Raw genomic sequence first — 133,880 nt, forward strand, 5'->3', positions numbered from 1 at the left:
ATATGCCTGAGAAGAATTAAAATAAGCATCACCCCTGACTGTGCTGTCATTGTGCCAGTTGCTGATGAACTACAGACTCTGCCCATGAGGATACCATTTCTACTACTACTAATATACAAACCTCAAAGCTCCTTTAGTGCTTTCCCTCACACTTCTCATGGTTTCTCCTAGCACTCCCTGCAGTAGGATCTCTGCAGCTTTGGGGAACAAGGTGCAATTGAACATGCTGTGATAGATGCGTCTCCTGCACCCTTTCTGCAAGCTCCCTTGCCTTCAACCATGCTTTGAAGCTGTCTTCAAATAGTAATACAATGCTATTGAGACTGTAACTCTTCACCCCTTCTCAGCAATAGCTCCTTGCCAATTGCACTTGATAGGTATCTCTAAATGCAGTTGTTGGCCAAAGGAGCTGTTGACCATATCCCAGGATTCCCTTGCCTCAGCTCAGGCTGGTGTGAGGACCACCTTCTCCCAGTACCAAATCTACCTTGGTGTGTGCTCCACCTCCTCCTGTGCAAGTCCACTATTGGAAGGGCAGAGCTTTACTCTTGTATATGCACACACAATAGAACTGAGGGAGTTATTTTTCCCGGGTGCTCTTAAACATGATTTTCCTGGTTTTGGAGAAAAAAACTAAGCCTGAATAATCATTCAACCAGACAATCCTAGTCTCCTGACTTTTAATAAGATGCCAGACACAGTCTGAGCCTTTAAGAAAGTAACTGTTTAGGAGGCAATTTCAAGCATTTTCTCTCTTCGCTCCTCATCTCCACATGGTGGCTGGAGCAGAGATGACAAAGGACTGAAGGATAAAGGCTGCAGAGGATGAGTCTGTCCCTGATCCTGTAAAGACAAAAAAGGACAAAGGTTTGTGTTCCTGAAGTATTAAAACTAGCCACCAGGAACTTTTTATGCCTCATGACCAGATACAACTGCCAAGCCATCAAGGATAGGGTTCTCTCTAACTGGCCCCTTAGCACATGTTTCAGCCCCATGTATAAAGTCTAAAGCAGAATCTCCACTAAGATAGTGGGGCTTGTGGCAGGTGTTCTAGAGCAGGGCTGTGCATATCCTACTGAAGGCATCAGTGTTGCATACATGCTTATTATCCACAGTCACAGGGTGCCCCCAACTCTGTCTTTCATCTGAGAGACATGAGATGCCTCATGAAGGAGGGTTTTTTTCTGCAGCTCATAGACTGTGGACAAGGAAGAATATGGGTGTATCAGAGTTTAGGACAAGACCAGGCACTCAGAATTCAAGCTTTGACTTTGCCCAGCCTGGAAACAGAATGGGACAGGTGCTCAGTTCCTGGCAAGGACCAGAAGCCATGCTGGGACTCCAAAAGGCCTAGCAATGAAAAGGAGTCAGGCCCTGCAATGAAGGTGAACATGGAGTATTGCATACACAGGACTGGAAGGCTCTAGAATTGCAGTGGAAGTGACAGGTATAGGAACTGTATTGGCTTGAGAAAAGTATATTCAATCCACAATGGCAGGATTGGTGGTATGACTTGGGAGAGGCAGCCTTTGTTTTCTGTAGCATACCTCCAACTCTGTCATGAGCTGGGCACCTCAAACCTTCCAGTGCAGTTCTCTCTTTCCCTTGTTTTAACCACTGGGATACAAGAACTCACTCTTAGCTGTGCTAATCACTTCACACCCTCAACCTGCCATGTGGCAAGTTTCTGGACCAAGGACCCTAGCCTGCATCTCCCTCCATCTCCATCATCTTCAGGACCATGCCCGTGATGGCAAAAGATGTGCTGGGCCCTCACCTTACTTGCAAGGGGCATTGTAGCTCGTCACTGTAGTTTCTTCTGTAAGAGAAGAGAAAGAATGCCAGTGAGATACAATCGCCAAAAAAATCACTACAGCAACCCAGCATTGTGCCTGTGCTTCTAGGAGAGGTGTGCCCTCAGTTTACAAGCCATGACTTCTGCCACTGTGACAACTGAAGTCACTTATACGTGTCAAAGTTTCCGCGCTGCAGTTAGCCTGGATTCAACTGAGTCATATAGTCTGCGACCTTTTGAAGCCGTAAGTCCCAACCAGCACTGTTATGGGATCCCTCACTTTCTGAAGAAATAACAATTCCTGACACATTTTTAGCTTTTCCTCCCATTAGGGACCCCAGATAACACAGGCCAAATTATTGTCACTGTCATTATTCTAAGCTATCCTCTCACTTTTCTGCCTCCCACAAAATGAATGACCAAAAGCACAGCTCTGAACTCCTGGCTCCCCTCTTGTTGGAAGAGTTAGACACTAAGTGGAGCCACATGCCAGCTTCAAGCTTGCAAGTTTGGGGGGCAAGAGGAAGAAGGATCCACCATTTTGAAGCCCAAGAAGGTAAGTCCATCACTAGAGAGTTTTTAAGGGGAGGTTAGATGAACACGTCGGAGATAGTATTGCCTTGGACATGCCAATTTCAGAAAGTTCCTTCCAGAGTTACATTTTTGAGATTTCTGAAGTCCAGCATCTGAGCTCACCTGGCATATAGTAATCATAGACCTTGATATTAGCAGGCTTAAGATCCTTCACCTGTGTGTTCTGCCTCACCAGCAAGGTGTAGACCTGAGGCTGCCGAGTCAGCTAAAGCCAAGAGATGCAAAGATTACAGCCAGAACCAAAGTCTTGTAAGACAATCCCTTCAACCTGCTTTCACACAGACATCTGTGGAGGTCTCACCACTGTGACAGAGCTGTTCTGCCTTTCAGTCTGTCTCAGAGATACCTTTCACCTCAAACTCTGTGGTCATACCCCACTTGGAGGCACCAGATTTAACTTAGTTCATGAGAGGTATCAAATCCATGAAGTCAATGAGCATTAAGTATCTAAATGTAGTACTAGTATTCCCAACACATCACGCATTCCCATTCATTTCTGCTCTGAACTCCTTCATGCAGGGCTTCTTTTTCTGCATCAGGCCTCAGTTGCTGCTTGTTCCTATGTAGTCACATTAGACCAGCTCTTATTCTGTAATCTCATACAACCTGTTAGGTTAGACAAATGCAAGGCATGGATGAACATCTGCTGGATGGCGGTAGTTACATGAGCTGCTGCCCAGTGGGTTCAATTTTGTGCTACCTGGCAGTCTAAGCTGAAATCTTTCTCCACACTGCCTTTCTGCTCTGTATGGTAGATATAACAAAAAGCCCTTCTGCAAGTCTAATGCTGCCAGGCTAAAATAACCAGTTCACTATGAGGCTAGCTTAGCTCAGCTGGTACAAAAGTGGGGATAAAAAGTCACATCCCAGAGAAATGTAGAAGTGCTCCTTGGAAATTCAGAGGTTTTCAAATTCATGACAGCTCTTGTTTCTGGTATTGTTTAGCTATGAGTGTGGCTAGTGAAAAGCTGGAGTGGCTGCTAATCTGTCGACTAATGAGGCTGTGGAGTGAGCATTGCTGCTCACAAAACCATCTGGTTTAATTTTGAGTAATTCTGTCAAACTGCATGAGCAATCTTGAATACTTCCTGCTACGTTTAGGTGGCTTGCAGGCAGGCAACAATAGCACTCGCTACTTAAAACACCCATGGAAACAAAATACATGAGTAGCCTAAAAAATATCTGCCAACTCACAGCCCTCTTAATGATTACATTAGGCTAAATTCCACTCACTTCATCCAGATAGAGAATAACTCGGTCAGCTTCGCTTTCAACTTTCTTCACTAAAGGCATTTTCTTTAGCTGAAAATAGATAAACAAAACAAAAAAGCCACATCCTGTCAGGAAGATTCTATCAGGAAGCAGAACTATTTAGGGGGATTTGTCCTTGTGAGAGCATGGACAAAATTTTCACAGGGCCAAAGAAATGCTTTGGGTGGAGAAAGGCAAAGTGAAGATCTCCTTGTGGACTGGAAGAGACACCAAGTGTAAAGATCTCTTGAGAAGAGAACTGTATTTACCTGCCCACAGGAACATTCACGATCATGCTTACAATCCCACATGATTGCTTACAATCCTGCGTCATGGACATCTGTCACCATTCCCACCCCAGCTGGACACAAACTCACTGTCTCACCTCTTCCAGTGAACCTGCCATGGGGCTGTATCCAGACAGCAGCTCCACTTGGATCAGGACCATGTTGGTGGACACACGGTTTCCTGTATAGCTACAGCAGGAACCCAGGGAACAGAACTAATATTACTTTCGGAGCCATGATCTCCACAGACACTCCAGCCCATCTTTGCCACTCAGGTGGAGGGATCTGCCTTTCCTTCCAGTGCTCCTCCTGTAAGCTTACTTGTTTCTGTACTGTAATAAATTCTTATGTTTCCTTTGATCTCTCTCAACTGTGCTGAGCCAAGGAGAACAAATTCCTTGGAAGGTTTCTGGAGTTTCCTTCTCTAGGCAGGGCTGGGAATATCATATCCTCTTCCTGTTATTTTGGCAGTTCTGGCCCAAATCAGGCAGAGGTCAAGCAGAGGAGGATGGTGTGACAACCAGCCAGGCGCACAGAAGGGAAGACTTTGGAATGAGGTCTGCAGTCAGCCCCACAAGACCTTCACAACACTAGTGTTTTGAGGCCTCATTGTGTAAGGGGGTAAAACCCACTGGCCTTGGGAGAAATTGTGATGACTGATGCAATGAAGAGAAAGGACTACAGCCTAAATCATCCCTCCAGGGCCTAGTACTTCCCATCCAGCTGAGGAGAGCATAGTTAAAAGAACAAGAAAATCTTAGCACTCAGACCTCATGAGGGAAGGGGAATCCTGGCCATCTAGAGGCTGGTGCAAGCCAGAAGCCTCTCAGCACAGGGGAAGAAAAGGACAGTTGAGTGTCTCCTACCGAGCACGGACAGTGACAGGAAACTGGGTGGCATTGGGCAAGGTACACTCTGTCTGCACAGACACGGCAAAGGTGAAGTCGCTTCTCTGTGGAGGGATGTGGTACCTCAGAATGGCCTATGAGGAGAGACAGAAAGAAGCTAGTTGGCAGAGCGTGGCAGCTTTTTGCTGCCAAATATCCTTGCTTAGGGTTTGGCTGCTGTTTGCTGTCTTGCACTGGCATAAGAGAAAATGATGTGGTGGAAGCAGAGGTTGTGCTACTGCACTGTTCCTGGTGGTTGTCAGATGGGTTCTTAGAGGAGAGGTACAGCTGTCTAGGTGGAGACAATCCAAAACTTCATATGGGAAACTGCTGTTCCTTTTCCATTGAATTCAGCTACTCCTACCAGCCCTGAGGCCCTAGGTTTCTGCAAGTCACTACAGTCTGGTTTCAGTCCTGGCTAAACAGCAGAGTGAGAGTTTCCCTGGCTTTGCAGGGCTTTTCCCCAGGCAGATCTTGCTTCCCTGGCTGGGCTTACCTGCAGGAAGAGGCACCCATGGCCCTGCACACGCACATTGTACTCTCTGGGAATGGCTGCCAGCTCCACTGTCTGTAGCAGGAGCCGATTGGTGTTGTCTACCTGGATTTTTTGGCTGAAGCCCTCAGAGGAGAGAGAAGCTTGAAGATCAGGGCCCTCCTTGCTAAAGGTCTTGGTTGCATACAGGGCTAGGGCTTCTAGGGCAACCACCGTGTCCTGAGGGAAAAGACAGACATTGAACGAAATAGGGTACCTGATTCCTGTGCATGCCTAGTCCTTAGCCTTTCCCTCCCTTGTACTACAGCTCAAAGTGGGGGTGAAAATTCTCCTTGGACTCTTAGCATAGAACTAGCTCAGAAGAATGCAAGTCTTAGGATTCACCCTTTCAACCCCTAGGAGCACCCCCCTCTTTTTTTTTTTTTTTTTTCCTACAGGTGGTGCTAGAACCTGTTGCTCTCACAAGCTCCAGCTGACAGCAGGTTCTCTGCTGTTGATGGATTACCTGAGTTGAAGCAAAGCCTCCATAGGGGTTCTGCTGCTTGGTGACCCAAGACACAATCTGGGATGCTTTTCTGATGTCATCTGAAGACAAACGTGACTTCGAAAGGTGAGCCATGAGGATACTAGATGTCAATTCCACATCAACAGATGGCGCCCGATACCAGTATAGGGACTCCCCTTCCTTTTTGGACTGCTGACTCCAGAACATTTGGTGATCTAGGAGTAGAGTGGGAAGATTTACGGAGTATGTAGCTGTATCTAAAGACCCTGGAGTCCTCCTCAGCCCCTGTGCTTAGATACTGAGTGAACAAGTACACTGGGACAAGATACAGATGCATATCTTCCTCCTTATCCTCCACACCCTGCTTTTGCTAATTAAAAAAAAAAAAAAAAAAAGAAAGAAGAAGAAGCAGCTGCAGGCTGGGAAGGAGCTCTAGAATATCCTTGCAGCTCCCCTGGTTTGGATGACTGGGAGACCAGGACTGTGAGGTCGTCCATAGAGCAAGTCTGTCTCACATTATGGATATAGCCTTAGCAAACAGAAAATATCCAAGCTTTGGGCTTCCCACACAGCTCTGAGAGTGTTCCCCACTCCTGCCCCGCAATCCCATGGTGGTCTAGCCCTGGGCTCTCCACACAGTTCTGTTAGTGCCCCTCACTCTCCCCTCACAGACTCTGGTACCTGATTTTATGGCTGCCTTATCCAATCTTTTGAGGATTTTCTGCATCAGTGCCTTATCACCTGCTACTGCAAAGGCATTTGCAGCTAGTGCCAGGCTGTAGAGGTTGGAACTGCCAGTATCCGCATTGACCAAGTCCTTTATACATTTAAGAGCTTTCCGCAAAACTGGGTCCTATAATACGAATGAAAGAACACCAGTAGCTGGCAAGGTGTCTTGGGCAGGAACTGCAGCTTTGATATGTGCAGAGAAGGTGGGAACAGGGACAAGACACACATGGAAAAAAATGGTAATGCCCTCCTATGTATGTGAACATAGGCAGACCTTGAATGTACCTGGCTGCCAAGAGGCTGTGCATACAGCATGTTCCTGCTGTTGATACTCACAGAGCGTGGCATCCCTGAGTGTATGAGAGCTGTGATGATTGCAGAGCTCAGCCCCAGTCCTTCCTCCACTGCACCCTGCAGTCATCACAAAACAGAGAAGAGGAGGGCTGCCATGAGGAAAGAGAGAGAGAGGTTTTCCAGTGCCTTCTGCTTTCCAAGTCAGTTCCAAGTCTGGATAGACAACAGTGCTGATCCTTCTCTTCTGCTAGGGAAGTGTCAGGGTTGGTATCTGCTCATGCACTGCCACTACTCTGGCTGCTACCACTGCCAGAGCACTTCTCAATTACAGGACCCCAAGCTCGTTTGTGTAGCTGATTCCCTCCCTCCATTGGACACTAAGCACATTTCCTTTTCCTTGCTCCTTGCAAAGGATTTTCAGTAGCAGATTTTAGCACCAGAGGAAAGTGATGCTCCGACAGCCCAAGTACCACATTACATCTCACTTGAGGGCTGGGACAGTGGCAAGGTGTGGAGGAGCAAAGAAAAGTATAGCTTTTGTGAGGGAAAGTAAAAAATACCATTCTCTACACTTGGAGGAGTTTCTCTGAAGACACCTGCCTGTGCAGTGAACTGCTGGTGGCTCTGCTTTGTTGGTATTCTGTGTGTGTCTGTGCATGTACAAGTGTTGTTTCTCAGTGTATACGGCACACTCTTGTAAAGGCGAATCTCATGAGTGGCTGCCATCAATCTCGTTCATTCTCTATATAGTGGCAGCTCAGAGTGAAGGAAGAAAAGGCAGCTCAGTAGTAGGGAAGGAAACTAAAGCAGTTTACCAAGAAATAATGGAGAGCTCGAAAACCTTTTTGGTTTTAGGGAGTGTGTTTGGATTTGAGTGCACTGGTGCAGTTCCCATATGGGTATCATCAAATGCAAACCTCTGTCATCCACAACCTGAAGAAGCCCCACCATGACTAAGCACAGCCCTGAGAATCATCCAAGGGAGACCTTGGGCCCTTCAGGGCCTTCCTTCTGCAGTGAGATTGGGTTTGTTCTTGGCACCCAAATTGGGCCAGACACTGAAGCAGCTCTGAAGTGCCTAATGAGCAGCCAAGGCATATCATACCATTAGGCCATTGTTGAAGAGCTTCCCCACACTCTTGAAGCAGCCAGAAGGAGTCTGACTTTTTATCAGGGCACTGGCAGCATCCTTTATATTTTGCTCATCTATGTGGATGAAGTCCTGGGCTTGGCTGAAGGTCTTGAGGACAAAAGCAGTCAGCCTAGAGCCAAGGAAGAGAGAAGAAAAACAGACTGAACCAGTCACTGATGCTCATCTCTAGAGAGAGGCAGAAGTCTTTGTATCTTCTGCTACCACATCCCTGCAGAAATACCAGCAGGCCAAGGCCTTTTGAAATGGGATGAACTGGAAGCAATAGCCATGAGATAGATGCTCTTGAAGTCTGTAGCTCAAGCTCAGATTTTTCCATGTGCAGCAAGGGAATATTTGAGAGAGAGAACATTCACTGAGAGTTCAGTGCTTCCCACAGGTCTCTGTCAGTCCCAACAGGATGCCCATGTGTGATGTAAAGCTAGAAGGGCTGATATTTGATAACCATAAAGGTTGCTCACTCAACCCCTCTCACACACCTCTCTGGGAACAATGCACCCTGGAAATCTTGGGAAGAATAAAGCCTTGAAGCTAAGTCTTCAGAAACAGACTCTCAGTTGGGGTGCCCAAGCACACACTCAAACAGGGGTACCCCAAATCAGTTCACTGGTGTGGTTCGCTTCTGAAATGTCTTAGAAGTGGTTTCTGTTTGAAATAACTTCACATCTCCAGACTCGCTCAGGTTTCCCAGTTGCCAAAATCCAGGCCAGCTTGAGCATGACCAGATTCAGTTGTTGCCCTTCAACTGTTTCTGGAGATGTCTGCTTACCATGTGTTCCCTGGCTCACTTCCTTCCCCAAAGGCACTGTATGAGCCATCTGTGTGCTTATATAAGAGTTGCTGCTGATATCCTGTGGAAAGAGGCAGGAGACAGGGAAGATGTTCTGTGTCTGCCACATTCTAAAGGTGACAGCCTCTCCCTCCAATAATTATGGTGATAGTTATGGAGAGCATTGTCTCTGGGGAACTCAACAAAGGACTTTCAGAGGGGTATCTTTTACCCTTTGTTTAGCTGAGACACAGGAGCCTGATTACACCACTGTAATTCCCAAGATGTCAGGCAAGTGACACTGGATAAAACCTGCTCGGCACCAAGGTCTCTGCTGAGCTCTCCATCAAACAACCAAGTTTAGTGAACATCACCATTTAATAGCCCAACATGAACAGAAATCAGCTTACCACTTTCTAGATAGCCAATTGCTTTCTGTTTGATTTCTGGAGTCAGTTGTCCTGTCTCTTCAAGGTATCGTGTGATGAAGACATTGGGAGCAAAATGAACCATGTTCTGCTCTCCACAGCCACTGGACATTTGGAGGAGCTCATCTATGTTGTCCAGTGCTGTTCCCAAAATGTCTCCTGTGGGACAGAACCACAGCTTAGAGAGCTTTACATATTTCTGCATACAAAAAACTTCTGTGCTCACTGATTCTCCAAATAACCCACTAACATGGGGTTCATTCACCTCTGCTCACACTGGGGAGACACTAATGTCAGCAGACCTGTGACAGTGTAGAAATAAGTGGTCAAAGGAGCAGGCTCGTAGGAACACTATACTCCTCCTATCTTGCCCTTGGCTGGGTGAAGTTACAGGTCCACCTGGCCCACCATCACTTGTATAAGAGAGGCCAGAATGGGAGGCTTTCCTGGAAGATCTGGGGGCCCTGCATTACACTTCACTGTATACATTTCTTTTTGTTACTTGCTTTACTACAGCAGATATGGTGGTGGCAACAGAAGAAAAACCTCCTGCAGGGAAAAATCTTAATTTCCAAGATGCCCTAGAGCTCACCTAAGAAAGAGATGTGGGCTCTCACTGACCCAAGGACTGTGTTCTCTGGTATAGTGAAGGTGATTGTCTCTGAAACAGAAGTTCCTGCAAATTGCAAAAGCATCAGTACAACAACAGGCAGGAGGGAGATGGCAGACCCACAGACATTCTCTGGGGATAGCATAAACAAGGTTGAGATCACCTGGTCATGGAACTGAAGTCAGAATTCAAATGATAGGATGACACAGTGATCAGGCCATCCACAGATGTGTGACTCTATAATGTGGTTACCCAGTGGCTTGGTGCTGCCAGGAGGTTGTGATACTGGGGAGAGTTGAATGGCTTTGCCTCCTCAAAAACTTCCTGAGAATGCTTCAAAATCCCCAATTTTTTCCTCTCCATGCCCCTCCAGGTGGTGCTGGAGATGTTCAAAGACGACGCTGCTTCTGTTTGGTCTTCTTGATCCATGCACATGCACAGGCCCAGTTACCCCTGTCTCCTGGGTACCCGCACCTACCTTTCGGGCACAGAAGGGATGTGTGCGTCTTTTCTTCCAACAGCCCTTCTGCCTGGTGGGAATAAGGCTAGTCAGCTCATAAGGGAGAGCAGTAAAATGAGATGTCAGCCAGACACCCCATCACCTTTGTCAGAACGTCCTACAAAGGGCCTCACATGGACAGCAGGACAAATTACCAGTGCTTTACTGGTAAATTTTTGCTGGGAAGCAGGCTTCTAAGTTTTTATACTGACACCACACCCAAGGCCCTGATAGCAAGCAATTCTGATAGCTCTGACTCACAGAGCATGTCCTGAGCTGCTGCCCTCAGCACATGCCCCTGTTTGACCTCACTTGCAGAATCGCTGCTCTACTGGCCTCCCTGAGAAATGTATTTACCCTACTGGTGAACTCTCTAAGAGCCAATCCATTGGGTTGCTTTGAGTCTGAGAAAGTACTGATCCTTCCAGGAACCTGGAGCAGACTCTGACCTTCACCAGCAGATGTTTAACCACTGTGTCCTTCCCTCCAGTCTCTGGCACAAAAGCTGTACTCTCAGTGCAAACATCTTCCTGCTCAATCACCTCAGCAGTGACAGTGAAATTCACCTCCCCTAAAGAACAAAACATAAAAAGACCAGATTGCACACCTGCACCAACATTTCAGTTTGCTCAGCCCAAGGCCACTCATTCGTACTTTGCATAGTAGGCCACCTTCCCTTTCACTCCAGCTCTGGACTCCTCAAAAAGCTCTGCCACTGGCTCCCACTCCTGTCTTAGACCATACCCCTCCTTTGTCCCTCTTACCTAGTTTTGTTGCCTTCACATCCCAGAAAAATGCTTTTGCTGAATCAGGGCACAGACAAACAGTGAACCTCACATTTGTGTGCACAAATTCAAAATCCCCAGAGTCCATTAGGCTAAGTTGGAGCTAGAAGTGAAACAAAAGGGAGCTGGGGTCAGTCAAGCCCAGACCCCCACAGTAAGCAAGACAATGGCACTGTTGCTACAGCTGTGGGCCACCAATAGCCCATGGCCCTCACAAGCCTGTGGGGTTGTGTCACAGCATGGTTGAGCCTATGGGGAAGGATAACCTGAAGAGAGATGGCTCTGCATGGAGCTTTTGTGAAGAGCTTCCTTGGTGTCTTTTATCCAGCTCCTGAGGGCACATCCCCTTGTCTGGGCCTCTATCAGTGAAGTAAGTAATGATACCATACACCCCTCTGCCCAACACCCATCCTGGAGGGAGCCACTTACCACCATGCACTGCTTCAGGTAGCTGAAGAGTTTGGTTGTGAGGGGAAATGACTCTCCCCGGAAGACAGAGTAGGGCAAGGTGAGTTCCACAAAGAAGGGCTTGAAGCTCCGCAGGCTGATGGTCTCTGAGATTCCCAACCCATGGCTCTCTGAGGTGCAGAAAGTCATGGCCTTCCAGTCTGTGATAGTGTCGGGTACTGTGACAGGTAGCTCTGCAGACCCTGAATCACTGAGGAGAAAACAGAGAGAAAAAGATTGTCCCCATTCCTGTGAAGATTTCTCTTGAGTTGTTTCACAGGAGAAGGGCTAGAGAAATGCATTTTAAAGTGACAGGGTTTCCAAAAAAAGGATTCCTGTTGCTGATTTTGAATCACAGCCTTAACTTTTATGTATTCACTCTGTTTAAAAAATGATCAGGCCTACAGTTGCCCCATTTGGTTACCATATTAAGAGGAGGTATATTTTAATATTGGTTGGGCTGTTGGGGTCAGGGGGTTTGGAGAGGAAATTACAGAAATATAAAATACTTACACAAATAGCTGGTGTCAGGTGAAGGTGGCTGAGGGAAAAGGCAGTACTACAGATATATTTCAGATATATTCTTGAGTTAGAGAGGGACTCACCTGCGCAGGGATATAAAGAAATGACCCAGGAAGAATGGGCATGAGAGAGTCCCATGCCTGTTTTCCCAGGACTGCCAAGCATGAACTGTGACTGGATGCAACTGTATTCCTACAAAAATTATTTTCTTGGTCTTGTTCGGAAACATTGTGCTCTCAACCATGCAAGCGTTTATGGTAGTGCTGCTACTTCTCCCAGGATGAGCCAAAGGTGAAGTTGCGAGCAGAGGAATGGAGATGGAAAAATGAAGGAGTGTGAGTTGGGAATGTGTATGAAGGGTTCTTAGGCAGTGGGACAGAAGTATGGAAAAGATAGCAAGTGGGTGGGCAAGGAATGACTGAGAGACCCTTGCAAATCAAAATTTATTTCTGGACATCTCAAATTCCTGTTTTGCACAGGCATACTGGATCCCCAGGAAACCATGTTATACACCCAGCCTGAGCCACAGAGTATTGTGTCACATTTCTACCACACTGACACCCAAACCCTCAACCACAGCTAGGCAGTGATTATGAGAGTCACTTATTGATCTGTATGCACACAACAGAAGACAGCCCATGCCCTGAAATATGCACAATCCAGCCAGATAAAATGGAGAGGCAGAAATCCCATTTTACAGATGAAGAACATTGACATATGGGAGAATGAAGAAAGTTGGGATGACTGGCTATGTAAATAAGGGGAGAGCTGTGGATGTTGCATGCCTTGACTATAGCAAGATCTTTGACACAGTCTCCAATAGTATCCTCGTAGCCAAGTTAGTGAAATGTGGACTGGATAAGTGGATGATGAGAAGGATAGAAAATTGACTAGACTGTCACACTCAGAGGGTGGTGCTCAGTGAAACAAAGTCCAGTTGGTGGCTGCTTACCTGGCATCCCTCAGGGATTGATAATCGGGCTGATACTGCTTAATAGCTTTCTTGATAACTTGGAAGAAGTGTTAGAGTGCACCCCCACCAAGTTGTCAGACTATACCTAATTGAGGGGGACAGAGGTGGCTGATACAACATGCAACAATACAGACTGGGCACCAAATGACTAGAAAACAACTTTGCAGGAAAAGGGTCCTGGTGGATGACAAGTTGAGTATGAATCAGCTGTGTGCCCTTGCAACAGGGAAGGCATCTACCTCTGGGTAGTATAAGGAAGATTGCAGCCAGCAGGTTGAGGGAAGTGATTTTTCCCTTCTGTTTCTCCCTTGTGGGACTGCATCTGGAGAACTATGTCCTGTTTTGGTCCCTCAGTACAAGAAAGACACTGACATATTGAAATGAGTCCAGTGAAGGGCTACCGAGATGGTCAGGGAGCTGGAGCATATGATGTACAAGGAGAGGCTGAAAGAACTGGGGTTTTTTAGCTGTAAGAGGGGAAGGCTAAGGGTAGACCTTATTGCTGTTTAAAGCTACCTAATAGGAGGCTGTAGAGATGATGGAGTCCGACTGTTCTCGGAGGTGCATAGTGATAGGGTAAGAGGTAACAGAAACAAGTCTGAACATGGGAAATTCTGACTCAATATAAGAAAAAAAAATTATGGTGAAGATGGTCCAACACTGGAACAGGTGTCCAGATAGTCTGTGGAATCTCCATCCTTGGAGATATTCAGAATTTGACTATAGCAGTGTGATCTAATTGCCTTGTGCAGGATGTTGAGCTAGATACCTCCAGAGGTCCCTTCCATCCTACAGGATTCTGTGATTTTGAGCTGTCCAAGATCATTTGGAAAATCTCAAACAGAGCCAGAAACTGAACCAAACCCTCCATTGTCCTTATCCATTTCTTCAGACCTTCCTTGTCTCTGTGGGCACAGAGGCAACAATGCCCTGGCTCTGGTCCTACCCACTCCCTCTCAGATCTGGCTGGCAGGAGGTTGGGGTACATGTGGGGTCACAACACATGATTACTCACTTGATGGCGACCAGACTCCAGATGAATGTCTCTGGAAACCAGGTATGTACTGGTCCTGCCTTGCTGCCCAGCTCAACATGCTCTGACTCAGCACCTTCAATAGCAGCATCTGTCTGTGTATCCAAGTGGTCTGAGTTTGCCAGCTCGTCATAAGCTATTGGGAATATAAGTATTCATTCAGACGCAGAGTATCTCTGAGATTAGGATAGAGTTCAGGTGGGGAAAGCTCAACTCCCCATCCCTCCCACTCCTGCTTTGATCCCACACATGTTCCCTGTCCTCTTCAAGAGGCTGTCAACCTCCTTCAACATTAGTCTCCCACAGCAAGACACCCCAGGTGAGCATGTGGATCCCAGCCACATGCATGTGCTTTTCCGGGAGGAACTCAGCCTGCTCACAGATGCTTCTTGCTCTTTCAGCCCCTGCAGAAGGGCCTAGATACCCCCACTTGCCAATATTGGCTGATTCTCTTGTTTTCAGCAAAACCTTTCCCAGTCTTACAAACAGATCCTCCTTTTCTGTGGCAGCTGTCTCATTTTCCCCCTTGACCAAATTATCTTCCTATCTGCCAGCAGAAGCTTCCAAGTAGGTTCTTCCTATGCAGCCAACCCTTCACCCCACCATGCATTCACACTGCCAGGACCTTTCCACTCTTCCTGTACACATCCCCTGTGTAACCTCCCACTCCTCGCTGGAAGCCATCCCTAGTTCCTCAGTACATTGCATGTGCAGCTGCCCTTGTGCAGCCTGTATGTTACCCATGATTTTCAAAGAAACAGAGGATAAATCAAGATGTACACATGTAGTCGTAGTAGAAAGTGGTCTGGGTGCGGCACTCAATCGGAGACTTGATTTTAAGACTGGTTAAAAATGTTAGACCTGAATTCTGGCAGAAAGAAGGGGAAGAAAAGAAGGCAGAGCTCAGTGGAGGGGGCAGCACGTCTGAGGGTCTATCTCTGCCCCAGCCTCCCAGCATATCAGCATGTTGTTGCACCTTTGACTCACTTAAGAGCTTCACAGGGAGAGAATGCAGAATCACTCTGCTCTCAGAGCCCAGATCCTGGCCCCACACATCAGAAGTGAATCTCTACAGTCAGGGTTGTGGGGACGACTATTCACACATGCATGCACACACACAAAGTCATTACTGTGGTATCATAGTTTGCTTCCCACCCCGGTATAGACTTGTTCTCATTTCACCCCTCTTTGACCTCTTTACTCATCCTACTCATCCCCAATTTTTCCTTCCTTTCTCTCATCTTCCCCTCCCCCGCCCCCCCAGCCCCGGTGCTTTGCTTTTTCAGCCTCCAATTTTCTCTGGCTCAGGCTGACACCCTCCTCTCCCTCTAACCCCTAGAAAGTCTGGGGTCTAGAGTTTGGCAAAAGTGGAGAGCTGTGCTTTAGGGATCTGCCTGATCAATGGGAATTTAGCAAGCTGAGAGCATGGTGTGTCAAAGATCTCTTAGTTCAGAAGCTCAGCAAATTCAGAACCTGAAGTTGGTAGTGTTTGCAAAAAAGATGATTTGTGAAGCTGCTCTGGGGTACAAGAGGGCTCAGAAGCTGATCTGGGATACAAAAGGGTTCACCTCTGATATTTCAAGGTTTATAGAAATTACATTTACCCTCAGAAGTTCATAAATGTCTGGTTGGGAAACTGCGTAAGAATAGCTGTTGTACATGAAAGGTGACATTGTTCCTGATGGAAGAGTAGTCTGAGGGGAATTGATGGTTCCCGGACTCTTGTGGATGGTACAGTAGTCACTGTAAGAGTCTGTGATGACACTGGGGTACTCTTGAGGATAGCTGAACATACTGTACACCTGTAGGCAGAGAATGAAAACAATACAGGTTAGGGTGAGAGAGAGAAAGTTTTACATTTTTATCCAGAGATTCTCTGTGACTGCAGAAGCACAGCTCAGATCCCGCCTGCAACAAAAGCCCACCTCTAAAGGTTTTTGAGCTTCATGGAGAGCCTCCACAAATTTCATCTGCATATCACTAGAGATGAACACAAAGCCTTTTAGGGCACAAGTACCTGGCTGCGGCCCCATCTAGTTCACAGATTTAACCTGAGAGCTTAATGCAAACTGAGAGGAGATCCTCCCTGTAAGAGTCCTTAGGAGAGCATCTCGTCTGACTGAGGGAACATCCTGGATTCAAAAAGACAGTGCCAAGAGGCGTTTCAAGGGTCCTCAGACCCAATCAATCACAGGTCTAGAGGAGAGATGGCCTTCCACTGCCAAGGCTCCATTTCTTGTTCAGTCTGTGAATGGAAAGACTGGCTGGTTCACGTGAGCTGAGACAAAGATGCGGAGCCTATCCCACATTGGGCATTTCTTCTAACATAGCTTTTATTTCAGAGCACTGTGATGGACTGGTTTAGCGGATGGCAATCTCTTTCCATTTGGTTGCCATTGTGGCAAAGTGCTCTAAGTTTAACAAGGATGGGCTTTGGGCCGTACTGGGGGTAATGGTGGGTTACTCTATTAGATCCCTCAATATAAACTGAGAATTTGGGCTGAGGTTTGATAATGGCCTTCATTTCTTTCTCATGAAGCCGTGTCCTGCCCCATGCAAATGTTCGTTAACATATCCAGTGTGCCTGCTTATCCAGTGCCTGCAACTAGATTCTCAAAAAACATACAGGTAATGCTAGCAGGGCTCAGCACTGGAGTGACTCACACTAGCCCTGGATAGCTCAGCTGCTGGCCTCAGGAGAAGGACGCTGTGGTCTACAGCACGGATGCTACATAGGGAGCCTGGTGCAGCCTGTAAATGGAGATGGACAGCTGATCCTGGGAGAGCCACTGTGTCTGAGAAGCCAAGCTTCACCTGAAACAGCACAAAAAGGAGGGACTCAGGACAGGATGGAAGGAGATGGGGGACTGTGGGTACTGGATTCTGCTGGACACTTATTGCCAATTTACAGTTAATGAGCTACCCTCCAGCCCATCTACCTCTTAGATTTTGTGCACTACTTACATGGTTCCTGAAGCACTTGGAGACTTTCAGACTGAAGCTGTCAGCTGCCACTTGACCCGCAGGGAAGGCAGTGTAAACAAAGAGGGCAGCCATGGGTGAAATTATGTCAATGGGCAGAGTGACATTGAAAGCCCCACTATACTGATCTGGGAAGAGAAGGAGAAATAGAAGTATAGGGAGATGCAAGGAAGTCTGTCTCCAAGGATTTTGCCAGGAACATGCTCATTCTCTGCAATACTTTACACAGTCACTTGGATAAAAACTGTTTTGTCTTGCTCCTGGGGAGGCCACAGCTAGACCAGACTGTGATTTAGTGCTATTCAGTAACAGGGACCTTATATTACAACGGGTTTTCGTGACAGTGTTTCTCCTCTCCCTGGAGGAGAAAGTGACTTCCCTTCTGAGTCTTCCAAACAGATGCTGGGTGTTTTCTTGGAGGTCTCTGATAATTCCTGCTTGGCAGATAAGCTCTGACAGTTCCATCATTTGATCAGAAAAATAATAGGGAAAATAAAAGACAGAGAAAAGGTGGCACATTTGCCATTTCCTCTTGAATTTTTGAGCCAACTCTCTTATTTTCTATTGGTCTCAGATCTCTGTTCACTCCTTCCCCATTTAGGCTGCAAAGGCTTTCCTACTGGATCTTTAATCTGCTCCTGGGCATTTAGCTGTTCTTACCCAATGACAGATCAAGAAGTACAGTTGTTTGGCCATGATGTACAAGGGATCCTCTGGCCAAAACCTGAAGGGGAACAAACAGAGTGATGGGTTGATAATGCCACTACTCTATGTCTCTGTTAGCAAAAGGCGCTATGCTGACACAGATCTGTCAGAAAGCTGACCTGGTTGCTCGTGCCACCCTGCACTCACCAGGTGATAGAACTCTGCTTTGGCAGCCCCATCCCCCAGCTCTGTGGCCAGGATGCGATAATGCACAGTGACCTGCTGCACATCCCCACAGGGCAGCATTGCCTGCACTGGTTGGATCTTCACAGAACTGTGGCTGGAGGAGTAGAAAGCCTTCAGTGTGATGGATGCAGTACCATAAGACACCCTCAAATTTCGACCACTCAAGTCCTCAGGATGGGTCTTTGCCTGTGGTACAGAAAAGGTGACTCAGTATCTGAAGGTATCTTACCATTCTCCGAAGGCCAAAACCATCAGCTGAAACTGGCTGCACAGCATACTCTGAACTCTCTCAGGGTAAAGTGCCTATTTCAGCATAGGCAAAGCTCAGTCGGCCCCTTTCTGTGGAGCCTAATATTGTCCACCCAGCCCTGGCAGGCTCTAGGATAACTAGCACCTACGTGGGAGGGAGCTGTGTACCACTATGGCTTGGGCTTAAAGTCTGAACTTCTGCAACACTGCTGCTAGCCCAAAAGTAGGCCACATCATCAGCTTGCAATGAGTGGCTTATTAGTCCCTGGATCAAACCACTGAACCTTTTACTTCTGTCTAGTGCAGATGGGGAAAGTCTGAGCAGGGCTCTGCCCTGATAATATATTTCCCTGTTCAGTGTTATTCCACTCAGACACTATATTTCTCTCAACACTTTCCCTGATCCATGGTAGGGGTGGCAGGGGACAACTGAAGATCAAAAGCCCTGCTCATTTTTAACTTATAAACTATCTGCACAGAGACTATGATATCAGCATCTTGTGGAATTGCAGCAAGATCAGGATCCATCATATAAAATATTGTATGTACCTTGATAAAGATACAAGGCTTGACTTGAAGTGCACACTTGACTTGAAGTGAAGTTTAGATAGGACAGGTAGTTATTAGGCATCTACCCCTAAAAGCAGGAAAGCAAGCCTTTTTCGTGGTTACATGGGAAAGCAGAGGTAAAACTTGTCTTGGTCAGTTCCCTGTAGGTGGCATCTATAGTAAGTCCCACTCTGCTCCTTCCGTCTTGATGACCTGCTTTGCTCCAGACCGGCTTACAGCACCTGTTTTCTTATTAGACTTCCTTCTTTCTCTCCTAAGTTTTCTGTTTCTTATATCCCTGGCTACTTCTAGTTCTTATGCCATGATGATGATATAATGCAAACTGTTTGCTGATCTTTTCTTTTCCGTGTGTATTTTCAGATGCTCTTCTCCTGGCTCCTTCCCTGTCTTCCCATTCCATGTAGAGTGGGAGTCCTTCCTCTGCTCTCTGTCTCTGCCCAGCCTGATAGAATCTTATCCACCTCAGAGAAGGTCTTATGTAAGTAGACCTCAGTCCCAATTTCATGGAGTCGCTGTCCACTACCCCATCTTTCATGATGTCTCTTGACAGCTCAGGGACAGTGTGTGGCACCAGGGGCCAGAATACTAGCTCTGCCATGGGCTGTTCCTCTTCTCTTAGATCTGTTATTTCTCCTTGCCTTTGCCTCCCTGGCTGTACTGAGACAATGACAGACTGTGGGACTGAGGGGTGTACTAGCTAGTGCTGGTCAAACCCAATGTAATTGTTGGCTTAACCTGTAGAAAAACTTTACTGCTGTTGTCCCATGCTGAAGTCTCCAGGGTGAAAGAGGACATCCCACTGTCATCTGTGAAGTAGGTCCTGGTCTGCTTCCTGTTACCATAGGACACTGTGAGAATCACCTTCTTGTTCTTCAGGGGGGTCCCATTGGCACTTTTGAGTTCCAGCTTTAACAAGGTGGAAAACAGAATTGGAGACCTCAGAATTGAAAATCTACCTCCCAATAGCAGTTCCAGTTCCTCTCTCTCCAAAAGGACTCTCTGGGTGGCCCTTACTCCTCCAGCCCCTCCCCATTTATGCAGCAGCTATGCCATCTGGCAAAGTCATGTGTCTACTCTGTGGTCACACCTTTGGATTATTTTGTAGTAGAGACATCAAAGGAGAGACTGGGACAGAGGACTGTGCCAGCAGCTTTGGGCAGCTCAGAACAAGGAGACTTCTTAGTATTTCTGTCCCTGCCATCCCCTTTGGCCCAGTTGCTGGACATCTCATGTTTCTGCCTGTTCACTTACATTTCCATAGTAGGGAGCTCCTTGCTGATAGTAATAGCTTGTCCCCCAAAACTTGAGAGCTGTGATATCAAAAGTCACCTTACAGTTTTCAGTGGTGTTAAACTCTACACCTGGGAAAGAAAGGAGGAGATGGCGTATACAGATGAGAATCATGGGTCTGATCAAAGGCAGCAGGACTGGATGGACTGAGGTAAGGATGGCCTATCACTCATAGGGGATGCGGCTTCTCTGTGTAACAGCCGTTTAGCCTACACATTTGGCAATAGTGCCTCCTACCTTCAGAACTGCCAGAATGACAGAAGTCTACCAGGAGATCTCTGCCAGACAATTCCCAAATGCTCTGACTTGGTTGAAGATGTTCTCACTCAAAATTGTCCACTTCCGTTCTCCTGCCGTTCTCACTGTGAAGTCACTAAAAGGCAATACTTTCCCTTGCTTCAGCCACTTTAGCTTATGGCCTGCTGTTTTTGCATGTGATACCCATCTGAAACCACTGCAACTGTTTGCTAAGTGAATGTGTGTCACTGCTTTCAGCAAAGGGCTGGAAAACATTTTCTTTCAAGGAAGGGCTTGTAAATTTTTTGAAAAGGGGAAACCTCACAAGAGGGGTTATCTAACAGTAGCTTTGGACAAGTAGCCTTGTCTCCATGTCTGGGATGTGGAGATGAATCTGGCAAGGTGCTATTTATTAAATGGTGCACAGCCAGGGCCTGGGTTTTCTGCGGTTGCTCTGAGTATCTCCTCATTCTGAAGGACTTTCCCAAATTATGGTTTAAGAACAAAAGAATCTGGCTTGGCCCATCTCTGTGAACATTTCTACTGTGGCTATAAGAGGAGAAACAGCAGCTCTGGTCCATCTCTGCCAAAGCAAGGTGACTGTCAGAGCTGGACTGGTCAGGATACATTGTGAAAGAGCAAGCATATTGATAAAGCCCACTCTGTAACTGGAACAGCTCATGTTGCCTATGTGAGTCAGACCTTGATGGAAGAGTAGATCAGAATGTCTGTGCTGCCACGGTGATCCCTAGAAGGACACTGAACACTTGCCCCCCTGGAAGCCAGTGCAGAAATTTCTGCTGGTTTGATGGGAAGCCACTAGGCTCCCCAAGGAGTCTTACAGGAGAAAACTCAAAGGAGGATATGATGTATGAGGGTAAAGAAAATGTCTTTCCACTAAGTGTGGAAAAAGTTGTTGCTACCTGTTCCACTTTCTTTTAGAAAAGCCACCGCTTCCAGATTGAAATCATAATTGTCATCATGCTTCTGGTGGTAGACCTTATTATTCACCTCAGTGGCAAAGCAGCCATCCTCGTTCGTCTGGGGATGTGAAATTGTATCTGTTAACCAACCATGGATGCACTAATCCCTTCTGCAATGCATATCAAACCCAAAGCCCAGAAGTCTAAAAGTAGAGGAGTAAGACATCTGAGTTGAAAAAGCAACTCCTATACTGGCATGACACACAGATCTTTTCTGTGGAGCAGTCACTAATAGGAGATGCTATTTTATAAACGTGTCTCATCTTTACACTGTCATTCATGTGTCAGTAGCGGAAATGAGTCATCATTTCTCCCTGAGACCATGATTCCTTCTGATAGGGCAGCATTTATCTTTAAACTGTGTGCTAGATTATTTAAAAAGATGTAAACAAATACAGATGCATTTATTCAACCCCAAAGATGAATGACTAAAGTTTGCGCTGAGCTACAATTGTATGCTTAGGAGCAAGAGGTAATTTCTGTCTCTCCAGAATTTCTAGGAATCAGCACATAGGTATTTACACCAGATGAAAAGCTGGTGCAAAAAAAGCATTCAGTGGAAGCCAGTTACATAGACAGTGTCTGTCTTTTGTATTGCCCTGTCACAATATCTGTTTTGTAGGTAAATCTCCAGAGGTTAGCTTGCCTACTGATGCTCCTGTCTTTGAGTACCTGAGTGCAAAAACTTGGCAAAATCCCTGAACTGGGCTAAGACAGCTACACTGGGGTGGTAAGGACATATTGGTAAATTGTCTCTGAGCTGAGAGAACCCTGATTCTATAGCTGATGCCTATCCCACTTCTTCCATCACTATTTTTCTCTCTTTGGCCCTGTTCCTCTCTTTTGCAGGAGGAGTGCATGTCCCATGTGCTCACCTGGCCTGTGTAATCCTTACAAATATTGTGCTTGGCTTTGGAAAATTTCCGATTATACCGAACATCTTTACGGCACACCACAGCCTTCACACTACCTTGGACTGGTTTCCCATACGTGTACCTGGCATACATGGTAGAGAGACAAACACACAGAAACACCGACTCAAAGGTAAACAACATCAGCATTAGACTGTGGTTTGTAGCCATGCATCCCAGCAGCCTACAGTATCCTCATGGATCATGAGCTCAGCAGAGGCCAAGAAATTACAGTAACTTAATCAGAAGAGGCAGAAGGCAGTGGTGGGTCCTCTCCAACTCAATCCCTGTTCCACCATGCACTGCTATGGAACATCATGCTGGCTATAAGTTGGAGTGGCTATTTCCTCCACACTGGCGCTGATCTCAGTGCAGTAAAGTACAGTGCTGTAGGGTACACGCTCCATTGAGGGGGTCCACTGTCACACTTTCAGGCTCACAGACAAAGTAGAGAGAGAGAAGACAGTGAAAGGTGGGATTCCAGGAGAATTCCTTAATGGTGGATACTAGGGTACCAAATTTTAAGGAGGGGGAGGCTTAGCAGAGACCATTTTGAGCTCGATTATTAATAACTGTTCAGTTTTCAAGTTTTCAAACCAGTAAGAATGCAGTTTCTGCCTAGATAAGTCAGCTCACATGCCACAGACTTGGAGACGGAAGTTATCCTCCAAGATGGTGACCACTTGAGGCATCTGGATGGAGACACTGAACTTGGGTAGCACTGTGAGAAAGCAAGAGAAATATAATGCAGTGGGGAGAGAGAACTCATTTATCCCAGTCTTCCCCAGATGGGTGTTCACAGAAAAGAAATCTCTCCCTTCATTCCCTCATTCTGACATGACCAGAACAGGGACTGGTAGGAATGCACTGCTAGCCCAGCCAGCAGGGTGTGGTGGCACTAGAGAGCCATAGCTTCCTTCACAGATCACAGCTGTGGGATAGGGCCCCAATCCCTCCTCAGGACATGTGACAGGAGAAAGCTATAAGGACAGAATGAATGTCAGTGATTACACCTACTGGCAGGTAGTTGAGGACCTCAGACACTAGCACAACTAGCTCAGCTGTTCACAGTTGCAAGGCCCATTTACCCCTGTGTGTATGTGTGGGGAGGGGTCTGGAGAGAATGCATCTTTCTCTGCTGCTGTGGCTTACTGAGACCCTTACCATATTCCTCTACCCTGAAGGTATGAGTGCGGTCAGGCGTTTTGATGAAGTACTCTCCAACTGGTGCTTCTGCGGCCAGAGGGAAGGACAGATCCACAATGCCTCCCAAAGGGGTAGCGTTCAGCCACTGTGCAATTTGGTTTCCTTTGGGGTCCTGCATGGGCAGTAGTAGAGAGCGGTTATTTTCCGGGGCTCCGAGAGATTTTTTTGAAGTATATCTGAACTATGACAGCATGGTCTAAGCCCATATCCTCTTGTCCTGAGAGCCCAGGTCTATGACACAGCTACAACGCTCAAGTGGGTCCCAGTTTTCTCCTTTCTTTGTAATCCACAAAGTCAGTCTATCATATTACTGCTCTCTGGCTGATACCATTATCTCACTGATTGATTGCTGCAAATCTGTGGTTTACTGCCTGCCTGTCTCACTAAGATGCAGCAACTGCTGATAGTCCAGGGGGTCTCTCTCAAAGATGCACTGTGGTGATTTAAGCTGGCATAGCCTCTTGGGTCACTGTGGAGAGAGTCAATCCTGATAGCACATACTGCCTAAGGCATGAACAACTTAGAAGCGATTACAGTGGTGTCTGGTATCTCCAATTCATGGGAAAGTCTGTGGAAATGAGTTTAGGAGTTCATGCAGGCCTCTCTGTGTAATGCAGGATGTAAAGCCTGGGGATGCTGAGCAGGGGCTGTGGGACTGCAGGGGCATTTGGAGGCATTTTTGATTATGATGGTTAGTCCATGGTGGACAGCATTCTCCTACTGCTGTTTCTTGGAAATAAAAGATTCAGAACTCTGGCTACAGTGGCACTGTCCAGTCAGGAAGGACTTAGTGACGAGTTGATGGGCACTTTATAAACACATGAAATAAGTGAGAGCTGTTGTCTGAAATGGTGAAGCTGGATCATAGCACTACATTTATATAAACTGGCATAAAGCATTTCAGTAGGTGTCTGAGAAACTATGTTTCTGTATTGATTGCTTGTTTGGTGTGGTGTGCAAATGTGCATTAGCTACTGTCCATTGCTAGTTTGAACTGGGACCTTCCTGTGTGGGTTATTACAAACCCTTCACTGCTTTCAGGCATCTTTCCTTAGCTCAGGGAATTGAAGTTTATATTTTACCTACAATATTCAAACTAAACTAAGAGATTATAAGGAAAAAAACCCCTGAGAGCTATTTTGGGAATTTTCCCTAGCTTTATGGCCACAACATTAATGGCTCAAACTTTTATTTTCTGTATGATTAATATAAAAATGTCCTTAAAGAACTGTTTAAGGTATTCACAAATCTCCATTTTGCAGCCTGGAAGGACTAAAAGTCCTGTGCCACTCCAGAAAAGTTGGTGGAGAGGTAACTGCTGCCCAGTGACACCCGCCATTTATTGCAGGAACCGCTATTTGATAGATATCATGACCGTGCATTGCAAAACTTGTGTGGACATTAATGGAAAGAGGGGCAAGAGGTCAAGGACTGTTCCCATTCATTCTGAGAAAAATGGCTTTCTGCATCCATTTCTCCCCACCATCATCTCCAACCCTTCGCCTTCCCCAAGGCAAGAAGAGACCACCACTTTCTATATAGTAGGTGTTTTACCTTTAGTTCCACCAGGCGGTGCTGTGGGAAGGAAAGAACAGAGCTATTGGTGGGATGATTTTATGTAAGTTACCATTCGCCTCCCTGAGTTTTTTGTCTCCCAGCCATCCATGAGTCTTCCCAAAACAATTCACAGGTGCTGTCCCAGCATCATGAGCAGTATCTGTGTAGCAGGTTGTGCCCAATGCTGTTTGTAAGCACCCAAAACAAGACTGAGATTAGATATCCACAGATGATCTCCTGGCTGTGGCAAGAATTGATCCAGAAATCTTGGAGGCAGCACATACCATTTTCAGACTTACTAAGGTTTCTCCCTTCTTGACTTACCGGTTCACTGCTGGCAATAAAGTTCTGATCCAAGGTTACGATTCGCAACTTGACTACAGAGCAAAAGAAAAACAGGACTGGCTGAAATTAAATCAAGTCCGTTAATAATAATAGGGATGGATTCTTAAGAAAAATGTGCCAATATGCTTCATTTAGAAGGTGTGGGCAGAATTCAGAGCCAGCTACTCTTGGCCCTATGTTCAAAGACCTGCTATGAGATCTCAGCCTTGCTAGAAACCTAGCACTTGCTAGAAACCTGCTAGACTGGAGTGGTAATGTGGGGTTTCTGAGAAGGCTGATTGTGCTGGTGAGAAACAGTACTTTTTCTAGACATTGGACCTGCAATGGGGCAGTCAGTCTTGCCTGCAGTGAGAGTCATGCCAGCAGAGATGATGGAGAGACATGGGGAAAACAGTTGTGCCCTGTGGCGATCTGAACTGTGTTAGAGTGGTGATGAGGCCTGCAGGGCTATGATCCTCTGAGGCAGACAGTCTGTGGGAGAGAGAAGGATTTAGGGCAGTCACACACTCTGGATCTACAGGAGCACTCAGGAATACAACACATTATTGCGTGAATCTTTTCTCATAGATCAACCAAAACACACAAGTCCTGTTCACACTGGCATGCTGTCTGAGCATGGCTAGTACTGGAGAAAAGATGTGCCATGCTGACATGGGTGGGAGGTATCCCCAAATCCTTCAAAACAGGCACAGCCTGGAATGGTAGAGGGAGATCAAGGCTGTGGCCTGTCTTGCCTGCAGAGCAGGCACCACTCAGCTGCCTGCTCCAAGAGATAGTGGCTACCCCATATGTTGTGGTCTGAGCATCTTTCTTTCTCTCATAAGACATGGAATTCTATCCATACCAATCTGTCCAGGTTTGTACACAGGTTTGTCTGTCTGAATAAAAGTCTTCTTGTCTACGTGCTTGATCAGGACTTTCTGCTTCTTTTGAAACTCTGAGCTGGCTTCTAGGAACGTGATGACAATGAAAGCCACTTCATCTGGGTTTCCAACAGGAGCAGGGACCTGCAGGCATAGTTGTAAATTAACCATCATTCAGGATTCTGGATCCACAGGCTTCTGAAATAATGATTTTTATACTGATTTTATATTGCTCCCCTTCTACTTGCCCTGAAAGCTCTCAGAGCACTTTTCAGAATGTTTTCTAAGGAAAAATTAAAAAAAAATCCACAAGAAGAGTAAAATATCAGTCAGGCTCCAGAGCAGGAAGGGCATTGTCAGCCGTACATATGCTGAAGCAGAAGATTCAGTGCTTGATTAAAATGTGCCCACAGGAAGGCACAATCCTTGGCCTTCCTGTCCAGCAACAGCAGAACTCATATGGTATCCACCCTACTGACAACCCTGGAGAATCTCCTCCTCACCTGGAAGCTTGTGCAATGAAAGAATGTGAGCTGAGAGATAGACTGAGTGATCAGAGTCTGATTCTCAGCTTTGCTTTCCAAGGTTACTGCCACATGGATTGGGACTGCTTCTTTTCTGCTGAGCTGGAGGCACACTTTCTCTGAGAAGGGGTAGTAGAGCTGAGATGGTATTGCCACAGCATAGTTCCTACAAAAAGAAAAAGATCCCAGGTGAAACTGACTTCTTAGGAGGATTGGTTTTAACCATGAGATTTGGATACTCCCTAATAAGACTCCTGGTCCCTCCATTCCAGTGTCATGATGCCAGTGAGACCAGATAACACTGCTCTTCCCATCTGCCAGTACTGCAGCATGACCACTGAATCTGTGCTACATGCTGCATGCACATACAATAAGAGACAGCCACTGATCCCAAGACTGAAAGTTGAGATAAAGTGGGGGAAATGAAATAAGCTTGACCTAAGGTGAAAAGGCTTCCTAATGTCACACAAGGGGTCAGCAGCAGGGCTTGGACTACGCTGTAAGTTTCCTGAAACTCTGGCCTTTTCACTGGACCACACTAGGTCTCATCAGTAGCTCGCTTGTCTGGTTATCTGCTTTCTGTCTTATGACCTATTCTTGGGCTCAGAACCAATGCCACACATTGTATGGTTCCCACTGTCATAATTTCATGTCCTGGACACAAAGTCTCACGAGCACCTGCTCTTCAGCTCCTGACACACTTGTTCTCCTTGCTCTCTCAATCCACATCTCACATGTCTGTGGCTACTAGCATAGCTGCACACATGGATAACACCAAGAAGCTGTTTGTATTGCTTCATACCACCTTATAAAGTACTGCAGCTAGCAACTAAGACCAAAGAAGAGCCAACATTCAAGAAGCAGCTGGCTTCTGCAGATCATCAAAATGTGTTCTCCAGATCAGACTTTAGGATCCTCTCTTTGATTCAGTCTTGTATCCCTCCATGTTCTTCAGCCAGATGTAACTGATGGCCCTTACCTCCCAGAGATCTATCCATGGCACTTTACTCTTCCTGCCACATCAGCAGAAAACATACAACACAGCAGGCTTGGCAATGGGAACAGTATTGGGTAGCAGACAAAATTTGTTTTTGCCCTTGGCTTTTGGTGAAAACAGAGGTTTGATTACCCTGAGAAGTCTTATCACTGACTCCTCCTGCTTACTGCTGCTAGACAGGGTCAGCCAGTGGCACCTTTTGTGGCATCAGGAGGGCAGAACCTGGAACAATTAGAACAGCTGGAGGCAGGGAAATGAACTGTTGGCAGTTCTTTGCTGGGGCTCAACACCCTGGCAGGAGGGAGTCAAAGTCCGGTTGGGCAGGAGCCTTGAGGGTTGTCACACTTGAAGGCTGCTGAGCTGCCTTGAGCAGCTTGTCTGCTGCTAATATCAGGGGAGCCGATAATAGATGTCAACTGTGTCTTGATTTTTCTTCTTAGGATGTCTCATGGTACCTCCTCCCTGCCATTGGACCGTAAGGATTGGAGGTGCAATAAAGACTCACTGATTGAACTTTCCAGATCTCCCTTGCTCCTAATGATCCCTGGGTGTACTCTTTACTCTGGAAAATTTTCTTAACATTTCCCCTTTTTCCAATTCATCCCTTGCTTTTGCCTTATGAGCTATAAAAGCATGAGATATCATCTCCAAAGCTATCTTTCAGGGACCCCAAGAGCCAGGCTAGATTACTTTATGAGGAAGCTACAGAAAGCACTGGCATGCAGGCAGGACAGCAGATATCGAAGCAAGCAGTATTACCACAAAGCAAAGCTCTGTGCTAAAGGAAATGGTAGGAAACAGACAGCAGTAAAACATTATCTGAGAGTGAGCTGTATCAGCCTATGCAATGTGTGCAAGGGGAAGAGACTGTACTCCCCCAGAAGAGGCTTTTAAAACTAGACTAGACTAGACAAGTTTTTAAAACTAGACTTAAAACTAGACATCCTTGCAGATGTTGTCACGTCAGAATTAAACACATGCAGAAACTTGGCACGGTTTATCTGACCTGAATCCTTGCAGAAATGCACGGTTTACACCAAAGGCACTAGAAGAAGAGCCAAGGAACTTGTGGGGTGGGCAGGCAGGGGCACATGAGAACAAAATGAAACCTAGGGCATACGAGCAATGATGCCCCTCTAGAAAAACCTGCCTTGTCTCAGGAGTTTTGACCTGTTTCTGTCAGCCCCTACCCTGAGGATTCCCCACAGACCAGCGCGCGGATGTGAAGCAACCGAGGTTCTTACAGCATTGCAGGCGTTCCAGCCACTCTAGGCAGGAGAAGGATGCTGCCCCACAGGAAAGTGCGGCTCCACATAGCTGGCTCCATGTCAAATCCCTCCACAGAAAGGTGAGCCTCTCTTTTGTCCCCCCTTCACCCCTGCTTCTGCTGCCTTCTTTCTTGCCTCTCCTTCTCTTCCAGAGCTGAAGGACTATTCAGCTCCTGCCCTGATAGGGTGTCTGTTTCTCTCTTTGCTTCAAAACCAAAAAGTTGGAAGTCAAACTGTGCGTGGCTGAGGCTGGGATGTGGGCGGGTGGAAGGGGTGGAGACAATTTTTGTTTGCCCAGACACCAGAACCATTTGCCTCAAGGCTTTGTAAGGCTTGTTACTACTTTCCTGAGAGATGTCTGCTCTGCCTTCTTCTCTTATGCAGAACAGCTGATGGCAGCAGGAGTGCCATGTTATTATATTTGGTATGGGGCACAATTTTCAATCATCCTCAGGAGCTTCTTTACTGGGATTTCACTGGAAACATCCTTGGGCAAATTCGTTCTTTGTAATGTCACTGGGTTGAATTTTTTCTTTTATGTATTACTTAATTCTTACTAAAACTTCAGTCTTGCCTTGTAGCCTCCTGCCAGACAAACCCGGGGCTCCCCACACAGCTCTGCCAGTGCCCCCACTCCTGCCTGGAAGAACGGAAGAAGTTTAGCATGTTACTATATCTTTGTTGTCTTTCTGTTTGCACTTAACTTCAGAGGCAGCCGACTTGACCATTCAGAGATGCAAAGCCTAGGTAATGTTTCTGAAATCAGACAGAAGTCTGATTGCTTTTTTCTCCCACTAGTTTAGGCTTGAACTCAAAAAACCTGTTGAATTCACAGAATCAAATATGCTCACAGATCAGTGACATAAAGTGCTTTAAACCTGCATATTATCTGCTTGTCAGCACTAGGTTAAAGGCTAGTGTGTTCCTGTTACATCACATTGTGCATTAAGAGAGTGGATGCTGAACACATACAGAGGCTGTGCCAAAGTAAATCCAGAGGATTGCTTCAGCTGGGAGCAAAGGGGGCAGACAGCAAATCCCTTCTATGCTGTGTACCTTTGGTTATGCTCTGCAAAAACACAGCTGGGGTCAGGGCAGGGTGAGGACACTCACCTTCAAACAAGGTCACAGGTGGAGGGCAAGTATGTTGAAACTGTGTTCACATCAGCTGCAGTTGCTGCCACCCAGGAAAACGAAATGCAAGGTTGCAGTGCCTGGGAGGATTGTGGACGAGATAGGTGGTTGTGGTGAGGTAGAAATACCTTATGGCTGGATGAAGCTGGCAGAAGACTGGACAACTGGCATGGGGGGTGGTGTAAGGCAGAGATTAGCTAAAGTGTGTGTGGGGTCTTAGATCTTAAAATATCTTGGTTTATGTGGAACGGCCTTGCAGTGGAGCAGTGAGGGCAATCTGATGCTGGATATGCAGGAGCAGCCCTGGAGAAGGTTCTGTACCCAGGAGGATCAGACATGTTTGGGTTGGATGGGTGAATAAACTGATGCAGGGCATGGAGGTGGATTGAAAGGTTTTGACTTCAAGCTCTAATTAAAAACTGGATGAGGGAAGGATCACTAATGATGCACAGACAGAGTACTGAAGATGCCTTCTTCAAACTGAGGATAAGAGCTTGTGCACAGCTTTGGTGGTCATGGGATGCCATGACCAGCCACAACTGAGGTGCGTTTCTCTCGTGAATCCACTTCAACTTGGATTAGAGCTCACCAATCCCCCATCTTCCCCTTTGTGCTTTGACACCCCATGATCTGGAAAACCATGGGCATCTGAGTTTGGATGTGGGTGGAGAACTGTGCTGCATGGCCTTTACTCTTGTTATTGGAAGTAAGTAAATATTAGTTAATGTCATTAGCCTGGGAGACATGCAGTCTCCATACTGCAACTCTCCCACTCTTTGGACTCAGGAGTATCTGAGCCGGGGTATTTAGGACTGCACCAGCCCATCAGTACATGCTGTTCTCTGCTCCTGTGTGGATCTTGTCAAGTGTCTGTCCCAGCCCAAGCAATGGGAGCACAAGTGCTCCTCTTAGCTCTGACCCTATTCCCAGCCACAGCTGCAGCAAGCTTGGAACTGTGAGATTATCTCCTTTTGATTTTGATGGGCTTGATGGAAGGGGCTGTCACTGAAGGATGTGGTGGTGAAATGCTGCATCATTTAGCACTGTAGAGATGAATGGCCTCGTTCTCAAGGCAGGCTGAGCAGAAGCAGCTTCTACTGAGTTCAGTTAGAGCTGTGGGTGTCCAGCACCACTGCAGATGAGGACTCTGGTGTTTGCTAGTGCAGGACTAACACTGAAAAGCTGCAGAAACAACAATTTTTGTGTTTTTTCATCTCCTGTCAGGGTGGTGGCAAGCATGCGACAGGAGCCCTCTGGTTTTATGTGGAGCATGATGCCTCTTCCTGGTGTGGGAAGGAAGGTGGGAAGGTGTGGGAACTGTGCCCCACAGTTCCTTCACTGCAGGCCTCCAGACCCCTCTAATCCATGGTCTACACCTTCATGAGTGCAGCAGAGATGGACTCTGTCCTGTCTACCTAAGCCTCTGAATTATCTTTGAATGTCTCCTGCTTTCTTCTAGTCACTATGTGGTGGTCCCTGCTGTCATTCACCTCAGGTCTCTCCCTGAGGCTGTCCACCTGGCTGTCACTTTGGAGGTGGGAGCCCAGAATCACACACTAGTGGAACACAATGTGGAGAAGCCAGGAACTTTTGAGTGCATCAGCTTCCAGGTGAGTGTAGCTGTGATTGCTGATTTGGCAGAGGATGCTCTCACCTTCACTTCAGACAGAAGCTTAGCACCTCTCTGGGCACACTATCCTTCTCTGCCTCATCATGCGTGGCATCAGTAAGGGTTTGTGCAAACAGGTTAAGTGTATTCCCCTACCAGTGCAAGGCAAAATACAGCAGCGTCTTGTAACCTAGCAAAGTAAGGAATCCTTCCCTGCGCAGATGAGAGCCTGGTCTTTTTGTCTATATTAGTCCATTTTATCCTACTTAAAACCTGCTGGAAAAAACTGCCTTTCTGTTCCCTCATCAGTGTTTAGTCCATGCAAATGCTTGTATATCATAGTGCAAGCCACTGCCTAAGGAATTCTTTTCATCCTTCCTCAGAGGTCTGACCCTCCAGCTCTGAGAGAGTGGTTCTGCTCTAAAGCTTTATCTGTACTGCAAGATGGGGTTGCAGCCTGCGTAGACATTGACCTAGCTTTAATTTAGCTGTGTTGGATGGTGATGGTGCTGAACCCATAATGAACTGGATTTCACCTAGGCAGTCTGGATATTTCCTGGGTGTCTTCAGCATCCTTCCTGCTATAGTTAGCTAAGCTAGCCATACTGAGACTATTACATGAGACTACATGACTACAGAAACTTCAATTACATCTTTGGAGAGCCATGGAGATGTGTCTGACACTGAGACTCTCCAAACTGCCATTGTCTTCCTCAGCACTGTACTAAGTCTCTGTGTCATTCTTGCAGACTTTTACACATGTCTATGTCCCGCTTGCCCTTCAGATTCAGCACAACTCAAGAAGGGGCTGTAGTGACTTCTGGCTATTGCATCAACAAAACAATGATTAACTAAGTTTTCAGTGCCAAGCCTTAGGAGAGAGCCAGTCCTGGCTCTGTAAACTCAGGGAAGTCTGCAGTTAGCAAGAAAGAACTTTTCTCCTGGTGAGCTAAGTGCCTGGGATGGCTGGTCTCTGGGTGATGGAGTTCATTACACCATTTGGCAGAATTGTTTTCTGAAGTAGAGCTATGCTTCAGCTGTTTGCAGTGTTTGTAGTTTCCGTACATATATGTAGAATCTTTTAATATCTTTCTGATACTGAAATGTCCAAAGTTTTCATCTGACCAGTATCTCATTTCCCTTTGCTATCTTGGTCAGCTCCAGGTCTGACTTTCTTACTGTTTTCCTTGGTTTGACCAAAATCTTTCATTTCTGTGAAGTGGAAGAATCACATGTCAGATGGATCACTCTTACGTTCATGAATCAGAGACAGGAGGTTACTGCTTCTCCTCCTTGTAATGTCAAGTGGATAAAAGACAGAATCATACAGTGCAGTTTGGACTCTAAAGTTTAGGGGCTGTTTAACAGTGAGGTTGTCTCTCACATTTGGGATAAGATTCAAACTCCCTGATAAATTTGTTTTCTATCTTCTTATCCCAACCTATCCAGGTGCCAGAGTTCATTCCCAAGAAAACAGACGATTCCACTTCACACGTAAGACTCACCTTTCTCAGCTGCCTTTCTTACAAACCAGAGGGCTTCAGCCTCTCCTGTGTCTGACCATGTTAAAGGGGGGAGATGCAGGATGGAGAAGATAGCAAAGGGGAGAGGGAAATGTGGAAAAATGCAAACATGACAAGGGGAAAGGGAGAGAAGGAGAAAGAGGAATCTGGGGAGCATAGAGAAGACTATGACTAGGGAAAGGAGTGAAATAAATGAAAGGAGGGGAATGGGGAAGAGGGAAGTTGGAGGGGATGACAAAGAGGATTTTATTTCTGAATGCTGTTTTGGGAATATAGCAACAAACATTGGAGCAAAGGAAGGCCCAACCTTCCAGCATTGTCCCAGTTTGGCAGGAAAGGTGCCTCCATTTCCCCATGAAGCTGCTTACAGCCTCAGGCACTTTTCAATTTTTCATCTGACAGCCAGAGGAGATGGTTTTTATGCATGCCCTGATCCACAGCGGGTACAGTGTGCTCTTTGAAGGTCACAAAAAAGTGCTGGTAAAGCTGCAGAAGAATGTAATTCTGATAGAGACAGACAAGACCTTCTTCAAACCTGGAGAAACAGGTAAGGCAAACAGGTGGCATGTAGAAATGTAGAGGGAAGGGTCAGGGTAGCAGCACATCTGGGGTGAATATTTCATCAAGTACAGCAAACTAAGCCTGTTGCAGCTGGAAGAAAGCAGATATATGTTATCAGGCATTTCAAGGAATGGTGTGAATCAGGATGCTCTTCTCTGAGCCATGCTGCACCAAATGCCCAGCATGCTGCTTTTGGGTGTTGTTTTGGTGAAGTATCTCAAATGAGCCCTAAAAAGAAAGCGAAGACTCTCCAGGACACTGGGCAATCTTGCCGTTTTTTGAAGACTGTTGCTTGTATTTGAAGAACACCTAGAATCATTGCATAAATAATGGCCTGAGTGGGCTTGGAGCTGAAGAAATACAGAGAGATAAAGTCCTTACTCCACAGATCTCACCATATGAATAGACTGCATACAGACCAAACCCACTGTTTTACCCATCAGAACAATCTTTGCGGGTAAAGGCAATGAGTTTCTACAATCTTCAGCTGCATATAAACCTCCCACATAAAGTCAATTTGTGTTTGAAGGGAGTTCTTTGAGGAAAGACCTGAATACCTCTGAGCTAAACAAAGAGAGAAAAAGATACTGGAGCACAAAAAGGGAGAAGCAGACTTATGCAAGGGTGTGTTGCAGCCAGAACATTTTACTGTTCTTTTCTTTTAAGTTTGCTAGTGTCCTGGCTGAGAGTGTGTCCAGTACTGGTTACACTTTCAGAACATTTGTATTCATTATGTGTTTGTGATTAAGCCCCACACTTAGTTTTTCCCAGAGACTTCAGATGCATCTCATTTAGCCTGCAAGTCACAAGAAAATATTTTTACATGTCAGGCCTTCTGACTCCAAGCAGAATGTGAAAATCTAGCTGGATCTCTGCATCTTTTAAAATGCATCCAGTAGCAAAACATCTCCAGCTGGAATGTTGTAAGGTCTTAGCTCTGCAAAATACCAACTGTATGCCAGCTCCCTCTCACATGAGTTGTAAGAGGCCCTGTAGGAGTCTTTGGAGAAGAACTTATGGGTGCAACTAGAAACACTTTTCATCCCCCTCCTGGCAGACTGGCTATATCCACCTTGATGCTTGTAACGGTTCTTGGAATTTGGAACTGGTTGGATGCAGCTGTTTAACATGACGATGTTATAGAGATGAAAAGGAATGCCACAGAACTCTTAGTGGCAGGCTTTATTCCACCACACTGTGTAGTTTCATGGAACAGGTTACTTGTTCAAGCAAAGACATCCATGTTCTTTCAGCTGCAGGAGCTGGGCTTAATCTAGTCTCCTTCTGAGTTTATGTGTAACATAATCATTATGAGATCTGCCTGAAACACACGGCTGTGCCACTTTTCTGGTGACAGTTTGATCCAAGCATGTTCAGTTTCTCCTCTGAGGTATGCATGATGGGTTTCTGCAGACGTATAGGTTTTTGACCTTCCAAAAGTATTTGGAAAAACTTCTTTAGGATTATCTAGCATCTAGCAGAACAGGCAGCTTCTCTCTCTCTCTCTCTCTCTCTCTCTCTCTCTCTCTCTCTGTTCATATCTGTTTCTCCAGACAGACAAGAATGGCTGTGCTACTTTTACAATGAAGACAGAGACTCTGGAATTAACTGAATCTTACAGCTATATAGCTGTGAAAGGAGCAATAGAGGAAGATGGAACAGGTACTGGAGGACATGGGAAGAGTGTTCCTCTCTTTGAAGTCAACTTCTTCTCCTTTCTTTCCTTGATATTTTTGTTTCTGACCTCTCTGTGGCAATTAAATTCCTTTTGGAAATGTAACTTGAGAGTTCCCTACTCTTACGTCATGGCAATGGTCTCTGTTCTAGTATCTCATCCTCTTCCATGTATTGTTACCAGATTTCCTAATTGTCTCCCCTCTCCATCTCCAATAGCAGGTAGAGGTCATTTTAGTGTTTGCCTGGACACTTATGTGTCCCTTAGCCAGTTGCAAAGCCCTGGCTAGTTGCAGAAAAGTCTACAACAAACCATTGCAGTCCTTGCTAATTGTAGCGTAGCACCCTGAGAGGAAGTCCCTACGCACAGAGTTTCTTGTCATCTCCTTTCCTAAGCCTGAGGCAGGACTGTTACGTATAGTCCTGCTGTTAGGAATCCCATGCTGCTCCCTTTTAGTCTGCCCCAACTCTAACCATCAGGAAGCAAGTTTTCAGCTTTAGCATCAATGTGTGCACAGCTCTGTTTAAACTGCCATCTACCTTTCCAAAGCAAGACAATGTGAGTGTGGTTCTTCAAGCCATTTGTAGGACCTAAGGTGTAGCTATCTATAACTAAGCAGTCATCTAGTTTCTCTTAATCATTCATAAAGAGAAATGGGTGCTTATAGGGCATGATGTATCCTGTTGTGAAGCAGAGGGCTCAGATAGATTGGAGGAATAAAAGTATGTTTTCTCTCTCCTTGATTTAGATGCTCTAAATAGTGGAGAAGGATCTTCTCATTTTCTGCTTCCCTAAGAACACTGCTAGTGTTTGACTGATTTCTCATCTCTCCATCCAGGAGTGAAGACTAGTAAAGTGGCAGAAATTCCTATTGTTAGGACAATGAAGTCTGTAGAGTTTATTAATCTCCATCCATTCTACAAACGTGGACTATCATACACAGGGAAGGTAATACCCTTGCGCCCCTTCTCTGCTGAGAATACATCATAGGTCTAACCTTCTGTTGGCAGAAAGCAGTGGTTTCCGGGAAAGTAAGCACTGCCCTCCTGATACCTAGCAACTGTGAGTGAAGCCTCTTTGAGAAGCAAATTCTTCTTTTCCCCTTAACCTATTGCATGACTTCCCTGGACAAGAATTCTGGGGCCAGCTGCAGTCTCTGGAGGCTTCCCCAGGAATAGTTCCTGCAACTAGTCTATGTGATTGAAGGCATGTGTCATGGAGGGTGGGAGATGGGCATGGGGGGGGCTGAGAAATGGTATTCACTTTAGACAGCTGTGCAAATGCTCATGGCAGCTTGGCAGAAATCACTCAAGCCTTGTATATCCATTCATTGGGAGTCATTTCTGACCCAGGTATCCTGGGTGATGCTAGGAGTGCTGTGCTACTGGGACTGGAAACACTTCCACCTGGGCCAGTGCTAACCCCAGCATGGGGGAGGGCAGGGAACAGAAGGAGTTAAGCTGCTGGAGACTAGACTGTTTCAGATCTTCAGGGGATCTGCAGCATTGTCCAAGAAATATCTCAAGATCCACGGAAATTACCTTTTTTCCCCAGTATGGGTTTCTCATTTGGTTGTACTACCTTTTTTTTTTTTTTTTTTTTTTTTTTCTTCTCATCCTGAACTGCTACACACTGGTGTTCTTGTGTATTTATTCAGTTTTTACTTGGATCCAACACATCTGAAAGTTGGAAGGACTTATGAAGCCTAATGATAGAAAGAATCAGTATTAAGCACTGGCATTTAAACCTAGTCTCCAGAAAATGGGGTGTTTCATATCTTCCAGGATGCCAGGCCACAGGAGTGTGGCAGAAGAGGGCATTAATTTCCTCTCCCTCTCTGCAGATATATTGTCATAGTGGTGATTCTCCTCTCAGAAACGAAACAGTCTACCTAACAGTTGACATCAGTGATGAGGAGACCCACCTGTCATTTCTTACAAATAAGAAAGGAAAAGTCCACTTCTCACTGGATACCACCAGCTGGAACAGCACTCTGGTTTCTTTGAAGGTAAGCATGGGCCACAGAAAAAGGAGAATACAGTGAGGGGAGACTGAAGAACAGGACCAGACCAGGCCTGGAAGCACTTGTCTTCTGCTCCTCCCAACTTATGATCATGCACCTGAAAAGTGTTGTTGTCAGCCTGGTAATACACCCACATTCCCACTATCTGCATTCCTGCAGCTGATGTGGAATTTGTGCCCAAGCAATATGATCTTCTATTGACAACCATTCCCCACAGACTGGAGCAGTTGCTCCAGATGCCTTCCCTAGAGACTCAGTTCTATCCAGAATGGGGTTCCCTAATATGGGTTGGGTTAGATTTTGATGACTAGAGGATCTGTAATCTGAGATGTAGATTTCTGTCCACAGGGAGCCTGGGAACAGGCTCTAGTGCTTGTTCCCAGGCCCATGGCTATTGTCCACAGAGCTCTAAATTTGCTGCAGAGAAGCAGAACTTCACCATGCAAAAACTACTTTGGCTCTTGCTGTGCTTCAGGGCATCCAACAAGAAGTGATTGAAAATATGGGTGCTGTTTACATGGTAGAGGTTTGAAGTCTGGTGCAGGGTGTGTTCTCATGGAAAGTGAGAGGAGACAAAATGGGACTGTGGCCACAGCTACTAGATTTAGACTTTTGTTAAAGCTTCAGCAGAGAAAATATTGTTGCCTTTAAAGTGCTATTTAAACAAAAGAACTTTTTAAATATGCAGATATGTGTTCTGCCCACCAGCTCTGGTAATAACTTAGTGTTTTCAGCAGACACAAGGTATGCAAACTCCCTTGTCACTTGATACTGACGGTTTAGCCATGCTTTTGTGCTCTGAAGGGTACCTACTCCCTTGCAAATGACACTGAGAAGAATCCTTCTGACTCAAGCACAAAAATCAAGGACAGCTTACACCGGTTGAAACCCTTCTACTCTGAGAGCAACAGCTTTCTGGAGATCCAGGCCAGAAATGACATACTGCTCTGTGATCAAGAGCAGCAGGTTCAGGTGGATTATATCCTTGACCAGAATAAACTGAGCTCTGAAGCAGATCCAATGGATTTCTACTACTTGGTAAGCACAGAAGACAGCTGAATCTGAGGGCGAGATTATGCTTACTGGTATTTTATCCTTTTCACAATAGCACACAGATACTCGTGGTAAGAGGTAAACAACCCCCAGGCCAGTAGAAGTCAGTTTGTGAGTTCTGTTCTGCCGCAGTCTTGTCCTTCTGTTTCCCATCTCCTTGTCTTTCTTCTACTTTTAAGCTGCCTTGTCTTGTTAGGAATGCCTTGAGTTAAACTTGGGTGATAGATGACTGCCATTCACCCTAGTTTCTAATATGTTCACATGGGTGGCACAGGAGGGCTGGTCTGCTTTCTGCCCAGCAAAAATACCCCAGATTTCCACCTAGGTGAACTCAGAGAGTATTTCTGGGGCAGCTGGCCTTCCCTGTCCTGTATCTGTTCAGAAGAGAGATTGAAATTCCCCAGGGCCTTGATGCATGCCAGGGATACATAACCATGGGTTGATGAAGTCCACTATCAAAGACAGAAGTCTAAAGGAAGAGTGTGACTACAGTGTAGTTGAGAGGTTACGAGTATCTGGGTTACTGAACCGGGCTCGTTCGTATGAGCAAAAAGTATTGTACGCTAGTAAGCTGAAGATCATAGTTCAGTGGTGCTTACGCTAGCTGTAGACTCACATGTGTCTTTGGCTTTGTAAGTGGCCACTTCTTATTGCCTAACAGTTACCTCTCAGGTCCCTTCCCAGCTGTGCTATCACCATCTCTGGCTGCAGAATTCATTAGGTCATGTCCTCCAATGTGACAACATCTGTCACAAGTTTCCTCCTCTCTTCTCTTGTTTCTTCCCCATTCATTGTGCCTGCAGCATTCACAGCCTTGAATGGCTCCTCTCTTTGCCCTTCAGGTGATAGCAAAAGGCAGGATCCTTTTCCGTGGAGAGAAGCAAGTGCCAATTCTCCAGGATGAGACTAAGTAGAAGTATCTGAAGTGCACCATAACACATCCCAGAAAAGTATGACTGCTATCCAGTGACAAGCTCTGCAGGTGTTATTCTTATCCAATGGCAGGAACTATTGAATTGAATTCTTGGTGTGTGGTCCACCTTATTAGACCAGCACAATCTCCATTCAAAGCAGTTCAGGAGCCATCTAGGCAAGTGTCCTTCTCCTGCCTAGCCTAATTTGTTTAAAACCCAACCTTATGACTTGACTGCTGGCTTGTGCTTTTGAAGAAGATGTAAAATTTGTTGTAGTTTGCCTGCTTGTCTAAGGTGCAAGAGGAAAGAAAACATTTTTTTCCAACTTTGAGCCAAAGAGGTGGCCAGTGTCCTGGGGTTATTGTTAATCTGCAATGGTGTCTGTTTGAAATGTTCTTATCTGCAGGTAGAAACTATGGAATTCCCTCTTTTGATTCTTATTGAGTGTCCTGACCCAGGGAGCTGATTCTGCGTGTTGCAGATTCAAATGTATGCTTTCCTTCTCCTCTTCCTTGCTGCTACCTTGTGCAGATGTGAAGGGCTCTTTCTCATTAACTTTGACTATTGGTTATGACTTTCTGCCTGACATCAGGCTTCTAGTATATGCAGTCTTCTCGGATGGAGAAGTGGTGGCTGATGTGGAAGAGTTTGAAGCTGCAAAGTGCTCCAGACACAAGGTGAGTGGGAATACAAAACACAATGAATGTGAAGAGAGAGGATGATAACATCTTAGATAAGCTCTGTCCTGTCTTATCCTCAGCCAAGAAGTATAACCTGGCACATGCCAAGCCAGATACCCAGTAATCTCCTTCCTTCCTGAATTCCTAGTCCTGCCCTCCCCAACACTGAGTGTCAGTCCTCTACCAAGGAGTAAACCATGCACCTTGAACTCTGTTTTCTCCCTCCATTCCCCATGAGTGGCTTGGGAATACGCTGTCCCCCTACACTCTCTCTAATGCAAAGGGGAACTCTACCTGTCTAGCTACCTGTGATAGCCCTGGATTAGAGAGATAGGGCTGTATGATGGTAGGGGAATTCTGGCTGGGCTGTATGCACAGTAATCCCAGTTGCTTTCCCATTGGGTTTCCATAAGGGCCCGTCTCAGCATCTTATCCTTCTTCTCTACCTTACTCTCAGACTTTCCCTCAGCTGCCTAGGCACCTATGAGTCTCAGGGTTCCACTCCCCAGTGTTAAGCCCCTGATCTTGTCTCATTTTGTAGGTGGCACTGAACTTCACACATAAGGAGGAAGTCCCAGGGTCAGAAGTCACTCTGGACCTCAAAGCTGCTCCAGGGTCCCTGTGCCCTGTCCAAGCTGTTGACAAGGGTGTACTCCTTTTGGAGAACCATACCCTAACAGCAACGACTGTGAGTGCAGCCTGCCATGACTCACCCGCTATTGTCTGCCTGCCTGCTGTCTCCCTGTCTTGTCAGGAGGCTCCCGGCAGGTGGAAGACCACAGTCCATCCCAAGACAATGCTGTGGTATTATGCGGCTACCCTGGCATTTCCCAGTCCTATGCCTCTTCTGAGCAGTTATGTGGTGCTCATGTTTATAGTGCATCTGCCTTGCATTGTGTGCCTCTGCCTGGAGAGTGGTGGATGCTGCAGGGCACTGCATGGGTGGGTGGGGAGAGCAGCTTTGAAGAGCTGCTGTTGCTGTCTGCATTGAGGCAGAGTGCTTATTAGCATCTTTCATATCCACATGCATCTCTGCTCTCCTCTCTTCCACAGGGCAGTGAGGCCAAGTTTTGAAAAGTGAATTTTGTCCCAGTAAAGTCTTTCTGTCCCTCCGCCCCAAACACTGCTGCATTTTATCTGTGTGACAGATCAGGTTGAGCACCTGAGTAGCTGCTGTTCTTTAGGAAAGAGTAGCCAGGGAGGACTGAACCCTGTGTGGCCCCAATGAGCACAGAGTGGTTGATGAAAAGCGATTAGGATTTTGTTGACACCCAGGTGCATACTGATAATCTAGAGGGGTTCAGGGAACTTATATTACAGCAGCTGTGTGTTTCAGAGGCCCTTCAGAGGCCTTCAATTTAAGACTTTTTAGTTAGAACAAAAATACTGCAAGAATTCAAAATCCTGACACAATTCCAAAATGTGTGCCACAGACAATACATATGTATATGTCTCATACAAAGTTTCTTGCATCATCTAACAACAAATATAAAGTAGTACTCATTAAACAGGTAAATCAGATATACCAATGCCTTGTGCTCAAACTGAATCATGTTTGCTCTCCTAATCTTGCACTATAGAGTTAAGAGGTTGAACTAACACAGGTAAAAGTCCACAGACTGAAGACTTCTCATCAATGTCCGCTCTTTTGGTTTCAAGTTCTTTAGCGTAAGCTGGGCTGGTGCCAACTCCTTCAACTGTAAAGCTTTATAAATTATAACTGTGAAGATTTATGAAGTATAATAGAGATCTACGATTCAAATGATTCACCCATACACATGCTTGGCCAGCTCTGCTTTTCCATTGTAAAACCTCTGCTTTTCCATTGCAGCTATATGAACAGATTTTTGATGACAGCTTTATAATTGGAGCATGAGGGTTCGCTTATCACTTGGAAGACTTTGAGGCATACCCTTGCCTGCCTCTGCAATCCAGTCCCCCAAAGAAAAAGATCTGGATGGGAGCACCCTGGTACCAAAGTGATGCTGATGTCTTTCATCTATTTAAGGTGAGTCTCTACACTAGCAGCAAGATTTTTCTGAACCAGTGGTTGCCAGTATGCCATCCTGAATGCTTAGAAGAATTTCCTCTTAGCAGACTTCAGCTGCCCTGACTCTCCCCGCTACAAGTCCTTTCTGCCTTGTTCTTCTCCAGTGCAGCCACACTTGTTTGGGGACTCTGTGGAAGGATGGAACTTCTGAGTAAACAGTGCAAACTCCTTGATTAGAGAAAGACATTATAAACTCTTAGTTTAGGCTACAGTGTTTACAGAAGGGGGCTGGCAAGAATGCCCCAGTAAGACTGGAGTGCCTCACTGTATTTTAATTGATCACTGTTTGGCTTTATTGTATTTGTAAACTTCTTTAGTCTGTGTTTCATTGAGTCTGTTCTTACTTCTTCCAATGGTTTTAATAAAAAGAAGTCCTTCACACAACTTGGCTTTATAGCTAACTGCCAAACTAACACACTAACAATCATGATAGCCATTAAAAGAATAGCAGCCAATCTGTGAACTTAAACCCAACTAGTGCTGCTCCTGACAGAATGCTGCTTAAAAAAACAAACCTAAGTAAAAGCACTTAAAAATAAGAGAAGGGGATAACAACACTTGAAAACAACCCAGATGGAGTTTGACTTGCACAGGCTTCTCAGGCTGATGGAACTCTACCTTACAAATACTCTGTCACAGATCCTGCCTCCCCCACAAAGGCACAGTACTCTCGTGTCTTCTAGGTGCTTAATCCTAGAATAAGTTGGATGCTAGCTGAAGGAGATCCCAATATATCTCTATTATTAGTTAGCCTGTAACAGATGATTGTGCATTAAATAGCAAGTCCAAGTCTACAGGCATGTACATCCTCCACAACAGGGTTAAGGCCTATATTCTCCATGAAGGGTTGTGGTGCTTCAGGAAAGTAGAAGAGTTCTCAGTGACTTGCAGACCATTAAATCACAGCAAAGAATCCTCACAGGACCACATGCACTCTTTTTGTGATGATGAATTCTCTCCTCAGTGCAAGCACACATTACCTTTAGGAAGTGCAGGCCCTAGAGTTCTCATTCAAATGAAAGTAGAATCCATACTAAATTGTGACTGAGTTCCTCATCAGTTTTGTAAGTCAGGACTGTGTAGTAACTTGTGTAAGACTGGTTGTGTGTGAAGACCAAGTCAGATCTCTCTGTTCTAAACTTGTGCACAGATTTAAAACTTAGAATTTTTTTTTCCTAAGTTTTTCATGACAGGTATGGCATCTGACTCTAACCTCATTGTTACAGTCAGCTATCAGGTATATGAGGAACAGAAGTGGTTGGAATTAACTTTTATGAGAGATAAGAATTGGCCCTGGTATTCCTTTGAAGTTGATTTCCACTCCTCACACATTGCCCAGAGTCTGAGCCTGTGAATCTATGCGTAGGTATACAAACAAACAGCACTTTTAAGAGTTTCAGTTGCCGCCAGCCCACTGATTAATACTTGGTATTGTGAGATTCTTTTCAACATTCCTGTTCCCTTCTATTTATCACTGATTTATTCTCTTCACTGTTTTCCCAGCTATTGCGCATGAAAATATTAACCAACACTAAAATCAAGAAACCAGTGTCCTGTATGCAACCAGACTTTGAGAAAAAGATGTATTCTAGCAGAGACAGGAGTGTTGGTAAGGAATGGACATGCCCATCTCCTTTACTGAAGTGGCCAGTCTGCAGCTGAAACAGCTGCCTTCCATCCTGCTGTATTTCTTATTTGTGTGTATATAAAAGGAAGATAACTTGTGTCCAGTTCAAAGTCCTTATTTTATAAATTGTAGATAAATGCTCTAGTCTCTGTGCATCATTGGCTGTCCCTGGGTTGTGCAGTCTTCATACAAAATGTAGTATGCTCTGCTACTACTTTTGCAGGCTACTTAAAGGAATACAATTCCATTTCAGTATGCTGCTTCCCCTTGAATCCAGAACAAACCTCATGGATCTGTCAAGGCTGAACCTCAGGCTAAGCTTCGTCTAACTCTCTCTCCCTAAAGCTGTGTCCCCCAAAGACACAGACTCTGTGTCAGACTTTCACTGAAAAGCTAATCCTGCAGACTCTTCTTTTATGTCACAAAGCATTTATTTTTTTTGTTAGATTGCCTGTGAATGAAAGAACTAATTTCACCTGTAACTACACATGCTATTTTTTGATGTATCATTTCCTTTTCTGCAGACAATCCTGTTGATTATGCTGATCTTCTGCCTAGCTCTGATAACACAGAGAAGCCAAAACCACGGACCTGTTTCGCAGAGACCTGGATTTGGGATCTGGTCTCTGCTGGGTGAGTAAGAGACTCTGCCTGTCTACCCCAGAGGGACTGCTGAAGACTTCTGACCATTTCTGAGAAAATGCTTCTCTCTCTCTTCCTTCTGTAGTGAGGAAGGGAAAGCATCTCTCCAAGTAATTGTACCTGACAGTATTACTGAATGGAATGCCAGCACCTTTTGTGTTGCTGATACTGGCTTTCGGCTGTCTCCTGTGACCACTCTCAGGGTCTTCCAGCCTTTCTTCGTGGATCTGACACTGCCATACTCTGTGGTCCAAGGAGAGACCTTCAGCCTAAAAGCCATTGCCTTCAGCTACCTGGAGGCTTGTATGCAGGCAAATATTCCCCCAATCACTAGCCTCTTTTGGAGCAAGAGGTTGAGCCCAAAGACAACTGTGTGCTCCTAAGGAGGCCTTGATATTTGCAACTGGTCCACAAAGCAGTCTCACACTTCATGACCCACGGAGTTTGCTGCTCTGGGCAGTGTCCGATACTAACACTATGACAATGTGTGTTTATACACCCCACCACACTCAGGGGCACACCACCCTCACAGAGACCCCAGAACTAAAGGTGGATGCCTGTCCAGGCTGCCAGTTCACCAGCTGCCTCTGTGCCAATGAGGCAAAAACTGTTGTGTGAAATGTGAGAGCTACCAAACTGGGTGAGCCTGGATGAGGCTGGGCAGAGGGATATGTGACAGTTAGTGGAAGGAGGTGTAGAATTTGCCTGCCTCTGTGTGTCTGTTCCCCTTTCCTGCATATCCAGATCTCTGCTGCAACTGCTTAGTGATGTGCTTCTGTGTTCCCTGTAGGCAAAGCGAATGTCACTGTGAGCAGTGTGGCACAAGATGCACACAAATTACATGGTAATAGGATTACTGTGACACCTTTGCAAGGAGAGATGGACACAGTGATAAAACCCCTGCTTGTTAAGGTTAGTTGAACCTTGGGGTGGAGAATACTTGAGGACAGTGGGTTGTCCCCCAGGGCAGTTAGCAAGATATTAAGAGGAAGCTTAAGCCCTTCATCTTGGAAACAGACAGGCCTGCTGAGGGACGGTGACTTCCTTTTTTGTCTTCCCTCTCTGAACTACTTTTTTTCCACATACCGCCAGGAGGTGTCATTCAGGAGAACACCCAAAATGCCTTTCTGTGTGCTACAGGTATGTGACATAAATCCCTAACTGCTGTCCATCATGAGAGCAGGATGGAAGGGACAGGGATACTGCAAATACCTACAGGTGGAGGGGACTGGTCAGAGAGGAAGCACTGCTGGCACCAAACTTGCTTTGGAGCACAACCACTATGGTTTGTGTATGCCTGTCTTCTACTTGGCAAAGCTCCTATATTTAAGCATTTGTTTGCAGTCTGGGCTGCTGTGATTCAGTGTCATGCTGAGCCATACCTGGGTCTCCTTGGGATGATACTCTTGTATGTGCTAGGGATAAATTTCTGGGTTTTGTCTTCCTCAGAGAACACAGCCTCTCAAGAATTCTCCCTGACTCTGCCTGAAGAAGTGTTGGAAGGATCTGGCAGAGCCACTTTGTCTGTGATTGGTGAGAAAGGTTTTCCCTATTCTTGGCCTCCTGAACAGCTTGCCCAGTGTTTTGGCTTTAATGTTGCATCAGCCCAATTCCTCCAGCATAGAAGTTGTGAGGGGTGTGATATGGGCCTCTGAAATGTGTATCAAATCATCTTTTTCAGGAGTTATTCCTCTCATGAGGAATGATCCTGGGTGACCCCCAAGTGGCTGGGGGAGAAGGCAAAAAACAGGGTATCTTCTCTGATGACTGCCACTGCCATCCACCTAATGGAACCAAAAACATCCCTCCAGGTTTCCACCTAGTTTGCCTCTATAATTCTTTTCCCTCCTTAGCACCATCTCAGAAACGATGGTTCTTTTAATCTTTCTTCAGATTCCTTCAAGCACCACATTCCCTACCTCTTCCCAGAACTATGCAGTCTTCCCTTTTGGTGCTGGACTGATCCAGGAAAGGTTAGAAGAAATCTAGGGCAGAGATATTAATCAATCCAATTCCATGAGGAGTGGGCTTTTTCCCAGGATCCCAGTAGTGTTTAGAAAAAACAGGAGTCCCTTTGTTTCATATTGCTGAATGTCTGTGCTTTTCCTTTCTCCCACCCCCCCATCTCAAACTTAAGGGGATATCATGGGCCCAGTACTTCAAAACTTAGACCAGCTACTTGAGAGGCCCTTTGGCTGTGGCAAACAGAGCATGGTTAAGTTTGCACCAAACATCTTTATACTCCAGTATTTGAAGAAGATAAAACCGTTGGTGCCAGAAATTGAAGATAAAGCACTGAGATTCCTGAGAACAGGTAAATATTGTCCTTCTTTCTGCTGGAAAAAGAAGGTGCTTTAAATCAAAAGTGGGGAACACTGGCAGAGCTGTGAAAGAGGAAGATATCACAAAGAATGACAGAATTGTATATCAAGGAAAATCATCTTTTTGAAGAAACAGGACTTCTTCCTCTGTCTAGTTATTGAGACCTTAAACTTGCTTTTCTGAGAGGGGGTGTGAATAATTAAAAATTTCCGTTATAATATGATGACTGTGGCTTGTTGCCTTGTCAGAGGCAGAGAGAAGTCCCTCGTAGAACAGGGTATCAGCTGCTATTAATTGGAATAAAGTGTGGTCCTTAGGGAACAGATAGGAATTTGGTAGCTTGGTGTTTTCTCATGTTTTAGGACATGAATTTTGGAGCATGTCAGTTCTGTCCAAATATAATCTGAATTTAATATAGTGCTAGTGTCTGTGTCTCATTTTGCAATACACTTCACATTCCTGCAGGCTCCTTATCCTGCTACTCTGCATGCCCAGAAGCCTTCCCCGGACAGAACATGTCTGCTGGCAGTTTGCTCCCTCCCATCCTCTCCTTCTCCCTTTCTCTCCTGTACCACAAGTGGAGAGAAAGGAGCCTATCGAAGAGAATACAAGCAGCAGAGGGGCAAGACAGAGCGTGAACAGTGAGGCCATGTGGAGGGAGAAGGAAGAGAAAACAGATGCAGACAGCATTCTGCCTTAGAGCTCAAAGGCAGGTCCTTGTCAATTTGTGTGTCCCATAAAATTGGATTTCCAGCACAGCTAGAAGTACTGAAAAACAAACAGGATTTCATATTTGTCCTCCCTAGGAGCAACCTTCTTCCTCACTCTTACAGTTCTTTTTATTCAGAAGCCCAGTGAGGGTTCCTGAGGGAACTGAGGGACATGAAATGGCCAAGTGTAACCACTCTGTAAAACCAGTAGGGCACTCACAGCACTTTCATATAACCACTCTAGTAAAGCAGAGCAGTCATGTAGTGCACTTCAGTGATGCTGCACAACTGCTCCTTGTCACTCTGATGCTGTGGAATGCACTGTAGGATCTGGTGAAGTCTCTTGCTGTGGAGCCTTCTTCCCACAGCAAGGATACAGCTTGAGATGCTACGGGCCTTCATACTGAGCATTGTGTCCCTGTCCCCGTCTTCATAGCTTACCAGCGTCAGCTGCTTTACAAACATGGTGATGGCTCCTACAGTGCTTTTGGGAAGTCTGACACCCAGGGCAACACATGGCTAGTGACCAGAGTTGGTGCTGTCACCCCAAACTTATTGTCCTTGCTGTTTCTGTTCCTGGTAGTGACATGGGATTCCTCTGTGCTCTGTCCACAGGCTGGCAGCTTTTATAGCCAGGTCCTTTGGGCAGGCCAGCTCTCACATTTACATCAATAAGGATCATGTGCAGGATCCTTTGCTCTGGCTTCAGAAGCACCAGCTGCCCAGTAGCTGCTTCAAGAGTGTAGGAAAGCTCTTCAGCAATGACTTGAAGGTATGGCTGCTGGCCATAGGTGAAGGAGCGGGAGGAACACAACGTGGGGAGAGAGTTGCTCCCCCAGCCTCTTCCACTGTGCATAGTAGCAGAGAGCAGTGTCTCCATGGCCCAGCACAGCCAAGGCAGCTTCCCAGAGCAGAATGAAAGAGCATGGCCTAAAACAACAGCCATTTTGTCTACATTAGGTTTTAATCTCTGCTAGGTCTTCTTCATTTTTACTCTAGCCAAATAGCACCATGGCTGATTGTGACATGGTACGTTAGGGGCAGAGGAAGAAAGAACTTTATTTTCCAGGGCTTGTCTAGGATACCCTGTCTGGATTCTCCCTCTTCTCATGCCTTATGACCCCGAATACAGACTTTCCAGGCCTGTCCATGTGCTGTAATATGGGATTATCTGAAGTCACAATTGTCCCTCCACTTCCAGAGAGGTGCTGATCACTGCCCGCCTACTATGACTTATCCTTGAGCCTGGCACCCCCAAAATGACCCCTGCAGTCTAGCTGGAAATGCAACAAACTCTTGCTCCAGTGTTCAGTCTGCTTGCAGTATAATAATATGTGGGTTCACTGCCCTTGTAAAAGTAAGAATACAGACTGGTTAGATTCCAAATGTACCCATATTAAACACACAGCAAGCTTATGACAGATAGCAGGCTGATATTTTAGCAAAGTGAAGGACTACACTTCTTCTTTTTCCTTAAATTTTGGAAGCAGTGCAAAAAAAGAAAAAAAAAAAACAGAATGCACATGTACATTGTTCACCCTTCTCTGACTTTCATTCTTTCCTCAGCTCAGAGTTCCTGTCTGAACATCATTTTTTGGAACAGGTTTTGGCCCCCCACTGCACTCATGGGAGTTTCCACTATTAGGTGTAAATGATGCTTCACAGCACTTCAGCTCCAATTCCCTCTCATTCAGGATGCATTGCCTCATTTAAGACACACCATCTCATGTCTGAGCATGCAAGTGGGATCCCCTGAGAACAAATATCCTTTGATGGGTAAAGAGGCTCCTTAGAACCTGTTTACCCAGGTTAACCTGTGGCTTCTCACAGTAAGCTGATTTGTATATAACCTTACATTGATTCTTGTATGCAATCCTGCATCATAAAAGCTTTATTATAGTTTCCAGTTGCAACATCTTTAATAAAATAAATAGCTTAACACTGTCCCTCATGGCCTTCTATGAGCATATATGTTGAGGCTGCATGCAAAGAGCCCCAAGGCTGTCCTTGAGACAAGACTTTCGTGATACTCAAACAATGAGCCTGGAGCACTTTCCTGTAATCTCCACATGCCAAGAATGGCCAATGGTAAGCTACTGTACTTTCTCAGGTAGGCTATCCTTAGGTAGTTTTAGTGGCTATACAATGACAGTCCACACTGTTTGCAGGCAAGCAATAGTTGTTTTTGTCCCTTTCTGATATCTGTGTGCCTTGCAGGGTGCGGTGGATGATACACTCTCATTAACAGCCTGTATCACTGCTGCACTTCTGGAGCTTCATCTGGAGAAGAATGTAAGCTGCACTTGAACTTTGCAGGGCTTGTGTGCATGCTCCATCCATCCTTCTTCCCTGGGTCTGTGCTTTCAGGGAGTGCCCAGTTTGAGTTAATGAAAGGTTCTGTCATGTCCCATGTTTGTACATGATAAGTTCAAATGGAAATTTTAAACCTGGGTAATGAGTTCTTAATATAAATGGCCTGACCTACAGCAAAGCAGAGAATCTCCCATTCTCCACTGATCTCAGGAGAGATAACTGTCTCTGAAAATGATGCAGGGTTTGCTGGGAGAAGTAATAGCTTTTATTAAACTGACTGATACAGCTAGAGAGGGGGGAAAACAAACAAATGAACAAAGAAGGTTTCAGGTATGCAACCCCCCTTTTCAGACCTGAAATAAAAGCAGTGATCTTCAAGCAGAATGTACATTGTTCTAGTCTGGATGGGCTGATATCCTAGCCTTATCAGTACAGTTTCGAAAACAATGTCGTATCCACGTGGGAGCATAGGCCTACAGCACACAGGTTTGACAGTTCTGAGCGAGCATGTTACCAGAGACTTCTTAGAGCTGGATTCTCCAGTGTAGTGACAATCCCCTGTCCCAGTGAACTGTCCTGTCACCTGTTTATTCTCAACCCACAGTGATACTTTGTCTGCTTTGCTTCATGTTCCACAGGCATGAGAGAGATGCTAGTATTGAAATACATTGAGATTGCAGCTGGGATAACTGAGAGCTGTGGATACATTTTTCACAGTGAAAAGGGCCCAAGGGAAACTCACTGGGTTTGGATTCCTTTTGTAGGATACCATGCTGGATAATGCCTTACATTGCCTCAAAGATGTAGCACTTGATGAGACCAGCCTTTACGTCAAGGCCTTGATGGCTTATGTCTTCACACTTACCCAGAACATGGAGATGAGACAGCAGCTTCTCGATAAGCTAGAAAAGGAAACTGTTAGGCTGTTGCTTTTAAGCAGACTTTGGGTTCTAGAGATAATAACTGTGTTTAAGGCCTGACATTATTAGGATTTAGTTAGAGTGGGTTGGGAAATTTAACTTTTATTAAATTGGCTTATGTGTCAGAAAACAGTGATTTATCAAAGCTGTGGAAAGTCTCTAGTTTCAATGAAATTGTTTTCTCAGGCCAAGGAGAAAATTTATGGTCAAAAGCAGAGTAAGTGATCCATATTTAATCCTTGTGGTCAAAGCACTCCCTTGAGTTACGGAAGAGTTTGATCCAAATGTTGCCCTCATCATCCTTCAGCAATTCATTCAAAGTACAAGAGCCCTCACAGAGGAAACTTGCCTCATTTTATCTATTCAGCTGCTGGTCAGGACACTTATTTGCAGAGTGAGAGATGTAGATTCAAGCCTTTTGCCTGCTCCCACATTGCTGCTCTGCTCAGTTCAGGCCTCTCTGGTGCCTGCATCTGTATTGTTACTCCATTATGAACTAGGATCTTCTTTTTGTCTCATATGGCAGTATGGTGAAGTGCATTGGGAACTGAAAAACAACACGGAAAAAAAAAAGAAAAAAAAAAGAAAAAAAAAGGAGAAGCAATTTTTCAGCTAGACCAGTTACTACTATGGTTCACTGCATAGTTACACAGGCTGCCAAGGTGGCCTCACGGGGTGGCTGGTGGGCAAACAGGAAGGAGAACTGCATATACTAAAGCTGCTGTTGAGGAAGTGCATATGGTATGAACACAGCCCCACTGACCAGTTAGACCGATGCTTCTAACTCACTAAGCACTTTGGAAAACATCACCCTAAGACCCTAGGGCATGGGACACCACAAAGTGCCTATGGCTTAGGTGACAGTTTTCTTTGGCTCTTGCTTCCACAGGTATAGTTAGTGATGACTTGGCAAGAGGAATGGAGTTGTAAGTGAGAGAAAGTTGTAGTCATGTTGTCCCGATCCAATATCGGGAAGGTTTCGTTACGATCCCAAGGACGAGATTAAGACCCTAAAACCGGTCAAATATTGTACAACCTTTTAACTTTATTTTCAATGGAGTGGGGAGAAAAGGTGGGGAAAGGCGAAGGGGAGAGGGGAACAAGGGTAAGGGGAAAAGATAGAGAAAGTTGGAAAAGGAGAAAAGAAACTAGCTACTGCCACTCCGAGTCCCATGATGTTCTGTTGACTCCCCCTCGAGATCTTCAGTCGTTGCAAGCAAGCCCCCCCCCCCCCATTCACACAGTCTGCAGTTTTTATAGGTTCTTGCCCCGCTTCTGGGAGGTGCTTCCTCACTTCCCATGCAGATTAGCTGTCATGCGCAGTCCGCCCTCTCTGAACCTTCCAGAAATGGGCTGGGGGCATCTGGGGGGGGTCTCCTGCTCATGCGCAGATGGCAAATGAGTATGTGCGGTTCGTGCCAGACATGCTGTTCCCCTAGAGGTGACCTTCTGCCCTTTTCATGCCCTTTTTCCCCCGTGCAGGTGCATGAGGTTGTTTACCTCACCGAGGGCTCCCGGGGGTGCCGACGCGGCATTGCCCGACACGCCTTGGTAGCGGCGGCTCTGCAGCAGCAGCAGCAATGTTGAGACAAAACCGCATTTAGTACCGGTTCTCTACACATGTACATCTGAATGTGTCTGTATTCTGCCTAATGTGTCCGAGCATGTGAGTGCAACAACCAGCTGCAGACAGTTTGTCTGTTGGAGAATCTCAGCTTGAGAGGATTACCTTCTGTTGCCTGGCATCTGGGATTCTGCTAACTTTGTTAATGGTGTTACAGTTGGATCACAAAGAGAAATTTGGTGCTTCTTAACGAATCAGGGTTAATCTGCAGGTCATCTGTGGATGCATCTCCAAGACACCTTCTATGACTTCATGAAAAAAGTTTTCTGCTTATATCACCTTGGAAGTAACAAATCACAAATGCCTCCTGCAAAAACCTTCTGTTGTGATAAACGTGATGAAGTAATACCAGTCTGTAGAGACCCTGAGCTAAATTCTAAAGTCTTTATGCTGTTTTTATGCAAATGAGTGATTTTGTGATTCTTTTTTTCAAAAAGTTCTGAAAACTGACTTTGAATTTAAAAGTATTACAGGTTTCCTCATTTGTACAGTCCAGAAGATGTCTACACTGCACAATGAACCTAACTTCTGGGTTGGATTTTGGCTACCTGCTACTGTTGCTACACTAACTCCTCCAAAGAGACTCAGGTGCATCCACTACCTGTGAGCTTACATCACAGGTGGGAACCCAGCTCTGGTCTAAGTGGATCCAGCCCATCCACTCTGTAGTGAGGATGTCATCAAAATCGTTTGGTTAATGTTGTTCCTCTGGTAACCTGCCAGTAATTCTCCATAAAGGAGTGAGCAGTTCTTGTACAGTAGATACAGCTGATTGGAAAAAGGCCTAAAGCTTCTCTGCACAGTGAGCCCTGTTGGACTAACCTAGGTGAATGCAGAAGCAACAAAAGTGCTCTAGTTTGGGGAGGATTTTGCACTGGAAACTTTTACAAGAGTGTGGAACTAGGTTCCAAGGCATGGAGCAGTTGTCTCTACACACCAGAATCCTGAAATATCCCCAGGATCTCAAAGACCACTTAATGAGTTTAATGAGCTGCAGTAACAATCTAGGAGCATAAGCTCTCTTCATGGAATGTCACTGAGGAAATGGTTCCTGGATGCAGAGAAAAAAAAAGTGTGGCTTCCTTATGCTAGGCTGGGCTGAGGGGAATGAAAACTAGTTCATCATTGCCATCACAAGCAGGGAATAGCTTTGAACATACACAGAATTGAATGAGACTACGACTGTACTTTAAACAACAAGCCTCTGCTCAGAGTCAACCAGTTCCTGGGTTTGGTTGAGGATTCGAGGCCACATCTGCAGCCTGGATCTCTCTGCTTGTACTTGCAGAAGAAGTAGAGCCTAACATAGCCAGCTGGCCTTTCAGAGCACAAAAACAACAGGAAGGTTTGACTCCTGCACTCTGAAGTGCCCCAGAAAGGCACAGCCATTTCTGATGGTGTAAAGCAAACTGTCAGCCCTGCAGGGGTAGCAGGGCAGGATGAACTAATGTTCACAAGGGAGCTAATGTCCTTCTCTTCTGTATGTTCCTCCCTCCATCAGCAGGACAGTTGTCATCACATTCAAGTGGGAGCGAATCTTCTTCCTCTATGATTGAGATAATAGCCTACATCCTCCTAGCTCATGTCTCCAAACCAAATTTGGCAGTCAATGAAACCACAGTAAGCAAGCTTGTACACTGGCTCAGTGGACAAAGAAATGCTTTTGGGGGCTTTGCTTCCACCCAGGTAACAAGCTGGGGAAAGGTATGGGGGAAGGAGAGAGATACTATGTGCCTTGCATATGCGTGTCGCTCCAGATCCAGTCTTTGAAGAGAGGTATACATGAGCCCTGCTTGTGAAGGGGAATGTCAGGGGGAAATCCTTTTGTTTAGTGGTGTAAATGGCATCAACCGGGGCCTGGGGCTGCTAGTGGCCAGAAGCCACCCCTACCAGATGTCATCCTGTTGCCTGTGCGCTTAGTGGCATAGATTCTGCTTGTGTTAGAATGGGAATCAGGGCCATGGTTCTTCATACAGTGCCTGACTTAGTGTGCTGTGTCTTGTACCCATTGCTCCACAGCAAAATGACTCTTTGACTTCAGGACACAGCTGTTAGCCTGCAGGCCCTGGCTCAGTATGTAGCCCTGATTCCTCATGAGATTAGAGATGTGAAGGTGATGGTGAAAGGCAAGGATGCTTCTGCACTGGAGTTCCATGTGCACAGGAACAACAAGTTGGTTCTGCATCAGGCATCTCTCCTTGCTGTCCCAGGGGTATACACGATACAAGCAACTGGCAGTGGATGTGTCTATGTACAGGTAAGTGTATGTAGTGCAAAGCTATAGGGTATTGCCATTCATTCCTCAAGTGAGGATTTGGCTCTGAGTAGGCATCATAGCATCAAATTCTCAATAGGACTTGGCTTTCTAGGCAGAATCATGTCAAGCTTGAAGGAGCTCTGGTATACTCAGCTGAATTGCTGTTAGTGCAGACATCCATGGTATCTTCTCAGAAATGTCTCAGCTTTGCTGGTTCCATACTACGGAGCCAAGTACTGTTAAGAGATCAGTAGATCTGAAGGCAGATTAGGTACAGAACTGTACCTGCTTCTACATCAAGCATGTGTTAATGGCATCACTGTTTCAGGAGCTTAGAACTGTAAATTTCTTCGGACATGATATTCTTTAGGTTGCTGTCTCATGCAGAGATGAGGAGTGATGTAGTACCAGGGTCTTCTCATCGCAATGAACCAATACAACTGAGCCATCTGGAGAAGCAGTCTTATTTTTCTGGCAGCTTTGATAGGGGCATGTTTCTGAACCATTCGTACAGCAAAAAACTGCAGAGTCAAGTCACTCCCCGTGTAAACCTCCTCCCTGGTACAGATCTCTTACCAAGTTCACAGAGAATCTGCAAGCAATGTATAGACAACAGGACATAAAAATTATTTATTGCTAATGCATGTAGGAGGTAGCTGGGACTAACATGCTACTTGACAACACTTGAATATTGTCGGTAAATGTGATGAGTCTCTGCTGCTCAGGCAGTCAGTCACCAGGCAGGTGGGGGAAGACTAGCCTCTGCTGATCCTCAGAATAGGATGATCCTCCCTCTTGCTGAGTGGTCCTCTTCTGATTCTCTGCTCTTTCTTTCTTTAGGGTTTGATACTTTTTTGTTAGTATTTTTTCTCTTGAGTCCTAGACCATGTCAACAATTACATTCCTTCTTTCTACTCATGGGAAGGGCTTTAGCTAATGTACTCTCTCACACCTTAATAATAATCTACTTCGTAAAACTGAGGCAAATATCACCCAGCTGTGCTGTACTGAATGAGACCTTGGATCACAGAAAGTTGACCCTCTAGGCTGAGGATTACACTTGGGTGATGTATCTGACCCTTTTTGCTAACTACAACAAGTCTGAATGGGGAGCACACCAACGGCCAGCTGTGTTAGACACTGGTTACTAACTGGTTAAAAGATGGAGGCACAGATAGTCCTTTAGCTCATACAAGGACTCTCTGGGGCACTTCACAGATATGTTCTCTCCTCCACCAGACCACTCTCTACTACAACACCCCACCATCAAAAGCAGCAGAGGTCTCTGTCCTGGATGTGGAAACAGTGTCCAGGGATTGTGATAGTGCCAGGAAACAGCTTGACATCCACATGTCTGTCAGGTATGGGATCCCTTTGGACTGTTTCTTTAGTGGAAAGATGTGGGAGCCAGCAGCAGTATAACCCCCTAAAAAGCCTATAGAATAGAATTCCCTGTCTGTGGTGACAAAGACATAGGGGCACACTGTCTCCTCCATAGGTCCCAAACAGATTATGAAGTGAGAATTAAGGCCTGGGGAAGCTAGGCAACACATTGGCAGTGCCTTAAATAGCCACAGAAACAATCTGTCAGCACAATGCAGCTCAGCAGTCCTGAGAGCGCTGACAACAGAGACGGTAGAAATCCTAAGAGCCAGAGCTTCCCATTTGCTGGAGACTTGGCAGTCTGGGCTGAACCAGCCCTGAGGTACATGCTCCTACAGTGTGAACCTCTACTAGAACCAGATGGCAGAAAATCTAGTCCCTACCCATGCCTCATTTCTGTCTAGCATGTGTATTCATCCATATTCTCTACACTCTACTGGCCTGAAAGAGGATAATGCCAACATTTTCCTTTCTTAGGTGTAAGGGCAAGAGAACGGGAGACCAACCCACTCTCAATCTGTAATAATGAAGACCACTTCCTCCTGCTGTGGAGTGCAGCATGAATTGTAACCATTTTACCTTTTGCTGCACAATCTCCATATTAAGCAAGATCGTGTGTGTGTTTGTGTGTGTGCAAGGGGCATTTCTTTCCCTTTCTCGCATCAGCTGGACAAGCTGCTGAGCTTTCACATCAGTGTAAAGCAGGCTAGAGTATGGGAACATTCACCACTATCTTACAGAAATGCTGTGATGTCTTCTACATCCAATGTGCTTCTCTCCTGACTTTTTTTCAGTTATGCTGGGGACCGTGAGACCAGTAACATGGCCCTGGTAGAAGTGGAGATGCTGTCAGGTTCATTCCTATGAAGAGCTCTGTGAGAGCAGTAAGAGACCCTTCCCTCTGTCCTCCCTTGAAGATGTAAAGAACTACTTTCCAGATGTAGCTAAGTCAGAAATATCCAAACCCCTATGAATTCCTGCTGGAGAATGGTAGCTACAGGGTGATGGCGAGTTCAGATAGTTAAACTAAGCAACTGTGGATATGCTACTGGGCTATTTCACCAGCCAGCTTTCCACCTATAGAACTGACTGTGCAGTTTTTTATGCTTAGAAGTGAGGAGCACATATTGAGGTAAGAGATTAGAGAGGGGCTGAAAAACACCTAGTTAAAACCACATGCAGTGCACTGGGACCCTTAGCTGTTGCCTGCGCTATTTGTAGGGATACTCCATTAGGCAGTGTTGAATCCCGTAGAGTTGTTCAATGACAAACTCCAGAGTTCCATGAGATAGCTAGGAATATTTATCACACCTTTCTACTAAATATGTTGCCCTTTGCTACATGTGCTGAAAGTAGGAATGTGGCTCAAGGAAATTTGTTCCTAATTTGATAAAATATTTTCTAATGCTTTGTGCACTCACAACAAAACCCAGTGCCCACCTTATAAGTAGGAAACACAGGCCCTCCATTAACTAGACTCATTAAGCCTGCCTGCTGTCTCACTCAAGGCAGTAGTGCACTGAAAAACACCTAACTCCATGTGAAACAACAAGCAAAGCTGATAAGCTAATGCTAACTCATGCTCTTCTCTTGTCTTCCCACATAGCTGGAGGAGATACTCCTGGTGAAAAAGACAGAGATAAAACCAGACAAAGGCACAATCTACTTGGAAGAGGTAAGATGAAGACCGCAGGGGTCTGCCCATTCAAGGAGTAGCAACAACAGCACTTTGCATTGGGGCTCTAGGAGATCAGAAATACAAAGATCTAGGCTGGTGAAGCAAGCTAAAATTTTGGCAAAAGAAGAGGAGGGTGGAGGGGCCTGAAGAGATGGAGAAGAAAATCCCTGGCACAGAGAGAATAAAGCTGGGATGTGGGTGACTTTGAGGAGGCCAATGCATTTCTGCTTGCTTCTGTCCTCTCCAGTTGGATAAGACTTCTGTGAAGCTCACCATCTCAGTGGAACAAGATACTGAAGTTCAAAACCTGAAACCAGCAACAGTGCGCGTCTATGACTACTATAAACCAGGTGGGATTTCATTGGCATAGGCAAAGAGTCACTACCATTCCTTTGATTCACTCAGACACAACTGTCTGTGCCCCTTATTCCAGTAAACTTCCTTCTGCACCTCCAGGCTTGGGTTACCTATGTACAAAATCTTCTACATACAAATTACAAAATCACTTGCTTTTCTGTTCTTGGACCTTTACTGAGACAAGACTACCTGGCACTGTGACTGTTTTGTGGTGTGGATGTGTTCAAAATGACTTGCTCTAGCTTCAAGCCAGGTCTCTGTAGAAAGCAGGCTTCTCTGTCAGTTTACTGTATCTTCTCCAGCTCCTTGGCTTTCTTGAAAATATTTGTGCATTTATTTAAAATCAGTATTACATACTGCCACCTGGATCCATCAGAACGTATAATTTAGTTCTATGCTTTTCAGGTATAATGTAATAACCCTACCATCTGTTGAGTGTTTTCATGTCCCAGAGGATAACAGGAAAATAATTTCTTACCCTTTAAAGCTCTAAATGAACTATTAGCCCACAGAAGAGAGACCTTGAAGTCATTGTTAGTCTCTGTCAGATGATTCAGTGCTTATTATGAGCCAAAATAACAAATGGAATATTAGCAGTTATTAGAAAAGGATTTGAGAACAAAATGGAAAAAAACATCACTGGAGATCTAGACAGTAGCACCATGTGCCTACATGTTGTATACTGAATTCCATTCCATTCCATCTCCCCACCCCATATCAAAAAGTGGAGGAGAATTCCTAATTCTCTAGCAGTTTCCCTCTGGGGAAGCATGGGAACACTTTGGCAGTGGCTTAAATAGCCATGGCAACAATGAGATAGTAAAATAATAAAAAAAACCAGCCTTTACCTATCTAAATACTCTTACCTAATATGCTTGTTGCTATACCATCTTCTGTAAGAATTTTTTGTGCTCAGTACATACATTTTAAAAATCATCTGACATGAAAATACTAATTCTCAATTAAAAAAATCTATTACAAGGTCTTCTATTTAAGAAATGTCCTTGCATTAGAAGATACCGCATTGCATAACAGGACCTTTTACTTATATGAGGTTTCAGATAGCTGTAGTGGAGACACGCTGGCGAGGTGAACCTCTGGTCTGACCCACTGTAGACATTTTTCTGTTCCTACATTCACAGTCTGAGGAATGAAAATCAAAAGCAGTGGGATTAAAGTGGGTTAAAAGGAAAGAAGCTTGGCACTAGCCTACCATGAAGTTTGCAGCTCACCACCCATTCTCTTTTTTTTTTCTTACAGATGGTCGTACCGCAAGAGAATACGCCTCCCCTTGCAGTTCAGGTTAGTGTCAATATGCCTTCAAGGTGGGAACATCCGAAACAGAGCAAAGAACTGGGTGGTTTTCACAAATCCTTGCTCTGTAAGCAGCAAGGCAGCCTACCTCTGCTCTGTATTTGGTTCCATAAAGTGCTGTAGAGCCTTCCTGGGCTGCAGTTTGAATTGCAATCTGTGCTATACTACCTGTGGGCACTGTTTCTAATCCAAGTATGATCTCAACGAAAGACTAGAGCATACCATGGAGAGATAAAAGGATCTATTTTTATTCCATTTCCATGTATTTCTCAGATGTGCAGTCCTCACAGCATCCCAAATCTGAGTGCAACGGCAAATGACCACGTGGATGACAAAAGATGTTGCTACTCATCCCCTAAGACTTCTTGACCTTTCGATTTGTTCCTAAAAATTCATCATGCACTATGCCTTTTCTTGTTCTTTCTTTCTGCAGATGTCTAGATGAAGGATTCTTACTACAACTCCCTGACTCTGGAACCAATAATCTGAGCTTCCTGCTTCCGTAAGGAAACCTTCAGTGCTCTGGCTCTCCATCCTGCTACACATGCTTCTTCCCTGTTGGATACACCCTGCTTCTTTTGACCTATGCCCATTGTCTCTACATGAAACCTGGCTTGATATGCAGTGGTTTGGGATCAAGTGAAGTAAAGCATGTAGAACATGAAAAGCAGATAGTGACTTGACAGCTGGTGAAATCTGCACAGAATTCATTGGCTGAAAGAGAAAGAGAGAGATAAATTCCTTAGGTCATAGTTACATATTTTTCATTTGATCTTCCTATTGGCTTAGTATTCTCCTCCTCTCGGAGTCCCATCCCTGGGCTACCCTCTCAACTGTGCTAACAAAACAGTTTGTCCTTAACCAAACTCCAAACCCAAAAATGTATTTTTAGCCCTGTGGCATCACATGTCTGTGACAAGCCCTGCTTTGCTTCACTACATGCCCCATGAACCACCTTTCTATCACAACTGAGGAGCAGGAACAGGCAAGAGGATGCTAAGGGAGAGATACTTGATCAGTTTTTCCACAGAGAAAAGGATTGTGTAACAGTGCCTTACGACAGGAGGCCACAAAACCAAAACAATGTCCGTCCAAGTTCTCTACATGTCAGGTGGCCTCTTCTTTGTTCCCTTTTCTTATGTCAAGGTGGGGGGGTTAGAAACCCAACAAGGGCATGACCATGCAGATCTCAGGTTTGGATCCCACTGCCATTAGATCAAATGCTACAGGATATTGCTTCAATGCCTATTGCTTTAAAAAATGTCTGACAAGCAATATCAAAGAAGGACTAGATCTGGTTGTGTTTTTGAAGATGTTTTTTAATGGCTTTTGCTTTCTTTTTTGGAGGCAACCACTTATAACCTCTTAGTGATTCTGTTCCTCATTGTAAAATGTATGAAACAACAGTATGGGGCAGTGACGGACTGTGTTTGCGCAACGGATATACACGGCTAGAAAAGCTGTAGGAGATGTTTCACAGAAACAAAAGACGTTAATAGATGCTACCATACAGTGAGCTGTCCATGATCTTCCTCATGTGGCAATTTCACCTTCTTGATGACATGGCAAATTGAGTACTGATGCCCTCACAGGTTCCACTGTAAATCTGCCCTGCAGAACTGGATAAGCAGCTAGCTAAGACAACCTCAGAAAGCTAACAGATGAAGATCACATGCAGGTACTAGGAATAATAGGGCAGACTAACACTTGTGTAAAAGACTGCAGTATGTCACCACCTTATAGTACCAGGTTGGAGTAGTACTGTAGGATGGGGGCAAGGGTTACAGTTCTCTCACATGTGGAGAATGCTAAGGAATGAGTAGACTGTGTCTGTCCCCAGCCTGCTGAAAAGGGCCTGGCAGTCTGGGTAGACAGAAAGCTGAACATGAGCCAGTAGTTGCCCTGGCAGCAAAACCAGGAGCATAGCCAGTAGGTCAAGGGAAGCTATTATCCCCTTCTACTCAGCACTCATTAGGCTACATCTAGAATACTTGCCCAGTTTTGACACACATCTCCAGCACAAGAAAGATGTTGATAAACAGGAGTGAGTTCAGCAGAGGCAGACCAAGACATAGAGCATTTGCTCTGTGAGGAGAGGATGAGGAAACCAGGCTTGCTCAGCCTGGAAAAGGGAAAGCTTCGTGGGGGACCTGACAGCAGCCTTCCAGTACCTACGAGGATGGGATGGTGAGAGAACAGATGTGAAATGAGAGGTTCAGCCTGGATATAGTGGAAAAACTTGTTCACCATGAGGTGAGTCAAGCATTGGAACAGGCTGCCTAGAGAAGCTGTGCAGTCTCCATCCTTGGAGGTTTTTGAGACCTGACTGGATAAAGCCCTGAGCAACCTAGTCTGATTTCATAGCTGACTTGACTCTGAGCAGGCATTTGGACCAGAGATCTCCTGAGGTCCCTTCCCATTTAAACTATTCAGTAATAAGTGCTGAGGCCTACCGCAGCCAGCACAGACAGGAGTTGATGTCCCAGCACCATGTAAGGTAAGTTACTGATAGGCAGGGAGTGGGCAAAGGTGCTTCTTAGGAAAGGAAAAACCACTATAGGGGGCAGATGAATCCTCTATCCTTCTCCCAAAAGCTGTAAGAGTGAGGGGAGTCGGCACTGTTCTCATGGGGTGCATCACAAAATGCTTAGGAGGTGTACAGGTATCTCTGTGCCCTCCCTCCTCCTATAAGCAGTGGCTCAGTTTGCCCGTGTCCTTCCCTAGCAATGCTGTGGAGGTGACGGAGGTGCCAAGTCACAGATCACGAAAACTACCTCTGCTTGGCAGCTCCTGAGGGACTGAGGTGCCTCTTGGGACAGAAGGTGAGAAACGAAAAGGGCCTCAGAAGCGTCATGGCAGATGTCCACCAACAACAAAGTGTCTCTGGCCTTTCCTGGGGGCAAGAGCAATCAGCTAGCTTCTTTATAGGGTCATACAACATGGTAGGGGCAAGAACAATCAGCTAGCTTCTTTATAGGGTCATACAACATGGCCTCTACCCTAAGATGCCTTGGAATGGAAAACAAGCAACCCTCAGGATGCCAATTAGGTGTGGTCCCAAGAAGCTGACCTGGGAAAGGGAAGGTGAGGAGGGATACTCTGTGATGGAGAAAGTGTTACTGGTGCAATGTAATGGCATGTAGGGGTAACACTGAGGCAACACTTTCAGCAGCAGATCAAGCAATCGCATGGCTTTCTGCAAACAAAGGGGAAAGTTCTGTTCCTGTCAGTTTTCCTGCTTCTCCCTTGACTGCCATGCTCCCCCTTTCACATGGCATTTAGCAGCTCCGTTATCACCAACATTTCCCACCTCCCGCCACGTGAGTAGTCCAAGGGTTTACAATGGAGTGGGTGAGGGAATGCAAGGAGCAGAGAGCAGAAACCCACAAGCCTAGTGACTGCTGCAGCTCCCAGAGGTTGCAGGTGCTTCCCGCACTCCTGCGCCGAGGGAGGGCCCGACCACACAGGCCGGCTGCGGCCCCGCCTCTGCGTGACAGCTCTACCCCGCACCCGCGAGCCTTCTGGTTGCCATGGCACCAGCGCGATGCTGACGTCACCAGCGTCCTCCGTTTCCATGGCACCCCTGCAGAACATACGCTGCAGAACGCGCAGAACGCCGACAGCGGCTTGCTCCCTCTCACTCTCTCTGACTCGGCGGTGCCCAGACTCCCAGATACCGACCTCGGGAAGCTCCACCCCACCCTGCCCAGCAAGACAATCCCCTTCTGTCTCCGAACCCTTATCGCCTGACACCCACAGCCCTGCCTGCCCCATTGCCCACTCCCTCCAGTGCCTCCAAACTTCCCTCCCTCCCCTCCGCCCTCCAGTAACTCCTGTGGCTCCCCCAAAACCTTCACAATCCCCTGCCTTGCCCCTTGTCCCTGCTGGAAACCCTCCTGGCTCCCCTCTCCCTCCCTCTGTCCCCCAAACTGCTGCACCCCAGACCCTCTTTCCCCTCAACCCCTCTGCTGGTGCCAGAGGTGGAACTAGGCCTGCCTCAGTTGCTATACTGTGGAACAGATGGTTCCCTGTGTATGGAAGACTTACAGCAGCATTGGTCCTGCACTGCAGGTGTCCTCCTGGAGATGAAACTAGTAAAGGACATACTTTCCTCAGGGCACAGACAGCTACAAATGCCGCCCAGGAGACAGGAACCTAGATGAAAAATGATAAGCCTGTGTGTCCAAAAGAGGCCTGGGTCTGGAGAAGAGCTACTGGGTTCATACAGTCTAGTTTAGAAGGCTGAAGCCAGTAGAGACCTTTCAACCCGCATTCCACCTGAAGGGTTCTTCCATCCAGCCCCCAGTGCCCACGTGACTTGCCCAACTGCTATCAGAGCACTAGTATCCCCCAAGAGGCCCTTACCTCTTCCCCAGGTGACTTGCACTCCTGCTATGGAAATACCACTTTTCTTCCTTCCCACTGCTCTTGACTACCTTCACAGTCCACTATCCCTACTTGAGATATCCCCATGGATATCCTTTCTGGTCTATGCCCACCCCCAAGTGCCCCCCTCCTGCCCTATTCCTCCTCATACCACTCCTGTTCCCCTCCTCCCTCAATGCAGAAGTGTTAATGGTACACCACAGGGAAAATGAGAGCAAGAAAGGAGGAAGTATGTAACAGGGACCTGAGTGCACCAGTTAGCTTAGTGGCCCTGATAAGCCTCAGCTGGAGCCTCCACCATGATGCTCTGCCCATAGGTCAAGGAGCACTATTTAAGATAAAGCCTCAACTTTCAGGCCTTGCCTGGGAAGTGTTTTAGCTATATTTTTCTCCATACCTACCTTTACTGTCATCTGAATTAACCTGGAATCTATGTACTACAGACCTTATTGGCTGGATAGATTACTCGGATGTACATCGTAGCTCCTGTTCTTTCTATGGCTCTGTTTCCTTTTGTTCCAGATGGACTTCTGGGGTGCATCCAAGACTTGCCTTGTCAGGGAGTGTCAATGGAACCTGCAAAAGCCAGACTGGTAAGCCCACTGTATTCCTGTGCTGTGGTGGTGGGTCTATTAGTGAAGCCACTGCCTGTGTTATGGTCACTCTGTACTGCAGACCGATCTTCCTTTAGAGAGTATCTGGCCATTGAGGCTCCCAAACAACAGGTAGGTGATGTAAGGGTGATAGGGAGACAGGAAAGGGAGACAAAGCACTCTGGGGATATTGGGAAGGTGCTGTAAGTGGTGGAAAAGTAAGGGGTGAGGCAAGACCCTGCTTCTCACACACTTTTAGTCTGCCTTGCCAATGATGCCAGTCTCCTCTTCTCATAGCTCCAGTTGCCAAGATCCCCTGCTTCTACAGGGCCCCTGCCCACTTCCCAGGAGCCCTGCCTTCCACACCATGCTGTAGCCTTAGTTCTCTGTCTCCCTTCCTTCTCTCACTCACAGACCTCTGCTGCCCATTACCCCTTTCTTGCCCTATCCCCCTGTCAAGCTCCTTTCTCTTCCAAGGTGTCCCTTTCTGCTCCAAGCCCCAGTAACAACAGGCACTCTGGCAGCAGGCTGCTGCCTGCCCTCCAAGACATGCTCCGTTTTGCCACAGACAGCCCACTGTCCAGTCATGCAAGCAGGCTGGGGGCCTATTTTCTCGGCTTCTCCATCAGCCCCTCCCAATGCCCTTCTCCAATGTCTAAAGTGGTAACCTCATGTCGCAGTCCCCCAGGCCCATATAACCTCCCTAAAGGATGCAAGGGAACTTTTCCCTTGTGCCATGCAAACAGCCCTTTTCCCATCTTCCTGGTGGTGGGTCTGGAAAGGGGCTGGCAAGGGAAGGTGTGTGCTGCTAAGAGAGCTGCAAGGTGAGGAGTTTCTGTTCTGGGCCAGAAATGGGGCTCTTAGTACCAGCATTGGCCTGAAAAATGTTTTAGGATTAAGGTAAGGGTTGTGAGTTTTGCCAGTTCCTTTTCTGTCCCATTCCAAAGGTGCCTCTGGCCTTTCTCTTTCTTGCTACCCTAACGTGAATCTTAAAACATTTTTCAAGACAAGGCTGTCATTAAGACCCGCCATGTCTGGCCCACAGCAGAAACTCCTCACAGCACAGCTCTTGCTGCCACACACTTTCCCTTGCCAGGTCATTTCTGGTTCTGTTCCAAGGGAAGGTGTGTGGTGGCAAGAGCTGTGCTGTGAGGAGTGTCTGTTGTGGGACAGAAATGGGAGTTCTGTGCCAGTGTTGGCCTGAAAAACGCTTTTGGGTCAGGATTAAGGTTAGGTGAAGCAGGCTAGAGGCGCTGTAGAAGTGGGTCTAGAAAGGAGTTGGTAAGGGAAGGTGTGTAGTGGCAAGAGAACTGTGCTGTCAGGAGTTTCTGTTGTGGGCCAGAAATAGGGATCATAGTGTCAGCATTGGCCTGAAAAATGTGTTAAGGTTAAGGCTGACTTAGCCTTTGGAGAAAGAAGGCTAGAGATGCCATAGGATGGGGTCTGGAAAGGGTTTGGAAGGGAAGGTGCATGTTGCCAGGAGAGGTGTGCTGTGTGGAGTTTCTGTTATGGGCCAGACATGGGGGTCTTAGTGCCAGCAGTGGCCTGAAAAATGTTTTAGGGTTAGGGTTTGAGAAAGTGAAAGGTTAGAGGCACTGCTGCAGTGAGTCTGTAAAGGGGCATGCCTTGGAATGTGTGTGTTGCCATGAGACCTGACTGTAAGGAGTTTCTGTTGTGGGCCAGACATGAGACTGTTAGTGCCAGCATTGGCCTGCAGAATGTTTCATGGTTCATGTTCGGATAAGGGTTGTGAGAAAGAGAAAGGCTAGAGGTGCCATTAGAGTGGGTCTGTGAAGGGACTGGCAAGGGAAGGTGTGTGTTGCCAGGAGAGCTGTCCTGTGAGAAGTTTCTGCTGTGGGGCAGAAATGGGTGTCTCAGTGCCAGCATTGTCCTGAAAAATAGGATTAGGGTTGTGAGAAAGAGAAAGGCTAGAGGTGCCGTTGGAGTGGGTCTGTGTAGGAGCTGAGAAGGGAAGGTGTGTTGTGGCAAGAGAGCTGTCCTGTGAGGAGTTTCTGTTTTGGGCCAGAGATAGGGGTCATAGTGTCAGCATTGGCCTGGAAAATGTTATAGGTTTAGTGTTAGGGTTTGTATGAAATAGAAAAACTAGAAGTGCTTTTGGAGTTGGTCTGGAAAGGGACTGGCCAGGAAAGGTATGTGGCAGCAGGAGAGCTGTGCTTTGAGGAGTCTTTGTTGTGGGCCAGAAAGGCAAGAGAATGTGTGTGGTTGCAAGAGAGCTGTGCTGTGAGGAGTTTCTGTTGTCGGCCAGAGATGGGGGCCTCAGTGCCAATACTGACTTGGAAAATGTTATTGGGTTAACATTAGTGTTGTGGGACGACTGACTATCTTTACAATCCTGGACCATGTGGGTTTTGTGTGGCACAAGGGAGAAGAGGGAGAAGGGAGGAGAGGGAGAGGGAGAAGGAGATTTACTGCATGACTCCACAATTATTTTAAAGATCTAAATTTACTATGCAAGTTACAATGGTACAAAGCAACAATTCTTATCAACAGAAACTTGGTTCAACTAGAATACTTATTTTCCAATGCTAACTGATCTTACCCACGTGTTGCCTAAGTGGCCAATGTACACTCAATCTCAGGGAAGTAACTGAGTAACTTTGTGGGAGGGCATCCCTGTTCCGAGGGGATCCGCAGTTGGCAGACCCTGTCACCCATGAAGAGCCAAAGACGGCCTCTGGGGCCAACCTATTTATACCCTTCAGGGGAAGGTGGAGGTGGAGTTGCTAGGCCAATTGCAGTTCTCTTCACATAGTCGCAGTCCCTAGCTTTTGGCTGCTGCAGGGATAACTCTCCTCCGTTATTGTTATGCTGGTCACACCTACAGTTATGGGGGGGTGGCCGAAAACCCCCAAGGGCAGGCTAGCTGCCTTGAGCACTCTTCAGCACTGAGGAAAGGAATTTGAGTGACTGCAAATGACTGCTTTACTCTTGCAGTGGTGGTCCCAAGGAGAGATCCTATAGCTCGGGTAAGAAGGAATTAATTCCAGTCTGTGATGATTAACACTGCCCCAGCAGTGAAAGCAGGTGTTATCTCTCATGGTCCTGATGAGGAGGAGATAGTCCAGACCACCCTAATTAACACTGTTCTGGCAGTGAGAGAAGGCTTTGTTTCTCTGTCCTGGCAACCAAGCAGGCCTTACTTCAAAGTTTCAACATCCTTCCAATGCCCAAGCAGGCCCTATCTCAAAGACTTGACATCCTCCCTTTTGGAGTGTGAAGCACAGGAATGCAGATTGCTTGTAACTGGCACCAGATGGCGGGGGAGGGGGGGGAAGAAGCTGGGAGTATCCCCCCACAATTAGGGTTAGGAGGAAAAGAAAGAGAAAGGTTAGAGGCAGCATAGGAGTGGGTCTGGAAAGGGGCTGGTCGGGGAAGATGTGTGGTGGCAAGGGAGTTGTCCTATGTGGAATTTCTGTTATTGGCCTGGAGTGGGGCTCTCAGTGCCGGCATTGGCCTGAAAAATGTGTTGGGCTTAGGGCTGGTAGAAAGAGAAAGGCTAGAGATGCCAGAGGAGTGGGTGTGGAGAGGGGCTGGCAAGGGAAGGTGTGTGGTGGCAAGACAGCTGTTCTGTAGGAGACTCTGTTGTGGGCTAGACGTGGGGGTCATAGTGCCAGCATTGGCCTGAAAATGTTTTAGGGTCAGGATTAAGGTTAGGGGAAAGAGAAAGGGTAGAAATGGCATAGGAATAAGTCTGGAAAGGGGTCCTGTAAGGGAAGTTGTGTGGTGGCAAAAGAGGTTTGCTGTGAGGAAGTTCTGTTGTGGGCCAGACAACACATCTCTCAGTGTCAGCACTGGCCTAGAAAATGGATAAAGGGTTGGGGTTAGGGACTGGGATTTGGGTTTGGGGAAACAGAATGGCTAGGGATGGTGTAAGAGTGGATTTGGAAAAGGATTGGCTGGGGAAGGTGCGTGATGGCAAGAGAACTGTGCTGTGAGGAGGTTCTGTTTTGGGCCGGCCAACGGGAGTCTCAGTGCTAGCACTGGCCTGAAAAACATTTTAGGGTTAGCATAAGGGTTTTGAGAAAGTGAAAGGCTAGAGGTGCTTTTGGATTGGGTTTGGAAAGGGGCTGTCAAGGGAAGGTGTGTGGTGGCAAGAGAGCTGTTCTGTGAGGAGGTTCTGCTGTAGGCCAGTCATAGAGCTCTCAGGGCCAGCGTTGGACAAGAAAATGGCTGAGGGTGCAGCTGCGGCTTTGGCTGAGGCTGAGGCTTTGGCTGTGGCCATGGTTGAGGCTGTGGCCTGAGGCTGTGGCTTGGCTTGAGGCTGTGGCGGAGGCCGTGGGAGAGGCCGCAGCTTTCACTGAGGCTGTGGCTGCGACTGAGGTTGAAGCTTAGGCTGTGGCTGAAGGTTTTGGCTTTGGCTGAGGCTCAAGCTTTGGCTGTGGGTGAGGGGTTTGGCAGAGGCTGCAGCCGAGGCTGTGTCTGCAACTTCTGGATGAGACTGAGGGCTTTGGCTGAGGCTATGGCTGTGGCGGAGACTTTGGCTGAGGCTGTGGCTGCAGTGCAACTGCAGCTGACGTAGCGGTTGAAGCTGAGGCTTTGGCTGTGGCTGAGGTTGAGCCTGAGGCTCAGCCTGCGGCTTCGGCTGTGGTGTCGTCTGTGGCTGTGGGTGACGCTGTGGTTCACAATGTGTTTGATCCTTGGGTGGGGGTGCGGCTGAGGCTGCAGATGAGGTTGCGGCTGAGGCTGTGGCTGCTGTTGAAGCTGCAGCTGGGGCTTCGGCTGGGGCTATGGCTGCCATTGTGACTGCGGCTGAGGCTGCTGCTGTGGCTGCAGCTGAGGTTGTGGCTGAGGCTGTGCCTGAGGATGAGGTTGTGGCTGAGGCTGTGGCTGCTGTTGAAGCTGCAGCTGGGGCTTCGGCTGTGGCTGAGGCTGCTGCTGAGGCTATGCCTGAGAATGAGGTTGCCCCTGTGGCTGTGGCTGAGTCTGTGGCTGCCGTTGCGGCTGAGGCCGCAGCTGAGGCTGCGGCTAAGGCTGTGACTGAAGCTGTGGTGCGACTGCGGCTGACGCAGTGGTTGAGTCTGCAGCTGAGGCAGTGGCTTTGGCTGAGGCTGAGACCGTGGCTGAGGCTGTGGCTGCAGTGAGACTGCAGCTCATGCAGTGGCTGCAGCTGATGCTGAGGCTGCGGCTGAGCCTGAGGCTGCGGCTGTAGTGGAGCTGCAGCTGAGGTTGCGGCTGAGGCTGTGGTTCAGGCTGCAGCTGAGGTGGTGGCTGAGGCTGAGGCTGCAGCCAAGGCTGCGGCTGTGTTTGAGGCTGCAGCTGAGGCTGAGGCCATGGCTGATTATGTGGCTGCGGTCACAACTGAGGCTGTGGCTGCGGCTGTGGCTGTAGCAGATGTTGCAACTGCTGCTGAGGCTGAGGCTGTGGCTGCAGCGCGACTGCAGCCAAGGCCATGGCTGAGGCTGATGCTGCAGCTGAGCCTGCGGCTGATGCTGTGGCTTCAGCTGAGGCTGCAGTTGGGCTGCGGCTGTGGTTGAGACTGTGTCTGAGGTTGAGACTGCACCTGAGGCTGCCGATCTGGCTGAGGCTGTGTCTGTGGTGAGCCTGAGGCTGAGGATCAGGCTTCATCTGAGGCTGAGGATCAGGCTTCATCTGAGGCTGCAGCTCAGGCTGTGGTTGTGGCTGTGGCTCAGGCTGTTGTGTGCCTGAGGCAGAGGCTGAGTGTGCCGATGTGCTGTGGCTGAGCCTGTGGCGGAGGCTTGGGTGGACACTGAGGCTCTGGCTGAGGCTTTGTCTGCAGTGAGGCTGTGGCTGTGGGTGTGGCTCAGGCTGAGGTTTTGGATGAGGTTTTGGCTTTGTCTGGGGCTCTCTCTGAGGTTTTGGCTTTGTCTGGGGCTCTCTCTGAGGTTTTGGCTGAGGCTGCGGCTGAGGGCTGAGGCTGCGGCCATGGCTGAGGTTGTGGTGTGGCTGATTCTGTGGCTGAGGTTTTGGCTTCAGTTTTGGTTGTGGTTGAGGCTGCCGCTGTGGCTTTGGCAGAGGCTGTGGCTTTGACAGAGGCTGCGGCTGGGGCCTTAGCTGTAGGTTTGGCTGCAACATTGACTGTGTCTGAGGCTTTGGCTGTGGCTGGAGCTCTGTCTGGGGCCAAGGCTGAGGCAGAGGCTGAGGCTGTGTCTGAGGCTAAGCCTGTGATTGAGCCTGAGGCTGAGGCTGTTGGCTGTGCGCTGAGGCTGTCGGCTGTCCGCTGAGGCTGCAGCTGCGTCTGTGGCTTTGGCTGAGGCTCCCACTGACTCTGCAGCTGAGGCCGTGGCTGAGGCTGAGGATGTGGCTGAAGTTGAGGCTGCGGCTCTAGCTGCGTCTGTGGCTGAGGCTGTAGCTGATGCTGTGCCAGAGGCTGATGCTGAGGCTTTGGCTCAAGCTTGTGGCTAAGCTTGTGGCTGAGGTTGAGGCTGCCGCTGAGTCTGCGGCTTTGGCTGAGGTTGAGGATGTGGCTGCAGCTGAGGCTGTGCCGGAGGCTGGGGCTGGGGCTGATGCTGTCATCGAGGCTGAGGCTCTGGCTGCGGCTGTGGCTGAGGCTCTGGCTGCAGTGAGGCTGAGCCTGTGACTACGGCTGAGGCTGTAGCTGTGGCTGCAGCTGTGGATGCAGTTGAGGCTGCTGCTGTACGTGAGGCAGTGGCTGAGGCTGAGGCGAGGCTGTGGCTGAGGCTTTGGCTATGGCTGAAGCTCTGGCTGGGGCCAAAGCTGCAGGTGTGGCTGAGGCAGAGGCTGAGGCTGCAGGTGTGGCTGAGGCAGAGGCTGAGACTGAGGCTGTGGTGGATGTTTGGGCAGAGACTGAGGCTCTGTCTGAGGCTTTGGTGGCGGCTGAGGCTTTGGCTGAGGCTTTGGTTTTTGGCTGCGGTTGAGGCTGTGGCTTTGTCTGCCGCTTTGGCTTTGGCTGTGGCTTTGGTGAGATGAGGCTGATGCTGTGAGTGTGGTTGAGGCTGATGCTGTGGTGTGGCTGATTCTGTGGCTGATTCCGTGGCTTCAGTTTTGGTTGCGGCTGAGGCTGCAGCTGTGGCTTCGACAGAGGCTGTGGCTGGGGCCTTAGCTATAGGTTTGGCTGCAACATTGACTTTGGCTGCGGTGGCTACTGTAGCTCCGACTGAGGCTGTGGCTCCAGATGCGGCTGTGGCTCCAGATGTGGCTGAGGCTGTGGCTGATGCTATGGCTGAGGTGAAGCCGTCGCTGTGGCTGCTGCCATGGCTGTGGCTAAGGCTGTACCTGAGATTTTGGATGAGGCCGAGGCTGAGGTTGAGGCCGAGGCTGAGGCTGAGGCTGTAGCGGAGACTTGGGTGAAGGCTGAGGCTGAGGCTTTCGTGGTGGCTGAAGCTTTGGCTGAGGCTTTGGCCGTGGCCGCAACTTTGGCTGTGGCCTTGGCTGTGGCTTTGGCTGAGGCTTTCGCTTTGGCCATAGCTGCCACTGTGGCTGCCGCTTTGGCTGCCGCTTTGGCTGAGGCTGCGGCTTTGGTTTTGGCTTTGGCTACGGCTTTGGTTGCAGCATTCGTTGCGGCTGACGCTGCATCTGAGGCTGAGGCTGTAGCTGAGGCTTTGCCTACGGTCAGGCTTTGACTGTGGCTTTGGCTGAGGCTTTCTCTGTGACTTTGGCTATGACTGTGTCTGTGGCTACACCCGAAGCTACGGCTGAAGCTGAGGCTGAGACTTTGGTTGTGGCTTTGTCTCTGTGCTTCAGGCTGTGGCTGAGGCTGCGGCTGCAGCTCTGGCAGAGGCCGCGGCTCTGGCTTTGGCTGCGGCTTTGGCTGTGGCTTTGGTTGAGACTGCCTCTTCGGTTGTGGCGTTGGCTACGGCTAAAGCTCAGGCTGACGCTGAGGCTGAGGCTGTGGCTGAGGGTTTGGCTGCAGTTTTGGTTGTGGCTATGGCTGATCCTGTGGCTTTGGTTGAGGCTTAGGCTTTGCCTGAGGTCAGGCTTCGGCTATGGCTTTAGCTGAGGCTTTCTCTGCAGCTTTGGCTGTGGCTGTGCCTTTGGCTATGGCTGAGGTGGTGGCTGAAGCTGGGGCTGAGGCTTTGGTTGTGGCTTTGGCTTTGTGGCTCTGATTGCGGCTGCGTCTGTTGCTGCGGCTGCGTCTGTTGCTGCGGCTGCGTCTGTTGCTGCGGCTGCGTCTGTGCCTGAGGTTTTGGCTTTGTCTGAGGCTGCAGCTGAGGATTTGGCTGTAGCTGAGGTTGAGTCTGTGGTGGAGGCTTGGGCAGAGACTGAGGCTCTGTCTGAGGCTTTGGTGGTGGCTGAGGCTTTGGTTTTGGCTGCAGATGAGGCTTTGGGTGATGCTGAGGCTTTGGCTGGGGCTGTGGCCTTGGCTGCTGCTTTGGCTGTGGCTTTGGCTGAGAATGCGGCTTTGGCTGCGGCTTTGGTTGCGGCTTTGGCTGCGACTACAGCTCGGGCTGCGACTTTGGCTGTGGCCTTGGCTGTGGCTGCGACTTTGGCTGTGGCCTTGGCTGAGGTCACTGGTTGAGGCTGAGGTCACTGGTTGAGGCTGAGGTCACTGGTTGAGGCTGAGGCTGCAGCTGTGACTGTGGCTTTGCCTGAGGTTGAGGCTTTGGCTTTGCCTGAGGTTGAGGCTTTGGCTTTGCCTGAGGTTGAGGCTTTTTCTGCAGCCGTGGCTGAGGCATTATGTGAGGCTATGGCTGAGGCTATTGCTGAGGCTGTGGCTGTGACTCAGGCTGCGGCTGCAGTTGTGGCTGCGACTGAGGCTTTGGCTGAGGCTGAGGGGTTTCCCTGAGGCTATGGCTGTTTCTGAGGTATTGGCTGCAGCTGCGGGTTTGGCTGCAGCTTCAGCTGTGGCTGAGGCTGTGGCTGTGGTTTTGGCAGAGGCTGCAGCTTCAATTTTGGCTGTGGCTGAGGTTCAGGCTTTGGGTGAGGATTTGGCTGCGGCTGAGGTTATGGCTGTGGCTGAGGCTGTGGCAGAGGCTTTGCCTGAGGCTGCATCTTTGACTGTGGATTTGGCTGAGACTGAAGCTTTGGGTGCTGCTGAGGCCGCAGCCATGCCCGTGGCTGTCACCGCAGCTGAGCGTGAGGCTGAGGCTGTGGCCATAGCTGTGGCTGCAGCTGAGGCTGAGGTTCAGGCTTTGGCTGCAGCTGAAGGCTCCAGCTGAGGATTTCACTTTGGCTGCAGGTTTGCCTGAGGCTGTGCCTGAGGCTGTGCCTGTCGTTATGGCTGAGGCTGTGCCTGAGGCTGCGGCTGTGGTTATGGCTGAGGCTGAGGCTTTCGCTAAGGCTGAGGGGTTTCCCTGAGGCTTCATCTGCAGCTGAGGCATTGGCTGTGGCTGATGCTTTGGCTGCAGCTCAGGGTTTGGCTTTGGCTGCCCTTTTGTCTGCAGCTTTGGCTGTGGCTTTGGCTACGTTAGAGGTTTTGGCTGTGGCTACTGTTGAGGGTGAGGCCGTGGCTGAGGGTGAGGCCGTGGCTTTCGCTTTGGCTGAGGCTGCAGCTCAGGCTCTTGCTTAATCTGAGTGTCTGGCTGAGGCTGAGGCTTGGGCTCAGGTTTGGGGTTTAGCTTAGACTCATGGTTTGTTTTAGGTACCAGCTCAGGGCTTGGCTCCGCCTCTGACTCTGGCTCAGTGTTGCACTTAGGTTCAGGTTCACAGTTCTGCTTAGGCTTAGGGTTCTGCTTAGGTTTAGGCTTAGGCTCAGGCTCAGCATTTGGCACAGGCTTTGGTGCAGGCTTTGGCTTAGGTGCAGTGTTTCACTTTGGCACAGGTTTTGGCTCAGGCTTAGGGCTTGGCTCAGGCGCAGGCTTATAGTTTGGCATGGGCGCAAGCTCGGGCTCGGGCGAAGGCTCAGGCTTTGGCTCTAGCTCAGGCGTCAGCTTCGGGCTTGCATTTGGCTGGGGGTTTGGGTTTGTCTTCAGCTGGGTGTTTGGGATGGGTTTGGGTATGTCTTTGTCTTGGGCGTAGGCTCGGGGTTGGGCGTTGGAAAGGGCTCGGGGTTTAGCGCAGGGTTTGGCGTTGGATAGGGCTCAGGGTTTGGCGTTGGATAGGGCTCGGTTTGGCTCAGGGCTTGGCATTGGATAGGGCTCAGGGTTTGGCTCAGGGCGTGGCGTTGGAGAAGGCTCAGGGCGTGGCGTTGGAGAAGGCTCAGGGCGTGGCGTTGGAGAAGGCTCAGGGCGTGGCGATGGAGAAGGCTCAGGGCGTGGCGATGGAGAAGGCTCAGGGCGTGGCGATGGAGAAGGCTCAGGGCTTGGCTCAGGGCTTGGCCTTGGAGACGGCTCAGGGCTTGGCTCAGGGCTTGGCCTTGGAGACGGCTCAGGGCTTGGCGTTGGAGAAGGCTCAGGGCTTGGCGTTGGAGAAGGCTCAGGGTTTGGCTCAGGGCTTGGCCTTGGAGACGGCTCAGGGCTTGGCCTTGGAGACGGCTCAGGGCTTGGCTCAGGGCTTGGCCTTGGAGAAGGCTCAGGGCTTGGCCTTGGAGAAGGCTCAGGGCTTGGCCTTGGAGATGGCTCAGGGCTTGGCCTTGGAGACGGCTCAGGGCTTGGCACAGGATTTGGCGTTGGAGAAGGCTCAGGGTTTGGCTCAGGGTTTGGCGTTGGAGAAGGCTCAGGGTTTGGCTCAGGGCCTGGCGTTGGAGAAGGCTCAGGGCTAGGCTCAGGGCATGGCGTTGGAGAAGGCTCAGGGCTTGGCGCAGGGCCTGGCATTGGAGAAGGCTCAGGCTTTGGCTCAGGGCTTGGCGTTGGAGAAGGCTCAGGGCTTGGCGTTGGAGAAGGCTCAGGGTTTGGCTCAGGGCTTGGCGTTGGAGAAGGCTCAGGGTTTGGCTCAGGGCCTAGCGTTGGAGAAGGCGCAGGGCTTGGCGCAGGGCTTGGCGCAGGGCTTGGCGTTGGAGAAGGCTCAGGCTTTGGCTCAGGGTTTGGCGTTGGAGAAGGGTCAGGGCTTGGCATTGGAGAAGGCTCAGGGTTTGGCTCAGGGCTTGGCGTTGGAGAAGGCTCAGGGTTTGGCGCAGGGCTTGGCGTTGGAGAAGGCTCAGGGTTTGGCGTTGGAGAAGGCTCAGCGTTTGGCGTTGGAGAAGGCTCAGGGTTTGGCTCAGGGCTTGGCGTTGGAGAAGGCTCAGGGTCTGGCGTTGGAGAAGGCCCAGGGTCTGGCGTTGGAGAAGGCTCAGGGTTTGGCATTGGAGAAGGCTCAGGCTTTGGCTCAGGGTTTGGCGTTGGAGAAGGCTCAGGGTTTGGCGTTGGAGAAGGCTCAGGGTTTGGCATTGGAGAAGGCTCAGGGTTTGGCTCAGGGTTTGGCGTTGGAGAAGGCTCAGGCTTTGGCTCAGGGTTTGGCGTTGGAGAAGGCTCAGGGCTTGGCTCAGGGTTTGGCGTTGGAGAAGGCTCAGGGCTTGGCTCAGGGTTTGGCGTTGGAGAAGGCTCAGGGCTTGGCTCAGGGTTTGGCGTTGGAGAAGGCTCAGGGTTTGGCTCAGGGTTTGGCGTTGGAGAAGGCTCAGGCTTTGGCTCAGGGTTTGGCGTTGGAGAAGGCTCAGGGTTTGGCGTTGGAGAAGGCTCAGGGTTTGGCGTTGGAGAAGGCTCAGGGTTTGGCGTTGGAGAGGGCTCAGGGTTTGGCTCAGGGTTTGGCGTTGGAGAAGGCTCAGGGTTTGGCGTTGGAGAAGGCTCAGGCTTTGGCTCAGGGTTTGGCGTTGGAGAAGGCTCAGGGTTTGGCGTTGGAGAAGGCTCAGGGTTTGGCTCAGGGTTTGGCGTTGGAGAAGGCTCAGGCTTTGGCTCAGGGTTTGGCGTTGGAGAAGGCTCAGGGTTTGGCGTTGGAGAAGGCTCAGGGTTTGGTTCAGGGTTTGGCGTTGGAGAAGGCTCAGGGTTTGGCTCAGGGTTTGGCGTTGGAGAAGGCTCAGGGTTTGGCTCAGGGTTTGGCGTTGGAGAAGGCTCAGGCTTTGGCTCAGGCTTTGGCGTTGGAGAAGGCTCAGGCTTTGGCGTTGGAGAAGGCTCAGGCTTTGGCGTTGGAGAAGGCTCAGGGTTTGGCGTTGGAGAAGGCTCAGGGTTTGGCGTTGGAGAAGGCTCAGGGTTTGGCGTTGGAGAAGGCTCAGGGTTTGGCTCAGGGTTTGGCGTTGGAGAAGGCTCAGGGTTTGGCGTTGGAGAAGGCTCAGGGTTTGGCGTTGGAGAAGGCTCAGGGTTTGGCGTTGGAGAAGGCTGAGGCTTTGGCGTTGGAGAAGGCTCAGGCTTTGGCTCAGGGTTTGGCGTTGGAGAAGGCTCAGGGTTTGGCGTTGGAGAAGGCTCAGCGTTTGGCTCAGGCTTTGGCGTTGGAGAAGGCTCAGGGCTTGGCTCAGGGTTTGGCGTTGGAGAAGGCTGAGGCTTTGGCGTTGGAGAAGGCTGAGGCTTTGGCGTTGGAGAAGGCTCAGGGTTTGGCGTTGGAGAAGGCTCAGGCTTTGGCTCAGGGTTTGGCGTTGGAGAAGGCTCAGGCTTTGGCTCAGGGTTTGGCGTTGGAGAAGGCTCAGGCTTTGGCTCAGGGTTTGGCATTGTAGAAGGCTCAGGGTTTGGCGTTGGAGCAGGCTTAGGCTGTGGCTCAGGGTTTGGCGTTGGAGCAGGCTCAGGCTTTGGCTCAGGGTTTGGCGTTGGAGAAGGGTCAGGGTTTGGCTCAGGGTTTGGCGTTGGAGAAGGGTCAGGGTTTGGCTCAGGGTTTGGCGTTGGAGAAGGCTCAGGGTTTGGCGTTGGAGAAGGCTCAGGGTTTGGCGTTGGAGAAGGCTCAGGGTTTGGCTCAGGCTTTGGTGTTGGAGAAGGCTTAGGGTTTGGCGTTGGAGAAGGCTCAGGCTTTGGCTCAGGGTTTGGCGGTGGAGAAGGCTCAGGCTTTGGCGTTGGAGAAGGCTCAGGGTTTGGCTCAGGGTTTGGCGTTGGAGAAGGCTCAGGCTTTGGCTCAGGGTTTGGCGTTGGAGAAGGCTCAGGGTTTGGCGTTGGAGAAGGCTCAGGGTTTGGCTTAGGCTTTGGCATTGGAGAAGGCTCAGGGTTTGGCGTTGGAGAAGGCTCAGGCTTTGGCTCAGGGTTTGGCGTTGGAGAAGGCTCAGGGTTTGGCGTTGGAGAAGGCTCAGGTTTTGGCTCAGGCTTTGGCGTTGGAGAAGGCTCAGGGTTTGGCGTTGGAGAAGGCTCAGGCTTTGGCGTTGGAGAAGGCTCAGGGTTTCGCTCAGGGTATGGCGTTGGAGAAGGCTCAGGGTATGGCGTTGGAGAAGGCTCAGGGTATGGCGTTGGAGAAGGCTCAGGGTATGGCGTTGGAGAAGGCTCAGGGTTTGGCGTTGGAGAAGGCTCAGGGTTTGGCTCAGGCTTTGGCGTTGGAGAAGGCTCAGGCTTTGGCGTTGGAGAAGGCTCAGGGTTTGGCTCAGGGTTTGGCGTTGGAGAAGGCTCAGGGTTTGGCGTTGGAGAAGGCTCAGGGTTTGGCGTTGGAGAAGGCTCAGGGTTTGGCTCAGCCCTTGGCGTTAGAGAAGGCTCAGGGTTTGGCGTTGGAGAAGGCTCAGGGTTTGGCTCAGGGTTTGGCGTTGGAGAAGGCTCAGGGTTTGGCGTTGGAGAAGGCTCAGGGTTTGGCTCAGACTTTGGCATTAGAGAAGGCTCAGGCTTTGGCGTTGGAGAAGGCTCAGCCTTTGGCTCAGGCTTTGGCGTTGGAGAAGGCTCAGGGTTTGGCTCAGGGTTTGGCGTTGGAGAAGGCTCAGGGTTTGGCGTTGGAGAAGGCTCAGGGTTTGGCTCAGGCTTTGGCGTTGGAGAAGGCTCAGGGTTTGGCGCTGGAGAAGGCTCAGGCTTTGGCTCAGGGTTTGCCGTTGGAGAAGGCTCAGGGTTTGGCGTTGGAGAAGGCTCAGGGTTTGCCTCAGGGTTTGGCGTGGGAGAAGGCTCAGGGTTTGGCGTTGGAGAAGGCTCAGGCTTTGGCTCAGGGCTTGGCGTTGGAGAAGGCTCAGGGCTTGGCGTTGGAGAAGGCTCAGGGTTTGGCTCAGGGCTTGGCCTTGGAGACGGCTCAGGGCTTGGCCTTGGAGACGGCTCAGGGCTTGGCCTTGGAGACGGCTCAGGGCTTGGCTCAGGGCTTGGCCTTGGAGAAGGCTCAGGGCTTGGCCTTGGAGAAGGCTCAGGGCTTGGCCTTGGAGAAGGCTCAGGGCTTGGCCTTGGAGAAGGCTCAGGGCTTGGCCTTGGAGAAGGCTCAGGGCTTGGCCTTGGAGATGGCTCAGGGCTTGGCCTTGGAGACGGCTCAGGGCTTGGCACAGGATTTGGCGTTGGAGAAGGCTCAGGGTTTGGCTCAGGGTTTGGCGTTGGAGAAGGCTCAGGGTTTGGCTCAGGGCCTGGCGTTGGAGAAGGCTCAGGGCTAGGCTCAGGGCATGGCGTTGGAGAAGGCTCAGGGCTTGGCGCAGGGCCTGGCATTGGAGAAGGCTCAGGCTTTGGCTCAGGGCTTGGCGTTGGAGAAGGCTCAGGGCTTGGCGTTGGAGAAGGCTCAGGGATTGGCTCAGGGCTTGGCGTTGGAGAAGGCTCAGGGTTTGGCTCAGGGCTTGGCGTTGGAGAAGGCTCAGGGTTTGGCTCAGGGCCTAGCGTTGGAGAAGGCGCAGGGCTTGGCGCAGGGCTTGGCGCAGGGCTTGGCGTTGGAGAAGGCTCAGGCTTTGGCTCAGGGTTTGGCGTTGGAGAAGGGTCAGGGCTTGGCATTGGAGAAGGCTCATGGTTTGGCTCAGGGCTTGGCGTTGGAGAAGGCTCAGGGTTTGGCGCAGGGCTTGGCGTTGGAGAAGGCTCAGGGTTTGGCGTTGGAGAAGGCTCAGCGTTTGGCGTTGGAGAAGGCTCAGGGTTTGGCTCAGGGCTTGGCGTTGGAGAAGGCCCAGGGTCTGGCGTTGGAGAAGGCCCAGGGTCTGGCGTTGGAGAAGGCTCAGGGTTTGGCTCAGGGTTTGGCATTGGAGAAGGCTCAGGGTTTGGCGTTGGAGAAGGCTCAGGCTTTGGCTCAGGGTTTGGCGTTGGAGAAGGCTCAGGGTTTGGCGTTGGAGAAGGCTCAGGGTTTGGCATTGGAGAAGGCTCAGGGTTTGGCTCAGGGTTTGGCGTTGGAGAAGGCTCAGGCTTTGGCTCAGGGTTTGGCATTGGAGAAGGCTCAGGCTTTGGCTCAGGGTTTGGCATTGGAGAAGGCTCAGGGCTTGGCTCAGGGTTTGGCGTTGGAGAAGGCTCAGGGTTTGGCTCAGGGTTTGGCGTTGGAGAAGGCTCAGGGTTTGGCTCAGGGTTTGGCGTTGGAGAAGGCTCAGGCTTTGGCTCAGGGTTTGGCGTTGGAGAAGGCTCAGGGTTTGGCGTTGGAGAAGGCTCAGGGTTTGGCGTTGGAGAGGGCTCAGGGTTTGGCTCAGGGTTTGGCGTTGGAGAAGGCTCAGGGTTTGGCGTTGGAGAAGGCTCAGGCTTTGGCTCAGGGTTTGGCGTTGGAGAAGGCTCAGGGTTTGGCGTTGGAGAAGGCTCAGGGTTTGGCTCAGGGTTTGGCGTTGGAGAAGGCTCAGGCTTTGGCTCAGGGTTTGGCGTTGGAGAAGGCTCAGGGTTTGGCGTTGGAGAAGGCTCAGGGTTTGGTTCAGGGTTTGGCGTTGGAGAAGGCTCAGGGTTTGGCTCAGGGTTTGGCGTTGGAGAAGGCTCAGGGTTTGGCTCAGGGTTTGGCGTTGGAGAAGGCTCAGGGTTTGGCTCAGGCTTTGGCGTTGGAGAAGGCTCAGGCTTTGGCGTTGGAGAAGGCTCAGGCTTTGGCGTTGGAGAAGGCTCAGGGTTTGGCGTTGGAGAAGGCTCAGGGTTTGGCGTTGGAGAAGGCTCAGGGTTTGGCGTTGGAGAAGGCTCAGGGTTTGGTTCAGGGTTTGGCGTTGGAGAAGGCTCAGGGTTTGGCTCAGGGTTTGGCGTTGGAGAAGGCTCAGGGTTTGGCTCAGGGTTTGGCGTTGGAGAAGGCTCAGGGTTTGGCTCAGGCTTTGGCGTTGGAGAAGGCTCAGGGTTTGGCTCAGGGTTTGGCGTTGGAGAAGGCTGAGGCTTTGGCGTTGGAGAAGGCTCAGGCTTTGGCTAAGGTTTGGCGTTGGAGAAGGCTCAGGGTTTGGCGTTGGAGAAGGCTCAGCGTTTGGCTCAGGCTTTGGCGTTGGAGAAGGCTCAGGGCTTGGCTCAGGGTTTGGCGTTGGAGAAGGCTCAGGGTTTGGCGTTGGAGAAGGCTCAGGGTTTGGCGTTGGAGAGGGCTCAGGGTTTGGCGTTGGAGAAGGCTCAGGGTTTGGCTCAGGGTTTGGCGTTGGAGAAGGCTCAGGCTTTGGCTCAGGGTTTGGCGTTGGAGAAGGCTCAGGCTTTGGCTCAGGGTTTGGCATTGGAGAAGGCTCAGGGTTTGGCGTTGGAGCAGGCTTAGGCTGTGGCTCAGGGTTTGGCGTTGGAGCAGGCTCAGGCTTTGGCTCAGGGTTTGGCGTTGGAGAATGCTCAGGGTTTGGCGTTGGAGAATGCTCAGGGTTTGGCGTTGGAGAAGGCTCAGGGTTTGGCTCAGGGTTTGGCGTTGGAGAAGGCTCAGGGTTTGGCTCAGGCTTTGGCGTTGGAGAAGGGTCAGGCTTTGGCGTTGGAGAAGGCTCAGGGTTTGGCGTTGGAGAAGGCTCAGGGTTTGGCTCAGGCTTTGGTGTTGGAGAAGGCTTAGGGTTTGGCGTTGGAGAAGGCTCAGGCTTTGGCTCAGGGTTTGGCGGTGGAGAAGGCTCAGGCTTTGGCGTTGGAGAAGGCTCAGGCTTTGGCTCAGGGTTTGGCGGTGGAGAAGGCTCAGGCTTTGGCTCAGGGTTTGGCGTTGGAGAAGGCTCAGGGTTTGGCGTTGGAGAAGGCTCAGGGTTTGGCTTAGGCTTTGGCATTGGAGAAGGCTCAGGGTTTGGCGTTGGAGAAGGCTCAGGCTTTGGCTCAGGGTTTGGCGTTGGAGAAGGCTCAGGGTTTGGCGTTGGAGAAGGCTCAGGCTTTGGCTCAGGGTTTGGCGTTGGAGAAGGCTCAGGCTTTGGCGTTGGAGAAGGCTCAGGCTTTGGCGTTGGAGAAGGCTCAGGGTTTCGCTCAGGGTATGGCGTTGGAGAAGGCTCAGGGTATGGCGTTGGAGAAGGCTCAGGGTTTGGCGTTGGAGAAGGCTCAGGGTTTGGCTCAGGCTTTGGCGTTGGAGAAGGCTCAGGCTTTGGCGTTGGAGAAGGCTCAGGGTTTGGCTCAGGGTTTGGCGTTGGAGAAGGCTCAGGGTTTGGCGTTGGAGAAGGCTCAGGGTTTGGCGTTGGAGAAGGCTCAGGGTTTGGCTCAGGCTTTGGCGTTGGAGAAGGCTCAGGGTTTGGCGTTGGAGAAGGCTCAGGCTTTGGCTCAGGGTTTGGCGTTGGAGAAGGCTCAGGCTTTGCCTCAGGCTTTGGCGTTGGAGAAGGCTCAGGGCTTGGCTCAGGGTTTGGCGTTGGAGAAGGCTCAGGGTTTGGCTCAGGGTTTGGCGTTGGAGAAGGCTCAGGGTTTGGCGTTGGAGAAGGCTCAGGGTTTGGCGTTGGAGAAGGCTCAGGGTTTGGCTCAGACTTTGGCATTAGAGAAGGCTCAGGCTTTGGCGTTGGAGAAGGCTCAGCCTTTGGCTCAGGCTTTGGCGTTGGAGAAGGCTCAGGGTTTGGCGTTGGAGAAGGCTCAGGGCTTGGCGTTGGAGAAGGCTCAGGGCTTGGCGTTGGAGAAGGCTCAGGGCTTGGCGTTGGAGAAGGCTCAGGGCTTGGCGTTGGAGAAGGCTCAGGGCTTGGCGTTGGAGAAGGCTCAGGGTTTGGCTCAGACTTTGGCATTAGAGAAGGCTCAGGCTTTGGCGTTGCAGAAGGCTCAGCCTTTGGCTCAGGCTTTGGCGTTGGAGAAGGCTCAGGGTTTGGCTCAGGGTTTGGCGTTGGAGAAGGCTCAGGGTTTGGCGTTGGAGAAGGCTCAGGGTATGGCGTTGGAGAAGGCTCAGGGTTTGGCGTTGGAGAAGGCTCAGGGTTTGGCGTTGGAGAAGGCTCAGGGTTTGGCGTTGGAGAAGGCTCAGGGTTTGGCGTTGGAGAAGGCTCAGGGTTTGGCGTTGGAGAAGGCTCAGGGTTTTTCTCAGGCTTTGGCGTTGGAGAAGGCTCAGGCTTTGGCGTTGGAGAAGGCTCAGGGTTTGGCTCAGGGTTTGGCGTTGGAGAAGGCTCAGGGTTTGGCATTGGAGAAGGCTCAGGGTTTGGCGTTGGAGAAGGCTCAGGCTTTGGCTCAGCCCTTGGCGTTAGAGAAGGCTCAGGGTTTGGCGTTGGAGAAGGCTCAGGGTTTGGCTCAGGGTTTGGCGTTGGAGAAGGCTCAGGGTTTGGCGTTGGAGAAGGCTCAGGGTTTGGCGTTGGAGAAGGCTCAGGGTTTGGCGTTGGAGAAGGCTCAGGGTTTGGCGTTGGAGAAGGCTCAGGGTTTGGCTCAGGGTTTGGCGTTGGAGAAGGCTCAGGCTTTGGCGTTGGAGAAGGCTCAGGGTGTGGCTCAGGGTTTGGCGTTGGAGAAGGCTCAGGGTTTGGCATTGGAGAAGGCTCAGGGTTTGGCGTTGGAGAAGGCTCAGGCTTTGGCTCAGCCCTTGGCGTTAGAGAAGGCTCAGGGTTTGGCGTTGGAGAAGGCTCAGGGTTTGGCTCAGGGTTTGGCGTTGGAGAAGGCTCAGGGTTTGGCGTTGGAGAAGGCTCAGGGTTTGGCGTTGGAGAAGGCTCAGGGTTTGGCTCAGGGTTTGGCGTTGGAGAAGGCTCAGGGTTTGGCGTTGGAGAACACCCAGGGTTTCGCTCAGGGTTTGGCGTTGCAGAAGGCTCAGGGTTTGGCGTTGGAGAAGGTCAGTCTTTGGCTCAGGGTTTGGCGTTAGGGAATGCTCAAGCTTTGGCGTTGGAGAAGGCTCAGGGTTTGGCGTTGGAGAAGGCTCAGGGTTTGGCGTTGGAGAAGGCTCAGGCTTTGGCTCAGGCTTTGGCGTTGGAGAAGGCTCAGGGTTTGGCGTTGGAGAAGGCTCAGGCTTTGGCTCAGGGTTTGGCGTTGGAGAAGGCTCAGGCTTTGCCTCAGGGTTTGGCGTTGGAGAAGGCTCAGGGTTTGGTGTTGGAGAAGGCTCAGGGTTTGGCTCAGGGTTTGGCGTTGGAGAAGGCTCAGGGTTTGGCGTTGGAGAACACCCAGGGTTTCGCTCAGGGTTTGGCGTTGGAGAAGGCTCAGGGTTTGGCGTTGGAGAAGGTCAGTCTTTGGCTCAGGGTTTGGCGTTAGGGAATGCTCAAGCTTTGGCGTTGGAGAAGGCTCAGGGTTTGGCATTGGAGAAGGCTCAGGCTTTGGCTCAGGGTTTGGCGTTGGAGAAGGCTCAGGGTTTGGCGTTGGAGAAGGCTCAGGGTTTGGCGTTGGAGAAGGCTCAGGCTTTGGCTCAGGCTTTGGCGTTGGAGAAGGCTCAGGGTTTGGCGTTGGAGAAGGCTCAGGCTTTGGCTCAGGGTTTGGCGTTGGAGAAGGCTCAGGGTTTGGCGTTGGAGAAGGCTCAGGGTTTGGCTCAGGGTTTGGCGTTGGAGAAGGCTCAGGGTTTGGCGTTGGAGAACACCCAGGGTTTCGCTCAGGGTTTGGCGTTGCAGAAGGCTCAGGGTTTGGCGTTGGAGAAGGTCAGTCTTTGGCTCAGGGTTTGGCGTTAGGGAATGCTCAAGCTTTGGCGTTGGAGAAGGCTCAGGGTTTGGCATTGGAGAAGGCTCAGGCTTTGGCTCAGGGTTTGGCGTTGGAGAAGGCTCAGGGTTTGGCGTTGGAGAAGGCTCAGGGTTTGGCATTGCAGAAGGCTCAGGCTTTGGCTCAGGCTTTGGCGTTAGAGAAAGCTCAGGGATTGGCGTTGGAGAAGGCTCAGGGTTTGGCGTTGGAGAAGGCTCAGGCTTTGGCTCAGCCCTTGGCGTTGGAGAAGGCTCAGGGTTTGGCGTTGGAGAAGGCTCAGGCTTTGGCTCAGCCCTTGGCGTTGGAGAAGGCTCAGCCCTTGGCGTTGGAGAAGGCTCAGGCTTTGGCTCAGCCCTTGGCGTTGGAGAAGGCTCAGGCTTTGGTGTTGGAGAAGGCTCAGGCTTTGGCTCAGGCTTTGGCGTTGGAGAAGGCTCAGGGTTTGGCGTTGGAGAAGGCTCAGGGTTTGGCGTTGGAGAAGGCTCAGGCTTTGGCTCAGCCCTTGGCGTTGGAGAAGGCTCAGGATTTGGCGTTGGAGAAGGCTCAGGCTTTGGCTCAGCCCTTGCCGTTGGAGAAGCCTCAGGGTTTGGCGTTGGAGAAGGCTCAGGGTTTGGCTCAGGGTTTGGCATTGGAGAAGGCTCAGGGTTTGGCGTTGGAGAAGGCTCAGGGTTTGGCTCAGGGTTTGGCGTTGGAGAAGGCTCAGGGTTTGGCGTTGGAGACGGCTCAGGGTTTGGCTCAGGGTTTGGCGTTGGAGAAGGCTCAGGGTTTGGCGTTGGAGAAGGCTCAGGGTTTGGCTCAGGGTTTGGCGTTGGAGAAGGCTCAGGCTTTGGCTCAGGGTTTGGCGTTGGAGAAGGCTCAGGGTTTGGCGTTGGAGAAGGCTCAGGGTTTGGCTCAGGGTTTGGCCTTGGAGAAGGCTCAGGCTTTGGCTCAGGGTTTGGCCTTGGAGAAGGCTCAGGGTTTGGTGTTGGAGAAGGCTCAGGGTTTGGCTCAGGGTTTGGCGTTGGAGAAGGCTCAGGGTTTGGCGTTGGAGAAGGCTCAGGGTTTGGCTCAGGGTTTGGCGTTGGAGAAGGCTCAGGGTTTGGCGTTGGAGAAGGCTCAGGGTTTAGCGTTGGAGAAGGCTCAGGGTTTGGCTCAGGCTTTGGCATTGGAGAAGGCTCAGGGTTTGGCGTTGGAGAAGGCTCAGGGTTTCGGTCAGGGTTTGGCGTTGGAGAAGGCTCAGGGTTTGGCGTTGGAGAAGGCTCAGGGTTTGGCGTTGGAGAAGGCTCAGGGTTTGCCGTTGGAGAAGGCTCAGGGTTTGCCGTTGGAGAAGGCTCAGGGTTTGCCGTTGGAGAAGGCTCAGGGTTTGCCGTTGGAGAAGGCTCAGGCTTTGGTTCAGGGTTTGGCGTTGGAGAAGGCTCAGGGTTTGGCGTTGGAGAAGGCTCAGGGTTTGGCTCAGGCTTTGCCGTTGGAGAAGGCTCAGGGTTTGGCGTTGGAGAAGGCTCAGGCTTTGGCTCAGGGTTTGGCGTTGGAGAAGGCTCAGGGTTTGGCGTTGGAGAAGGCTCAGGGTTTGCCTCAGGCTTTGGCAGTGGAGAAGGCTCAGGGTTTGGCGTTGGAGAAGGCTCAGGGTTTGGCTCAGGGTTTGGCGTTGGAGACGGCTCAGGGTTTGGCGTTGGAGAAGGCTCAGGGTTTGGCTCAGGGTTTGGCGTTGGAGAAGGCTCAGGCTTTGGCTCAGGGTTTGGCGTTGGAGAAGGCTCAGGGTTTGGCTCAGGGTTTGGCCTTGGAGAAGGCTCAGGGTTTGGCGTTGGAGAAGGCTCAGGCTTTGGCTCAGGGTTTGGCGTTGGAGAAGGCTCAGGGTTTGGCGTTGGAGAAGGCTCAGGGTTTGGCTCAGGGTTTGGCGTTGGAGAAGGCTCAGGGTTTGGCGTTGGAGAAGGCTCCGGGTTTGGCTCAGGGTTTGGCGTTGGAGAAGGCTCAGGGTTTGGCGTTGGAGAAGGCTCAGGCTTTGGCTCAGGGTTTGGCGTTGCAGAAGGCTCAGGGTTTGGCTCAGGTTTTCGCGTTGGAGAAGGCTCAGGGTTTGGCGTTGGAGAAGGCTCAGGCTTTGGCTCAAGCTTTGGCTCAGGCTTTGGCGTTGGAGAAGGCTCAGGGTTTGGCGTTGGAGAAGGCTCAGGGTTTGGCGTTGGAGAAGGCTCAGGGTTTGGCGTTGGAGAAGGCTCAGGGTTTGGCGTTGGAGAAGGCTCAGGGTTTGGCTCAGGGTTTGGCGTTGGAGAAGGCTCAGGGTTTGGCTCAGGCTTTGGCGTTGGAGAAGGCTCAGGGTTTGACGTTGGAGAAGGCTCAGGTTTGGCTCAGGGTTTGGCGTTGGAGAAGGCTCAGGGTTTGGCGTTGGAGAAGGCTCAGGGTTTGGCTCAGGGTTTGGCATTGGAGAAGGCTCAGGGTTTGGCATTGGAGAAGGCTCAGGGTTTGGCTCAGGGTTTGGCGTTGGGGAAGGCTCAGGCTTTGGCTCAGCCCTTGGCGTTGGAGAAGGCTCAGGGTTTGGCTCAGGGTTTGGCATTGGAGAAGGCTCAGGGTTTGGCGTTGGAGAAGGCTCAGGCTTTGGCTCAGGGTTTGGCCTTGGAGAAGGCTCAGGGTTTGGCGTTGGAGAAGGCTCAGGGTTTGGCTCAGGCTTTGGTGTTGGAGAAGGCTCAGGCTTTGGCTCAGGCTTTGGCGTTGGAGAAGGCTCAGGGTTTGGCGTTGGAGAAGGCTCAGGCTTTGGCTCAGTGTTTGGCGTTGGAGAAGGCTCAGGATTTGGCGTTGGAGAAGGCTCAGGCTTTGGCTCAGCCCTTGGCGTTGGAGAAGGCTCAGGGTTTGGCGTTGGAGAAGGTTCAGGCTTTGGCTCAGCCCTTGGCGTTGGAGAAGCCTCAGGGTTTGGCGTTGGAGAAGCCTCAGGGTTTGGCTCAGGGTTTGGCATTGGAGAAGGCTCAGGGTTTGGCGTTGGAGAAGGCTCAGGGTTTGGCTCAGGGTTTGGCGTTGGAGAAGGCTCAGGGTTTGGCGTTGGAGACGGCTCAGGGTCTGGCTCAGCCCTTGGCGTTGGAGAAGGCTCAGGGTTTGGCTCAGGGTTTGGCATTGGAGAAGGCTCAGGGTTTGGCGTTGGAGAAGGCTCAGGCTTTGGCTCAGGGTTTGGCCTTGGAGAAGGCTCAGGGTTTGGCGTTGGAGAAGGCTCAGGGTTTGGCTCAGGCTTTGGTGTTCGAGAAGGCTCAGGCTTTGGCTCAGGCTTTGGCGTTGGAGAAGGCTCAGGCTTTGGCGTTGGAGAAGGCTCAGGGTCTGGCGTTGGAGAAGGCTCAGGGTCTGGCGTTGGAGAAGGCTCAGGGTTTGGCGTTGGAGAAGGCTCAGGCTTTGGCTCAGCCCTTGGCGTTGGAGAAGGCTCAGGATTTGGCGTTGGAGAAGGCTCAGGCTTTGGCTCAGCCCTTGGCGTTGGAGAAGGCTCAGGGTTTGGCGTTGGAGAAGGTTCAGGCTTTGGCTCAGCCCTTGGCGTTGGAGAAGCCTCAGGGTTTGGCGTTGGAGAAGGCTCAGGGTTTGGCTCAGGGTTTGGCATTGGAGAAGGCTCAGGGTTTGGCGTTGGAGAAGGCTCAGGGTTTGGCTCAGGGTTTGCCGTTGGAGAAGGCTCAGGGTTTGGCGTTGGAGACGGCTCAGGGTTTGGCTCAGGGTTTGGCGTTGGAGAAAGCTCAGGGTTTGGCGTTGGAGAAGGCTCAGGCTTTGGCTCAGGGTTTGGCGTTGGAGAAGGCTCAGGGTTTGGCTCAGGGTTTGGCGTTGGAGAAGGCTCAGGGTTTGGCGTTGGAGAAGGCTCAGGGTTTGGCGTTGGAGAAGGCTCAGGGTTTGGCTCAGGGTTTGGCCTTGGAGAAGGCTCAGGCTTTGGCTCAGGGTTTGGCCTTGGAGAAGGCTCAGGGTTTGGTGTTGGAGAAGGCTCAGGGTTTGGCTCAGGGTTTGGCGTTGGAGAAGGCTCAGGGTTTGGCGTTGGAGAAGGCTCAGGGTTTGGCTCAGGGTTTGGCGTTGGAGAAGGCTCAGGGTTTGGCGTTGGAGAAGGCTCAGGGTTTAGCGTTGGAGAAGGCTCAGGGTTTGGCTCAGGCTTTGGCATTGGAGAAGGCTCAGGGTTTGGCGTTGGAGAAGGCTCAGGGTTTGGCGTTGGAGAAGGCTCAGGGTTTGGCGTTGGAGAAGGCTCAGGGATTGGCGTTGGAGAAGGCTCAGGGATTGGCGTTGGAGAAGGCTCAGGGTTTGCCGTTGGAGAAGGCTCAGGGTTTGCCGTTGGAGAAGGCTCAGGGTTTGCCGTTGGAGAAGGCTCAGGGTTTGGCGTTGGAGAAGGCTCAGGCTTTGGTTCAGGTTTTGGCGTTGGAGAAGTCTCAGCGTTTGGCGTTGGAGAAGGCTCAGGGTTTGGCTCAGGGTTTGCCGTTGGAGAAGGCTCAGGGTTTGGCGTTGGAGAAGGCTCAGGCTTTGGCTCAGGGTTTGGCGTTGGAGAAGGCTCAGGGTTTGGCGTTGGAGAAGGCTCAGGGTTTGCCTCAGGCTTTGGCAGTGGAGAAGGCTCAGGGTTTGGCGTTGGAGAAGGCTCAGGGTTTGGCTCAGGGTTTGGCGTTGGAGACGGCTCAGGGTTTGGCGTTGGAGAAGGCTCAGGGTTTGGCTCAGGGTTTGGCGTTGGAGAAGGCTCAGGCTTTGGCTCAGGGTTTGGCGTTGGAGAAGGCTCAGGGTTTGGCTCAGGGTTTGGCCTTGGAGAAGGCTCAGGGTTTGGCGTTGGAGAAGGCTCAGGCTTTGGCTCAGGGTTTGGCGTTGGAGAAGGCTCAGGGTTTGGCGTTGGAGAAGGCTCAGGGTTTGGCTCAGGGTTTGGCGTTGGAGAAGGCGCAGGGTTTGGCATTGGAGAAGGCTCAGGGTTTGGCTCAGGGTTTGGCGTTGGAGAAGGCTCAGGGTTTGGCGTTGGAGAAGGCTCAGGCTTTGGCTCAGGGTTTGGCGTTGGAGAAGGCTCAGGGTTTGGCTCAGGGTTTCGCGTTGGAGAAGGCTCAGGGTTTGGCGTTGGAGAAGGCTCAGGCTTTGGCTCAGGGTTTGGCTCAGGCTTTGGCGTTGGAGAAGGCTCAGGGTTTGGCGTTGGAGAAGGCTCAGGGTTTGGCGTTGGAGAAGGCTCAGGGTTTGGCGTTGGAGAAGGCTCAGGGTTTGGCGTTGGAGAAGGCTCAGGGTTTGGCGTTGGAGAAGGCTCAGGGTTTGGCTCAGGCTTTGGCGTTGGAGAAGGCTCAGGGTTTGGCGTTGGAGAAGGCTCAGGGTTTGGCTCAGGGTTTGGCGTTGGAGAAGGCTCAGGGTTTGGCGTTGGAGAAGGCTCAGGGTTTGGCTCAGGCTTTGGCATTGGAGAAGGCTCAGGGTTTGGCATTGGAGAAGGCTCAGGGTTTGGCATTGGAGAAGGCTCAGGGTTTGGCTCAGGGTTTGGCGTTGGGGAAGGCTCAGGCTTTGGCTCAGCCCTTGGCGTTGGAGAAGGCTCAGGGTTTGGCTCAGGGTTTGGCGTTGGAGAAGGCTCAGGGTTTGGCGTTGGAGAAGGCTCAGGGTTTGGCTCAGGGTTTGGCGTTGGAGAAAGCTCAGGGTTTGGCGTTGGAGAAGGCTCAGGGTTTAGCGTTGGAGAAGGCTCAGCCTTTGGCTCAGGGTTTGGCGTTGGAGAAGGCTCAGGGTTTGGCGTTGGAGAAGGCTCAGGGTTTGGCCTTGCAGAAGTCTCAGCGTTTGGCGTTGGAGAAGGCTCAGGCTTTGGCTCAGGCTTTGCCGTTGGAGAAGGCTCAGGGTTTGGCGTTGGAGAAGGCTCAGGGTTTGGCTCAGGCTTTGCCGTTGGAGAAGGCTCAGGGTTTGGCGTTGGAGAAGGCTCAGGGTTTGGCTCAGGCTTTGGCGTTGGAGAAGGCTCAGGGTTTGGCGTTGGAGAAGGCTCAGGGTTTGGCTCAGGGTTTGGCGTTGGAGAAGGCTCAGGGTTTGGCGTTGGAGAAGGCTCAGGGTTTGGCTCAGGGTTTGGCGTTGGAGAAGGCTCAGGGTTTGGCGTTGGAGACTGCTCAGGGTTTGGCTCAGGGTTTGGCGTTGGAGAAGGCTCAGGGTTTGGCTCAGGGTTTGGCGTTGGAGAAGGCTCAGGGTTTGGCTCAGGGTTTGGCGTTGGAGAAGGCTCAGGGTTTGGCTCAGGGTTTGGCGTTGGAGAAGGCTCAGGGTTTGGCGTTGGAGAAGGCTCAGGGTTTGGCTCAGGGTTTGGCGTTGGAGAAGGCTCAGGCTTTGGCTCAGGGTTTGGCCTTGGAGAAGGCTCAGGGTTTGGTGTTGGAGAAGGCTCAGGGTTTGGCTCAGGGTTTGGCGTTGGAGAAGGCTCAGGGTTTGGCTCAGGGTTTGGCGTTGGAGAAGACTCTGGGTTTGGCTCAGGGTTTGGCGTTGGAGAAGTCTCAGGGTTTGGCGTTGGAGAAGGCTCAGGGTTTGGCTCAGGGTTTCGCGTTGGAGAAGGCTCAGGCTTTGGCTCAGGGTTTGGCCTTGGAGAAGGCTCAGGGTTTGGTGTTGGAGAAGGCTCAGGGTTTGGCTCAGGGTTTGGCGTTGGAGAAGGCTCAGGGTTTGGCTCAGGGTTTGGCGTTGGAGAAGGCTCAGGGTTTGGCTCAGGGTTTGGCGTTGGAGAAGGCTCAGGGTTTGGCGTTGGAGAAGGCTCAGGGTTTGGCTCAGGGTTTGGCGTTGGAGAAGGCTCAGGCTTTGGCTCAGGGTTTGGCCTTGGAGGAGGCTCAGGGTTTGGCGTTGGAGAAGGCTCAGGGTTTGGCTCAGGGTTTGGCGTTGGAGAAGGCTCAGGGTTTGGCTCAGGGTTTGGCTTTGGAGAAGGCTCAGGGTTTGGCTCAGGGTTTGGCGTTGGAGAAGGCTCAGGGTTTGGCTCAGGCTTTGGCGTTGGAGAAGGCTCAGGTTTTGGCGTTGGCGAAGGCTCAGGGTTTGGCTCAGGCTTTGGCGTTGGAGAAGGCTCAGGGTTTGGCGTTGGAGAAGGCTCAGGGTTTGGCTCGGTTTTTGGCGTTGGAGAAGGCTCAGGGTTTGGCGTTGGAGAAGGCTCACTCTTTGGCTCGGGGTTTGGCGTTGGAGAAGGCTCAAGGTTTGGCGTTGGAGAAGGCTCAGGCTTTGGCTCAGGGTTTGGCGTTGGAGAAGGCTCAGGGTTTGGCGTTGGAGAAGGCTCAGGCTTTGGCTCAGGGTTTGGCGTTGGAGAAGGCTCAGGGTTTGGCGTTGGAGAAGGCTCAGGGTTTGGCGTTGGAGAAGGCTCAGCGTTTGGCTCAGGCTTTGGCATTGGAGAGGGCTCAGGGTTTGGCGTTGGAGAAGGCTCAGGGTTTGGCTCAGGCTTTGGCTTTGGAGAAGGCTCAGGGTTTGGCGTTGGAGAAGGTTCAGGCTTTGGCTCAGGGTTTGGCGTTGGAGAAGGTTCAGGGTTTTGCTCAGGCTTTGGCGTTGGAGAAGGCTCAGGGTTTGGCGTTGGAGAAGGCTCAGGCTTTGGCTCAGGGTTTAGCCTTGGAGAAGGCTCAGGGTTTGGCGTTGGAGAAGGCTCAGGCTTTGGCTCAGGGTTTGGCATTGGAGAAGGCTCAGGGTTTGGCTCAGGGTTTGGCATTGGAGAAGGCGCAGGCTTTGGCTCAGGGTTTGGCATTGGAGAAGGCTCAGGCTTTGGCTCAGGCTTTGGTGTTGGAGAAGGCTCAGGGTTTGGCATTGGAGAAGGCTCAGGGTTTGGCATTGGAGAAGGCTCAGGGTTTGGCTCAGGGTTTGGCATTGGAGAAGGCTCAGGCTTTGGCATTGGAGAAGGCTCAGGGTTTGGCTCAGGCTTTGGCGTTGGAGAAGGCTCAGGCTTTGGCTCAGTGTTTGGCGTTGGAGAAGGTTCAGGGTTTGGCGTTGGAGAAGGCTCAGGGTTTGGCTCAGGGTTTGGCGTTGGAGAAGGCTCAGGGTTTGGCGTTGGAGAAGGCTCAGGGTTTGGCGTTGGAGAAGGCTCAGGGTTTGGCTCAGGCTTTGGCTTTGGAGAAGGCTCAGGGTTTGGCGTTGGAGAAGGCTCAGGGTTTCGCTCAGGGTTTGCCGTTGGAGAAGGCTCAGGGTTTGGCCTTGGAGAAGGCTCAGGGTTTGGCTCAGGGTTTGGCGTTGGAGAAGGCTCAGGGTTTGGCGTTGGAGAAGGCTCAGGTTTTGGCTCAGGGTTTGGCGTTGGAGAAGGCTCAGGCTTTGGCCTTGGAGAAGGCTCAGGGTTTGTCTCAGGGTTTGGCGTTGGAGAAGGCTCAGGCTTTGGCCTTGGAGAAGGCTCAGGGTTTGTCTCAGGGTTTGGCGTTGGAGAAGGCTCAGGGTTTGGCTCAGGGTTTGGCGTTGGAGAAGGCTCAGGGTTTGGCGTTGGAGAAGGCTCAGGGTTTGGCGTTGGAGAAGGCTCAGGGTTTGGCGTTGGAGAAGGCTCAGGGTTTGGCTCAGGGTTTGGCGTTGGAGAAGGCTCAGGCTTTGGCTCAGGGTTTGGCCTTGGAGAAGGCTCAGGGTTTGGTGTTGGAGAAGGCTCAGGGTTTGGCTCAGGCTTTGGCGTTAGAGAAGGCTCAGGGTTTGGCATTGGAGAAGGCTTAGGGTTTGGCTCAGGGTTTGGCGTTGGAGAAGGCTCAGGGTTTGGCGTTGGAGAAGGCTCAGGCTTTGGCTCAGGGTTTGGCGTTGGAGAAGGCTCAGGCTTTGGCTCAGGGTTTGGCCTTGGAGGAGGCTCAGGGTTTGGCGTTGGAGAAGGCTCAGGGTTTGGCTCAGGCTTTGGCGTTGGAGAAGGCTCAGGGTTTGGCTCAGGGTATGGCTTTGGAGAAGGCTCAGGGTTTGGCTCAGGCTTTGGCGTTGGAGAAGGCTCAGGCTTTGGCTCAGGCTTTGGCGTTGGAGAAGGCTCAGGTTTTGGCGTTGGAGAAGGCTCAGGCTTTGCCTCAGGGTTTGGCGTTGGAGAAGGCTCAGGGTTTGGCGTTGGAGAAGGCTCAGGGTTTGGCGTTGGAGAAGGCTCAGGGTTTGGCGTTGGAGAAGGCTCAGGGTTTGGCGTTGGAGAAGGCTCAGGGTTTGGCTCGGGGTTTGGCGTTGGAGAAGGCTCAGGGTTTGGCTCAGGGTTTGGCGTTGGAGAAGGCTCAGGGTTTGGCTCAGGGTTTGGCGTTGGAGAAGGCTCAGGGTTTGGCGTTGGAGAAGGCTCAGGGTTTGGCTCAGGGTTTGGCGTTGGAGAAGGCTCAGGGTTTGGCGTTGGAGAAGGCTCAGGCTTTGGCTCAGGCTTTGGCGTTGGAGAAGGCTCAGGCTTTGGCGTTGGAGAAGGCTCAGGGTTTGGCGTTGGAGAAGGCTCAGCGTTTGGCTCAGGCTTTGGCGTTGGAGAAGGCTCAGGGTTTGGCGTTGGAGAAGGCTCAGGCTTTGGCTCAGGGTTTGGCGATGGAGAAGGCTCAGGGTTTTACTCAGGCTTTGGCGTTGGAGAAGGCTCAGGGTTTGGCGTTGGAGAAGGCTCAGGGTTTGTCTCAGGGTTTAGCCTTGGAGAAGGCTCAGGGTTTGGCGTTGGAGAAGGCTCAGGCTTTGGCTCAGGGTTTGGCATTGGAGAAGGCTCAGGCTTTGGCTCAGGGTTTGGCATTGGAGAAGGCTCAGGGTTTGGCTCAGGGTTTGGCATTGGAGAAGGCGCAGGCTTTGGCTCAGGGTTTGGCATTGGAGAAGGCTCAGGGTTTGGCTCAGGATTTGGCGTTGGAGAAGGCTCAGGGTTTGGCTCAGGCTTTGGCGTTGGAGAAGGCTCAGGGTTTGGCCTTGGAGAAGGCTCAGGGTTTGGCTCAGGGTTTGGCGTTGGAGAAGTCTCAGCGTTTGGCGTTGGAGAAGGCTCAGGCTTTGGCTCAGGCTTTGCCGTTGGAGAAGGCTCAGGGTTTGGCGTTGGAGAAGGCTCAGGCTTTGGCTCAGGGTTTGGCGTTGGAGATGGCTCAGGGTTTGGCGTTGGAGAAGGCTCAGGGTTTGGCTCAGGGTTTGGCGTTGGAGAAGGCTCAGGGTTTGGCTCAGGGTTTGGCGTTGGAGAAGGCTCAGGGTTTGGCGTTGGAGACGGCTCAGGGTTTGGCTCAGGGTTTGGCGTTGGAGAAGGCTCAGGGTTTGGCCTTGGAGAAGGCTCAGGGTTTGGCTCAGGGTTTGGCCTTGGAGAAGGCTCAGGGTTTGGCTCAGGGTTTGGCCTTGGAGAAGGCTCAGGGTTTGGCTCAGGGTTTGGCGTTGGAGAAGGCTCAGGGTTTGGCTCAGGGTTTGGCGTTGGAGAAGGCTCAGGGTTTGGCGTTGGAGAAGGCTCAGGGTTTGGCTCAGGGTTTGGCCTTGGAGAAGGCTCAGGGTTTGGCTCAGGGTTTGGCCTTGGAGAAGGCTCAGGGTTTGGCGTTGGAGAAGGCTCAGGCTTTGGCTCAGGCTTTCGCGTTGGAGACGGCTCAGGGTTTGGCATTGGAGACGGCTCAGGGTTTGGCTCAGGGTTTGGCGTTGGAGAAGGCTCAGGGTTTGGCGTTGGAGAAGGCTCAGGGTTTGGCTCAGGGTTTGGCGTTGGAGAAGGCTCAGGCTTTGGCTCAGGCTTTGGCATTAGAGAAGGCTCAGGCTTTGGCGTTGGAGAAGGCTCAGCCTTTGGCTCAGGCTTTGGCGTTGGAGAAGGCTCAGGGTTTGGCTCAGGGTTTGGCGTTGGAGAAGGCTCAGGGTTTGGCTCAGGGTTTGGCGTTCGAGAAGGCTCAGGGTTTGGCTCAGGCTTTGGCGTTGGAGAAGGATCAGGGTTTGGCTCAGGGTTTGGCATTGGAGAAGGCTCAGGGTTTGGCGTTGGAGAAGGCTCAGGCTTTGGCTCAGGGTTTGGCGTTGGAGAAGGCTCAGGGTTTGGCTCAGGGTTTGGCGTTGGAGAAGGCTCAGGGTTTGGCGTTGGAGAAGGCTCAGGGTTTGGCGTTGGAGAAGGCTCAGGGTTTGGCTCAGGCTTTGGTGTTGGAGAAGGCTTAGGGTTTGGCGTTGGAGAAGGCTCAGGGTTTGGCTCAGGCTTTGGCATTAGAGAAGGCTCAGGCTTTGGCGTTGGAGAAGGCTCAGGGTTTGGGTCAGGCTTTGGCATTGGAGAAGGCTCAGGGTTTGGCGTTGGAGAAGGCTCAGGCTTTGGCTCGGGGTTTGGCGTTGGAGAAGGCTCAGGGTTTGGCGTTGGAGAAGGCTCAGGCTTTGGCTCAGGCTTTGGCGTTGGAGAAGGCTCACGGTTTGGCGTTGGAGAAGGCTCAGGGTTTCGCTCAGGGTTTGGCGTTGGAGAAGGCTCAGGGTATGGCGTTGGAGAAGGCTCAGGGTATGGCGTTGGAGAAGGCTCAGGGTTTGGCTTTGGAGAAGGCTCAGGGTTTGGCTCAGGGTTTGGCGTTGGAGAAGGCTCAGGGTTTGGCGTTGGAGAAGGCTCAGGGTTTGCCGTTGGAGAAGGCTCAGGGTTTGGCTCAGGGTTTGTCATTGGAGAAGGCTCAGGGTTTGGCGTTGGAGAAGGCTCAGGGTTTGGCTCAGCCCTTGGCGTTAGAGAAGGCTCAGGGTTTGGCGTTGGAGAAGGCTAAGGGTTTGGCTCCGGCTTTGGCGTTGGAGAATGTTCAGGGTTTGGCGTTGGAGAATGTTCAGGGTTTGGCGTTGGAGAAGGCTCAGGGTTTGGCGTTGGAGAAGGCTCAGGCTTTGGCTCAGGCTTTGGCATTAGAGAAGGCTCAGGCTTTGGCGTTGGAGAAGGCTCAGCCTTTGGCTCAGGCTTTGGCGTTGGAGAAGGCTCAGGGTTTGGCTCAGGGTTTGGCGTTGGAGAAGGCTCAGGGTTTGGCTCAGGGTTTGGCTTTGGAGAAGGCTCAGGGTTTGGCTCAGGCTTTGGCGTTGGAGAAGGATCAGGGTTTGGCTCAGGCTTTGGCGTTGGAGAAGGCTCAGGGTTTGGCGTTGGAGAAGGCTCAGTCTTTGGCTCGGGGTTTGGCTTTGGAGAAGGCTCAAGGTTTGGCGTTGGAGAAGGCTCAGGGTTTGGCTCAGGGTTTGGCCTTGGAGAAGGCTCAGGGTTTGGCTCAGGGTTTGGCGTTGGAGAAGGCTCAGGGTTTGGCGTTGGAGAAGGCTCAGGCTTTGGCTCAGGGTTTGGCGTTGGAGAAGGCTCAGGGTTTGGCGTTGGAGAAGGCTCAGGGTTTGGCTCAGGGTTTGGCATTGGAGAAGGCTCAGGGTTTGGCGTTGGAGAAGGCTCAGGGTTTGGCTCAGGCTTTGGCCTTGGAGAAGGCTCAGGGTTTGGCGTTGGAGAAGGCTCAGGCTTTGGCTCAGGGTTTGGCGTTGGAGAAGGCTCAGGGTTTGGCGTTGGAGCAGGCTCAGGGTTTGGCTCAGGGTTTGGCGTTGGAGAAGGCTCAGGGTTTGGCTCAGGGTTTGGCATTGGAGAAGGCTCAGGGTTTGGCGTTGGAGAAGGCTCAGGCTTTGGCTCAGGGTTTGGCGTTGGAGAAGGCTCAGGGTTTGGCTCAGGGTTTGGCGTTGGAGAAGGCTCAGGGTTTGGCGTTGGAGAAGGCTCAGGGTTTGGCGTTGGAGAAGGCTCAGGGTTTGGCTCAGGCTTTGGTGTTGGAGAAGGCTTAGGGTTTGGCTTTGGAGAAGGCTCAGGGTTTGGCTCAGGCTTTGGCATTAGAGAAGGCTCAGGCTTTGGCGTTGGAGAAGGCTCAGGGTTTGGGTCAGGCTTTGGCATTGGAGAAGGCTCAGGGTTTGGCGTTGGAGAAGGCTCAGGCTTTGGCTCGGGGTTTGGCGTTGGAGAAGGCTCAGGGTTTGGCGTTGGAGAAGGCTCAGGCTTTGGCTCAGGCTTTGGCGTTGGAGAAGGCTCAGGCTTTGGCGTTGGAGAAGGCTCAGGGTTTCGCTCAGGGTTTGGCGTTGGAGAAGGCTCAGGGTTTGGCGTTGGAGAAGGCTCAGGGTTTGGCGTTGGAGAAGGCTCAGGGTTTGGCGTTGGAGAAGGCTCAGGGTTTGGCTCAGGGTTTGGCGTTGGAGAAGGCTCAGGGTTTGGCGTTGGAGAAGGCTCAGGGTTTGGCGTTGGAGAAGGCTCAGGGTTTGGCTCAGGGTTTGTCATTGGAGAAGGCTCAGGGTTTGGCGTTGGAGAAGGCTCAGGGTTTGGCTCAGCCCTTGGCGTTAGAGAAGGCTCAGGGTTTGGCGTTGGAGAAGGCTAAGGGTTTGGCTCAGGCTTTGGCGTTGGAGAATGTTCAGGGTTTGGCGTTGGAGAAGGCTCAGGGTTTGGAGTTGGAGAAGGCTCAGGGTTTGGCGTTGGAGAAGGCTCAGGCTTTGGCTCAGGCTTTGGCATTAGAGAAGGCTCAGGCTTTGGCGTTGGAGAAGGCTCAGCCTTTGGCTCAGGCTTTGGCGTTGGAGAAGGCTCAGGGTTTGGCTCAGGGTTTGGCGTTGGAGAAGGCTCAGCGTTTGGCGTTGGAGAAGGCTCAGGGTTTGCCTCAGGGTTTGGCGTTGGAGAAGGCTCAGGGTTTGGCGTTGGAGAAGGCTCAGGCTTTGCCTCAGGGTTTGGCGTTGGAGAAGGCTCAGGGTTTGGCGTTGGAGAAGGCTCAGGCTTTGGCTCAGGCTTTGGCGTTGGAGGAGGCTCAGGGTTTGGCGTTGGAGGAGGCTCAGGGTTTGGCGTTGGAGAAGGCTCAGGGTTTGGCGTTGGAGAAGGCTCAGGGTTTGGCGTTGGAGAAGGCTCAGGGTTTGGCGTTGGAGAAGGCTCAGGGTTTGGCGTTGGAGAAGGCTCAGGGTTTGGCTCAGGGTTTGGCGTTGGAGAAGGCTCAGGGTTTGGCTCAGGGTTTGGCGTTGGAGAAGGCTCAGGCTTTGGCTCAGGGTTTGGCGTTGGAGAAGGCTCAGGCTTTGGCACTGGAGAAGGCTCAGGCTTTGGCACTGGAGAAGGCTCAGGCTTTGGCACTGAAGAAGGCTCAGGCTTTGGCTCAGGGTTTGGTGTTGGAGAAGGCTCAGGGTTTGGCGTTGGAGAAGGCTCAGGGTTTGGCTCAGGGTTTGGCATTGGAGAAGGCTCAGGCTTTGGCTCAGGGTTTGGCATTAGAGAAGGCTCAGGGTTTGGCATTAGAGAAGGCTCAGGGTTTGGCGTTGGAGAAGGCTCAGGCTTTGGCATTGGAGAAGGCTCAGGCTTTGGCACTGGAGAAGGCTCAGGCTTTGGCTCAGGGTTTGGTGTTGGAGAAGGCTCAGGGTTTGGCGTTGGAGAAGGCTCAGGGTTTGGCTCAGGGTTTGGCATTGGAGAAGGCTCAGGCTTTGGCTCAGGGTTTGGCATTAGAGAAGGCTCAGGGTTTGGCATTAGAGAAGGCTCAGGGTTTGGCGTTGGAGAAGGCTCAGGGTTTGGCGTTGGAGAACGCCCATGGTTTGGCTTAGGGTTTGGCGTTGGAGAAGGCTCAGGCTTTGGCGTTGGAGAAGGGTCAGGGTTTGGCTCAGGCTTTGGCGTTGGAGAAGGCTCAGGGTTTGGCTCAGGGTTTGGCGTTGGAGAAGGGTCAGGGTTTGGCTCAGGGTTTGGCGTTGGAGAAGGCTCAGGGTTTGGCTTAGGCTTTGGCGTTGGAGAAGGCTCAGGGTTTGGCTCAGGGTTTGGCATTGGAGAAGGCTCAGGGTTTGGCATTGGAGAAGGCTCAGGGTTTGGCGTTGGAGATGTCTCAGGGTTTGGCTCAGGCTTTGGTGTTGGAGAAGGCTCAGGGTTTGGCTCAGGGTTTGGCGTTGGAGAAGGCTCAGGGTTTGGCGTTGGAGAAGGCTCAGGGTTTGGCGTTGGAGAAGGCTCAGGCTTTGGCTCAGCCCTTGGCGTTGCAGAAGGCTCAGGGTTTGGCTCAGCCCTTGGCGTTGCAGAAGGCTCAGGCTTTGGCGTTGGAGAAGGCTCAGGCTTTAGCTCAGCCCTTGGCTTTGGAGAAGGCTCAGGGTTTGGCGTTGGAGAAGGCTCAGGGTTTGGCTCAGGGTTTGGCATTGGAGAAGGCTCAGGGTTTGGCGTTGGAGAAGGCTCAGGCTTTGGCTCAGGGTTTGGCGTTGGAGAAGGCTCAGGGTTTGGCGTTGGAGATGTCTCAGGGTTTGGCTCAGGCTTTGGTGTTGGAGAAGGCTCAGGCTTTGGCTCAGGGTTTGGCGTTGGAGAAGGCTCAGGGTTTGGCGTTGGAGAAGGCTCAGGGTTTGGCGTTGGAGAAGGCTCAGGGTTTGGCTCAGCCCTTGGCGTTGGAGAAGGCTCAGGGTTTGGCGTTGGAGAAGGCTCAGGCTTTGGCTCAGCGCTTGGCGTTGGAGAAGGCTCAGGGTTTGGCGTTGGAGAAGGCTCAGGGTTTGGCGTTGGAGAAGGCTCAGGGTTTGACGTTGGAGAAGGCTCAGGGTTTGGCTCAGGCTTTGGCGTTGGAGAAGGCTCAGGGTTTGGCATTGGAGAAGGCTCAGGGTTTGGCTCAGGGTTTGGCGTTGGAGAAGGCTCAGGCTTTGGCTCAGGCTTTGCCGTTGGAGAAGGCTCAGGCTTTGGCTCAGGGTTTGGCGTTGGAGAAGGCTCAGGGTTTGGCTCAGGCTTTGGTGTTGGAGAAGGCTCAGGGTTTGGCGTTGGAGAAGGCTCAGGGTTTGGCTCAGGGTTTGGCGTTGGAGAAGGCTCAGGGTTTGGCGTTGGAGAAGGCTCAGGCTTTGGCTCAGGTTTTGGCGTTGGAGAAGGCTCAGGGTTTGGCGTTGGAGAAGGCTCAGGCTTTGGCTCAGGGTTTGGCGTTGGAGAAGGCTCAGGCTTTCGCTCAGGGTTTGGCGTTGGAGAAGGCTCAGGGTTTGCCGTTGGAGAAGGCTCAGGGTTTGGTTCAGGGTTTGGCGCTGGAGAAGTCTCAGTGTTTGGCGTTGGAGAAGGCTCAGGGTTTGGCTCATGGTTTGGCGTTGGAGAAGGCTCAGGGTTTGGCTCAGGCTTTGGCGTTGGAGAAGGCTCAGGGTTTGGCTCAGGCTTTGGCATTGGAGAAGGCTCAGGATTTGGCTCAGGGTTTGGCGTTGGAGAAGGGTCAGGGTTTGGCTCAAGGTTTGGCGTTGGAGAAGGCTCAGGGTTTGGCTTAGGCTTTGGCGTTGGAGAAGGCTCAGGCTTTGCCTCAGGGTTTGGCGTTGGAGAAGGCTCAGGGTTTGGCGTTGGAGAAGGCTCAGGCTTTGCCTCAGGGTTTGGCGTTGGAGAAGGCTCAGGGTTTGGCGTTGGAGAAGGCTCAGGCTTTGCCTCAGGGTTTGGCGTTGGAGAAGGCTCAGGGTTTGGCGTTGGAGAACACCCAGGGTTTCGCTCAGGGTTTGGCGTTGCAGAAGGCTCAGGGTTTGGCGTTGGAGAAGGTCAGTCTTTGGCTCAGGGTTTGGGGTTAGGGAATGCTCAAGCTTTGGCGTTGGAGAAGGCTCAGGGTTTGGCATTAGAGAAGGCTCAGGCTTTGGCTCAGGCTTTGGCGTTGGAGGAGGCTCAGGGTTTGGCGTTGGAGAAGGCTCAGGGTTTGGCGTTGGAGAAGGCTCAGGGTTTGGCGTTGGAGAAGGCTCAGGGTTTGGCTCAGGGTTTGGCGTTGGAGAAGGCTCAGGGTTTGGCTCAGGGTTTGGCGTTGGAGAAGGCTCAGGCTTTGGCTCAGGGTTTGGCGTTGGAGAAGGCTCAGGCTTTGGCACTGGAGAAGGCTCAGGCTTTGGCACTGGAGAAGGCTCAGGCTTTGGCACTGGAGAAGGCTCAGGCTTTGGCTCAGGGTTTGGTGTTGGAGAAGGCTCAGGGTTTGGCGTTGGAGAAGGCTCAGGGTTTGGCTCAGGGTTTGGCATTGGAGAAGGCTCAGGCTTTGGCTCAGGGTTTGGCATTAGAGAAGGCTCAGGGTTTGGCGTTGGAGAAGGCTCAGGGTTTGGCGTTGGAGAACGCCCATGGTTTGGCTTAGGGTTTGGCGTTGGAGAAGGCTCAGGCTTTGGCGTTGGAGAAGGGTCAGGGTTTGGCTCAGGGTTTGGCGTTGGAGAAGGCTCAGGGTTTGGCTCAGGGTTTGGCGTTGGAGAAGGGTCAGGGTTTGGCTCAGGGTTTGGCGTTGGAGAAGGCTCAGGGTTTGGCTTAGGCTTTGGCGTTGGAGAAGGCTCAGGGTTTGGCTCAGGGTTTGGCATTGGAGAAGGCTCAGGGTTTGGCATTGGAGAAGGCTCAGGGTTTGGCGTTGGAGATGTCTCAGGGTTTGGCTCAGGCTTTGGTGTTGGAGAAGGCTCAGGGTTTGGCTCAGGGTTTGGCGTTGGAGAAGGCTCAGGGTTTGGCATTGGAGAAGGCTCAGGGTTTGGCGTTGGAGAAGGCTCAGGCTTTGGCTCAGCCCTTGGCGTTGCAGAAGGCTCAGGGTTTGGCGTTGGAGAAGGCTCAGGCTTTGGCTCAGCCCTTGGCGTTGTAGAATGCTCAGGGTTTGGCGTTGGAGAAGGCTCAGGCTTTAGCTCAGCCCTTGGCTTTGGAGAAGGCTCAGGGTTTGGCGTTGGAGAAGGCTCAGGGTTTGGCTCAGGGTTTGGCGTTGGAGAAGGCTCAGGGTTTGGCGTTGGAGAAGGCTCAGGCTTTGGCTCAGGGTTTGGCGTTGGAGAAGGCTCAGGGTTTGGCGTTGGAGATGTCTCAGGGTTTGGCTCAGGCTTTGGTGTTGGAGAAGGCTCAGGCTTTGGCTCAGGGTTTGGCGTTGGAGAAGGCTCAGGGTTTGGCGTTGGAGAAGGCTCAGGGTTTGGCGTTGGAGAAGGCTCAGGGTTTGGCTCAGCCCTTGGCGTTGGAGAAGGCTCAGGGTTTGGCGTTGGAGAAGGCTCAGGCTTTGGCTCAGGGTTTGGCGTTGGAGAAGGCTCAGGGTTTGGCGTTGGAGAAGGCTCAGGGTTTGGCGTTGGAGAAGGCTCAGGGTTTGACGTTGGAGAAGGCTCAGGGTTTGGCTCAGGCTTTGGCGTTGGAGAAGGCTCAGGGTTTGGCATTGGAGAAGGCTCAGGGTTTGGCTCAGGGTTTGGCGTTGGAGAAGGCTCAGGCTTTGGCTCAGGCTTTGCCGTTGGAGAAGGCTCAGGCTTTGGCTCAGGGTTTGGCGTTGGAGAAGGCTCAGGGTTTGGCTCAGGCTTTGGTGTTGGAGAAGGCTCAGGGTTTGGTGTTGGAGAAGGCTCAGGGTTTGGTGTTGGAGAAGGCTCAGGGTTTGGCTCAGGGTTTGGCGTTGGAGAAGGCTCAGGGTTTGGCGTTGGAGAAGGCTCAGGCTTTGGCTCAGGTTTTGGCGTTGGAGAAGGCTCAGGGTTTGGCGTTGGAGAAGGCTCAGGGTTTGGCTCAGGGTTTGGCGTTGGAGAAGGCTCAGGGTTTGGCGTTGGAGAAGGCTCAGGCTTTCGCTCAGGGTTTGGCGTTGGAGAAGGCTCAGGGTTTGCCGTTGGAGAAGGCTCAGGGTTTGGTTCAGGGTTTGGCGCTGGAGAAGTCTCAGTGTTTGGCGTTGGAGAAGGCTCAGGGTTTGGCTCATGGTTTGGCGTTGGAGAAGGCTCAGGGTTTGGCTCAGGCTTTGGCGTTGGAGAAGGCTCAGGGTTTGGCTCAGGCTTTGGCATTGGAGAAGGCTCAGGATTTGGCTCAGGGTTTGGCGTTGGAGAAGGGTCAGGGTTTGGCTCAGGGTTTGGCGTTGGAGAAGGCTCAGGGTTTGGCTTAGGCTTTGGCGTTGGAGAAGGCTCAGGCTTTGGCTCAGGGTTTGGCGTTAGAGAAGGCTCAGGGTTTGGCGTTGGAGAAGGCTCAGGGTTTGGCTCAGGCTTTGGCGTTGGAGACGGCTTAGGCTTTGGCTCAGGCTTTGGCGTTGGAGAAGGCTCAGGCTTTGGCTCAGGCTTTGGCGTTGGAGAAGGCTCAGGGTTTGGCGTTGGAGAAGGCTCAGGCTTTGGCTCAGGGTTTGGCATTGGAGAAGGCTCAGGGTTTGGCGTTGGAGATTTCTCAGGGTTTGGCTCAGGCTTTGGTGTTGTAGAAGGCTCAGGCTTTGGCTCAGGGTTTGGCGTTGGAGAAGGCTCAGGGTTTGGCGTTGGAGAAGGCTCAGGGTTTGGCGTTGGAGAAGGCTCAGTGTATGGCGTTGGAGAAGGCTCAGGCTTTGGCTCAGCCCTTGGCGTTGGAGAAGGCTCAGGGTTTGGCGTTGGAGAAGGCTCAGGCTTTGGCTCAGCCCTTGGCGTTGGAGAAGGCTCAGGGTTTGGCGTTGGAGAAGGCTCAGGGTTTGGCTCAGGGTTTGGCGTTGGAGAAGGCTCAGGGTTTGGCTCAGGGTTTGGCCTTGGAGAAGGCTCAGGGTTTGGCCTTGGAGAAGGCTCAGGGTTTGGCCTTGGAGAAGGCTCAGGCTTTGGCTCAGGGTTTGGCCTTGGAGAAGGCTCAGGGTTTGGCCTTGGAGAAGGCTCAGGGTTTGGCGTTGGAGATGTCTCAGTGTTTGGCTCAGGCTTTGGTGTTGGAGAAGGCTCAGGCTTTGGCTTAGGGTTGGGCGTTGGAGAAGGCTCAGGCTTTGGCTCAGCCCTTGGCGTTGCAGAAGGCTCAGGGTTTGGCGTTGGAGAAGGCTCAGGCTTTGGCTCAGCCCTTGGCGTTGGAGAAGGCTCAGGGTTTGGCGTTGGAGAAGGCTCAGGCTTTAGCTCAGCCCTTGGCGTTGGAGAAGGCTCAGGGTTTGGCGTTGGAGAAGGCTCAGGGTTTGGCTCAGGGTTTGGCATTGGAGAAGGCTCAGGGTTTGGCGTTGGAGAAGGCTCAGGCTTTGGCTCAGGGTTTGGCCTTGGAGAAGGCTCAGGGTTTGGCGTTGGAGATGTCTCAGGGTTTGGCTCAGGCTTTGGTGTTGGAGAAGGCTCAGGGTTTCGCTCAGGGTTTGGCGTTGGAGAAGGCTCAGGGTTTGGCGCTGGAGAAGGCTCAGGGTTTGGCGTTGGAGAAGGCTCAGGGTTTGGCTCAGCCCTTGGCGTTGGAGAAGGCTCAGGGTTTGGCGTTGGAGAAGGCTCAGGCTTTGGCTCAGCCCTTGGCGTTGGAGAAGGCTCAGGGTTTGGCGTTGGAGAAGGCTCAGGCTTTGGCGTTGGAGAAGGCTCAGGGTTTGACGTTGGAGAAGGCTCAGGGTTTGGCTCAGGCTTTGGCGTTGGAGAAGGCTCAGGGTTTGGCATTGGAGAAGGCTCAGGGTTTGGCTCAGGGTTTGGCGTTGGAGAAGGCTCAGGCTTTGGCTCAGGCTTTGCCGTTGGAGAAGGCTCAGGCTTTGGCTCAGGGTTTGGCGTTGGAGAAGGCTCAGGGTTTGGCTCAGGCTTTGGTGTTGGAGAAGGCTCAGGGTTTGGTGTTGGAGAAGGCTCAGGGTTTGGCTCAGGGTTTGGCGTTGGAGAAGGCTCAGGGTTTGGCGTTGGAGAAGGCTCAGGGTTTGGCTCAGGTTTTGGCGTTGGAGAAGGCTCAGGGTTTGGCGTTGGAGAAGGCTCAGGGTTTGGCTCAGGGTTTGGCGTTGGAGAAGGCTCAGGGTTTGGCGTTGGAGAAGGCTCAGGCTTTCGCTCAGGGTTTGGCGTTGGAGAAGGCTCAGGGTTTGCCGTTGGAGAAGGCTCAGGGTTTGGTTCAGGGTTTGGCGCTGGAGAAGTCTCAGTGTTTGGCGTTGGAGAAGGCTCAGGGTTTGGCTCATGGTTTGGCGTTGGAGAAGGCTCAGGGTTTGGCTCAGGCTTTGGCGTTGGAGAAGGCTCAGGGTTTGGCTCAGGCTTTGGCATTGGAGAAGGCTCAGGATTTGGCTCAGGGTTTGGCGTTGGAGAAGGGTCAGGGTTTGGCTCAAGGTTTGGCGTTGGAGAAGGCTCAGGGTTTGGCTTAGGCTTTGGCGTTGGAGAAGGCTCAGGCTTTGGCTCAGGGTTTGGCGTTAGAGAAGGCTCAGGGTTTGGCGTTGGAGAAGGCTCAGGGTTTGGCTCAGGCTTTGGCGTTGGAGACGGCTTAGGCTTTGGCTCAGGGTTTGGCCTTGGAGAAGGCTCAGGCTTTGGCTCAGGCTTTGGCGTTGGAGAAGGCTCAGGGTTTGGCGTTGGAGAAGGCTCAGGGTTTGGTTCGGGGTTTGGCATTGGAGAAGGCTCAGGGTTTGGCGTTGGAGAAGGCTCAGGCTTTGGCTCAGGGTTTGGCATTGGAGAAGGCTCAGGGTTTGGCGTTGGAGATTTCTCAGGGTTTGGCTCAGGCTTTGGTGTTGTAGAAGGCTCAGGCTTTGGCTCAGTGTTTGGCGTTGGAGAAGGCTCAGGGTTTGGCGTTGGAGAAGGCTCAGGGTTTGGCGTTGGAGAAGGCTCAGTGTATGGCGTTGGAGAAGGCTCAGGCTTTGGCTCAGGCTTTGGCCTTGGAGAAGGCTCAGGGTTTGGCGTTGGAGAAGGCTCAGGCTTTGGCTCAGCCCTTGGCGTTGGAGAAGGCTCAGGGTTTGGCGTTGGAGAAGGCTCAGGCTTTGGCTCAGCCCTTGGCGTTGGAGAAGGCTCAGGGTTTGGCGTTGGAGACGGCTCAGGGTTTGGCTCAGGGTTTGGCCTTGGAGAAGGCTCAGGGTTTGGCGTTGGAGAAGGCTCAGGCTTTGGCTCAGGGTTTGGCCTTGGAGAAGGCTCAGGGTTTGGCCTTGGAGAAGGCTCAGGGTTTGGTGTTGGAGAAGGCTCAGGCTTTGGCTTAGGGTTGGGCGTTGGAGAAGGCTCAGGGTTTGGCGTTGGAGAAGGCTCAGGGTTTGGCTCAGCCCTTGGCGTTGGAGAAGGCTCAGGGTTTGGCGTTGGAGAAGGCTCAGGCTTTGGCTCAGCCCTTGGCGTTGGAGAAGGCTCAGGGTTTGGCGTTGGAGAAGGTTCAGGCTTTGGCTCAGGCTTTGGCATTGGAGAAGGCTCAGGGTTCGGCATTGGAGAAGGCTCAGGGTTTGGCTCAGGGTTTGGCGTTGGAGAAGGCTCAGCCTTTGGCTCAGGCTTTGCCGTTGGAGAAGGCTCAGGCTTTGGCTCAGGGTTTGGCGTTGGAGAAGGCTCAGGGTTTGGCTCAGGCTTTGGTGTTGGAGAAGGCTCAGGGTTTGGCTTAGGGTTTGGCGTTGGAGAAGGCTCAGGGTTTGGCTTAGGGTTTGGCGTTGGAGAAGGCTCAGGCTTTGGCTCAGGGTTTGGCGTTGGAGAAGGCTCAGGCTTTGGCTCAGGGTTTGGCGTTGGAGAAGGCTCAGGCTTTGGCTCAGGGTTTGGCGTTGGAGAAGGGTCAGGGTTTGGCGTTGGAGAAGGCTCAGGCTTTGGCTCAGGGTTTGGCGTTGGAGAAGGCTCAGGGTTTGGCGTTGGAGAAGGCTCAGGCTTTGGCTCAGGGTTTGGCGTTGGAGAAGGCTCAGGCTTTGGCTCAGTGTTTGGCGTTGGAGAAGGCTCAGGGTTTGGCGTTGGAGAAGGCTCAGGCTTTGGCTCAGGGTTTGGCGTTGGAGAAGGCTCAGGCTTTGGCGTTGGAGAAGGCTCAGGCTTTGGCGTTGGAGAAGGCTCAGGCTTTGGCGTTGGAGAAGGCTCAGGCTTTGGCGTTGGAGAAGGCTCAGGCTTTGGCGTTGGAGAAGGCTCAGGCTTTGGCGTTGGAGAAGGCTCAGGCTTTGGCGTTGGAGAAGGCTCAGGCTTTGGCGTTGGAGAAGGCTCAGGCTTTGGCTCAGGGTTTGGCGTTGGAGAAGGCTCAGGGTTTGGCGTTGGAGAAGGCTCAGGGTTTGGCTCAGGCTTTGGCGTTGGAGAAGGCTCAGGGTTTGGCGTTGGAGAAGGCTCAGGGTTTGGCTCAGGGTTTGGCGTTGGAGAAGGCTCAGGGTTTGGCTCAGGGTTTGGCGTTGGAGACGGCTCAGGGTTTGGCTCAGGGTTTGGCGTTGGAGAAGGCTCAGTGTTTGGCCTTGGAGAAGGCTCAGGGTTTGGCTCAGGGTTTGGCCTTGGAGAAGGCTCAGGGTTTGGCTCAGGGTTTGGCCTTGGAGAAGGCTCAGGGTTTGGCTCAGGCTTTGGCGTTGGAGAAGGCTCAGGGTTTGGCTCAGGGTTTGGCGTTGGAGAAGGCTCAGGGTTTGGCTCAGGGTTTGGCGTTGGAGAAGGCTCAGGGTTTGGCGTTGGAGAAGGCTCAGGGTTTGGCTCAGGGTTTGGCCTTGGAGAAGGCTCAGGCTTTGGCTCAGGGTTTGGCGTTGGAGAAGGCTCAGGGTTTGGCGTTGGAGAAGGCTCAGGGTTTGGCGTTGGAGAAGGCTCAGGGTTTGGCGTTGGAGAAGGCTCAGGGTTTGGCTCAGGCTTTGGCTTTGGAGAAGGCTCAGGGTTTGGCGTTGGAGAAGGCTCAGGGTTTGGCTCAGGCTTTGGCGTTGGAGAAGGCTCAGGGTTTGGCGTTGGAGAAGGCTCAGGGTTTGGCTCAGGGTTTGGCGTTGGAGACGGCTCAGGGTTTGGCTCAGGGTTTGGCGTTGGAGAAGGCTCAGGGTTTGGCCTTGGAGAAGGCTCAGGGTTTGGCTCAGGGTTTGGCCTTGGAGAAGGCTCAGGGTTTGGCTCAGGGTTTGGCGTTGGAGAAGGCTCAGGGTTTGGCTCAGGGTTTGGCGTTGGAGAAGGCTCAGTGTTTGGCGTTGGAGAAGGCTCAGGGTTTGGCTCAGGGTTTGGCCTTGGAGAAGGCTCAGGCTTTGGCTCAGGGTTTGGCCTTGGAGAAGGCTCAGGGTTTGGCGTTGGAGAAGGCTCAGGGTTTGGCTCAGCCCTTGGCGTTGGAGAAGGCTCAGGGTTTGGCATTGGAGAAGGCTCAGGGTTTGGCTCAGGGTTTGGCGTTGGAGAAGGCTCAGGGTTTGGCGTTGGAGAAGGCTCAGGCTTTGGCTCAGGGTTTGGCGTTGGAGAAGGCTCAGGCTTTGGCTCAGGGTTTGGCCTTGGAGGAGGCTCAGGGTTTGGCCTTGGAGAAGGCTCAGGGTTTGGCTCAGGGTTTGGCCTTGGAGAAGGCTCAGGGTTTGGCTCAGGGTTTGGCGTTGGAGAAGGCTCAGGGTTTGGCTCAGGGTTTGGCGTTGGAGAAGGCTCAGGGTTTGGTGTTGGAGAAGGCTCAGGGTTTGGCTCAGGGTTTGGCCTTGGAGAAGGCTCAGGCTTTGGCTCAGGGTTTGGCCTTGGAGAAGGCTCAGGGTTTGGCGTTGGAGAAGGCTCAGGGTTTGGCTCAGGGTTTGGCGTTGGAGAAGGCTCAGGGTTTGGCGTTGGAGAAGGCTCAGGGTTTGGCTCAGGGTTTGGCGTTGGAGAAGGCTCAGGGTTTGGCGTTGGAGAAGGCTCAGGCTTTGGCTCAGGGTTTGGCGTTGGAGAAGGCTCAGGCTTTGGCTCAGGGTTTGGCCTTGGAGGAGGCTCAGGGTTTGGCGTTGGAGAAGGCTCACGGTTTGGCTCAGGGTTTGGCGTTGGAGAAGGCTCAGGGTTTGGCTCAGGGTTTGGCTTTGGAGAAGGCTCAGGGTTTGGCTCAGGCTTTGGCGTTGGAGAAGGCTCAGGGTTTGGCTCAGGCTTTGGCGTTGGAGAAGGCTCAGGGTTTGGCGTTGGAGAAGGCTCAGGGTTTGGCTCAGGGTTTGGCGTTGGAGAAGGTTCAGGGTTTGGCGTTGGAGAAGGCTCAGGCTTTGGCTCAGGGTTTGGCGTTGGAGAAGGCTCAGGGTTTGGCGTTGGAGAAGGCTCAGGGTTTGGCTCAGGGTTTGGCGTTGGAGAAGGCTCAGGGTTTGGTGTTGGAGAAGGCTCAGGGTTTGGCGTTGGAGAAGGCTCAGGGTTTGGCTCAGGCTTTGGCGTTGGAGAAGTCTCAGCGTTTGGCGTTGGAGAAGGCTCAGGCTTTGGCTCAGGCTTTGCCTTTGGAGAAGGCTCAGGGTTTGGCGTTGGAGAAGGCTCAGGGTTTGGCTCAGGCTTTGGCATTGGAGAAGGCTCAGGGTTTGGCGTTGGAGAAGGCTCAGGGTTTGGCTCAGGGTTTGGCGTTGGAGAAGGCTCAGGGTTTGGCGTTGGAGAAGGCTCAGGGTTTGGCTCAGGTTTTGGCGTTGGAGAAGGCTCAGGGTTTGGCGTTGGAGAAGGCTCAGGGTTTGGCGTTGGAGAAGGCTCAGGGTTTGGCTCAGGCTTTGGCGTTGGAGAAGTCTCAGCGTTTGGCGTTGGAGAAGGCTCAGGCTTTGGCTCAGGCTTTGCCGTTGGAGAAGGCTCAGGGTTTGGCGTTGGAGAAGGCTCAGGGTTTGGCTCAGGGTTTGCCGTTGGAGAAGGCTCAGGGTTTGCCGTTGGAGAAGGCTCAGGGTTTGCCGTTGGAGAAGGCTCAGGCTTTGGTTCAGGTTTTGGCGTTGGAGAAGTCTCAGCGTTTGGCGTTGGAGAAGGCTCAGGCTTTGGCTCAGGCTTTGCCGTTGGAGAAGGCTCAGGGTTTGGCGTTGGAGAAGGCTCAGGGTTTGGCTCAGTGTTTGGCGTTGGAGAAGGCTCAGGGTTTGGCGTTGGAGAAGGCTCAGGGTTTGGCGATGGAGAAGGCTCAGGGTTTGGCTCAGGCTTTGGCGTTGGAGAAGGCTCAGGGTTTGGCCTTGGAGAAGGCTCAGGCTTTGGTCAGGGATTGGCGTTGGAGAAGGCTCAGGGTTTGGCGTTGGAGAAGGCTCAGGCTTTGGCTCAGGGTTTGGCGTTGGAGAAGGCTCAGGCTTTGGCTCAGGGTTTGGCGTTGGAGAAAGCTCAGGGTTTGGCTCAGGGTTTGGCATTGTAGAATGCTCAGGGTTTGGCGTTGGAGAAGGCTCAGGGTTTGGCTCAGGGTTTGGCGTTGGAGAAGGCTCAGGGTTTGGCGTTGGAGAAGGCTCAGGCTTTGGCTCAGGCTTTGCCGTTGGAGAAGGCTCACGGTTTGGCTCAGGGTTTGGCGTTGGAGAAGGCTCAGGGTTTGGCTCAGGCTTTGGTGTTGGAGAAGGCTCAGGGTTTGGCTCAGGCTTTGGCGTTGGAGAAGGCTCAGGGTTTGGCTCAGGGTTTGGCTTTGGAGAAGGCTCAGGGTTTGGCGTTGGAGAAGGCTCAGGGTTTGGCTCAGGGTTTGGCGTTGGAGAAGGCTCAGGGTTTGGCGTTGGAGAAGGCTCAGGCTTTGGCTCAGGCTTTGGCGTTGGAGAAGGCTCAGGGTTTGGCGTTGGAGAAGGCTCAGGGTTTGGCTCAGGGTTTGGCGTTGGAGAAGGCTCAGGGTTTGGCGTTGGAGAAGGCTCAGGGTTTGGCGTTGGAGAAGGCTCAGGGTTTAGCGTTGGAGAAGGCTCAGGGTTTGGCTCAGGCTTTGGCGTTGGAGAAGTCTCAGCGTTTGGCGTTGGAGAAGGCTCAGGCTTTGGCTCAGGCTTTGCCGTTGGAGAAGGCTCAGGGTTTGGCGTTGGAGAAGGCTCAGGGTTTCGCTCAGGGTTTGCCGTTGGAGAAGGCTCAGGGTTTGCCGTTGGAGAAGGCTCAGGTTTTGCCGTTGGAGAAGGCTCAGGGTTTGCCGTTGGAGAAGGCTCAGGGTTTGCCGTTGGAGAAGGCTCAGGGTTTGCCGTTGGAGAAGGCTCAGGGTTTGCCGTTGGAGAAGGCTCAGGGTTTGCCGTTGGAGAAGGCTCAGGGTTTGCTGTTGGAGAAGGCTCAGGGTTTGGTTCAGGTTTTGGCGTTGGAGAAGTCTCAGCGTTTGGCGTTGGAGAAGGCTCAGGGTTTGGCTCAGGCTTTGCCGTTGGAGAAGGCTCAGGGTTTGGCGTTGGAGAAGGCTCAGGGTTTGGCTCAGGCTTTGCCGTTGGAGAAGGCTCACGGTTTGGCTCAGGGTTTGGCGTTGGAGAAGGCTCAGGGTTTGGCTCAGGGTTTGGCATTGGAGAAGGCTCAGGGTTTGGCGTTGGAGAAGGCTCAGGGTTTGGCTCAGGCTTTGCCGTTGGAGAAGGCTCACGGTTTGGCTCAGGGTTTGGCGTTGGAGAAGGCTCAGGGTTTGGCTCAGGCTTTGGCGTTGGAGAAGGCTCAGGGTTTGGCTCAGGCTTTGGCGTTGGAGAAGGCTCAGGGTTTGGCTCAGGGTTTGGCTTTGGAGAAGGCTCAGGGTTTGGCGTTGGAGAAGGCTCAGGGTTTGGCTCAGGGTTTGGCGTTGGAGAAGGTTCAGGGTTTGGCGTTGGAGAAGGCTCAGGCTTTGGCTCAGGGTTTGGCGTTGGAGAAGGCTCAGGGTTTGGCGTTGGAGAAGGCTCAGGGTTTGGCTCAGGGTTTGGCGTTGGAGAAGGCTCAGGGTTTGGCGTTGGAGAAGGCTCAGGGTTTGGCGTTGGAGAAGGCTCAGGGTTTGGCTCAGGCTTTGGCGTTGGAGAAGTCTTAGCGTTTGGCGTTGGAGAAGGCTCAGGCTTTGGCTCAGGCTTTGCCGTTGGAGAAGGCTCAGGGTTTGGCGTAGGAGAAGGCTCAGGGTTTCGCTCAGGGTTTGCCGTTGGAGAAGGCTCAGGGTTTGCCGTTGGAGAAGGCTCAGGGTTTGCCGTTGGAGAAGGCTCAGGGTTTGCCGTTGGAGAAGGCTCAGGGTTTGCCGTTGGAGAAGGCTCAGGGTTTGGTTCAGGTTTTGGCGTTGGAGAAGTCTCAGCGTTTGGCGTTGGAGAAGGCTCAGGGTTTGGCTCAGGCTTTGCCTTTGGAGAAGGCTCAGGCTTTGCCGTTGGAGAAGGCTCAGGCTTTGCCGTTGGAGAAGGCTCAGGGTTTGGCGTTGGAGAAGGCTCAGGGTTTGGCGTTGGAGAAGGCTCAGGGTTTAGCGTTGGAGAAGGCTCAGGGTTTGGCTCAGGCTTTGGCGTTGGAGAAGGCTATGGGTTTGGCGTTGGAGAAGGCTCAGGCTTTGGCTCAGCCCTTGGCGTTGGAGAAGGCTCAGGGTTTGGCGTTGGAGAAGGTTCAGGCTTTGCCTCAGGGTTTGGCGTTGGAGAAGGCTCAGGGTTTGGCGTTGGAGAAGGCTCAGGGTTTGGCGTTGGAGAAGGCTCAGGGTTTGGCGTTGGAGAAGGCTCAGGGTTTGGTTCAGGGTTTGGCGTTGGAGAAGGCTCAGGGTTTGGCGTTGGAGAAGGCTCAGGGTTTGGCGTTGGAGAAGGCTCAGGGTTTGGCTCAGGCTTTGGCATTGGAGAAGGCTCAGGGTTTGGCGTTGGAGAAGGCTCAGGGTTTGGCTCAGGCTTTGGCATTGGAGAAGGCTCAGGGTTTGGCGTTGGAGAAGGCTCAGGGTTTGGCTCAGGGTTTGGCATTGGAGAAGGCTCAGGGTTTGGCGTTGGAGAAGGCTCAGAGTTTGGCTCAGGGTTTGGCGTTGGAGAAGGCTCAGCGTTTGGCGTTGGAGAAGGCTCAGGCTTTGGCTCAGGGTTTGGCGTTGGAGAAGGCTCAGGGTTTGGCGTTGGAGAAGGCTCAGGGTTTGGCTCAGGCTTTGGCGTTGGAGAAGGCTCAGGGTTTGGCATTGGAGAAGGCTCAGGGTTTGGCTCAGGGTTTGGCGTTGGAGAAGGCTCAGGATTTGGCGTTGGAGAAGGCTCAGGGTTTGGCGTTGGAGAAGGCTCAGGGTTTGGCTCAGGGTTTGGCGTTGGAGAAGGCTCAGGGTTTGGCGTTGGAGAAGGCTCAGGGTTTGGCTCAGGGTTTGGCGTTGGAGAAGGCTCAGGGTTTGGCGTTGGAGAAGGCTCAGGGTTTGCCTCAGGGTTTGGCGTTGGAGAAGGCTCAGGGTTTGGCGTTGGAGAAGGCTCAGGGTTTGGCTCAGGGTTTGGCGTTGGAGAAGGCTCAGGGTTTGGCTCAGGGTTTGGCATTGGAGAAGGCTCAGGGTTTGGCGTTGGAGAAGGCTCAGGCTTTGGCTCAGGGTTTGGCGTTGGAGAAGGCTCAGGGTTTGGCGTTGGAGAAGGCTCAGGGTTTGGCTCAGGCTTTGGCGTTGGAGAAGGCTCAGGGTTGTGCTCAGGGTTTGGCGTTCGAGAAGGCTCAGGGTTTGGCTCAGGCTTTGGCGTTGGAGAAGGCTCAGGGTTTGGCTCAGGCTTTGGCGTTGGAGAAAGCTCAGGGTTTGGCTCAGGGTTTGGTGTTGGAGAAGGCTCAGGGTTTGGCGTTGGAGAAGGCTCAGGCTTTGGCTCAGGCTTTGCCGTTGGAGAAGGCTCAGGGTTTGACTCAGGGTTTGGCGTTGGAGAAGGCTCAGGCTTTGGCTCAGGCTTTGGTGTTGGAGAAGGCTCAGGGTTTGGCTCAGGCTTTGGCGTTGGAGAAGGCTCAGGGTTTGGCTCAGGGTTTGGCATTGGAGAAGGCTCAGGCTTTGGCGTTGGAGAAGGCTCAGGATTTGGCTCAGGGTTTGGCGTTGGAGAAGGTTCAGGGTTTGGCGTTGGAGAAGGCTCAGGCTTTGGCTCAGGGTTTGGCGTTGCAGAAGGCTCAGGGTTTGGCGTTGGAGAAGGCTCAGGGTTTGGCTCAGGGTTTGGCGTTGGAGAAGGCTCAGGCTTTGGCGTTGGAGAAGGCTCAGGGTTTGGCGTTGGAGAAGGCTCAGGGTTTGGCGTTGGAGAAGGCTCAGGGTTTGGCGTTGGAGAAGGCTCAGGGTTTAGCGTTGGAGAAGGCTAAGGGTTTGGCTCAGGCTTTGGCGTTGGAGAAGTCTCAGCGTTTGGCGTTGGAGAAGGCTCAGGCTTTGGCCTTGGAGAAGGCTCAGGCTTTGCCGTTGGAGAAGGCTCAGGGTTTGCCGTTGGAGAAGGCTCAGGGTTTGCCGTTGGAGAAGGCTCAGGGTTTGCCGTTGGAGAAGGCTCAGGGTTTGGTTCAGGTTTTGGCGTTGGAGAAGTCTCAGCGTTTGGCGTTGGAGAAGGCTCAGGGTTTGGCTCAGGCTTTGCCGTTGGAGAAGGCTCAGGGTTTGGCTCAGGGTTTGGCGTTGGAGAAGGCTCAGGGTTTGGCGTTGGAGAAGGCTCAGGGTTTGGCTCAGGGTTTGGCGTTGGAGAAGGCTCAGGGTTTGGCGTTGGAGAAGGCTCAGGGTTTGGCTCAGGGTTTGGCCTTGGAGAAGGCTCAGGGTTTGGCGTTGGAGAAGGCTCAGGGTTTGGCGTTGGAGAAGGCTCAGGGTTTGGCGTTGGAGAAGGCTCAGGGTTTAGCGTTGGAGAAGGCTCAGGGTTTGGCTCAGGCTTTGGCGTTGGAGAAGTCTCAGCGTTTGGCGTTGGAGAAGGCTCAGGCTTTGGCTCAGGCTTTGCCGTTGGAGAAGGCTCAGGGTTTGGCGTTGGAGAAGGCTCAGGCTTTGGCTCAGGGTTTGGCGTTGGAGAAGGCTCAGGGTTTGGCGTTGGAGAAGGCTCAGGGTTTGGCGTTGGAGAAGGCTCAGGGTTTGGTTCAGGGTTTGGCGTTGGAGAAGGCTCAGGGTTTGGCGTTGGAGAAGGCTCAGGCTTTGGCTCAGGCTTTGCCGTTGGAGAAGGCTCAGGGTTTGGCGTTGGAGAAGGCTCAGGGTTTGGCTCAGGCTTTGGCGTTGGAGAAGGCTCAGGGTTTGGCGTTGGAGAAGGCTCAGTGTTTGGCTCAGGGTTTGGCATTGGAGAAGGCTCAGGGTTTGGCGTTGGAGAAGGCTCAGGGTTTGGCTCAGGGTTTGGCATTGGAGAAGGCTCAGGGTTTGGCGTTGGAGAAGGCTCAGGGTTTGGCTCAGGGTTTGGCGTTGGAGAAGGCTCAGGGTTTGGCTCAGGGTTTGGCGTTGGAGAAGGCTCAGGGTTTGGCTCAGGGTTTGGCATTGGAGAAGGCTCAGGGTTTGGCGTTGGAGAAGGCTCAGGCTTTGGCTCAGGGTTTGGCGTTGGAGAAGGCTCAGGGTTTGGCGTTGGAGAAGGCTCAGGGTTTGGCTCAGGCTTTGGCGTTGGAGAAGGCTCAGGGTTGTGCTCAGGGTTTGGCGTTCGAGAAGGCTCAGGGTTTGGCTCAGGCTTTGGCGTTGGAGAAGGCTCAGGGTTTGGCTCAGGCTTTGGCGTTGGAGAAGGCTCACGGTTTGGCATTGGAGAAGGCTCAGGGTTTGGCTCAGGGTTTGGCGTTGGAGAAGGCTCAGGGTTTGGCGTTGGAGAAGGCTCAGGCTTTGGCTCAGGGTTTGGCGTTGGAGAAGGCTCAGGCTTTGGCTCAGGGTTTGGCCTTGGAGGAGGCTCAGGGTTTGCCGTTGGAGAAGGCTCACGGTTTGGCTCAGGGTTTGGCTTTGGAGAAGGCTCAGGGTTTGGCTCAGGGTTTGGCTTTGGAGAAGGCTCAGGGTTTGGCTCAGGCTTTGGCGTTGGAGAAGGCTCAGGGTTTGGCTCAGGCTTTGCCGTTGGAGAAGGCTCAGGGTTTGGCGTTGGAGAAGGCTCAGGGTTTGGCTCAGGGTTTGGCGTTGGAGACGGTTCAGGGTTTGGCGTTGGAGAAGGCTCAGGCTTTGGCTCAGGGTTTGGCGTTGGAGAAGGCTCAGGGTTTGGCGTTGGAGAAGGCTCAGGGTTTGGCTCAGGGTTTGGCGTTGGAGAAGGCTCAGGGTTTGGCGTTGGAGAAGGCTCAGGGTTTGGCGTTGGAGAAGGCTCAGGGTTTGGCTCAGGCTTTGCCGTTGGAGAAGGCTCAGGGTTTGGCGTTGGAGAAGGCTCAGGGTTTGGCTCAGGCTTTGCCGTTGGAGAAGGCTCAGGGTTTGGCGTTGGAGAAGGCTCAGGGTTTGGCTCAGGCTTTGGCGTTGGAGAAGGCTCAGGGTTTGGCGTTGGAGAAGGCTCAGTGTTTGGCTCAGGGTTTGGCATTGGAGAAGGCTCAGGGTTTGGCGTTGGAGAAGGCTCAGGGTTTGGCTCAGGGTTTGGCATTGGAGAAGGCTCAGGGTTTGGCGTTGGAGAAGGCTCAGGGTTTGGCTCAGGGTTTGGCGTTGGAGAAGGCTCAGGGTTTGGCTCAGGGTTTGGCGTTGGAGAAGGCTCAGGGTTTGGCTCAGGGTTTGGCATTGGAGAAGGCTCAGGGTTTGGCGTTGGAGAAGGCTCAGGGTTTGGCTCAGGGTTTGGCGTTGGAGAAGGCTCAGGGTTTGGCGTTGGAGAAGGCTCAGGGTTTGCCTCAGGCTTTGGCGTTGGAGAAGGCTCAGGGTTGTGCTCAGGGTTTGGCGTTCGAGAAGGCTCAGGGTTTGGCTCAGGCTTTGGCGTTGGAGAAGGCTCAGGGTTTGGCTCAGGCTTTGGCGTTGGAGAAGGCTCACGGTTTGGCATTGGAGAAGGCTCAGGGTTTGGCTCAGGGTTTGGCGTTGGAGAAGGCTCAGGGTTTGGCGTTGGAGAAGGCTCAGGCTTTGGCTCAGGGTTTGGCGTTGGAGAAGGCTCAGGCTTTGGCTCAGGGTTTGGCCTTGGAGGAGGCTCAGGGTTTGCCGTTGGAGAAGGCTCACGGTTTGTCTCAGGGTTTGGCGTTGGAGAAGGCTCAGGGTTTGGCTCAGGGTTTGGCTTTGGAGAAGGCTCAGGGTTTGGCTCAGGCTTTGGCGTTGGAGAAGGCTCAGGGTTTGGCTCAGGCTTTGCCGTTGGAGAAGGCTCAGGGTTTGGCGTTGGAGAAGGCTCAGGGTTTGGCTCAGGGTTTGGCGTTGGAGACGGTTCAGGGTTTGGCGTTGGAGAAGGCTCAGGCTTTGGCTCAGGGTTTGGCGTTGGAGAAGGCTCAGGGTTTGGCGTTGGAGAAGGCTCAGGGTTTGGCTCAGGGTTTGGCGTTGGAGAAGGCTCAGGGTTTGGCGTTGGAGAAGGCTCAGGGTTTAGCGTTGGAGAAGGCTCAGGCTTTGGCTCAGGCTTTGGCGTTGGAGAAGTCTCAGCGTTTGGCGTTGGAGAAGGCTCAGGCTTTGGCTCAGGCTTTGCCGTTGGAGAAGGCTCAGGGTTTGGCGTTGGAGAAGGCTCAGGGTTTCGCTCAGGGTTTGCCGTTGGAGAAGGCTCAGGGTTTGCCGTTGGAGAAGGCTCAGGGTTTGGTTCAGGTTTTGGCGTTGGAGAAGTCTCAGCGTTTGGCGTTGGAGAAGGCTCAGGCTTTGGCTCAGGCTTTGCCGTTGGAGAAGGCTCAGGGTTTGGCGTTGGAGAAGGCTCAGGGTTTGGCTCAGGGTTTGGCGTTGGAGAAGGCTCAGGGTTTGGCGTTGGAGAAGGCTCAGGGTTTGGCTCAGGGTTTGGCATTGGAGAAGGCTCAGGGTTTGGCGTTGGAGAAGGCTCAGGGTTTGGCTCAGGGTTTGGCGTTGGAGAAGGCTCAGGGTTTGGCGTTGGAGAAGGCTCAGGGTTTGGCTCAGGGTTTGGCATTGGAGAAGGCTCAGGGTTTGGCGTTGGAGAAGGCTCAGGCTTTGGCTCAGGGTTTGGCGTTGGAGAAGGCTCAGGGTTTGGCGTTGGAGAAGGCTCAGGGTTTGGCTCAGGCTTTGGCGTTGGAGAAGGCTCAGGGTTGTGCTCAGGGTTTGGCGTTCGAGAAGGCTCAGGGTTTGGCTCAGGCTTTGGCGTTGGAGAAGGCTCAGGGTTTGGCTCAGGGTTTGGCGTTGGAGAAGGCTCACGGTTTGGCACTGGAGAAGGCTCAGGGTTTGGCTCAGGGTTTGGCGTTGGAGAAGGCTCAGGGTTTGGCGTTGGAGAAGGCTCAGGCTTTGGCTCAGGGTTTGGCGTTGGAGAAGGCTCAGGCTTTGGCTCAGGGTTTGGCCTTGGAGGAGGCTCAGGGTTTGGCTCAGGGTTTGGCCTTGGAGGAGGCTCAGGGTTTGCCGTTGGAGAAGGCTCACGGTTTGGCTCAGGGTTTGGCGTTGGAGAAGGCTCAGGGTTTGGCTCAGGGTTTGGCTTTGGAGAAGGCTCAGGGTTTGGCTCAGGCTTTGGCGTTGGAGAAGGTTCAGGGTTTGGCTCAGGGTTTGCCGTTGGAGAAGGCTCAGGCTTTGGCTCAGGGTTTGGCTTTGGAGAAGGCTCAGGCTTTGGCTCAGGGTTTGGCCTTGGAGAAGGCTCAGGCTTTGGCGTTGGAGAAGGCTCAGGGTTTGGCTCAGGCTTTGGCATTGGAGAAGGCTCAGGGATTGGCCTTGGAGAAGGCTCAGGGTTTGGCTCGGGGTTTGGCGTTGGAGAAGGCTCAGGGTTTGGCGTTGGAGAAGGCTCAGTCTTTGGCTCGGGGTTTGGCGTTGGAGAAGGCTCAGGCTTTGGCACTGGAGAAGGCTCAGGGTTTGGCTCAGGGTTTGGCGTTGGAGAAGGCTCAGGGTTTGGCTCAGGGTTTGGCATTGGAGAAGGCTCAGGGTTTGGCGTTGGAGAAGGCTCAGGCTTTGGCGTTGGAGAAGGCTCAGGGTTTGGCTCAGGGTTTGGCGTTGGAGAAGGCTCAGGGTTTGGCTCAGGGTTTGGCGTTCGAGAAGGCTCAGGCTTTCGCTCAGGGTTTGGCGTTGGAGAAGGCTCAGTGTTTCGCATTGGAGAAGGCTCAGGTTTTGGCTCAGGCTTTGGCGTTGGAGATGGCTCAGGGTTTGGCCTTGGAGAAGGCTCAGGCTTTGGTCAGGGATTGGCGTTGGAGAAGGCTCAGGGTTTGGCGTTGGAGAAGGCTCAGGCTTTGGCTCAGGGTTTGGCGTTGGAGAAAGCTCAGGGTTTGGCTCAGGTTTTGGCGTTGGAGAAAGCTCAGGGTTTGGCTCAGGGTTTGGCCTTGGAGAAGGCTCAGGGTTTGGCGATGGAGAAGGCTCAGGGTTTGTCTCAGGGTTTGGCGTTGGAGAAGGCTCAGGGTTTGGCGTTGGAGAAGGCTCAGGCTTTCGCTCAGGGTTTGGCGTTGGAGAAGGCTCAGGGTTTGGCGTTGGAGAAGGCTCAGGCTTTGGCTCAGGGTTTGGCGTTGGAGAAGGCTCAGGCTTTGGCTCAGGGTTTGGCCTTGGAGGAGGCTCAGGGTTTGCCGTTGGAGAAGGCTCACGGTTTGGCTCAGGGTTTGGCGTTGGAGAAGGCTCAGGGTTTGGCTCAGGGTTTGGCTTTGGAGAAGGCTCAGGGTTTGGCTCAGGCTTTGGCGTTGGAGAAGGCTCAGGGTTTGGCTCAGGCTTTGCCGTTGGAGAAGGCTCAGGGTTTGGCGTTGGAGAAGGCTCAGGCTTTGGCTCAGGGTTTGGCGTTGGAGAAGGCTCAGGGTTTGGCGTTGGAGAAGGCTCAGGCTTTGGCTCAGGGTTTGGCGTTGGAGAAGGCTCAGGGTTTGGCGTTGGAGAAGGCTCAGGGTTTGGTTCAGGGTTTGGCGTTGGAGAAGGCTCAGGGTTTGGTGTTGGAGAAGGCTCAGGGTTTGGCGTTGGAGAAGGCTCAGGATTTGGCTCAGGCTTTGGCGTTGGAGAAGTCTCAGCGTTTGGTGTTGGAGAAGGCTCAGGCTTTGGCTCAGGCTTTGCCGTTGGAGAAGGCTCAGGGTTTGGCGTTGGAGAAGGCTCAGGGTTTCGCTCAGGGTTTGGCGTTGGAGAAGGCTCAGGGTTTGGCGTTGGAGAAGGCTCAGGGTTTGGCGTTGGAGAAGGCTCAGGGTTTGGCTCAGGTTTTGGCGTTGGAGAAGGCTCGGGGTTTGGCGTTGGAGAAGGCTCAGGCTTTGGCTCAGGCTTTGCCGTTGGAGAAGGCTCAGGGTTTGGCGTTGGAGAAGGCTCAGGGTTTGGCTCAGGCTTTGGCATTGGAGAAGGCTCAGGGTTTGGCGTTGGAGCAGGCTCAGGGTTTGGCTCAGGGTTTGGCGTTGGAGAAGGCTCAGGGTTTGGCGTTGGAGAAGGCTCAGGGTTTGGCTCAGGGTTTGGCGTTGGAGAAGGCTCAGGGTTTGGCGTTGGAGAAGGCTCAGGGTTTGGCGTTGGAGAAGGCTCAGGGTTTGGCGTTGGAGAAGGCTCAGGGTTTGGCTCAGGCTTTGGCGTTGGAGAAGTCTCAGCGTTCGGCGTTGGAGAAGGCTCAGGCTTTGGCTCAGGCTTTGGCGTTGGAGAAGGCTCAGGCTTTGGCGTTGGAGAAGGCTCAGGGTTTGGCGTTGGAGAAGGCTCAGGGTTTGGCTCAGGGTTTGGCGTTGGAGAAGGCTCAGGGTTTGGCGTTGGAGAAGGCTCAGGGTTTGCCGTTGGAGAAGGCTCAGGGTTTGGTTCAGGTTTTGGCGTTGGAGAAGTCTCATCGTTTGGCGTTGGAGAAGGCTCAGGCTTTGGCTCAGGCTTTGCCGTTGGAGAAGGCTCAGGGTTTGGCGTTGGAGAAGGCTCAGGGTTTGGCTCAGGGTTTGGCGTTGGAGAAGGCTCAGGGTTTGGCGTTGGAGAAGGCTCAGGGTTTGGCGATGGAGAAGGCTCAGGGTTTGGCGATGGAGAAGGCTCAGGGTTTGGCTCAGGCTTTGGCGTTGGAGAAGGCTCAGGGTTTGGCGTTGGAGAAGGCTCAGGGTTTGGCTCAGGGTTTGGCATTGGAGAAGGCTCAGGGTTTGGCGTTGGAGAAGGCTCAGGCTTTCGCTCAGGGTTTGGCGTTGGAGAAGGCTCAGGGTTTGGCTCAGGCTTTGGCGTTGGAGAAGGCTCAGGGTTTGGCATTGGAGAAGGCTCAGGGTTTGGCTCAGGGTTTGCCGTTGGAGAAGGCTCAGGGTTTGGCGTTGGAGAAGGCTCAGGGTTTGGCGTTGGAGAAGGCTCAGGGTTTGGCTCAGGCTTTGGCGTTGGAGAAGGCTCAGGGTTTGGCTCAGGGTTTGGCCTTGGAGAAGGCTCAGGGTTTGGCGTTGGAGAAGGCTCAGGCTTTGGCTCAGGGTTTGGCGTTGGAGAAGGCTCAGGCTTTGGCTCAGGGTTTGGCTTTGGAGAAGGCTCAGGCTTTGGCTCAGGGTTTGGCCTTGGAGAAGGCTCAGGGTTTGGCGTTGGAGAAGGCTCAGGGTTTGGCTCAGGCTTTGGCATTGGAGAAGGCTCAGGGATTGGCCTTGGAGAAGGCTCAGGGTTTGGCTCGGGGTTTGGCGTTGGAGAAGGCTCAGGGTTTGGCGTTGGAGAAGGCTCAGTCTTTGGCTCGGGGTTTGGCGTTGGAGAAGGCTCAAGGTTTGGCGTTGGAGAAGGCTCAGGGTTTGGCTCAGGGTTTGGCGTTGGAGAAGGCTCAGGGTTTGGCTCAGGGTTTGGAATTGGAGAAGGCTCAGGGTTTGGCGTTGGAGAAGGCTCAGGCTTTGGCTCAGGGTTTGGCGTTGGAGAAGGCTCAGGGTTTGGCGTTGGAGAAGGCTCAGGGTTTGGCGTTGGAGAAGGCTCAGGGTTTGGCTCAGGGTTTGGCGTTGGAGAAGGCTCAGGGTTTGGCTCAGGGTTTGGCGTTGGAGAAGGCTCAGGGTTTGGCTCAGGGTTTGGCGTTCGAGAAGGCTCAGGCTTTCGCTCAGGGTTTGGCGTTGGAGAAGGCTCAGTGTTTCGCATTGGAGAAGGCTCAGGTTTTGGCTCAGGCTTTGGCGTTGGAGATGGCTCAGGGTTTGGCCTTGGAGAAGGCTCAGGCTTTGGTCAGGGATTGGCGTTGGAGAAGGCTCAGGGTTTGGCGTTGGAGAAGGCTCAGGCTTTGGCTCAGGGTTTGGCGTTGGAGAAAGCTCAGGGTTTGGCTCAGGTTTTGGCGTTGGAGAAAGCTCAGGGTTTGGCTCAGGGTTTGGCATTGGAGAAGGCTCAGGGTTTGGCGATGGAGAAGGCTCAGGGTTTGGCTCAGGCTTTGGCATTGGAGAAGGCTCAGGGTTTGGCGTTGGAGAAGGCTCAGGGTTTGGCTCAGGGTTTGGCATTGGAGAAGGCTCAGGGTTTGGCGTTGGAGAAGGCTCAGGCTTTCGCTCAGGGTTTGGCGTTGGAGAAGGCTCAGGGTTTGGCGTTGGAGAAGGCTCAGGGTTTGGCTCAGGGTTTGGCGTTGGAGAAGGCTCAGGGTTTGGCGTTGGAGAAGGCTCAGGGTTTGGCGTTGGAGAAGGCTCAGGGTTTGGCTCAGGCTTTGGCGTTGGAGAAGGCTCAGGGTTTGGCATTGGAGAAGGCTCAGGGTTTGGCTCAGGGTTTGGCGTTGGAGAAGGCTCAGGGTTTGGCGTTGGAGAAGGCTCAGGGTTTGGCGTTGGAGAAGGCTCAGGCTTTGGCTCAGGCTTTGGCGTTGGAGAAGGCTCAGGCTTTGGCTCAGGGTTTGGCCTTGGAGAAGGCTCAGGGTTTGGCGTTGGAGAAGGCTCAGGCTTTGGCTCAGGGTTTGGCTTTGGAGAAGGCTCAGGCTTTGGCTCAGGGTTTGGCCTTGGAGAAGGCTCAGGGTTTGGCGTTGGAGAAGGCTCAGGGTTTGGCTCAGGCTTTGGCATTGGAGAAGGCTCAGGGATTGGCCTTGGAGAGGCCTCAGGGTTTGGCTCGGGGTTTGGCGTTGGAGAAGGCTCAGGGTTTGGCGTTGGAGAAGGCTCAGTCTTTGGCTCGGGGTTTGGCGTTGGAGAAGGCTCAGGGTTTGGCGTTGGAGAAGGCTCAGGGTTTGGCTCAGGGTTTGGCGTTGGAGAAGGCTCAGGGTTTGGCTCAGGGTTTGGCATTGGAGAAGGCTCAGGGTTTGGCGTTGGAGAAGGCTCAGGCTTTGGCTCAGGGTTTGGCGTTGGAGAAGGCTCAGGGTTTGGCGTTGGAGAAGGCTTAGGGTTTGGCGTTGGAGAAGGCTCAGGGTTTGGCTCAGGGTTTGGCGTTGGAGAAGGCTCAGGGTTTGGCTCAGGGTTTGGCGTTCGAGAAGGCTCAGGCTTTCGCTCAGGGTTTGGCGTTGGAGAAGGCTCAGTATTTCGCATTGGAGAAGGCTCAGGTTTTGGCTCAGGCTTTGGCGTTGGAGATGGCTCAGGGTTTGGCGTTGGAGAAGGCTCAGGCTTTGGTCAGGGATTGGCGTTGGAGAAGGCTCAGGGTTTGGCGTTGGAGAAGGCTCAGGCTTTGGCTAAGGGTTTGGCGTTGGAGAAAGCTCAGGCTTTGGCTCAGGTTTTGGCGTTGGAGAAAGCTCAGGGTTTGGCTCAGGGTTTGGCATTGGAGAAGGCTCAGGGTTTGGCGTTGGAGAAGGCTCAGGCTTTGGCTCAGGCTTTCCCGTTGGAGAAGGCTCAGGGTTTGACTCAGGGTTTGGCGTTGGAGAAGGCTCAGGCTTTGGCTCAGGCTTTGGTGTTGGAGAAGGCTCAGGGTTTGGCTCAGGCTTTGGCGTTGGAGAAGGCTCAGGGTTTGGCTCAGGGTTTGGCATTGGAGAAGGCTCAGGCTTTGGCGTTGGAGAAGGCTCAGGATTTGGCTCAGGGTTTGGCGTTGGAGAAGGTTCAGGGTTTGGCGTTGGAGAAGGCTCAGGCTTTGGCTCAGGGTTTGGCGTTGGAGAAGGCTCAGGGTTTGGCGTTGGAGAAGGCTCAGGCTTTGGCTCAGGGTTTGGCGTTGGAGAAGGCTCAGGGTTTGGCGTTGGAGAAGGCTCAGGGTTTAGCGTTGGAGAAGGCTCAGGGTTTGGCTCAGGCTTTGGCGTTGGAGAAGTCTCAGCGTTTGGCGTTGGAGAAGGCTCAGGGTTTGGCTCAGGCTTTGGCGTTGGAGAAGGCTCAGGGTTTGGCGTTGGAGAAGGCTCAGGGTTTCGCTCAGGGTTTGCCGTTGGAGAAGGCTCAGGGTTTGCCGTTGGAGAAGGCTCAGGGTTTGCCGTTGGAGAAGGCTCAGGGTTTGGTTCAGGTTTTGGCGTTGGAGAAGTCTCAGCGTTTGGCGTTGGAGAAGGCTCAGGGTTTGGCTCAGGCTTTGCCGTTGGAGAAGGCTCAGGGTTTGGCGTTGGAGAAGGCTCAGGGTTTGGCTCAGGCTTTGGCATTGGAGAAGGCTCAGGGTTTGGCGTTGGAGAAGGCTCAGGGTTTGGCTCAGGGTTTGGCGTTGGAGAAGGCTCAGGGTTTGGCGTTGGAGAAGGCTCAGGGTTTGGCGTTGGAGAAGGCTCAGGGTTTGGCTCAGGCTTTGGCGTTGGAGAAGGCTCAGGGTTTGGCGTTGGAGAAGGCTCAGGGTTTAGCGTTGGAGAAGGCTCAGGGTTTAGCGTTGGAGAAGGCTCAGGGTTTGGCTCAGGCTTTGGCGTTGGAGAAGTCTCAGCGTTTGGCGTTGGAGAAGGCTCAGGCTTTGGCTCAGTCTTTGCCGTTGGAGAAGGCTCAGGGTTTGGCGTTGGAGAAGGCTCAGGCTTTGGCTCAGGGTTTGGCGTTGGAGAAGGCTCAGGGTTTGGCGTTGGAGAAGGCTCAGGGTTTGGCGTTGGAGAAGGCTCAGGGTTTGGTTCAGGGTTTGGCGTTGGAGAAAGCTCAGTGTTTGGCGTTGGAGAAGGCTCAGGGTTTGGTTCAGGGTTTGGCGTTGGAGAAGGCTCAGGGTTTGGCGTTGGAGAAGGCTCAGGGTTTGGCTCAGGCTTTGGCGTTGGAGAAGGCTCAGGGTTTGGCGTTGGAGAAGGCTGAGGGTTTGGCTCAGGCTTTGGCGTTGGAGAAGGCTCAGGGTTTGGCGTTGGAGAAGGCTCAGTGTTTGGCTCAGGGTTTGGCATTGGAGAAGGCTCAGGGTTTGGCGTTGGAGAAGGCTCAGGGTTTGGCTCAGGGTTTGGCATTGGAGAAGGCTCAGGGTTTGGCGTTGGAGAAGGCTCAGGGTTTGGCTCAGGGTTTGGCGTTGGAGAAGGCTCAGGGTTTGGCGTTGGAGAAGGCTCAGGGTTTGGCTCAGGGTTTGGCGTTGGAGAAGGCTCAGGGTTTGGCGTTGGAGAAGGCTCAGGGTTTGGCTCAGGCTTTGGCGTTGGAGAAGGCTCAGGGTTTGGCATTGGAGAAGGCTCAGGGTTTGGCTCAGGGTTTGGCGTTGGAGAAGGCTCAGGGTTTGGCGTTGGAGAAGGCTCAGGGTTTGGCGTTGGAGAAGGCTCAGGCTTTGGCTCAGGCTTTGGCGTTGGAGAAGGCTCAGGCTTTGGCTCAGGGTTTGGCCTTGGAGAAGGCTCAGGGTTTGGCGTTGGAGAAGGCTCAGGCTTTGGCTCAGGGTTTGGCTTTGGAGAAGGCTCAGGCTTTGGCTCAGGGTTTGGCCTTGGAGAAGGCTCAGGGTTTGGCGTTGGAGAAGGCTCAGGGTTTGGCTCAGGCTTTGGCATTGGAGAAGGCTCAGGGATTGGCCTTGGAGAGGGCTCAGGGTTTGGCTCGGGGTTTGGCGTTGGAGAAGGCTCAGGGTTTGGCGTTGGAGAGGGCTCAGGCTTTGGCTCGGGGTTTGGCGTTGGAGAAGGCTCAAGGTTTGGCGTTGGAGAAGGCTCAGGGTTTGGCTCAGGGTTTGGCGTTGGAGAAGGCTCAGGGTTTGGCTCAGGGTTTGGCATTGGAGAAGGCTCAGGGTTTGGCGTTGGAGAAGGCTCAGGCTTTGGCTCAGGGTTTGGCGTTGGAGAAGGCTCAGGGTTTGGCGTTGGAGAAGGCTCAGGGTTTGGCGTTGGAGAAGGCTTAGGGTTTGGCGTTGGAGAAGGCTCAGGGTTTGGCTCAGGGTTTGGCGTTGGAGAAGGCTCAGGGTTTGGCTCAGGGTTTGGCGTTCGAGAAGGCTCAGGCTTTCGCTCAGGGTTTGGCGTTGGAGAAGGCTCAGTATTTCGCATTGGAGAAGGCTCAGGTTTTGGCTCAGGCTTTGGCGTTGGAGATGGCTCAGGGTTTGGCGTTGGAGAAGGCTCAGGCTTTGGTCAGGGATTGGCGTTGGAGAAGGCTCAGGCTTTGGCTCAGGGTTTGGCGTTGGAGAAAGCTCAGGCTTTGGCTCAGGTTTTGGCGTTGGAGAAAGCTCAGGGTTTGGCTCAGGGTTTGGCATTGGAGAAGGCTCAGGGTTTGGCGTTGGAGAAGGCTCAGGCTTTGGCTCAGGCTTTCCCGTTGGAGAAGGCTCAGGGTTTGACTCAGGGTTTGGCGTTGGAGAAGGCTCAGGCTTTGGCTCAGGCTTTGGTGTTGGAGAAGGCTCAGGGTTTGGCTCAGGCTTTGGCGTTGGAGAAGGCTCAGGGTTTGGCTCAGGGTTTGGCATTGGAGAAGGCTCAGGCTTTGGCGTTGGAGAAGGCTCAGGATTTGGCTCAGGGTTTGGCGTTGGAGAAGGTTCAGGGTTTGGCGTTGGAGAAGGCTCAGGCTTTGGCTCAGGGTTTGGCGTTGGAGAAGGCTCAGGGTTTGGCGTTGGAGAAGGCTCAGGCTTTGGCTCAGGGTTTGGCGTTGGAGAAGGCTCAGGGTTTGGCGTTGGAGAAGGCTCAGGGTTTAGCGTTGGAGAAGGCTCAGGGTTTGGCTCAGGCTTTGGCGTTGGAGAAGTCTCAGCGTTTGGCGTTGGAGAAGGCTCAGGGTTTGGCTCAGGCTTTGGCGTTGGAGAAGGCTCAGGGTTTGGCGTTGGAGAAGGCTCAGGGTTTCGCTCAGGGTTTGCCGTTGGAGAAGGCTCAGGGTTTGCCGTTGGAGAAGGCTCAGGGTTTGCCGTTGGAGAAGGCTCAGGGTTTGGTTCAGGTTTTGGCGTTGGAGAAGTCTCAGCGTTTGGCGTTGGAGAAGGCTCAGGGTTTGGCTCAGGCTTTGCCGTTGGAGAAGGCTCAGGGTTTGGCGTTGGAGAAGGCTCAGGGTTTGGCTCAGGCTTTGGCATTGGAGAAGGCTCAGGGTTTGGCGTTGGAGAAGGCTCAGGGTTTGGCTCAGGGTTTGGCGTTGGAGAAGGCTCAGGGTTTGGCGTTGGAGAAGGCTCAGGGTTTGGCGTTGGAGAAGGCTCAGGGTTTGGCTCAGGGTTTGGCGTTGGAGAAGGCTCAGGGTTTGGCGTTGGAGAAGGCTCAGGGTTTAGCGTTGGAGAAGGCTCAGGGTTTAGCGTTGGAGAAGGCTCAGGGTTTGGCTCAGGCTTTGGCGTTGGAGAAGTCTCAGCGTTTGGCGTTGGAGAAGGCTCAGGCTTTGGCTCAGTCTTTGCCGTTGGAGAAGGCTCAGGGTTTGGCGTTGGAGAAGGCTCAGGCTTTGGCTCAGGGTTTGGCGTTGGAGAAGGCTCAGGGTTTGGCGTTGGAGAAGGCTCAGGGTTTGGTTCAGGGTTTGGCGTTGGAGAAGGCTCAGGGTTTGGCGTTGGAGAAGGCTCAGGGTTTGGCTCAGGCTTTGGCGTTGGAGAAGGCTCAGGGTTTGGCGTTGGAGAAGGCTGAGGGTTTGGCTCAGGCTTTGGCGTTGGAGAAGGCTCAGGGTTTGGCGTTGGAGAAGGCTCAGTGTTTGGCTCAGGGTTTGGCATTGGAGAAGGCTCAGGGTTTGGCGTTGGAGAAGGCTCAGGGTTTGGCTCAGGGTTTGGCATTGGAGAAGGCTCAGGGTTTGGCGTTGGAGAAGGCTCAGGGTTTGGCTCAGGGTTTGGCGTTGGAGAAGGCTCAGGGTTTGGCGTTGGAGAAGGCTCAGGCTTTGGCTCAGGCTTTGGCGTTGGAGAAGGCTCAGGGTTTGGCGTTGGAGAAGGCTCAGGGTTTGGCGTTGGAGCATGCTCAGGGTTTGGCGTTGGAGAAGGCTCAGGCTTTGTCTCAGGGTTTGGCTTTGGAGAAGGCTCAGGGATTGGCGTTGGAGAAGGCTCAGGGTTTGGCTCGGGGTTTGGCGTTGGAGAAGGCTCAGGGTTTGGCGTTGGAGAAGGCTCAGTCTTTGGCTCGGGGTTTGGCGTTGGAGAAGGCTCAGGCTTTGGCGTTGGAGAAGGCTCAGGGTTTGGCTCAGGGTTTGGCGTTGGAGAAGGCTCAGGGTTTGGCGTTGGAGAAGGCTCAGGCTTTGGCTCAGGCTTTGGCGTTGGAGAAGGCTCAGGGTTTGGCGTTGGAGAAGGCTCAGGGTTTGGCGTTGGAGCATGCTCAGGGTTTGGCGTTGGAGAAGGCTCAGGCTTTGTCTCAGGGTTTGGCGTTGGAGAAGGCTCAGGCTTTGGCTCAGGGTTTGGCCTTGGAGAAGGCTCAGGGTTTGGCGTTGGAGAAGGCTCAGGGTTTGGCTTTGGAGAAGGCTCAGGGATTGGCGTTGGAGAAGGCTCAGGCTTTGGCTCGGGGTTTGGCGTTGGAGAAGGCTCAGGGTTTGGCGTTGGAGAAGGCTCAGTCTTTGGCTCGGGGTTTGGCGTTGGAGAAGGCTCAGGCTTTGGCGTTGGAGAAGGCTCAGGGTTTGGCTCAGGGTTTGGCGTTGGAGAAGGCTCAGGGTTTGTCTCAGGGTTTGGCGTTGGAGAAGGCTCAGGGTTTGGCGTTGGAGAAGGCTCAGGGTTTGGCTCAGGGTTTGGCGTTGGAGAAGGCTCAGGGTTTGGCGTTGGAGAAGGCTCAGGGTTTGGCTCAGGGTTTGGCGTTGGAGAAGGCTCAGGGTTTGGCTCAGGGTTTGGCGTTCGAGAAGGCTCAGGCTTTCGCTCAGGGTTTGGCGTTGGAGAAGGCTCAGGGTTTGGCGTTGGAGAAGGCTCAGGGTTTGGCTCAGGCTTTGGCGTTGGAGAAGGCTCAGGGTTTGGCTCAGGCTTTGGCGTTGGAGAAGGCTCAGGGTTTGGCTCAGGCTTTGGTGTTGGAGAAGGCTCAGGGTTTGGCTCAGGCTTTGGCGTTGGAGAAGGCTCAGGGTTTGGCGTTGGAGAAGGCTCAGGGTTTGGCTCAGGGTTTGGCGTTGGAGAAGGCTCAGGGTTTGGCGTTGGAGAAGCCTCAGGGTTTGTCTCAGGCTATGGTGTTGGAGAAGCCTCAGGGTTTGGCTCAGCGTTTGGCGTTGGAGAAGGCTCAGGGTTTGGCTCAGGGTTTGGCGTTGGAGAAGGCTCAGGGTTTGGCTCAGGCTTTGGCGTTGGAGAAGGCTCAGGGTTTGGCTCAGGGTTTGGCCTTGGAGAAGGCTCAGGGATTGGCCTTGGAGAAGGCTCAGGGTTTGGCTCAGGGTTTGGCGTTGGAGAAGGCTCAGGGTTTGGCTCACGGTTTGGCATTGGAGAAGGCTCAGGGTTTGGCTCAGGCTTTGGCGTTGGAGAAGGCTCAGGGTTTGGCGTTGGAGAAGGCTCAGGCTTTGGCTCAGGCTTTGGCCTTGGAGAAGGCTCAGGCTTTGGCTCAGGGTTTGGCGTTGGAGAAGGCTCAGGGTTTGGCCTTGGAGAAGGCTCAGGGTTTGGCTTAGGGTTTGGCGTTGGAGAAGGCTCAGGCTTTGGCGTTGGAGAAGGCTCAGGGTTTGCCATTGGAGAAGGCTCAGGGTTTGGTTCAGCGTTTGGCGTTGGAGAAGGCTCAGCGTTTGGCGTTGGAGAAGGCTCAGGGTTTGGTTCAGCGTTTGGCGTTGGAGAAGGCTCAGCGTTTGGCGTTGGAGAAGGCTCAGGGTTTGGCTCAGGGTTTGCCGTTGGAGAAGGCTCAGGGTTTGGCGTTGGAGAAGGCTCAGGGTTTGGCGTTGGAGAAGGCTCAGGCTTTGGCTCAGGCTTTGGCGTTGGAGAAGGCTCAGGGTTTGGCGTTGGAGAAGGCTCAGGGCTTGGCTCAGGGTTTGGCGTTGGAGAAGGCTCATGGTTTGGCTCAGGGTTTGGCGTTGGAGAAGGCTCAGGTTTTGGCTCAGGCTTTGGCGTTGGAGAAGGCTCAGGGTTTGGCGTTGGAGAAGGCTCAGGCTTTGGCTCAGGCTTTGGCGTTGGAGAAGGCTCAGGGTTTGGCTCAGGCTTTGGCGTTGGAGAAGGCTCAGGCTTTGGCGTTGGAGAAGGCTCAGGCTTTGGCGTTGGAGAAGGCTCAGGCTTTGGCGTTGGAGAAGGCTCAGGCTTTGGCGTTGGAGAAGGCTCAGGGCTTGGCTCAGGATTTGGCGTTGGAGAAGGCTCAGGGTTTGGCGTTGGAGAAGGCTCAGGTTTTGGCTCAGGGTTTGGCGTTGGAGAAGGCTCAGGGTTTGGCTCAGGGTTTGGTCTTGGAGAAGGCTCAGGCTTTGGCGTTGGAGAGGGCTCAGGCTTTGGCTCAGGGTTTGGCGTTGGAGAAGGCTCAGGGTTTGGCGTTGGAGAAGGCTCAGGGTTTGATTCAGGGTTTGGCGTTGGAGAAGGCTCAGGCTTTGGCGTTGGAGAAGGCTCAGGGTTTGGCGTTGGAGAAGGCTCAGGGTTTGGCTCAGGGTTTGGCGTTGGGGAAGGCTCAGGGTTTGGCGTTGGGGAAGGCTCAGGGTTTGGCGTTGGGGAAGGCTCAGGGTTTGGCGTTGGGGAAGGCTCAGGGTTTGGCGTTGGGGAAGGCTCAGGGTTTGGCGTTGGGGAAGGCTCAGGGTTTGGCTCAGGGTTTGGCGTTGGGGAAGGCTCAGGGTTTGGCTCAGGGTTTGGCGTTGGGGAAGGCTCAGGGTTTGGCGTTGGAGAAGGCTCAGGGTTTGGCGTTGGAGAAGGCTCAGGGTTTGGCTCAGGGTTTGGCGTTGGAGAAGGCTCAGGGTTTGGCGTTGGAGAAGGCTCAGGGTTTGGCTCAGGGTTTGCCGTTGGAGAAGGCTCAGGCTTTGGCGTTGGAGAAGGCTCAGGCTTTGGCTCAGGGTTTGGCGTTGGAGAACGCTCAGGGTTTGGCTCAGGGTTTGGCGTTGGAGAAGGCTCAGGCTTTGGCTCATGGTTTGGCGTTGGAGATGGCTCAGGGTTTGGCTCAGGGATTGGCCTTGTAGATGGCTCAGGGTTTGGCCTTGGAGAAGGCTCAGGGTTTGGCTCAGGGTTTGGCGTTGGAGAAAGCTCAGGCTTTGGCTCAGGCTTTGGCGTTGGAGAAGGCTCAGGGTTTGGCGTTGGAGAAGGCTCAGGGTTTGGCTCAGGCTTTGGCGTTGGAGAAGGCTCAGGGTTTGGCGTTGGAGAAGGCTCAGGCTTTGGCTCAGGCTTTGGCGTTGGAGAAGGCTCAGGGTTTGGCGTTGGAGAAGGCTCAGGGTTTCGCTCAGGGTTTGGCGTTGGAGACGGCTCAGGGTTTGCCGTTGGAGATGGCTCAGGGTTTGCCGTTGGAGAAGGCTCAGGGTTTGGTTCAGGGTTTGGCGTTGGAGAAGGCTCAGGGTTTGGCGTTGGAGAAAGCTCAGGGTTTGGCTCAGGGTTTGCCGTTGCAGAAGTCTCAGGGTTTGGCGTTGGAGAAGGCTCAGGCTTTGGCTCAGGGTTTGCCGTTGGAGAAGGCTCAGGGTTTGGCGTTGGAGAAGGCTCAGGGTTTGGCTCAGGGTTTGGCGTTGGAGAAGGCTCAGGGTTTGGCTTTGGAGAAGGCTCAGGGTTTGGCTTTGGAGAAGGCTCAGGGTTTGGCTCAGGCTTTGGCGTTGGAGAAAGCTCAGGCTTTGGCTCAGGCTTTGGCGTTGGAGGAGGCTCAGGGTTTGGCGTTGGAGAAGGGTCAGGCTTTGGCTCAGGCTTTGGCGTTGGAGAAGGCTCGGGGTTTGGCGTTGGAGAAGGCTCAGGGTTAGGCTCAGGGTTTGGCCTTGGAGAAGGCTCAGGGTTTGGCGTTGGAGAAGGCTCAGGCTTTGGCTCAGGCTTTGCCGTTGAAGAAGGCTCAGGGTTTGGCGTTGGAGAAGGCTCAGGGTTTCGCTCAGGCTTTGCCGTTGGAGACGGCTCAGGCTTTGCCGTTGGAGACGGCTCAGGCTTTGCCGTTGGAGACGGCTCAGGCTTTGCCGTTGGAGACGGCTCAGGGTTTGGCGTTGGAGAAGGCTCAGGGTTTGGTTCAGGCTTTGGCGTTGGAGAAGGCTCAGGCTTTGGCATTGGAGAAGGCTCAGGCTTTGGCGTTGGAGAAGGCTCAGGGTTTGGTTCAGGCTTTGGCGTTGGAGAAGGCTCAGGCTTTGGCGTTGGAGAAGGCTCAGGCTTTGGCGTTGGAGAAGGCTCAGCGTTTGGCGTTGGAGAAGGCTCAGGGTTTGGCTCAGGCTTGGCGTTGGAGAAGGCTCAGCGTTTGGTGTTGGAGAAGGCTCAGGGTTTGGCTCAGGGTTTGCCGTTGGAGAAGGCTCAGGGTTTGGCGTTGGAGAAGGCTCAGGGTTTGGCATTGGAGAAGGCTCAGGCTTTGGCGTTGGAGAAGGCTCAGGGTTTGGTTCAGGCTTTGGCGTTGGAGAAGGCTCAGGCTTTGGCGTTGGAGAAGGCTCAGCGTTTGGCGTTGGAGAAGGCTCAGGGTTTGGCTCAGGCTTGGCGTTGGAGAAGGCTCAGGGTTTGGCGTTGGAGAAGGCTCAGGGTTTGGCGTTGGAGAAGGCTCAGGGTTTGGCTCAGGCTTTGGCGTTGGAGAAGGCTCAGGGTTTGGCTCAGGCTTTGGCGTTGGAGAAGGCTCAGGGTTTGGCTCAGGCTTTGGTGTTGGAGAAGGCTCAGGGTTTGGCTCAGGCTTTGGCGTTGGAGAAGGCTCAGGGTTTGGCGTTGGAGAAGGCTCAGGGTTTGGCGTTGGAGAAGGCTCAGGGTTTGGCTCAGGGTTTGGCGTTGGAGAAGGCTCAGGGTTTGGCGTTGGAGAAGCCTCAGGGTTTGTCTCAGGCTATGGTGTTGGAGAAGCCTCAGGGTTTGGCTCAGCGTTTGGCGTTGGAGAAGGCTCAGGGTTTGGCTCAGGCTTTGGCGTTGGAGAAGGCTCAGGGTTTGGCTCAGGCTTTGGCGTTGGAGAAGGCTCAGGGTTTGGCTCAGGGTTTGGCCTTGGAGAAGGCTCAGGGATTGGCCTTGGAGAAGGCTCAGGCTTTGGCTCAGGGTTTGGCGTTGGAGAAGGCTCAGGGTTTGGCTCACGGTTTGGCATTGGAGAAGGCTCAGGGTTTGGCTCAGGCTTTGGCGTTGGAGAAGGCTCAGGGTTTGGCGTTGGAGAAGGCTCAGGCTTTGGCTCAGGCTTTGGCCTTGGAGAAGGCTCAGGCTTTGGCTCAGGGTTTGGCGTTGGAGAAGGCTCAGGGTTTGGCCTTGGAGAAGGCTCAGGGTTTGGCTTAGGGTTTGGCGTTGGAGAAGGCTCAGGCTTTGGCGTTGGAGAAGGCTCAGGGTTTGCCGTTGGAGAAGGCTCAGGGTTTGGTTCAGCGTTTGGCGTTGGAGAAGGCTCAGCGTTTGGCGTTGGAGAAGGCTCAGGGTTTGGCTCAGGGTTTGCCGTTGGAGAAGGCTCAGGGTTTGGCGTTGGAGAAGGCTCAGGGTTTGGCTCAGGGTTTGGCGTTGGAGAAGGCTCAGGGTTTGGCGTTGGAGAAGGCTCAGGGTTTGGCTCAGGCTTTGGCGTTGGAGAAGGCTCAGGGTTTGGCGTTGGAGAAGGCTCAGGGCTTGGCTCAGGGTTTGGCGTTGGAGAAGGCTCATGGTTTGGCTCAGGGTTTGGCGTTGGAGAAGGCTCAGGTTTTGGCTCAGGCTTTGGCGTTGGAGAAGGCTCAGGGTTTGGCGTTGGAGAAGGCTCAGGGTTTGGCTCAGGCTTTGGCGTTGGAGAAGGCTCAGGGTTTGGCTCAGGCTTTGGCGTTGGAGAAGGCTCAGGCTTTGGCGTTGGAGAAGGCTCAGGCTTTGGCGTTGGAGAAGGCTCAGGCTTTGGCGTTGGAGAAGGCTCAGGCTTTGGCGTTGGAGAAGGCTCAGGGCTTGGCTCAGGATTTGGCGTTGGAGAAGGCTCAGGGTTTGGCGTTGGAGAAGGCTCAGGTTTTGGCTCAGGGTTTGGCGTTGGAGTAGGCTCAGGGTTTGGCTCAGGGTTTGGTCTTGGAGAAGGCTCAGGCTTTGGCGTTGGAGAGGGCTCAGGCTTTGGCTCAGGGTTTGGCGTTGGAGAAGGCTCAGGGTTTGGCGTTGGAGAAGGCTCAGGGTTTGATTCAGGGTTTGGCGTTGGAGAAGGCTCAGGCTTTGGCGTTGGAGAAGGCTCAGGGTTTGGCGTTGGAGAAGGCTCAGGCTTTGGCTCAGGGTTTGGCGTTGGAGAAGGCTCTGGGTTTGGCTCAGGCTTTGGCGTTGGAGAAGGCTCAGGCTTTGGCGTTGGAGAGGGCTCAGGCTTTGGCTCAGGGTTTGGCGTTGGAGAAGGCTCAGGGTTTGGCGTTGGAGAAGGCTCAGGGTTTGATTCAGGGTTTGGCGTTGGAGAAGGCTCAGGGTTTGGCGTTGGAGAAGGCTCAGGGTTTGGCGTTGGAGAAGGCTCAGGGTTTGGCTCAGGGTTTGGCGTTGGGGAAGGCTCAGGGTTTGGCGTTGGGGAAGGCTCAGGGTTTGGCGTTGGAGAAGGCTCAGGGTTTGGCGTTGGAGAAGGCTCAGGGTTTGGCTCAGGGTTTGGCGTTGGGGAAGGCTCAGGGTTTGGCTCAGGGTTTGGCGTTGGGGAAGGCTCAGGGTTTGGCGTTGGAGAAGGCTCAGGGTTTGGCGTTGGAGAAGGCTCAGGGTTTGGCTCAGGGTTTGGCGTTGGAGAAGGCTCAGGGTTTGGCGTTGGAGAAGGCTCAGGGCTTGGCTCAGGGTTTGCCGTTGGAGAAGGCTCAGGCTTTGGCGTTGGAGAAGGCTCAGGGTTTGGCTCAGGGTTTGGCGTTGGAGAAGGCTCAGGGTTTGGCTCAGGGTTTGGCGTTGGAGAAGGCTCAGGGTTTCGCTCAGGGTTTGGCGTTGGAGATGGCTCAGGGTTTGGCTCAGGGATTGGCCTTGTAGATGGCTCAGGGTTTGGCCTTGGAGAAGGCTCAGGGTTTGGCTCAGGGTTTGGCGTTGGAGAAAGCTCAGGCTTTGGCTCAGGCTTTGGCGTTGGAGAAGGCTCAGGGTTTGGCGTTGGAGAAGGCTCAGGGTTAGGCTCAGGCTTTGGCGTTGGAGAAGGCTCAGGGTTTGGCGTTGGAGAAGGCTCAGGCTTTGGCTCAGGGTTTGGCGTTGGAGAAGGCTCAGGGTTTGGCCTTGGAGAAGGCTCAGGGTTTCGCTCAGGGTTTGGCTTTGGAGACGGCTCAGGGTTTGGCGTTGGAGATGGCTCAGGGTTTGCCGTTGGAGAAGGCTCAGGGTTTAGTTCAGGGTTTGGCGTTGGAGAAGGCTCAGGGTTTGGCGTTGGAGAAAGCTCAGGGTTTGGCTCAGGGTTTGCC

General features: G+C 51.9%; 5 protein-coding genes across 10 annotated transcripts; 1 reads left to right on the forward strand and 4 right to left on the reverse strand.

Annotated features, from left to right (window-relative positions):
* Positions 1 to 678: 678 nt before the first annotated feature.
* Positions 679 to 29,132, reverse strand: LOC112992430 (alpha-2-macroglobulin-like protein 1). Of its 6 annotated transcripts, XM_026115497.2 has the most exons (36): positions 28,901 to 29,132; positions 26,639 to 26,825; positions 26,117 to 26,279; positions 25,252 to 25,304; positions 24,925 to 24,945; positions 23,329 to 23,482; positions 22,801 to 22,885; positions 22,129 to 22,249; positions 21,194 to 21,311; positions 19,995 to 20,104; positions 19,479 to 19,649; positions 17,886 to 18,110; positions 17,694 to 17,757; positions 17,016 to 17,161; positions 16,716 to 16,865; positions 15,656 to 15,853; positions 14,832 to 14,919; positions 14,034 to 14,187; positions 11,506 to 11,734; positions 11,056 to 11,179; positions 10,741 to 10,862; positions 10,271 to 10,322; positions 9,775 to 9,858; positions 9,165 to 9,341; positions 8,755 to 8,836; positions 7,941 to 8,097; positions 6,878 to 6,952; positions 6,494 to 6,665; positions 5,813 to 6,027; positions 5,311 to 5,526; positions 4,794 to 4,909; positions 4,026 to 4,116; positions 3,623 to 3,691; positions 2,492 to 2,594; positions 1,778 to 1,819; positions 679 to 843 (listed from the first exon to the last, which is right to left on the reverse strand). In XM_026115497.2, the coding sequence occupies exons 1-35, from the start codon at positions 28,981 to 28,983 to the stop codon at positions 1,779 to 1,781; spliced, it is 4,416 nt and encodes a 1,471-aa protein (XP_025971282.2). In that variant the 5' UTR covers positions 28,984 to 29,132; the 3' UTR covers positions 679 to 843; position 1,778. The 6 variants fall into 6 exon arrangements, with proteins under 6 accessions (XP_025971282.2, XP_025971283.2, XP_025971285.2 ...); XM_026115498.2 differs by lacking the exon at positions 24,925 to 24,945; XM_026115500.2 differs by lacking the exon at positions 2,492 to 2,594.
* A 1,729-nt stretch (positions 29,133 to 30,861) lies between these two features.
* Positions 30,862 to 63,043, forward strand: LOC112992427 (alpha-2-macroglobulin-like protein 1). The gene is given in 35 exon segments (XM_064522132.1): positions 30,862 to 31,013; positions 31,518 to 31,668; positions 33,117 to 33,161; positions 33,593 to 33,737; positions 34,195 to 34,208; positions 35,305 to 35,413; positions 36,265 to 36,374; positions 37,270 to 37,434; positions 38,254 to 38,487; positions 39,345 to 39,408; positions 39,948 to 40,093; positions 40,638 to 40,784; positions 41,928 to 42,104; positions 43,650 to 43,755; positions 44,298 to 44,406; positions 44,501 to 44,726; positions 44,929 to 45,055; positions 45,206 to 45,331; positions 45,508 to 45,555; positions 45,865 to 45,948; positions 46,553 to 46,729; positions 47,884 to 47,965; positions 48,063 to 48,219; positions 49,665 to 49,739; positions 50,525 to 50,685; positions 52,978 to 52,992; positions 53,831 to 53,990; positions 54,346 to 54,561; positions 55,801 to 55,922; positions 56,739 to 56,794; positions 56,797 to 56,828; positions 57,551 to 57,619; positions 57,870 to 57,972; positions 59,240 to 59,281; positions 62,883 to 63,043. Coding segments are annotated over 35 exon segments (4,029 nt in total). The 5' UTR covers positions 30,862 to 30,945.
* A 12,511-nt stretch (positions 63,044 to 75,554) lies between these two features.
* Positions 75,555 to 76,637, reverse strand: LOC135328852 (cell surface glycoprotein 1-like; the record flags this gene model as incomplete). Its single annotated transcript, XM_064514922.1, has 1 exon — positions 75,555 to 76,637. A coding segment is annotated over one exon (1,083 nt), but the record flags the coding sequence as incomplete, so codon positions are not given.
* A 13,591-nt stretch (positions 76,638 to 90,228) lies between these two features.
* On the reverse strand, positions 90,229 to 90,912 carry LOC135328858 (protein TsetseEP-like; the record flags this gene model as incomplete). The annotated part of the gene is made up of 1 exon (XM_064514995.1): positions 90,229 to 90,912. A coding segment is annotated over one exon (684 nt), but the record flags the coding sequence as incomplete, so codon positions are not given.
* A 15,293-nt stretch (positions 90,913 to 106,205) lies between these two features.
* Positions 106,206 to 108,557, reverse strand: LOC135330256 (cell surface glycoprotein 1-like; the record flags this gene model as incomplete). Its single annotated transcript, XM_064522876.1, has 2 exons — positions 106,206 to 106,994; positions 107,538 to 108,557. Coding segments are annotated over 2 exons (1,809 nt in total), but the record flags the coding sequence as incomplete, so codon positions are not given.
* Between the last annotated feature and the right edge of the window lie 25,323 nt (positions 108,558 to 133,880).

This window comes from Dromaius novaehollandiae, chromosome 1 (genome assembly GCF_036370855.1).
Source record: "Dromaius novaehollandiae isolate bDroNov1 chromosome 1, bDroNov1.hap1, whole genome shotgun sequence".
NCBI classification, from domain to species: Eukaryota; Metazoa; Chordata; class Aves; order Casuariiformes; family Dromaiidae; genus Dromaius; species Dromaius novaehollandiae.

Coding starts and splice junctions, on each gene's coding strand:
- LOC112992430 (XM_026115497.2), bottom strand. CDS start 28,983: ATGGAGCCAGCTATGTGGAGCCGCACTTTCCTGTGGGGCAGCATCCTT. Junction 17,758..17,885: donor AAGCAGAGTTCTATCACCTG/GTGAGTGCAGGG, acceptor GTTCCCCTTCAG/GTTTTGGCCAGAGGATCCCT. Junction 3,692..4,025: donor TGGCAGGTTCACTGGAAGAG/GTGAGACAGTGA, acceptor ATCTATTTTCAG/CTAAAGAAAATGCCTTTAGT.